This window comes from Perca fluviatilis, chromosome 24 (genome assembly GCF_010015445.1).
Source record: "Perca fluviatilis chromosome 24, GENO_Pfluv_1.0, whole genome shotgun sequence".
Classification (NCBI taxonomy): Eukaryota; Metazoa; Chordata; class Actinopteri; order Perciformes; family Percidae; genus Perca; species Perca fluviatilis.
Window position 1 is genome coordinate 2,565,441 of NC_053135.1, and position 111,493 is coordinate 2,676,933.

The 111,493-nt window shown below is 39.5% G+C and overlaps 3 protein-coding genes, 1 long non-coding RNA gene and 1 pseudogene across 27 annotated transcripts in view; 1 reads left to right on the plus strand and 4 right to left on the minus strand.

Moving 5' to 3' along the window:
- LOC120554299 (inositol polyphosphate-4-phosphatase type I A-like) overlaps positions 1 to 19,322 on the minus strand; it is a 48,116-nt gene extending 28,794 nt beyond the window's left edge. For 15 of the 20 annotated variants that reach the window (XM_039793114.1, XM_039793115.1, XM_039793113.1 and 12 more), the window contains exons 1-3: positions 19,174 to 19,322; positions 10,966 to 11,058; positions 1,918 to 2,156 (exon numbers count right to left, since the gene is read on the minus strand). In XM_039793114.1, coding sequence (XP_039649048.1) covers positions 1,918 to 2,023 — 106 coding nt within the window. In that variant the 5' untranslated portion in view covers positions 2,024 to 2,156; positions 10,966 to 11,058; positions 19,174 to 19,322. The other 5 variants (XM_039793096.1, XM_039793099.1, XM_039793098.1 and 2 more) reach the window with 5 other exon arrangements.
- Positions 19,323 to 23,569: 4,247 nt separating this feature from the next.
- LOC120554571 (inactive dipeptidyl peptidase 10-like) lies at positions 23,570 to 81,961 on the plus strand. 4 transcript variants are annotated; one of them, XM_039793528.1, is made up of 27 exons: positions 23,570 to 23,844; positions 47,690 to 47,804; positions 47,906 to 48,001; positions 56,559 to 56,653; positions 59,817 to 59,891; positions 62,029 to 62,081; positions 62,182 to 62,263; positions 65,250 to 65,370; positions 67,449 to 67,603; positions 67,857 to 67,954; positions 68,069 to 68,192; positions 68,885 to 68,923; positions 69,092 to 69,199; positions 69,344 to 69,435; positions 70,149 to 70,196; positions 70,314 to 70,429; positions 71,341 to 71,388; positions 72,035 to 72,133; positions 72,221 to 72,290; positions 73,813 to 73,941; positions 74,018 to 74,083; positions 75,164 to 75,218; positions 76,014 to 76,113; positions 76,660 to 76,718; positions 78,329 to 78,401; positions 78,611 to 78,684; positions 79,003 to 81,961. In XM_039793528.1, exons 1-27 carry the CDS (start codon positions 23,785 to 23,787, stop codon positions 79,135 to 79,137), a joined length of 2,385 nt encoding a protein of 794 aa, XP_039649462.1. In that variant the 5' UTR covers positions 23,570 to 23,784; the 3' UTR covers positions 79,138 to 81,961. The 4 variants fall into 4 exon arrangements, with proteins under 4 accessions (XP_039649462.1, XP_039649464.1, XP_039649463.1 ...); XM_039793530.1 differs by lacking the exon at positions 23,570 to 23,844 and adding an exon at positions 35,032 to 35,073; XM_039793529.1 differs by lacking the exon at positions 23,570 to 23,844 and adding an exon at positions 43,422 to 43,547.
- Positions 57,955 to 59,528, minus strand: LOC120554573. The gene is made up of 5 exons (XR_005638516.1): positions 59,432 to 59,528; positions 59,032 to 59,089; positions 58,720 to 58,922; positions 58,383 to 58,437; positions 57,955 to 58,072 (listed from the first exon to the last, which is right to left on the minus strand). It is a non-coding gene; the product is annotated as an uncharacterized LOC120554573 (long non-coding RNA).
- Positions 81,962 to 86,464: 4,503 nt separating the features above from the next.
- LOC120554390 lies at positions 86,465 to 89,119 on the minus strand (annotated as a pseudogene).
- A 12,869-nt stretch (positions 89,120 to 101,988) lies between these two features.
- Positions 101,989 to 107,416, minus strand: LOC120554400 (nuclear receptor subfamily 4 group A member 2-like). Of its 2 annotated transcripts, none has more exons than XM_039793293.1 (8): positions 107,165 to 107,416; positions 107,005 to 107,060; positions 105,900 to 106,756; positions 104,682 to 104,811; positions 104,423 to 104,580; positions 103,671 to 103,870; positions 103,200 to 103,378; positions 101,989 to 102,835 (listed from the first exon to the last, which is right to left on the minus strand). In XM_039793293.1, exons 3-8 carry the CDS (start codon positions 106,749 to 106,751, stop codon positions 102,585 to 102,587), a joined length of 1,770 nt encoding a protein of 589 aa, XP_039649227.1. In that variant the 5' UTR covers positions 106,752 to 106,756; positions 107,005 to 107,060; positions 107,165 to 107,416; the 3' UTR covers positions 101,989 to 102,584. The 2 variants fall into 2 exon arrangements, with proteins under 2 accessions (XP_039649227.1, XP_039649228.1); XM_039793294.1 differs by having other exon boundaries at positions 101,989 to 102,832; positions 107,165 to 107,415.
- Between the last annotated feature and the right edge of the window lie 4,077 nt (positions 107,417 to 111,493).

The window sequence follows — 111,493 nt, forward strand, 5'->3', positions numbered from 1 at the left end:
AGAATTGTTGGTGCTTAAAGTGACTTTGAAATTATATTTAATCAAATTTTCTGCATTAAAGAAAGTGATGATTTTTTTTTTTCTGTAAACTTTAATTTTTCAAAGTGAGTTTTCCACTGAGGTACTGTATTAGCATTACAGACTCTTAAATCAACTGTAATCTTAACTGCAATATGTTGAAAGATGATGAGTAGCCCTCAGGTCTCTTCATAATGTACTTCAGGAGAACTATGGTTAAAGAGGCTATTGGCTCCCACACAACTGTAATACTCTACCAGCAGAGTGTGTGTGTCAGTGTGTAATTTTAGTTTAAGTGGTGCTGCAAGTGGCTGACATTAATGACAGGCTGTGTTTATACTGGCCATCGCTATCATGTGCTAAATTATTGAATTTATTTTAAATTGTGCGTCTTTTATGCAATTATTACATTTTTTGTTTTTACACATTCAAAAACATAAGTTAGAAATGATCCCAAACTAGGGCTGGGCGATATGAAGAAAATCAGATATCACGATATTTCTGACCAAATACCTCGATATCGATATTGCGACGATATTCTAGGGTTGACAATTGGTGCTTTAACAAAATATGTTAACACTTAGATTTTAGATAAATAATCATCAGTAATGTGGACATAATGTCTAAGTAGGGAAAAGGTAAATAATAGAACAGCTAGAACAGTCTGGTAAGTTCAGAAAAGTACATCACTTTACTGTAATGCAGCCTTTAAAACAAGGAAAAGACACCTCTTATGTTATTATTATTAATCCTTTATTTGACAGGGACAATGCACATTAATGAACATCTGCATTGAAACAACAAAAACAGACGTAAACACGCCGGAATATAGCCACAGGGCTAATTTACATCCGTAGTCCCCAGACAAATTACATAAATACAGAAATGACAACATACAAATCCCAAAAAAAGAAAAAGAGAAACAATGCAAAAATGAACAATTACAAGGAAAATTGAAATAGTCACTTAATGGTTACAAGTAGGCTGGGCGATAGGGAGAAAATCAGACATCACGATATTCTTGACCAAATACCGCGATATCGATATAGCGGCGATATTCTAGGGTTGACAATTGGTACTTTAACAAAATATCTTCACACTTAGATTTTAGATACGTAATCATCAGTAATGTGGGCATAATGTCTAAGTGGAGAAAAGGCAAATAATAGAACAGCTAGAACAGTCTGGTAAGTTCAGAAAAGTACATCACTTTACTGTAATGCAGCCTTTAAAACCAGTAAAAGACAACACTTATATCATATCACGATATTACGATATCCAAAATCTAAGACGATATCTAGTCTCATATCACGATATCAATATAATATCGATATATTGCCCAGTCCTAGTTACAAGACTGGTTTGCTTTAAGCCACACTTTAAGTTTGGTTTTAAAAATTATTAATGTCGGACATTCCCTAACACTGATGGGGATACTATTCCAGAACTTACCAGCCTTCACAGACAAAGCATTTTGCCCAAAGGCTGTTCTTCTAAAAGGCCCCTCACAGTCACCTCTAGAGGAGGCCCTAGTCCTGGCACCACTTTGGGTCTTTGTTTTGAAGAAGTCCGACATCGGAGGAGGGGCTAATCCATTTAACACTTTGTACACAAAGCAAGCATATTGTGTCTTATCCCGATATTACGATATCCAAAATCTAAGACGATATCTAGTCTCATATCACGATATCGATATAATATCGATATATTGCCCAGCCCTATCCCAAACTAAAATAAAACATAAAGACATTAGGCACTATACAAACAAAAAAGAAAGAGTATCAATGAAGTGGCAACTTCCTTATTGAAGTGGTACTTTTAGATGAATAAAAGTTTCTGGAAAACTCGGTTCTGTTTCACTTTTTAGTAAACCTTTGTAAAGGATCAATTGTCGCTCACCTGCAAGAGCCAAGCCGATCATCTCGTTGGACAGCTCGAATGTGTTGGCGCGGTATACCGACCACGGCCTCTGTGTCCGGGAGCCGCGCTCTCGGACCCCCGCCATGCCTGTCCGGGAACAGCGGGCGACGGCTGGAGGCCTGAACACACACCTTCACACACACAGTCACACACTCCCATGTGAGGTGCCCCTCTTTCTGCGTAGCTCCACGGCTGCTCCAGAAAGCAGTTTATCGTCTCTAAATGGAAAGAGATGGGAGAGAAGGGAAGGGGGGTCAGATTAAGATGACATGTTCTGAAGAGTAAGGATGACGCATTTTTAATTAATCAAACTGGTTTCCTAAGAAATTGGGTTGAAATGAACAATAGTCCGATCAATACATCCGCAGGGAAACATTATTATCATATCAGATAATCCAGATATGTATTGGCATTTATGTTGATAGATGATGATTTTTAATCTTTCTTGATTTAAGTTTAATATATTTCTATGGTTAATGTACAAACTTTTCTTATAAGTTTACATTATAATTGTTTACTGTATCAATTGTAATGCTCAACTGTAAAAATATCTTTACTCAGACAAACATTTATTATTGATTTTATAGTTTTTAATAGTGGTGTCAAAATCCCTCCAGTGTCATACTGAAACTAGTTCACATGTTTCATCTTTGCCTAGTCTGATTTGATATTTGCACCTCAGAATCATAAAACAATGAAAAATAAAGAAATGAGAAAAAAATGATTTGCACAAGTACACAAAAAGCCTGAGAGGCATCTAAAACATCTTATCCAAAGGGAAAAAATACACAAGTTTAATATGAAATTTATGCTTTTTTTAATTAGGTATTCACATGCTAGTTATAGTTGTCAAAGAAGTGAAAAGCCTTGTTTATGGACAGTCACACAAAATGGACAATGTTCATCGAGTGCTATGAAAAAAAGAGGAACTCTCACTGCCTAAAAAGGCAAAAATAAATAAATAAATAAATAAATGCCAGTGTGGCATCAACCACATGCACAAATTCCACTGAATTCATGTGGTCGATGATGCTAATGTGCCATGTGAAGGGGAAAGCATGAGGAGAACAGAAATAAGGAACAAGGTACAGAAAGTAAGACTAGATACAAAGCTGTCAAGAAACAGAAACAAGTATCAACAGTCACATACAAAGTCAAGTAATCCAATCTTACATCTCATTTACCACCTAAACAGTAAGCAGCACATGTTCATATAACCCCTTCCAACTACTTTCACAGATTTTACATCTGATTTTATATTTAAACCTCTATTTCTTTTGTTGCTAGAACACACAGATGTCCCTAATAGGGATGAATAAAAAGAGAAAAGACAGAGAGAGAAAAAGGAGAGTAGAACTTGTGGTCAGTTTGAAGAGGAAGTCTTGTTCCACCTTCAGAACTGTAACAAATTTAATATCTCAATCATCAGGGTAACGTATGTTAATCCCTCACACAACCACAATATCTAACCGGATGTTTCTCCTGAATTAATGTCTAACTTTATGTTCATTCATGCCATGCCATGTGTGAAGGAATAAATAAATCAATTTTAAATATCCAAACGCTTCAAATACACATTTAACAAGAGGTCATTAAAGGATTTGCACTGGCAGACCTTAAAAACAGGCAGCATAGTCCATTCTCTAATAACTTCAATGCCGAAATAGGAATGAAGAATGTATTAACATTTATTAAATGTATTTACAGCATGTGTGTTTTGGTCACATTTCTTTAATATATACATATATAATCGGTATATATTTGCATTTATATAAATGTACAGTAAGTGCCTGTGGAAATGGAAAAGACATAAGTTTTTTAGTTTCAGCAGTGTTTTGATTTGCATTGAATGTGCCCATTTATGCTCACCATATGATGATGTTGCTAAGAGACTGTGGGTTTTTCTTTAGGTCTTTTGTATTCCTCATTCCCTGTGTCCTTCTTTGTCTTTATATCGACCTCTCTCTTCTACGTCCTCCTCCCTTCCTAGCTTTGCAAGTTTTCCACCTGAAAACAGTGTGGCACTTCCCAAACCTATAGTTTTTTTTTGCTCTATATACCCCCAATTTTCACTTCCCCCTACCCCCCATCTGTTTCCCTGGAGGCTTTAGCCTGTGGACGAACAACTGTCCCACTCATGCTTTCTCACCTGGTTTTGTTCCCTCTGTTCCATTTTGTTAAAGACCAATTAGCCTATTTGCAGCAAAGCAGCAAACGCAAGGGACAGTAGCTGGCTGTGGTCTAGTTAGACTTACACATGTACATCGCAGTCTATTTTGGAAGATGTTGGCTCTATTTATTGTAGAAAAATGTGTTTCAACGACTTAGTTTTTTCAATGTTTAGGTCAAAGTTGTGTACACAACCTCATGTCAGAGCTGTTGTGGAAAAATGTAGCGTAAATTCAGTTTTGTTCACAAATGAATAGAAGGGTGTACTTGTCTTTTGTGTTGAACAGCAACTTACTTTCAGATTCCTCTAAACCTGCCCACTGAAATTGTTTTTTTCTGCAATTGAACGCTGTTAAAAACTGGACTTTCAATGATGCATCTTTTACGAAAAGGCCCACAGAGGTTTCTCATTTTAATTGTGGTTCTGGGTTAATAATTGATAGCCTACTTCCTCTCCTGCCAGTGCCTGATATGGCCCACTTCGGTCAGCTCAGATACATGTGCCCTACATCTGTCGCTGCAAACATCTGAAGCCCTACCTGAATCCCTCTCTGGATGGAGGAGACTCAACCCAATTTACATTTTCTCTTTTTCTAGTTAAGGTCAAGTAGTTTTGGTAGACAGAGTAAGACAAGGATATCACAGACTAAATGTAAGTGGTTCTACCACTTTCCCAGAAGAAGTGAACATTTTAAAATGTGGCCATGAACAGACTTGAGTCCTTGATGAAGAATATGAACCTCTAAATATGTAAGTCAGCTTTAAATCTTGGCCAACCGAATAAGCTCACAATCCTTGTGATAGTTGCCGCTGTGATAACTTTCCAGAGTTGTAAGAGTTTGTATTACAAACCATTGTGCAGGATTTAGCTGTATGCTAAGCCCGTAAAAACACATGAATCTGTTGCTCCAACTGGACTTACTGGATCCTATTTCATGTCTTACACCAACGCAGTCCCTTCGCTGTTTTGAATACCCACTTTAACTTAAGCTTAAACCTCTGCAAAAACTCAACTTTCTGCTACACCCAAATGTCTCATTCCTATCACAACTGCATCAAACAATTTGGGGAAGATTCAGCCTTGAGTCTCTTTCGCTGCAAGTGTTGAAGTCACACAAAAGACACACCAACAGTAGAGGTATGGAAACAACTGAAATGCTGCTATGCAGTTAATAGAATCGGAAAGACTGCAAGACAAGATGAGCAAGACAGCTAAATAGCTCGAATTTCAAGAGCAGGTGACAAAGCTGCAATTATCTCGGGGAGGACTTGTTTGTGCAGTTCTTATATAATAATAATAATAATAATAAAATATTCATGAAACAACATGAGCTTTGACAACGAGGTTGGAGGCACCACAAACACACAGTCATCAGCCTTAAGGGCCTTTAAGCTGAGCTGTCTGAGTGCTGTGCTGATGGGGCAGAGACACTAGCAAGTAAATAGAAAAGAGTTGTGTATAAAAAAAATATCAAAAGGTCACTGAGGATTGCAGGGCATTTAAAGGGTTTAGAGTTTGAGAGAATGAGGAAAAGAAATGGGTAAGAGGGTCAGCTAAAGACAAAGGGATGGAAGGGACGTTTACAGTACTATATCAGTTTAACCTTACCTTGAACCTGCCTTGTGTGATTCTGATCCCTTCCAGCTCTCAAGCCCAACTATGTTACATTGAAAAGACAAGTTACAGTGAAATATCTATCGGTGAAGACACATTGTCTACATTTTACCAGATAAAAGAAACAGTGTGTTCTCGTATATAGCTGTATCCAGCTCTGTCGGAGGAAAAGCTGGAACCTGTACCAAGCATCTCTGTCAAGCCCGAGAATGTTCACCAGGAAGTGATTTAGAGTAAACATGGGACAGCGATATACGTTATTAATACTTGTGCATGAATACAAGCTACTGTTGTGTCTGTTCCTGTTCCTGGAGTGTTAGCAGACCAAAAGAGTCAGTGTGGCTCCAGCACTGTCCCACCACAGATTTAACACACACACACACACACACACACACACACACACACACACACACACACACACACACACACACACACACACACACACACACACACACACACACACACACACACACACACACACACACACACACACACACACACACACACACACACACACGTTCCTCTAATGTTAATACATCAGCAGCAGTAAGTGCCAGCTAAAATACGATTGCTTATGCCAAAACCTGCAGCAGGCAGAGACAGCTGCTAAGTCTTTTAACTAAATGTCACAGGTTTAAACCCACAGGTTGTTCTCCCTTTAAAGTGCCCTATAGTAGTATAAGAATGGAAAGCATGGAGTACACAGATTTAAAAAAAAAAACAATCCACATGGATTCAGATAATATGAATCTCTGACCTTCAGAGTATGGGGGGTCTGTGGTTGGAAAGAGGCCCAACAGTTGTTTATTATAGTTAGGCCTAGTTATGTAGTAGTTATTCATGTTGAGTATGGGAGATGTCAATCAAAATCTAAACCCACACAGACCTAAAAATAAGTTTAATGTGCAGCATGCAGCATAGCATTATATTTCCAAAACTTTAGCTGGTATGCCAATGAAATGCTGCATTACGTTATTATTTCCTCGCTTTTATTCTGAATGCCATTTCATTTTCTAGAAGTATTACAAATACTAAACTTTTCTTTGCAATGTGCAAACACACATTTTAGTTGTCAACCAACAGAACTCAACACACAGTGTAAATCGAATATGTGCCGCCATGTTTCTGCTAGTAATGTCTCTACCTGAAAGTGCTCAAGAAAATGACCACTCAATGCACCTCTGGTCTTTGTTCCCAAACCTAAAAGGAAATTTCCATTCTCTCAGCCAACTAGAGCCACATTTTCCACTCCCAAAGCCAAGAAAACTCAATGGTTTGAGAAGAGCTTAAGAGGAGCGCTTACTTCCAAGTTTTCTTATCAAAGTGAGTTTCTACATATCATTTTACAGACATCAACTTCCTGGCTTTATTTTAAGTTATTGGTCTGAGTTTTGTGTGTCAAACACAGTGTCCCCACTTTGTTTTGATACAATAAAGGAGGAATTACATCTTGTGCATTACGTATTCTACTCTATTAAGCTCAAATCTGTAAACCCATCTATGTTTCTTGCTAACCCTCAGTAATCACAATAAAACCATTGCTTTTCTTCACCATGCATCCTACCACATTCAGTGAAACCCCTTTGTTTATGTCCTGCAACAGATGACGGATTTAACACTTCAAATCTATTAAGTAATTAGGCAGTGCCGGGGAATTTACTATCTTGCCAAAAACAGCCCAGTGATGCCAACAAAATCCTAAGCAGCAAACAGGAAGTCAAACTCCTCTCCGAATCTATAGCAGAACAGAAACCTCACTGAGGGGGAAAAGCTGCCATATGAGGGAGCTCCAAATTTAGCCTGGCATGTCAGTGAATATGTGTATTCCGAGTCACATGAATTGGGACAAGCACGTACGCACGCAAAATCCATTAACAATAGCAATTATGGAGAGATTTTAAGTACATCTGACAAGTTGTACTGTAAAATGCCACAACAGAAACCACTCTCTAAAGTATAAAGGATTCAGTCTACAATCTGTTTTATCTTGCTGTAACCACAGGGCCTGAATGAATACCCTAATATGGATAGTAGCATCAAATATAGTAGTTGTGTTTTGCTCAATTCTTCATATTTTACATATATAAAATTTAGGGAACAACAATGCAAAAGTCATTTGCTCGTTGGAGAGATCAAACAGGTGGCTTTTTGTTTAATCTGGCAGCACACGTCAAGTCTTGACATGTCAAGTGTGACCGGTTAACTTCCTTTAACAGGTTTTTGATATCTACAGCTTTGTAGGTGACTTGATCCATGCCCATCCAACATGTAATGTAATGGAAGTAGGAGTGGCATTGTAAAATCACTCGGAGAGGAGTTTGGGATTGTACAAAGCTTCTGACCTTGATACTGGAGGTGTCTCCTACCAACTGTTACAAATCAAATCAATCTCAACATCCAAGCCAACGTGGACAAGAGGTGCATAAAGTACTCAGACAAATGAAAATTTGATCAGCTAGAATTCAATGACGTAGATCGTACGATGCTAGTGAAAGCTCCAGAACAGCTATTGAATGGAAAATTGTTTTTCAAAAGGTCAAGAATAAACTTTTAATCTCTGTTTTGGAGGGCCGTGACAAATTACTTGTTTATGTTTGAGGACGTGTTGGAAAGGCAGCGTGACTCAATTCATCATTCCAGAGATTTTTAAACAAGATTTGTTTTGGCAGATCTGCAGCATGTATGAAATCAGATATTTAAAAGGCAAGCTTTAAGAAGTGCAGCACTGACAAGATCCTGCAAGGCCATTAAATGTAACCTGTATGAATTTCATGTAGGTTGTGCTCAGCATTTGCAACGAAGGTCTTAACATGATGGGCAACCTGCTGTCACAACTCCCTCTGATTCGTGAAGGAGACAGTGGGAAGTCACAACCTGCATTACGTTTTAAACTCATTATATCTTCACCACTTGTGTATATCTTATGTGTATGTACGTGGTTGTGTTTGAAGCTTTGGTCTTAGTTTCAAGACAGACAGGGTTAAAGTGTGACAGAGTGTGTTAGAGTGAGAGTACAGTTGACCATAAATGGTGAAACCTCATTTTACAGCTTCCTCGTTGCCAAGATCCTTTCACACACACACACTGAAGACAAGGCATCACACCGCACGGTTTAGTGTGAGAATGTGAGGGTGTGTCGACTCAGGTCACATCTCCTCTCAGACAAGACTTCTTCTAAATTTGGTTCTCCCTTTTTCATGCAATATCCAAAGGCAGAAAGACAACTCCAAAGCAAAATAAACAGCCCATAACTTTATTTATCAACTGAGGATGCAGCATATTTGTTACTCCTCAATTATACTGTTTTTGCAACACATAGAAGGGAAATTCATCACTTAAAGTGCCCATATTATGCTAATTTTCAGGTTCATAATTGTATTTAGAGGTTATATCAGAATAGGTTTACATGGTTTAATTTAAAAAAAAACACACCATATTTTAGTCATACTGCAGCTACTCTTTTCACCCTGTGTGTTGAGCTCTCTGTTTTAGCTACAGAGTGAGACATCTCACTTCTGTTCCATCTTTGTTGGGAGTCGCACATGTGCAGTACCTAGGTAAGGACTACTAGCCAGTCAGAAGCAGAGTATGAGGGCGTGCCCTGACAGTACCTAGGTAAGGACTACTAGCCAGTCAGAAGCAGAGTATGAGGGCGTGCCCTGACAGTACCTAGGTAAGGACTACTAGCCAGTCAGAAGCAGAGTATGAGGGCGTGCCCTGACAGTACCTAGGTAAGGAATACTAGCCAGTCAGAAGTAGAGTATGAGGGCGTGCCCTGACAGTAGCTAGGTAAGGACTACTAGCCATTCAGAAGTAGAGTATGAGCGTGCCCTGACAGTACCTAGGTAAGGACTACTAGCCAGTCAGAAGCAGAGTATGAGGGCGTGCCCTGACAGTACCTAGGTAAGGACTACTAGCCAGTCAGAAGCAGAGTATGAGGGCGTGCCCTGACAGTACCTAGGTAAGGACTACTAGCCATTCAGAAGTAGAGTATGAGGGTGGGCTACGCTAGCAGCTAGGCTAGCATTATAACGTGTGTTACAAAGTGACCCACATTTGTCTCTGAAGTAAAGGCTGGACTACAGTAGAGCTGTTTGGAGCAGTTTGTGAACAGTGTTTTCTGTTGGAGATGGTAAGTCCCTTTGGGGGGGGACTTTGGGCTTTTTCACTTTGTAAACCTATAACATGCACAATAAAGATATATAACACAATAAAGGAAAGGGAAAAAGCCAAAAAGCATCATATGAGCACTTTAAATAAACTGATCATAGTGCTGATTGTTGTCTTAATTATTCAATTAACTGTAACTGGTCTTCTAAACATCATAAAACTGTGAAAGATATATATTCCAGTTCAAGGTGAAGTCTTCAAATGTCAGGAAGATAGATCAACCAATCAGCTTGTTTGACACACAACGTATTGTTGAGATTTGTATAAAACCTTTGTCTGTGTACTTTTATGTATCTTCCCAGAATATGATTCTAGTCTAATGGTTAAAGAAAAGTACTGTATCTCTCAAGATCAGAGTTGGGGGTGAACCATTTTTAACACTGAAATAGCGGAGATGAAGAGTTAGCACATCACTTGTGTTTATTTCCCATCCATCTCTCGTGTATTTTGGTTCAGTGTTCTGAATGAGAATAAATACAAATCTTCAACCTTTTCTATTATTAAAATGATACATTTTAAGGGGTTTATGAGGACTTCATGGAGGGCTCCACAAGGGCTTTGTTTCAACTTGTGGTTCTAATTCTGGACATTTGCAAATATCCACATGTATTTGATGAAATATTTTTATACTTTATTTATTATTTTATAATTTATAATTGTTAATTAAATTTTGAGAAGTTAACACAGATCTGCTCATTTCCAATCACAGATAATGTGCATTTATCTAAATTTAAGAGTGCTTCTTGTGTAATATTGAGATTTATTTAGCTGAACAGAAATTAGTAGTGAATTAATTGATTAGTCATACATCAAGCGAAAAAACACCAAATATTTAGCTTCCATCTTCTCGAATGTGAGTATTTGCTGCTTTTGTTTGTTTAACATCATTGTAAGGAGAAGATTTGTGGATTATGGACTGTTGGTCGGACAAAACAAGACATTTGAAGACATCAACATGAGCACTGGGAAACTGTGATGGGCATTTTTCACTATTTTTAAATATTTTACTAACCAATTCAATGAATGAAAATGTGTTAGTTGCAGCATTCTGAGAGCATTTTAAATCTACTCACAGGCTATTGATGGGATGACGTAGAAGAGGAAGGATGCTGATCCAGGTTCAGTGAGGAAGATCTTCCAGACAGGGCAGCAAATATGTTCACAATCTGAAAAGACATGCATGCTTTTCACTATTAGAGTACGACTCATGTATGCAAGCTGTATAGAAAATTGTCAAGATTAGTCAGGCTCAGATCCAGATTTTAGATTTCCAACAGTTTAATACTGTCTTCTATGATTTGTTACAGGCTTATTTTTGTTGGTTTGCCCACATCATTTTATCTTCTAATGACTAAATGGGACATACGGTAGCCTTTGTTAAGTGACCATTATCGCTCACTTTCTACCACAGCAACAACAATAAAAACGATAGCACAGTTCTTTCAAAAACAGATTTGCCCCAAAAGCCAATAACAGAGGTGTTCCCTGTGTCTGTGGACCCTGTGGGATCGGCATTAGAATAAAGCATGAATCATTTCTTTGGAAGGACGGAGCAGCTGTAGCCCTTTCACATTTAAATGAGCATCACACGCACGCACACGCACACCCGCACACGCACACACGCACACACACACACACACACACACACACACACACACACACACACACACACACACACACACACACACACACACACACACACACACACACACACACACACACACACACACACACACACACACACACACCTTCTCAACCGTGTTACTTCGCCTAGGGCTGTGCAAGTTCTTAAAAGCTGCTGCTACTCACAACCCGCAATAAAGTTCCTTTAAAAGGAACACCTCGACTTATTGGGACTTTGTCTTATTCACCGTATCCCCCAGACTTAGATAAGTCCATACATACCCTTCTCATCTCCGTGCTTGTCGTAACTCTGTCCGACGCCCCCACCGCTAGCCTGGCTTAGCACAGATCCTGGAGGTAACGGCTCCATCTAGCCTACTGCTCCCAATAAAGTGACAAAAATAAAAACATGTTCCTGTTTACATGTTGTGATTTGTATAGTCACAGCGTGTACAAATAACAAGGTCACATGAGACACAGCCATCTTCTTACCGTATACTGTACATACTGGGAACTACATTCTCAGAAGGCGAAGCACTGCTACTTGGGCGGAGTGATTATTACTCCAACTCTGAGCGAACTCTCTGCTCCTCGCCACGGGGCTTCTCAAGTGCTGCGTGCAAATCACTCCGCCCAAGTAGCAGAAGTTTAGAAGATGGATAGAAGACGGCTGTGTCTCATGTGACCTTGTTATTTGTACACGCTGTGACTATACAAATCACAACATGTAAACAGGAACATGTTGGCGTTATTTTGTCACTTATTGGGAGCAGTAGGCTAGATGGAGCCGGTTACCTCCAGGATCTGTGCTAAGACAGGCTAGCGGTGGGGGCGTCGGACAGAGTTACGACAAGCACGGAGATGAGAAGGGTATGTATGGACTTATCTAACTCTGGGGGATACGGTGAATAAGACAAAGTGCGTGCGTGCGTGCGGTGCGTGTGTGCGTGTGTGTGAGAGAGAAACTGCTTCTTGCTCAAGTAAGCATCACTTCCTTTTGTTGTTTCAGGAAGTGTCTTAAACAAGTCGGTCTGGCTGCCAAGGTAACCTTCAGTCTGCTTTTACTCTGTGTTGCACTGCCACAGTCACGGCAAAGAACACTTTTGAAGATCTATAACCTATGTCTAATGTGAGCTGCATGTATTTTATGTCTCCATACAGTAAAAAAAGAAGATCAAGATCTTGGTCTTGGTCTAGGAGTCAGAATCCCACAGCTGCCCTTACCCTGACTTTAACCTAAACATGAGTGGAACCTTAACCCTAAAACCAAGTCTTAACTTAACAGTCCAGTAAAGTGAGTACCACACACATTGTCTTTACTGTCAAAGTCTAAAACTAAAACTAGTGTTTAGAAGATTAATTGGAATTAGACATTACCTTGATAGGGCTGCACAATATGAAGAAAATATGCAATATGTGATATGTTTTGGAATATCATGATAACGATATACTTGCAATAAATAAACAGATATTAAAGTGCACTCAGTTCTGCATTCCTGCTGCTTTCAGTATTCTGCTAAATTAAAACAAACTGCTTGTTACATATTAAAGTGCAGTTTTCTACTGCTATTTTCTTTGAACTAACTAACTTTGAACGAATCTCAGAGGGTTTTTTGCGATATGTCGCAGCCTTTCTCTTGTGTTTATTGCACCAGCTGATATTGCGATGACGATAAAAAAACAATATATTGTGCAAACCTACTTGATAATAGCAGCATAATTATCCGTCTGATGTATGGATAATGTTGGGGAAAAAACTGAAACTGCCCAGAAAAATAGTCAAATGATTTCAACTAATGGTGGATTTGCAACAAAATGCCAGTAAAAGGCCACTAAACACAATCTAACACAGAGGTTTTACTCGCTACCGTTTAGCACATAGTTGGGGGCTTTCCTGCCACTGACTATAACTGGAAACAAAACTGAGTGTTGAATCAAACACGCAGGATACACAAAAAAACATTCTGAAGCAGTTTGAAGAGACGTGGTGAAAGCAGAAGTGAGCTGGCGGGGTCATGTCTCTCTTTGACTGGCTCGGAGGAAAAACTGCAACCACCAGTTCTCACAATGTGAAGAAAGTAATCAATGGAGGCTTGCTGACGTACGACAGGAGGGATTTCTGCAAAGATAATCGGGTAATGGCAAGATTCTCTACTATCTGCCCTACTGATGCAATAAATGGAAACTTGGAAATCAAACTGCAAACAGAGTTAAATCTATTGAGTATGTGTAGATAATGAGCAATCATGCAGGACCAGTATTGATAGATATAATCTAATTTTGTTAGCTAACCAATGCTAATCAAAGCTTTTATTTTTTTTATAGTTTTGTGAGTTGCCAAATTTAGTTTGTTCTTGTACAAAAACACTACCAAACAGATCCGTGTGACCATGACCTTATCTGGTCCGAGGATGTGTGCATCAGCTAATGAATCATCAGAACGAGGAGAGAAAAAAACTAAAGAACAAAACGTGACTCTTACCAGTCAGTCACCTTGATGGAGTCACATAGTTTCATTAGAAAAGACAGCAACAACAGCTTTCTCTCCGATTGCTTAGAATAAATATGTAATCCTGTAGGATTGTGGTCTTGCTTTACGGCAAAAGCAAACGTTCATGGCGGCAAATGAATGAGATGACGATTACAAACTCTCCGCCCTATTTAAAATGCAAAAGAATATAGGCTAGATGTAATGCTGAATACTCACTAGTTCATGAATCTAAATTATGAGGATTTGCTGATTTTAGAAAGACTTGTGGTTTTTCACCATTTGTTCTGAAACCATATGATTACTAATCCATTAGCCTAATGGAGAAAACAATATTCAGTACTTGTACTGCTAAAACAATTTTCCCGGGGGTCATCCTCAAGTAGAAATACATATGACCTATATCATGAAGATTGTCTGTCTAAACAGAAGTAATCCCATTACCAGAACTCTCTATCACTGACTATTTTACTACTGTATGTCTGCACAATAACCAACATTTATTTTTACTTCATTGTGTCGCCTCCTTCCGTCCCTGCCTGCCTGTCCAAATGCAAAATGACAGCATTTTAATCCAAAAAGTAAAAAAACACAGTACACCTGCCTGTGCACTGCACTGACACTTTGTAGTCAAACATGGTACAAGTCTCTTTACTTAGTACTAAAATTGTACTACAGCAGTATGTTAGTAAAACTAGTACAGCAGCAACATTTTTGCAATTATTCCCAGCAAGAAATTCTATGATTGGTTAAAAGATAACCTATTAGCATACAGCATGATTGTGCATTTTTATCCCAAATGCCCAAACACAGCTCAGATGTCATTCCCCGAGACATAAAACCAGCGTCACAGTCCAAATCCAGGTGATGGTGGTCAAAATGCCGACTAAACAGATGACAGCCTGAGTTTACACACACATACCCGAGGACGGATGTAAACAAACTCACGCTGCAGACGCCGTCACGAGGCAAAGAGACTGCAGCCAGCCCTCGCCCTCTCCTCTTCCTCCTGCTTTTAATCTCTCTCTTTCTCACCCTTTACTCTGTCTCTCTCTCTGTCCCTCCAACAGTTCGCTGCTTCGCAAACATTCTAGCCAATTAACTGTTTCTCTGCCTGGTCTGCAGCAGAAACAGCATCGTCGCTTCTCGGGATTCACTAAAAACATTATGACCTTCATGAAAATAGGCGATTGCAGGACTGTTATGCATTAGACTGCATCAGTTTTAGCTAGGTTTGTGTTACAGCTTCTCCAATGGGAGGATTAGCAATACGCAATTTTCACTAATTGCACACACACGCACCCTCTTGATGCTTCTCCATTTCTCCCCAATGCTCATCAATAACTAATGTGACTGTTACATCAGAGCACTCAACATCGGCAGAGCAGCGTGTCTATTTAGATGTACATTTGGTCAGACCAGATCATCTGAATACATGTACACTACTAGAGACGTCTAGAGAGGTTTCGTGTCTGTATCGGTTTGTTAATAGTTAAGCATAACGTTAGCAAACTGAATGCAGTGAGAAAAAGAAAACTCCAAGGATGAACTACAAAACAATGAATTTTGGCTGCAATCTTCCTAATTTCTCGCACATTCACATCTCAATCTATGTGAGAAAAACATTTATTTTCTTTTACACTTTTACAGTGATGGAAAATAATGAATCAAACGTGCAAAAGTAATAGTGAATCAAACTGGCAAAATTTCCATTTCAGCTTCTCAAATGTGTATATTTTTTGGTTAACTTACTTTTATATGATTCTAAACTGAATATCTTTGGGTCTTTGAAAAAAGTAAGACATATGAAGCCATGGACTCATGTTGAGAATAACACAAAGAAAGTAATCATTAGTTGCAGCCGTACATTTATTTATACTTCTGTATTATATGATATTGGCTATTGGTAGTTATATTGGCTATTGGTATAATGGCTATTGGTGGTTAGGGAACAATCTATTGTCTTTAGTATGTATGTAATGCAATTATTAACTTTATATATTTTATGTGTTTCTGACTACATATCTGCATTTTGGCAGATACTCTTGACAAAGGTCCAGAGGGACCGAAACGTTAGGTTTCTTTAATAAATGGTGATGTTTCAGCAAGAACAGTGTGCAGGATTTTGTTTTTGTCCTACATACCTGCACAGAAGAATTGTTTGGATGTGTGAGGTTTTTCTTTAAAAAGGCAGATGTTTTGCAACCTTTTGGGGGGGGGGGGGCATTTTCAGCCTTTATTTTGACAGGATAGCAGAATACATGAAAGGGGAGAGAGAGGGGGAATAACATGCGGCAAAGGGCCGCAGGTCGGAGTCGAACCCTGGCTGCTGCGTCAAGGAGTAAACCTCTATATATGTGCGCCTGCGCTACCAACTGAGCTATCCGGGCGCCCCGCAACCTGCATTCTGAGTAAATATGATGATGAGACTGACGACGAGTTATCGAGCGATTCATTTTCATTTTAGGTGAAGAGGATGACACAGCTCATTTCCTTCCCATACCTCATATGTCAGCTATATGCTTTCTCTTCCTATCTTTTAAAACCAGACGGGCAATAAGACAATACATGTCGTAGGACGAGAGCAAGAAAGGCAGAGGAAGAAACAGATGAGGATGAATCAACAGGTGTCTGCTGGGCTCTATTGAGCTGAGTGGGAGAGTTTGATGAGTCACCACACACAAAACTAAGATGGAGACACCATGTAATCTGAAATCAAATCACACTTCATCAATACAGATGTGACTGGTTAGGCCTCAAAAATATGCCTCACCTCCCAACTGAAACCTGCTCAATCAAGCCCATTAACAGATTGATAATCGATTCATTGCTTCAAGTAAAAATGCCAAACATTTTCTGGTTCCAACTTCTCAAATATGAAGATTCGCTGCTTTCTGTGTCATAAAAGTTATTAAACTGAATATTGCTTGGATTGCTGCGTGTGAGCCAATGACAGATGTTTGGGTTAGCGAGATGGAGAGAGAGCGACAAGAAACGATTTATGTGGAAACACAGGAGGAAATGGAAATGGGGGATACAGGGAGTACAAAGATAGCGCTGATGGATGGTGCAAAGTTAAGATGCAGAATAACTTTTGAATTGTTGGATTAAGGACAAAAACAAGGGGATTCAGTGGCATCAAAATAAATGACTACCCTGTCGAAGTGGGAGTAAGGATAGAGGGGGGCCTATACACATAGCTGCCATAAGTATGGTATAATCCTCTAACATATGACTTCACATCAAGCTTACAGTAGGTCACGTGGTGACACCTGAGGCAGCTCTACTCTCTGAACAAAGGCAGTGAAATGTGGTTGAAAGCGCCCAAAGCTATCTGCAGCTTTGGGCGCTAAGATTATTATTTTGTCATATGCTGATTTGGGGCTTTAAAAAAAACTATATAAACTTAACACAACATTACTGCCATTTGCAACTTGTAAACATTCAACTCTTAAATCATAGAAGGGTTTTGGTTCCCTGGCACAAAAAGTGAGAAAAGCCTTACAAAACTGAAGCCACCTATTGTTTCAAACTTTCACAGTAAGGGGCTCATTTCCAAGCAGGTCGCATTCCTCCTCTTAAAGAGCATCATCAGCTCTTGGAAATCGATGTCCAGCTGACCTTGGCTTCTGCACAGTGAAACTTAAAACCACTCTGATGGCCAGCAGAAACACTGCAGTAAACTGTGTGGACAACATGCAAACAGACTCAGCACAAGTGCACATCCACAGTCAGCCTCCTGACAGGACATGGTAATAACTTTACAGTCAGTCAATTTCTATTTGTCACATGAAATTGTAGGAGGTACAATTCCAGTAAAATGTTATCCCATCAGCTCCTTAGACTTGTGCATGATTCATCATAAAGCAGAAAAGAGTCACCCGGTTGAGCGGTATCGGATCCAGCCAAGTCTCTGCGTAAGTAGTCTATATCGACGACGTTACATTTACGATCATTGATTGTTCAGGTGCCTCCGGAGTTCCACCGGATGTCCCTCAATTCGGTCGGATGTCTGTCACCTTCTGCTTTCTTTGTGTTGGCCTTCTAAACTCCGGTCGATTTATTAGGACTATGATTAGCTGCTGCCCACTATCTGTCGAATGGGAGTTTTCTGTTGCAACAAGTTCCTCCCCGAGGCTATTTTGCTGAGGCATCGTTGCTCCGTCCGGCACTTAGCGCCACCCAAGATGAGTGATTGGTTTAAAGAAATGCCAATAACCCAGAGCATGTTTTTCTCCCCTCCAGGAATGCTGTGTGGAATAGCCAGAACCTCCTCTGCAGTGCTGTGGAGGAAGGTCTGGCAACCACAGCTCCAGACATCCCTCTGTAAACCAAGGCAGGCACCCAGCCAGTGGGAGATACAGGGGACAATTTTAGAAAAAAAAACATGACATAGATGACTTTGGCTTTTCGAAGGCATACATAGCCCACTGTCTCTATGGCCCTCCCACTCCCTGGGCCCCAGTGCAACCACACTGCCTGCACTGTCTGTATTTACGCCCTTGCACAGAGCTCACCGTCCGACACTTGCACACTGGCTAGTAGGATGCCCAGCAGAGAAGTCGCAGTCAGCGTTTCATTCCTCCTCGCTCGGCTCGGTGCCCTCTCCGATGCAGCTAGCTAGAGACGGACGCAAAGATGGTTTGGGCTTGTCCACATAGTCGGGACTGTAGCCAAAGGTCGTAGCTCTACACACACTTGGAGGAAAATGCACCTTTCCTTTACGTAATAATACCAGCGGTAGCAGTGTTTCTCAGACTGCGACTCGCCTGCCACATTTAAGGAACCACTTACACATTATGTACATAGCTACATTATATTAAATGACACTAAACCACAGTTATTATAACCCATACTCAGTCCTATTTATGTTTTTCGTCCTGTCCTGCTCTGGCGTTAGTCAGCTGTACTCAGCTCAGCTGACGTTTGTCCTGTGATGTTTATAAGTTATGTGCCAAAAATTACAAGTAAAATCTGTCTTGTTATTAAAATAAATAATAACAAAACTAGTTAAAGTTTCCGTTCCGAACTTACTGACAGTAACGTAACGTGTAAACACCAAAACAAAGCCGCAACCGTTAACAGTTAACGTTAGCTCTTTAGCCGATAAAAACCCGTCACTACTCTACGTATTTTGAATTAAAATGAACCGTAATCAGTCTTTACTTACCGGTCCGCGTGCGTGTTGTGGTAAAATATCCGTTTGTTGGATAAAAATACAACTGTTATGAGGAGTGTGTCCGCAAACTGCCGTAGTTACTATTTCTGCGTGTGTCTCTTCTGGCTGTAGCCGCAGCAGCTACAGCAGCCGTTGGTCACACCCCCTGCGTGCCACGTTCGTGGCGTCATTACGCAAGCTTGTACGTACGACGTAGAGATTTTTCTAAACAATGAAAGACATATACAGACATATACATTATATATATGTATATGTCTGTACTATTACTTACACAAAATTACTTAAATCCACGTGGATGACTGAAAAAGTAGTTTATCATTTGTCATCATTATATAGTATACAGTATGTAAACATAGATTTCAATGCAACCACAACATCTTCAAATTACCTCTTTATTATAAATATGTAATAAATGTAACTGGCCTACAGAGTATTGACTTATTTAGCCACTTTGTGGAGTTGCCTTCTATCGCCATCATGTGGAATTTATGTGGTGTTACATGTTTCAACACAAGTATTAAAGCTGTGAACACACACCTGCTGTGTCCATGTTTTTTATGGATAATTAAAAACTGATTCACTCTAAATTAAAAACAGTTGGATTAGTTTCATGGCAACAATATAGTTTAGCTTCCTTTTCATGTCCTTGAGGACATGTAGTCCTAATGGGCTCCACCCAGTAGGCAGGGCACATAGGTGATGTAACAAGGTTCTGCAACAGTTGAAACCAGAATTAAGTTGCACCTCAAACAGGATTTTTAGAAGGAGGTTTTTAAAAAAATTTGTATTTAATCTAAACAAAACCTTAGCGAGACACAACTTTGATATTTCATTGCTCTGGTCATGGAATGGATGTAAGGAGTTGTTAAGATTTCTGGGCCTGAATGACTAAATATTTGAATGGCTATACAGCCTACTGAAGCTGCACAATAGTCATATAACTTACAGTATAATACACATTGAAAATACTGCAGATCTGTAGGTATGTGTGTATAAATGTGGATGTTTGTGATGTTTATCATGTACTCATGTTGTGGTGTGTAATGTATTCATGTACTGGTATTTTTGTGAGGCTCTGTAGCGACTGTGGCAACAAGTTTCCTTGGAAAAGGACAATAAAGAATCTTTTTTGGCTCATGGTCATTCAAAACAAAGAAATACTTTTCAACTCATAATCATATGTCTATGGGCATATGAGTGTTTCCCACCCTTGTTCTATTTAATTAATAATAATTAAAAAAGTTAGGTTTGGAACTTTGGATATAGAAGTTTGAAATAAAAAACAGCATATATTTGATGTAAATGGGCATATATATATATATATATATATATATATATATATATAGAGAGAGAGAGAGAGAGAGAGAGAGAGACTCTTCAGCGATGCTGTCACTGTAGTGAGTACAGGAAATGTGTTCTATAAAAATAGATTGTTGTGCCATCTAGTCATAGAATACTAACAAGCTCCATGAATACTAACATGAACCTATAAATCCACTGGTGTTGTGGATATTTTAATATAATGACACAGAGATCTCTTTCTGGTCTTAAACTTTCTCTTAGATTTTCATATCAATATTAAACCTTCTTTATAACATGGATTTGATTTATTGGGCTACGATTTGTGTTGCACCAATACTCATTTAAAGTGTTATACATTTGCACCATTAAAAGTATGCCAAATTCGCTATTAGCACTTCCTGTCTATAATGTAAACATGCATGTACAGATAACTATCATGGGATTACTTTGGAGAAAACTTAAAAACATTTCTCTGCAATATGTTCAACAACATGTAATTTTGTTATTAAATAATACTTGATGTCTTACTGTAAAGTGAAAAACTACTTTACATCATTATGTTTATCCTCTATAAAGTCTGTATTTTCTAATACTAGAAGGTCATAAATAATTGTTTTTGACCCAGCCACTTAACAACAAAAGAGCCTGACAACCTGGCAACCCCAAAGTTATACTTAATATTGCATGTAACAGCTTATTAGGGATGTACTAGTCTCTCTCTGAAACTGTATCTGCTCCCTAACTGTCAGCGTAAGTGCATCAGCTAAATGCATAAAACTTAATCTAATTTTTCCCCAGCTGATGATGCTGTTTCTCTCATCAGATGGAAATCTTTACCCTCTCCTAATTTGCTGCCCATTTTAATGTCAATAGCAATAACAAAACATTTCAGCAACGTTCACTGTTCATTGCTGTTACCTCCTCCTCATAGCAACGAGAGGAAGTTCCTGGCTGCTGACGTGAGGACAGTGCATGCTATCCTGTCAAAGAACATGTACAAGATCAGACTGAAGGTAACAACACATTTCTTAAGAAGGGATGTTGTCGATTATATGTTACTTTTTCTCCCCCAACACCTTGATGACCTTCACATACAGTATATATATATATATATATATATATATATATATATATATATAGTACAGGCCAAAAGTTTGGACACAAACTGTGAAATATGAAATTATGTACTTAACAAAAAAGTGTGAAATAACTGAAAACATGTCTTATATTTTAGATTCTTCAAAGTAGCCACCCTTTGCTTTTTTTATTAATAAGGGGAAAAAATTCCACTAATTAACCCTGACAAAGCACACCTGTGAAGTGAAAACCATTTCAGAAATATAAGTGTTATACAGGTGAAAAAGTGCATTAAACTTACTTGGATCCAGAACCAGAATCACGGGCAGACTTATATAACCTTTGGAGGGGGAGTGGTCTTAGTCATGATTGACAGTCCATTCAATGATGCACGTGAGGTGGAGATTTGTTATTGAACACTCAAGTACTGTACTTAACTGTAAATACAACTTTGAGGTACTTGTAGTTTATTCGACTACTTTCATTTTATGTCACTTTAGACTCCATTACACTTTGGAAGCCAACACTGTACTTTTTAGCACAATACATTTATTTTGACAACATTATTAGTTACTTTGCAGAGTCAGATTAGATAGACAAAATATGTCATTTTTATTAATGATTAAGCTGCCTGGTAGTAATAAGTGGAATGTTATAATATATATTATTTTAAATGAGGCATTCCACCTAGTGAGCACTTTAGCTTTTAGTACTCTAAGTATATTTTGGTGCTTATACTTTTACTTAAGATTTTAAAGCAAGACTTTTACTTGTAGTGGAGTATTTCACTTTTTGTAATCTAATTTAATTATATTACTTCCCTCACAGTTTCCAACTGTGTTGCCACAGTATCATAAAATACTTAAATAATGTTATGATCTGTATGTTACTCCACAATGGATCTTGTGTCTTAACCTTTAGTGTTACATTAAACAACCTAAGACAGAGATTTCCTTCCGGATATAGATCCAGTAAGATTATGGATGTGGAGTTATATTACACTATTGTATTCTCTACAATTTAACCAGTACATTTGAAACCCATTTGAACTCACATGTTCTAATAAACTCAGGAGAGAGGACATAAACACTCTGTCCCCTCGTTTGCTTTATTGTCCATTTGTTATTAGTCCATCCGACTCTCTGACGGCTGTCCGAGCATCATCTTTCAAAGTTTATATATCTATATCTGCCAGGCCTTTATATCTGTACAGTGCTTTTGATAATCCTGTTTCTTTAATGTGCTGAAAAAGAAACTGGATTCCACCTTAAAAGTCTGCATATCAAGGCTTTCAAATTCTCACTGAAACAGCATGTTTGACAATAAATAACTTTCTAACTTCCTGCATGAAATTCAATTACAGTGCACGAGTGGGAATGCTCAAATATTAGTTGATGATTCAGTTTAAAACACAAAAATTTGATTTTTGCAGTGTACTCGTGGTTTTAAAATGAGTACTTAAGTAAAATGTTGAAGGCATTTTAACTGGAAACAGAGTATCCTTACACTGTTGTGTTGCTACTTTAAAACCACTGTGCATAAAGCATGAGAACTGTATAACTATTATTATCTATCTGCTTCTCCTCTTCCATAGCTACTCTTTTCCAATACAGTGGATTCTCCACTTGATGCATTTTTAATGGAACAGAAAGCAGCAGGTTCTTTAAGGGTCAAAGTTTGAGCTTAACATTCATTCATCAGTGTGAACTCCTGTCAAAACATCTTTGATCCAAGCACTAAACCTCCTGCTGTGAGGTGCTTTTGAATAGGAACGTCAGCTTCAGATGTAAAAAACGCTCAAACCAAACGCCTGCAAATATCTTTGCCTCGAGCACATTTGCATTCTGATGAAGAAGCGTCTTGGTATGTGGGAGGCACTGGCAAACCTCCTGGTTTATGAACTGTCTGTCAGCTGCATCTCATCTGAAGCTGCACATATGAGAGAGAAGAGGAAGAGAGGGAAGAGGAGAGAGCATTTTACTGCCAGAGAGAGAAACAAAGGAGGGAAAAGAGATTGTGTATTTGAATGTATCGCCTCTAGTGAAGCTTCAACAACGACGAGGAAGAGCAGCTCTGCAGCCTTCAGCGTTATTAGCATCACTTTCAGCTTTGGTCATCTTGGAGCCGAGAAGCAGCCGGAGGAAGTCGAAAAACTTTAAGCAGCTTAAGGGATTTTTTTGGGATCAGATAAGAGGAGCATATCAGTGAAACTGAGGAGCAAAGATGAACCAAACAGCGTCCGTGTCTCATCAGATTGAGTGTCAGCCAGTCAAGGATTCCAAGGTAAGGTGGATTTGTTCATGTTGTGGCTCCTTTATCACACTTTCTATAACCACTGCACCACAAACAAATCATATTCAGATGAAACTGTTACCAAAGTGTTGAAGCAATCAGTACTTTATTTGAGCTTTGACGCTCTCCCTATAATTCCTTCATAATATCAATGAGCTGGAGCAATAACTGTCTCACAAATCTTCTTCAAAAGGTGGATATTTTGTTTTTAAATGAAAGTTTATATGCCAGAGGCTTTATCATACAATCCAATGCCTGCACAACACAGTTAATATGAAAGACAAAATTAAAATACACCCACTCTCTGATCTCATTTTTCCTCCGTAAGTAATATTTTTTAATTGCTTTTTAATGACCTTTTCGCATTTGTTGCAGAGTTCACCTTTCTTTTCTGAATAATGCACCTTTCAATATGTCATTAGAGACTGTTTTCAAAGACTGCCCTTTGGTGTGTTTTTGGACAATAAGGAAAAATTTACCCTGATTAGCAACTTTAAGGAAAACTAAAATTCCAGTCCATATTTTGTAAATGTCTACTGACTAAAAATTGACCAGTAACCCAGCAATTACAAATGAACATGCATTGAATATTTAAAACAAAAAAGGAAACCTATGTCTTTATCTGTCAAACTGGATCCTCAAAGTGCCCTTGTGACCTTTCCACAGTGACAGCAGCAAGCAGAATAAAGGCTTTGACATTAAAGAGCTTCATTATTGCTCCCAGTTTATGCAACGCTGCGAGACAGGAAGACGAACAGCCAAAGTATAATCCCGTACAATCCTCTGCTGCAGCAGGATGGGAATAATCTGGCAGGAGTGAGGTTCCACAATTTATGCAAAGAGAATATTATGTATTCTGTATAAAACATCACCCAAAACAGCAGTACATACTGTAAAACAAACCTGGATGCTTTGTTGCTTTTCACGCACATTATTAATGGTTTTAATTGTGTAATAATCACAGCTCAGTACTCCACTGTCTGGTGCTTTAGCTGCTTCATAAATAAACTGGTGCCTCATTGCCTCTTGAGATACATGATAATTTACCCACTCCTAATGGAGAGATTTAAATTTTAGTGGATTTGTTAGTGTGAGTATGAGCCTTTAGCTGATATACAGTAATACTATTATAAGCTTTCAAAATTGATACAGACAATTTTGTCTTTAGTAGCAAATTAGCTTTTTGTGTTGGCGTTTAATCGCATTATTTCGGATCGTGTTTGTGCCAAAACATGTCCTCAGATAAGACAAAAACTTTCTAGTCAAGCTGAATCATTTTCTTTTTCAGCATTTTTAACTGCGGAGTTCAACATAATGTAACTGCTAAGACATGGCAGCAAATGTGTCCACGGTGTCTTAGAGTCAGGAAATAGGCAAATGTATTCAAAGGTATTTTCGGTATTATTTTCATGGTTCAATCTGCTAATATGACCATTTATATACAGTACCGCCACAGTTCTAAGTATTCATGATTCCCCTCGTTGGTTTAAGACCGTTGAATCACCACCTATATCTCCAATGTGTTCAGCAATTTAAATAGAAGGAATAAAGTAAAACAAGATGGAAATTTAGTCTGAGGAGGCAGAGATTTCCCCACATTTGGTATTCTTGCGGGGTGTAACACACATTTCTGGGACATTACATATCCCCTCCTTCCTCATATCTGTGAAACACCACTGCCTATTAAATGGAGAATAAGTAAGGGAAACTGAAGCATTTGAAAGCAATCTAAAGGTTTCCACACAGGATGTGTTGGGCTGTCTGCCCACACAGGACCTGCGGGGGTTAAAGAGTGACCCTGAACTAATTCACTTCCTGTGAAGGCTGCAAACTGAAGCCGAAAACAGAGCAGCTGTGGTGACCCTGGATTCATCAGCCAGAACGAAAACAGCTTTACAGCATGTCAATCATCTTACTCTCAACAGAAATCCAAGAGTTCTGGAGACGTTACATCTTAACATAGCAGACATAAGAAAATATAAACCGACTCAGATTCAAATAGAGACATTAAATATGGATTGCTAACACCTTTCTTCATTGTTAAGGTCTTTGTTTATCTGAAACAGTGGGATGTTAATGCTTATTTTGCATATTTTTCTCTTTGGTTTCGGTTCTTTGGCTGAGTCAGTTGGCCGCTTGCCATTCGTCAGGTGCACGCTCCGTAACAGGGCAGCTTTCACGTTTGAGGTAAACTCGCATTCACTGAATCTTTGGCCACTTGGCGGCAGCAGAAACAATGTGAACACACTGTTGCCATATCATCACATTCTAGGTTTACTTGGAGAAAACATTATCATTCATATGGAGTCGTAGTGTAAGCCGATATTCACAAATCTTTAGCTCTGTTTTAAACTTAAAATGCAAAAGATTGAAACCAAGACCACCTAAAAACCTGTAACTGAACAGATTGCCACTCTAACAGGGTTGTTCAGCATGTTCAGTTCCCAACCGCAGTCCAAATCACTGAACATTAACATTAGCCCTGTCGTCACTGCCATCTGTTACCGTGGAGATGGACATGGAGTGAAGAAGCTCATTAGCATGTTTGTTGGCCTTTAAGCGTTAATATGCGTCAGCTGCTAATCATTTAAGCCCTTTCCCAATCCCTCAGTAAAACAGACAGGCCTAGACAATATCATGATGCATATATTGAATGCTTCTACGAGTGAAAAACTACATTTGTTGTTTAGAAAAGTGAAATGCAGAGCTGAGCTGGTTGCATTTGCAGGACAGCCTACGCTGTTACCGTGTGAACGCCAGGCTGTGTGTGAGAGATGAGAGATCATGCTGCCAAGCTCTTGCCTGTGTATGGCCGTGTTGGAAGAAGTATTACATCATTTACTTGAATAGAAGTACTAATACAAATCTGTGAAAATACTCCACAAGTAAAAGTCCTGCATTCAAGTGTTATCAACAATATTTACTTAAAGCGTCAAAAGTAAAACCACTCATTCTGCAGTTAAATATCCCTTGTTAGTGTTTTACTATTATATTCATGTTTTTAGATTAATGTTCCTCGATTATTAATGTGTATGTCATAGAAATGAAGTGGTCCACTTTGTTTCTATGGTGTATGTGGCATTTGAATGCTGTAGATGTTTAAGGTTGCACTCATTTTAATTTCTTTATATCACCATATACATATTTACCACATTTATCACATTTCTGATTCATCTGCTTTTAATCTTTCCAATTCCGTCTTGCACTTCACACCCTCGAGATAGCCCTCTGTATCTACACGTAGTGTTCTATTCATACATTATATACACGTTTTAGATATTAAATGTGTAAAGTTAATTATGTCCAATATTCAAGGACAAGTCTGCACCTTACTGTAGCTTTCAGCAATATCATTACTGTCCTTGTACAGTGTATATGCTGTAGATCTTTTAGTCTCCATCTTCAGTCTTTTTATTCTACAGTAAGTCAAACTTTTTTAAACCTCCCCAAATGTTCAGTTTGAATACTTCATTCCAAAGACACACATTGAAATATCATTGCCAAACATCACATGACGAACCTCTAGAATCACATGTATTTATTTGTTTGGCTGTTTTTATATTCATTTAGTTTAAAGCTGTAATCTCGCAGATTTTAACTTTAAATAAATGTCTGTTAAGTCACTATCTAACGCTGAAGGAAGTAACACAACGGCCGACTGATGAAAGTATTGCAATATTTATATGTTGGCAGTATTATGAACTTTGTGTCTGTGGTAAAACTTCTGGGGAAAAAATGCTGTATTTAATTTTTTATCTGTTGTATTCACACAAAAAATCACAAAAACCATGAACACAACTGTGAAAACATGCTATGCTCCAGACTGCTAAACTCAGCAGAGTGCCATCGTTTCGAGGTCTAACGGCATTTTCACATATCTTCTTAAATTCACCTTTTTAAGGTATTTGCATATTACTGATCCGAATCTGTTTCACATCAAAATGTTCTGAACAAACTCAGCTTTCCATTTTGTGAGGCCCAAATTTGTTTCGGAGCAACATGTAAAGAGAAAATTTGCCGCTAAAGCTGAAACATTGATTTCGAAATTCCTCAAATCTCTTTTGAAAACAAACCTTAACTTATGACGTGTGTTTGTGTAACTTATGATGCATTGTACAAATTGTTTCGGTGCTTGGAATGAGTTTGACAAAGTTTTAGGTTATATATGATTAAAATAGTAAATAAATGTCTGAAAAGGAAATTTTGAAATATCGCTTTTTGATTAGGAGTTTGGTCAAAGATCGTCTTCCATCCTCAGAGGGTCCTACATTTTGGATGTATTCATTTTATTTTACTTTTTTTTTTATATTTGAATTTCACATTTTTCAAGCTGGGATGTCAGTTTGTAGAAAAAGCTTTGTTAATAAAGTTTACAATTGACAAAACAACAAGAGCAAATGCACGGAATGTGATGATGTCACAGGCATAAAAGGATCTGACCTCATAAAATCAAAGGGCAGCGGAATGTGATGATGTCACCAGCTGCCTGATCCCAGACATAGGCAGACTCATATCTCAACTCCACAAATTCCATTTACAGCCCCCGTTACAGTCAGACCTAACGCATGTCGTGAACACAGGTAGGATACTTAGAAATGGCTTCAGCAAAAGTGACCGTTTTGTCTGAAACCCAATGGGTCAGACTACCGTCTGTATTCAATCAGCCCAAAGAAGCCGAGGTGTACAACAGGCAGGCAGAGGTAGGGACGCGTACTCCGACATCTGACGTTAGTGAAACCAACAAAATCCTCTTGTCCTGGCAAAACATGCAGGAGGCAAACAAAGCTGACCAGCGTGCCAGAGGCGGAAGATTCAACAGCGTAGTCTTTAGGAGATGTCTGGATAATGAGAATAAGCTACTGATTGATTTGAAGAGAAGAAAAGAAAAAATGGCTAAAGATGAAGACAGGAAGTACGAGGAGACGATGCAGTCTAAACGGGAAGAAGCTCTGAGACTGGAGCAGGAGAAAAGCCTTCGGAAGAAGCTTCAAAATCACATCATGGCAGAAAATCTGAAACAGCAAATGAAAAAAAGGGAGCAGCTGAAAGAGGAAGAGAGACTGCAGAAAGAGAAATATGCAGAATTCCTCTGTAGCCTTGACGAACAGCATGCGCAGGAGCTAAGACAGGAGGCGGAAAAAAAAGATGAGTTGAAAAAAGATAATTTACAAAACCAGCTGGAGGATATAGCCATCAAAAACCTCAACATGAAGAGAGAGGCGCAAAGACTTTGGTCAGAGAAGAAGAAAGCCAAACAGGATCAGCTTGAAATGGAAAGAAAGCTATTGCAAAGAAAAACTAAAGGGGTACACAATTTCCCCAATTCCCAGACACCTAAACAGATTGTTAGTGAGAACCTGATGGCCTTGCAGGAGGAGAAGGCTGCCACCATGGCTCTGACGGAGGAGCAGATGCTTGCCAAACATTTGGCAGATAGAGAAGCTGATCTGGCAAAGCAGCAGAAGGAGGAAGAGGAGAAGAAGGCTGCAATGTTTCAGTCTATCGCTGCCCACAGAGAGAATACGATACGGGAGAAAGAACAAAAAGAAAAGGCAGAGCGTCAGAGCAACGTGGACTGGATTCAGGCTCAGATCGAGGTTGACAGGTTGTTCCTAGCCAAGGAAAAAGCGAAGGTCAAGAAGATCAGAGAAGACAAAATCAAATTACATAACTTCAACGTCGACTTGGCAGCTGAAAAACGTGCCGTCCTCGAGGAGCTCAAAAGGGAGAAACGTGTTGCGGCGAAGAATGCAGAACAGTTTGCTGTGAAGGACAAACAACGCCGGCGATATGTTGAGAATGAACTCCTCAACGCTGCAGAGAACCTCCCTTTGTTTGAGGAATGTCGGAAGCTGCAATTTAGCAATAACAAATCCAAAAAGGTCCCCCTGGGGACGGCCCTCCGTCTGCCTCCCATTACCAATGCAGCTCAGAACACCTTGGCTTCAAGCAGACGAGGGTTCGCTTCCCCTTTGAGTGTGGATGGATCCAAATGCCTCGTTGCAAACACCAACCAGCCATTGCCCAAACTTTCCAGTGCTAAACCTCAGCATATTAAACAGCTGCATGATTACAATAAACTGGAGCTCGCATATGAAGAGACCAGGTTGTTTGACCTGCAACAGATCTACCGCTCCCCTGCACCGGCCTTCTCCAAGCTCCCTCCCATCCCAAATGCAGTCAAGCAGTCCAAAAGAAATTACCTGGACCGGCATCCTTAATTTACCAGCCTGTCCCTCCTCCTTACGTCACTACTTTACCCTCCGACGTTCCCTTTCCCTCTTTTATTCTCCATTTAAACCTCTTTCTATTCTTCGCCTGTTTCCCATGGAGACTCAGCGGTGAGCACTGATGTCTCCCAGCCAGGTTCTGAACTTTGTCTAAGGGTTTACTCTGGGTGCTCCGGTTTCCTCCCACACTTTAGATTAGCAATTAGAATATAATAACAATGCATATTCTGATCTTTATGTATGGGTCTACTCTGGGTGCTCCGGTTTACTCCCACACTTTAGATTAGCAATAATAATAATGCATTAAAAATCATAATCAATCATCATAAAAAAAATCATAAACAAAATAATAATATTGTCTGGACTTGCATTTCATACACAATCGTTTTTTGAGCGTTTAAGTCATTTTACCACCTCAAAATAACATTTGTTAACTGAACTAGGGCTACAGTTAGATTTACTGAGGCTCACATGTATGTGGCTGTTGTTTCTATGGCGATCTGGGCACTCAAACACAAAGGGGGAGAACATGTTACACCCAGTCTGTACTCTATACACTGCTGGCAGTTTCTGTATTTATATGTCAGGGTGTGTGGGTGGGAGGGCTTGTCAGTCTGAGATGTACATTACAAGGCAACATCAGGGATTGTTTTACTAACAGTTTGGTCTAGAGGACAGATATTCCGTATTTTCACAGGAAAAAGGCAAATATCCTCTGTTGAAATGAAAACTATTGACCGGTTACTCTTTTAACATGAAAAAACGTAATCAATAAATATCTAATTACCTTTTTTATTATATTAAAAGATGAATTTATTCAAAAACATAATACAATTCAGATCATATTCTGCCAAATAGATAACTTGTATAATCTATCTACCTGGCTCTTATCATTTGAGTTGATATTGTGTGTGTGATAAGTGTCCCCTGATGGACAAAGTGACTGCATTTATGTAAAATCAGTAGCATACAGTAGTATATGAAGGATTGCAAGTCTACATTTTGTCACTAGAGAGCAGTGTTACACAAGGCTAGTCTCCAGAAATACTCTGGTACGAGTTAAAGTCATACACGTAAAAGTAAAAACTATTAGAGTCAAGTTTTAAAAGTAAAAATACTTATTATGCAGAATTGCCCACGTAGAATGATTATATAATAGGATTATAAATATCGATGTGAAAAACATCACTTTAATGTTGCAGCTGTTAAAGGTGGGGCGAATGTTTTATCTACTACCGGGTCGCTTAAACTATAATACCATATCATTATTCATTTGTCAACTACATTTTGCATTACTAATCTAAATATGAAAAGTAACTTCACCTACACAGCAGTCAAATACATGTAGTGGAGTAGAAAATACAAGATTCCACTGGAAGTATAAAGTGGCAGAAAATAGAAATACTCAGTTACAGTACGATTACCTTAAAATTGTACTTGAGTACAGTACTTGAGTTAACCACCTGAGGACAAAAGATGCACCGGCAAGTCCAAGCCATGTTTGACAACACTCTTACTCAAAAAGCCATATTACAAAATTTCATTTTAGACATTTATTTACTATTATATTCATACATTTCGCTACTTTTGTGAACCCAAGACTTTTTTAAACTGATTTCAAGCACCAAAACGATTGACAAGAGATTTGTAAAGAAATATTTTCAGTTTAGGGCCAAATGATCTCTTTATACATTGCTCTGGAACGTCACTATACAGGAAGCTGAGTTTGTTCTGAACATTTTTATGAACATTTATGAAACACATGGGGATCAGGTTATAGGCATATACCCTTAAAATGAGAATTCAAGAAGATATCTAAAAATGCCCTTAGACCTCAGAGGGTTAATGTACTTAGTTAACTTCCACCACTGAAATGAGGCAACCATGCACTTACAACCAAAAGATAAAGCTTTTAATTTTAGACCGACAGCATGCTATCCACCTTTATCCATCACAGTAACCTACGTGGAGAAACACATGCAGCAGCTGCTTTGATGTGTTTTTATTTTTGGGTCAGTGAGTCACAGTGTGGCTCATGATGAGGAATCATCTCAGGTTAGACTGCGCTGAAATACAATTTCCCAAACCAAGGTCAGTGCCATGAAGGCAGCAGCCCAGAGGCTCTCATCCCTGCACACGGAGTGACTACTGTATCTCTCTTCATTCAGCTACAGCTGCTACACTCCAGCAGATAGCTAAATACCAGGCCTGGAGACAGGATACATCATATCCAAGGTCAAGGTTGCTTTTATTGTCTCTCAAAAGAAAAAAAAACTGAACTGAAAAACTTGTCTTGGATTGAAGGAATATGATCCTAAAAATATGACATTCTCCAGACAATAAATCATCACAACTTGGGTGTGAATGACCCCTCATCTTACAAAACGGCCTTGTGGCAAAACACAAAATAAAATGTAATAAAAAAATGTACCACAAAACATTAGTTGCATTGTTTTTACATAATACTACAGCATACTGTACATTTTGTGAACTTCATAAAATCGCATTTCCCCCTACAAATACACCGAATATGACTTTTTTCCCCCTTGCAGCAATTAACACCTAAAAAGCATCATTGGCAGTTAGCGTTCATCACTGAAAAGTGCAGGTGGCTTTATTTTGTCTGTGTAACCTAAAATAAACATTATATGATGCCTTCAGCCAGCTGTGACATAACATAAACATAAAACAATCAGATATACAAAGACGAATTACATTGTTTCTGGGTGCTTTTAAAAAAAAAAAGTCTTGTGACTAATGTTTTTGTCAGTTTAAGTGCAAAGGCACATACAGAGAAAGCTATAAAGAAAAAGAAGATGTTCAGTTAATTGCTACTGGTGGACAGTCACAGTTGGTCACAGATGGTCCAGTAGAGAGCTGAATAAAAAGAACAGAGATAAGGAAGGGCTGAGCAGCTTCCTAACGCCTCGCACTAATAAAAGCGTTACTCTTAATCAGTAATGAACTCTGTGATCCATGGCTCCCCTCCAGGTGATAATATTCGAGGTTAGAGAAGAGTGAATGTGGAGACTGTCACACAGTGAAAAAGTAATTTTAAATTTTTTTTAAATCCTACACACCCTTAAGCCTAAATGACACTTTGTGTGACATTTTAGGAAAAACAACTTTTCGCTTTCTGACAGATTAAAATGGACTTTTTTACAGATTTCACTGAGAAGTTACACAGGACTTAAAACTGCAGCTAGCATCAAGTTGCTCACAGCTTCACCATAAAGTGAGTCAATAAATGGGTCTTTATTCCGATGGGCTTTAGTTCACTGTGTCTCCTCTGGCGCAGCAGCACCTCTCACTTTAATGTGAATCTGTCGGAGTTGTCTTTGAACTCCTGCTGTGTGGGTTTGAATCCTCGGGGCTTTTCCTACTGTCGGTCATCCTTCCTACTGCTCGCTGATGATTTATACAGTAGATGTCAGAAAATGTGCAGCTTTTCATCTTATTACCCTGGAATAATAATTAAATTTGCCCTGGAATCCTCCATGTTTGGTGTAGTTTGATTCTTCTCGGCCAAACATACACGACTTGACATCATGAGTTATTTCCAGCCACTGCAGTTGAGTATATATATATATATATATATATATATATATATATATATATATATATATATATATATATATATACACACACATATATATACACATATATACACACACACACACACACACACACACACACACACACACACCACACACACACACACACAGTACAGGCCAAAAGTTTGGACACACCTTCTCATTCAATGTGTTTCTTTATTTCCATGACTATTTACATTGTAGATTCTCACTGAAGGCATCAAAACTATGAATGAACACATATGGAATTATGTACTTAACAAAAGTGTGAAATAACTGAAAACATGTCTTATATTTTAGATTCCTCAAAGTAGCCACCCTTTGCTTTTTTGATAACTCTGCAAACCCTTGGTGTTCTCTCAATGAGCTTCATGAGGTAGTCACCTGAAATGGTTTTACCTTCACAGGTGTGCTTTGTCAGGGTTAATTAGTGACATTTTGTCCCTTATTAATAAAAAAGCAAAGGGTGGCTACTTTGAAGAATCTAAAATATAAGACATGTTTTCAGTTATTTCACACTTTTTTGTTAAGTACATAATTCCATATGTGTTCATTCATAGTTTTGATGCCTTCAGTGAGAATCTACAATGTAAATAGTCATGAAAATATAAACGCATTGAATGAGGTGTGTCCGAACTTTTGGCCTGTACTGTGTATTATATATATATATATATATATATATATATATATATATATATATATATATATATATATATATATATCAGAAAATATTCCAGTAATTTACAATATCAACAGGAAGACTGAACATTTACAGTGAATCAATTGCAGTCAACCCTAACCCTAACTTTATTTAAAAAGTGTTTTGGAGTGAATGTGGAGACCTAATCCAAACAACAAAGAAGTGATTATAGTATTATTTTTCTTAGAAAACAAAGGCATTAAAATACCTATAATAGAAAGAAAACATAATTTCATGCTGCTTCTTTTAAACCCACTTCAGTCTGATTTGCTTTTAACACAGAAACCGGGTGAATGAGCATCACTCTCACCACTTTAGACAATTAGATTATCAGACTAACGACAGCAAGTGAAACTAGGTTGACTGATTTTTACGTATGAATGACACCATTTCTTAAGTAGCAAAATCAGAACAGAGGGGTTCTTGTGCGTGTGTGCATGTGTATGTGTGTCACACGTCTGTTTACTCTGAAGAGAAAAAGCCAGACAGAAAGACACGCTGGCATCAAGAGCATGAGAGGAGGCTATCTTTTACTTGTAGTTTTGCAGAAGGAATGCATTTATTTTATTGTTTTTGGACAACATTGCCCACTTTTGAGGTTGAGCGTCTGGCTGCTGCCTGAGTTTGATGCTTCGCTGTTCAGTGTTTGGCCTGGAGAGATGTCAAAGTGATGGACCCAGAGCTCAGGTACCCGGAGGTGAGGTGTCAACATGCTCTTATTTATAGAAACCACAATGATGTTACAGCGTTATGGAAGGTGTTGAGTGAGTGTTTGACATGTGGGCCTTCAGTAGGGGGTGGAATATTTTAAACAAAAACATCCTAAAGTTTCCTTCATAGCTGGAGAATCAATGGAGGAGAGTGACGTTTGTGTTGTATTGTCAAGCCCCAGGAGTGTCTGCTGCCTCCTGGGAGAGTGGGGGCTCTGAGAAACAGAAACACATCCTCTGGGATTTAAAGTGTGTCACACTGCTGTTGTTGTGTTGAGTGTAGAGTGGGCTGTAGAGTGTGCTTCTGTGACATTTGAACACAGGATGCAGAGGTTGCACTGTGCCCAGTTTAGCCAATGGAAAGCCAGGACATGCTCGCCTCAACCAGCTTTTGAGTTTCCGCGAAAAAGATACTTTATTAGGGATATGATTAGGGTTGGGTACCGAAACTCGGTGCCAATAGGGAACCGGTGCCGACGTAAACGGTAGTAACGAGACCGAATAAGAACGAAAGTTTCGGTGCCTCATTTCGGTGCTTGACTTTACACTACACCTGACAGCATGTAACGTTAGCCTACCTTTAGCTAGCAGCTGGATTAAACACCGGTAAAATGCTGACAGCTAACGTTAAACAGTGTAAAGTGTGACTGTATTTCACTGTGGAGGACTTCAACAGCGGGATGTAACAGTCTGCTCTGCAGCGCAGCAGCAGATATACAGTATGTTTATATGGTCGGAATTAAACAACACAGACGGTGCATTCACTTAAAACAGGTTGCCTCGTGGTGCATTCACAGTAATTGTAAAATACCCTTTTCCCATCTGGGGTTCAACAGCAATTTACTGGTGAAATAAATTATTGTTATAGTTATTACATTATTATTAAATCTTTAATTTTGACCATGGCCTTAGCAATAAACAATTCACTGACTGTTGTTTACTACCCTTATTTTTTTTCTTCAAATTTCTTTTTTAACTTTATTGAAAAGTACCGGTTCAGGCACCGTTTAGGCACCGGCACCGTTTTAAAAGTATCGATTTAGCACCGGAATCGAAAAAAACAAAAACGATACCCAACCCTAGATATGATGGAGTTCCTAAGCTCATAATGAAGCAAAGAAAACCTAACCTGAACGAAATAAGAGATGGTTGTGTCATTCTGGTTAGGATGCAATTGATTTGTATTATCTTTTAGCTTCTAGTTATTTTCTTGCTTAATAGATTAACTGTTTTGGCTATAAAATGTCAGAAAATAGCGAGAAGTCACCACCACAATTGTCTAAAACTCAAAGTGACATCTTCAAATTGTTTGTTTTGTCCGACCAATGCTTTAAAACCTTAAGAACTCGGTTTACTATCACAAAAGACAAAGAAAATAGCAAATCGTCACAATTAGAAAGCTGTGCAATGTTTGGTATTTTTTCCTTTTTGTTATTGGTTAATTGACCAATCATTTCAGCTCTACAGTTTGTAGGTTTCGGGCCCATCTGTCTTTCTGACACTTATGCAAGGTTTGTGGTTTGACCCTGGAGGTCTTTGGCTCTAATGAAGACATCTGTAACAGTCCCACTCTTATGAAACTAATATGACTCAGGAGTCTCTCCAGGCCGAGACGTCACACGGAAATAAAATCCCACTGGCACAATTTACAACCCTGCAGTTTGTCTCTCTGATGCTGCTCGGCTACCTGAAGCCCCTGCACAGCCTCAGGCTGGTTAATGGGTCAGTCAGTAAACCCTGCCTTACTTTTTTTCTGGGTCAAGGTAGAGGATCTTCCACTCTTCACTCCACTGACTGTTTTGGTTGTTGTGTCCTGGCTTAACATATCAGCTTTCAGTTTATCTTTTAGCTGTGGAAGCGTTTTCAAATTTATATATTTATTGTTATTTATTCATGGTCTAGAAAGCATTTGATTCAATGAGGATATCTGTGTATTATCATGGAGATGACTAGCATGTGTTGCAGGTACATGCTTTCATCTGCCAGCTGCACTACACCACACAGCTTATTGTGTCTGTGCTGTTTGCAATTTAGCATTTCTATAAATGGACATTTAGGCCTTGAGGTTATTTAAAGCATTTCTACAGTTCAGTGTTTTAATCGCCTTCTGCTGCACAACACATTGGAATATGAATTAGTAATCAAGAGGAGAGTAAAGCATTTTGTTTCTTTTATTATGATTATTTCCAGGTTGGTCCTGGAGTAAATTTCTTTTCTTTTTGACCGGTTTTAAGACATTGAAATCGTGCATTTTTCTTGGCTCTAAGTGACAAGCTTTTCTACTCTTTTTGTCTCTAAGTGCCAACATGAAGGACCTGTTAATTTAGAATAATCTGAAATACAGGAATGCAATCAGAAGGCTAATCATTCTTCACTTTGTCTTGATTGTTTGAAAAAAAAATGTATTCATTTTTTAATGCACACAGATATTTTCCCACTAGTATTGCAGTCAAATGTCAGTGTAATTAAAGCTGCTAGGATGGTTGCATTTTGCTAAAAAGGACTTTAATATACTGTACTTGTTATTCATGTTCATGCTACATTTCCTTGCCGCACAGAAGCAATGATATAATGACAGGGACACCGAATAACACTTTGACCTCAACATAGATGCCCAGCAACATCACATATCCAGAAAGAAATAGTGTCCAGAGTTTGTGAAATGATGGAGAACAGCATCTTGTTAACAAACCGCTCCAAACATGTAAAACCGCAAAAACGGCTTAAGGCTAAGAGCACGGATAACCACTTTGGAATAATGCCTAAACACTCCTAAGCCGGACTAATAGGTGGTTTTCCTGTTCTTCCCATTCTGCCAACACTGCATAAATGACGCATTGGCTTGAAATCTGGAGTCATGGTAAGACATGAAGGAGTAAATCTAAAGAAGTTACTGTAGGACAAGACTATCACATCCAACTAAAGGTACGTTACGTACGCCTATGTAATTAAGTGACGATGCAGTGTAGCACTTCTCCTTCTAGACTGAAGCATTGGTTTGAAATCAGGGCCACGTTCAGCCCCCACAAAACGAAGCAATACGTTTTTTTTAACTGAAACCAAGGTGCGTTGGACACCCTGTTGTGTGCGCAAATGTTCTGCCTTTTTTTTATTTATTACCACACGTCTCTGCTGATTGGGTATCACCTGTGACACAGCCAATAAACGAGAGACACACCCAGATAATGAGAGAAAACATACCTCAAAGCCATTGCAAGCAGTTGCACCAGGTAAACGTAGCAAAACGTAGCACACCGTTTTGAGACTGAACGTGCCCCTGGAGTCATAGTAAGAAAGGAGGGCGTAATCTAAAGAAGTTACTGTAGGAAAAGACAATCACATCCAACTAAAGTTACATAAGCCTATGTAATTAAGTGAGGATGCAGTGAAGCCCTTTTCCTCAGTATTTCTGGACTTTAACCTGCTCTTACCAGGACTTGGCCTCAGATCCTTTTGGGTCAATTACCCACTTAGGTGTCTTCCTTATCTAAAAACACTCTTCTCATCCAGACCTCAGTGGTTCCAAGCTCAGAGCCCTGCAGGCTTCCATCCAGGAAGCAGGTTAATTACATTCACCTGGCGTCCCAGGTGGGAATCAGCCCCTGATTAGGCAGCACAAGTTAAACCCAAGGGGTTTGGAGATCTGAGGAGGAGGAGGAGGAGGAATCTCAAACGTTTTGACACATGCCTGCTTGCTGCCTCTTTGCACATCGTTTGCAAAAAAAAAACAGCTGGAAGATGATGCATCTGGGTGTTGATCCCAATGGTAAAAAAGTTTGGTTAAATTTGTGTTAGAGTGCCTTAACACAGCCGAGGACAGAAAACATCCTCCGGTTGTTGTGTTCGATTTTTAGAGGCCAAGAGGCACAAAAGGACTTAATATTTTACAAGTAGGCTAAAACACAATCATAAAAGAAAACTGTAATAGCACCAAACACATAAACATGACGATAAAACGGTTTAATATGGTAATACTCTATCCCAATAAATCAAATCACAACGGCAATAAAACACATAATTTGGTTCTGCAGTGTCCATGTGATTGTTACAAGTCACAGATGAATGCATGAAGGCTGGTGCACAAATAGATGCAATGCAAACATGCACAAATGCTAGAACAAGTCATGCATGTACAAATGCACAGGCTAGGTTGTGGTCTAAAGATTACTGCCTCAGGGACGTTAGTGAACTTTCCAAACACCAGCTGAGGTCAGAGAGAGAGCAAGAGAGAGAGAGAGAGAGAGAGAGAGAGAGAGAGAGAGAGAGAGAGAGAGAGAGAGAGAGAGAGATCCATTTCCATGTGGTCTCTGATTCCACTTGTTAAATATTTAATGAAGAAGGAAAAAGAGTCCAACACAAGCTTTGGGGAACTTTTCCGTCCTTTCTTGTCCACTACTACCACCCTTCTTCTATTCCACTCCTCCACAGCTTTCAGAATTTTCAGCCTCTCTCCATCCATCCTTGCATATACTCTTTATTTCTTCCCCTCTGCTTTCCTTGAGATTTTCAATCGGCTGCCATTTTCTTCCATCGCTCCCTGCTCGTTGACCTCGAGCCTTTCCTCCAGTCTTCAGTTGAGCTAAACACTGATCATTCTGTTTCCATCAAGCACACACACTTGTGTTACTGCACGTCTCGTGATTTTTTACTCACATCTATCCCTCCTTAACCCTTCAAACTGAAGATCTCAATTTTCAAATTGAAGATGCATTAGGTGTGCTCGATCACAGAAACTGAGACAGAAACTACGCACTATAGCTTTAAAGGTCCCTTGACATGGTGCTCTTTCGTTGCTTTTATATAAGCCTTAGTGGTCCCCTAATACTGTATCTGAAGTCTCTTTTATATAGACCTTAGTGGTCCCCTAATACTGTATCTGAAGTCTCTTTTATATAGACCTCAGTGGTTTCCTAATACTGTATCTGAAGTCTCTTTTATATAGACCTTAGTGGTCCCCTAATCCTGTATCTGATGTCTCTTTTATATAGGCCTAGTGGTCCCCTAATACTGTATCTGAAGTCTCTTTTATATAGACCTTAGTGGTCCCCTAATCCTGTATCTGATGTCTCTTTTATATAGGCCTAGTGGTCCCCTAATACTGTATCTGAAGTCTCTTTTATATAGACCTTAGTGGTCCACTAATACTGTATCTGAAGTCTCTTTTATATAGGCCTAGTGGTCCCCTAATACTGTATCTGAAGTCTCTTTTATATAGACCTTAGTGGTCCCCTAATCCTGTATCTGAAGTCTCTTTTATATAGACCTTAGTGGTCCCCTAATACTGTATCTGAAGTCTCTTTTATATAGACCTTAGTGGTCCCCCAATACTATATCTGTAAGGTGGAGGGTGTGGCCTTGACCAACTGCCACTTTGCTCGTTTGAAAGCCATGATGTCTCTCTCTCTCTCTCATGGGTGGGCCAAATTCTCTGGGCGGGCAAAGCAGAGAAAGGGGAGGTAACCTTGCTCCTTATGACCTCATAAGGAGAAGATTCCAGATCGGCCAATCTGAGCTTTCATTTTCTCAAAGGCAGAGCAGGATACCCAGGGCTCGGTTTACACCTATCACCATTTCTAGCCACTGGGGGCCATAGGCAGGCTGGGGGAACTCATATTAATGTTAAAAAAGCTCATAAAGGGACATTTTCATGCCACGGGACCTTTAAGTGATATATTGAATATAGGACTTTTACTTATAGCAGACACTGTGGTACTTTTAGTTAGCAATTGTGTCCTCGGCCAACTCAGAGTTGAACAAGTTAGCGTAATTAGCTGGCTAGCTACAGCTGATAAAATCTGCTAAAAGCGATAGTTGCGGGCTAGAAATGAAAAGCCTGCTTTTGTCTACCACTGTTTAAAAGCCAAGAAGTTTAAAAAATGACTATGCATTTTGAGTGATAGTGTAAGCTACAGTAGCTACACTGTAAGGATTAATGTAGAGTCCTACAGTGGAACGATTGACAGACTTGACAACAGTAACTAAGGGGGGCGGGGCTTATGACTAATGTGTCCTTGTGGGAGCGTTTGGTCCTTAGGAGGACAGACATACAAGAAGGCACACACACGAGGAGAGTAATATACGCAGGCTGGTTTGTCTTTTGTCGTCCACTCGTCTTCCAATCTTCATCTGTGTTTTTTCTCCACCTCCTGTTATTGTCATTATTTTTGGATGGTGGGCTCAGTATGTGTGTGGTGGCTGTGGGGTTTGTGTCTTCGGGGCTTTCTACGTGACACCTATCAGTTTGCATCCAGTCACTTGGCAGCAGGAAGGGCCAGCTGGTTACTGATCTGCTCGATTGTCTCGCTTCATTTCCCTCTGAAGGGATTTCAAATGAAGCCTTGGCCCGGTTCATTCTCAGATGACACGCACAGCTATATAATCCCATCATTTATTTCAGAGGGGATATTCTAATACTAGATATCACAGAAGAGCTCTCAGTCCCTGAAGTGATACTGTAGGAGTAGTAAAGTGACATCATCAGGGGTAAAAATACCATAAAGTGCAAGACACAGGCACATTGTAAGTCCCTATGGGGATATTACACTGCTATACAAATACTAATCCACAGAAAATAAAATATATATATATATATATATATATATATATATATATATATATATATATATAGTATATTATAGTTTGTGTGGGATGATTTAATACTTTTTAATTTAATGAAGTCACGTGCAGCACAATTTGTCAGTAAGACAGATACATGAAACCGGAGACATGATTTTTTGTTGAATAAATGACTAAAATAATGAGTGATTTCAAGTAATAAATTGAATGAATTTCCTGTTGCAGCTTTAATTAGTTAGGCACTCACAATGTGAAAGTATAGCAAACTCATACCTGAAAATATGTGTAGGACTGGTATTCTTTTATAGTTTCTCTTTCTTACCAGTGGTAGAAAAATACATTTACTCAAATACTGTAGTACTATTTTGAGGTACTTGTACTTTCCATTTTCTGCTACAGTTTAAAGGGGAATATTGCAATTTACATTACAAAAGCTTTACTTACTACTTACTTTGTATATTGTGATTAATAATACAAAATATAATAAACTAATCAATTATGAAGTATACTTATCGGTTATGACAAGACTTTATTGATCCTCAAAGCTTCAAATTGAAATTAGTCCCACCATAACACATTATTGCATCAATAGTTATAAACGGTTATATGGTATATGTGATTCAGAAATTAGCTATTCTGCACAAGTACTTTTACTTTGGGTATATTTTGATGCTAACCCTTTTGTACTTTAACTGAAGTAAAATGTTAAATACTTGTATTTGTTTTATAGTATTTCTGTGTTATTGCTTCTTTTAATTAAGTACAATATCTGAGTACTTCAACCACCACAGTTTCTTCCTCTGTTAAATGTTAAATGACGGATTTGATTTCCAGAACCGCGGACAGCGCTAGAGTCAGCACAGAACCAGACGCTACTACGTCTCAGCACCATGGACAGCGAACAAGCCAGCTAGAAACATAGTAAAGAAAGAAAGTCCTATTTGTTCAGCAAAAACTAAAAAAGTAGACGTTGGATTTCTCGAAGTTAGCCAGAACTATATGTATGTATATATGATGGCACCGGATGTACGATTAGCAAACAAATAAAAGCCTTTAAAAACACCATATAAACCATTTCATCTTACTTACTATGGAGTGAATCTAAAATAGATCTGGTACTGTTCTCCTAAGAAACAACAATATACAGTAGACTTATGAAATAGTCTTTTTTTCATTTCTTTATTAGGAATATAGACATACAAACAAACAATTCACTTTGAAAATAGAGCTTTGGCCTCGGGTCGAGTATATAAACAAAACCTAGGAGCTTATACCTGACAATTCAAAGTAAATAAAAAAGACAAGAAAAAAATAAATAAAGGGGGCTATCTCAAATTAACTTAAGTGTCTCAAGTTACGAAATCATTTTAAGGGCTTTTTTGTCTTTGTCTTAACCTGTTTCTATGACTTACACAAGATGCTAAGCTCATTCTTCCAATGGTTCAGGGAGGGTTTTGTCTTAAAATATATACATGTATGTATAAAATGTTTTCCTAGTAACACCAACCTGTTGAGAATAGAATCTACATTCTTCAACAAAGACACCAAACTTAAGTTACGTAAGAGGTGATATCCCTATTCTCCCCCCACCCCACCCGACCCCAACCCCCTCCCCTCCTCTCGCAGCTATTGGTTTCAAAACCGAGAAAACAGTCGTGTGGTTGTTTTACAAGGAAGACAAACACTTAGAGAAACACTGATTATTTTGAAAGTCACACCGGAAGTCGTCCTTGTCGTGATTCCGTCCAGCCTGCCGCTCCTGCTGCTAAATTGCCGCGCCGACAGGTTCGGATGTTATTACCGGGAGAGCCGCAGATTCAGGTTGACAATGACAGCGTCCAAAGATCCGACCAAGAAGAAACCGAAAGAGGCGCAGCAGGATGAGGTACTCAATAACAAACGGAGAGAAACAGTTATTTCTATTCATTCAGCTGTGATGGGATAAATCTGCTCTGTGTGGACAGTCTTCCTCTGAAACATTTTGCAAGGACATCACGGGGAAACTATGGTTACTGGACACGCTGATGGTCGCTTAGAACAGGATTCAAATATATGTAGGGGAGATTATTGAAACACAAAATGCACTAAAGTAGGCTACAGCAAGGCCATTGATGATGTTCTCTGACTTGTGAGTCCTTATGTTGCATGCCAACATTGATTTAAGGGTTGTAAGTGTAGATTTGTTCCTGCTCGATGAATGCAATTAATGCACGGACTGTATATGAGAGTTACAGAAATCAGAATTGTTAAATTGCAGTTGCTCACAGTCAGATTAAACGTAAAAGTAAGAGTAAGAAAATAGCTAGTCAATAAGTGTATAAAAGTAGCATAGCCACAGTGCAAGAAATAAAAAAGTTAGGTAGAAGTAAAGTAAGATTAGGTTAAAAAAAATGATGTTGCTAAACAATGGATTGTAAAAATGTTATTGTAGTGCTGTATAAACATAAGTATAGTACAGTGTGAATATAAGTAGCAGCAGTGAATAAATAACAGATATTGCACATGTACATGTACATAATGGTTCAACAATATTTAGACTGAGACAGTCTGTGGAAGTGAAGGCTATATAACTCCATTTCCCCCCCACAATGGATAGTAAATCTTTGTTGTAAACTGAGTGAGTTTTATTATCTAAACTGTGCTGTTATCAGGCAGTAGTTCAGTCTCAGTAGTTCCCAATTGTCTGCGCAAAAGTTGTGATTTCTGTCTTCAGGAAGTCAGCTGCTGTTGGTGATTTTGGTGTTTGAGCAGGTGTGAGCTCTGAAGCTCTAGAATCTCATGTTGTGTGATGTGAGACTCAGATAGAGTCAGATAGAGGAAGAACTACTTGTAGTTGTACAATGTTATAGTGTAACTATAAAAATCCAGATATAGTTTACACATATGCACTATAAACAGTATAAATAGTACATAAAACATATAACTAGTTGAATATAGCTAACTGTATACTGTAATGAAAATAAAAAATAAAAATCAGCTGCAGGGAATCATTTAAAACTTAGATATAGTCTGACAATTAAATCGTTGATGGTGAGAATCCTAGTCATGTATTTTTTTGTTAATATTTTTGAATTTATGTGAATTTGTCTTCAGGATCTCTGCCTATATGATCATAACAAGGCACAATTTACACAATCGCAAATATTATTGAAATATTTGCAAGAAAATATATTGAGTCTCCTACAAGTGGTGTTGGAAGTTTTTTCATAAGGCAACAAGGCAATTGTGTTACATAAGATACAAAATGGCATTAAGACATAATAGTAGAGAAACAAGGCAATGTAAAGGAAATAGAGTAAAATAAAATAGTAGATACAAAGATGCTCAAATTGAATAAAACAGGATAACAAAAGTTATAGTGCAGTGCAAGATATGAATAAATGGTCCCAAATACTAAAAAACAAGTCTTCCCCAGTTCAGAGAGTAGTCAAACTCTTAGTATTTGAGTTTTATTTTGATACAAATAAACTTGCATTCTCTGTCTTTATACCTGGAAGTGTTCACCAGTTTCAATGTTTGCATTTAGTTTAAGATTTATAGTCCGTTTCTTTCTCTTTATTGGTTCGTCCAAATCGTGCTTATAAGGTGTTAATTCAATGTTATTGCTCTTTTTGGGATCCATTGCTTGTTGTGTTCCATTGGACTTTCTTTTATCCCATTTCTTAAAGCCAGAGATGTTATTCAGTAAAACTGGTTAAAATGTGATTTTGAGTTTTTCTTAAACCAGGGTTAGGTTTGTATTCGCAGGTCTAAAAAATGTTTTATGCCATATAATAGAAAGCCCTCCATCCTTTGTGTCTAAGATCTTTGACAGCCAAGTTGAAATAGCTTGTCAATGTCATTTTTAGTCCTACATATACATTTATTTATGTGTTTGTTCAAGTAAAAACCTGTCTGGATTTCTTTGAAACCTTCTCTTCTCTAGGTCATTCCATTTCTGTGTCTTTATCCTTTAACTCAACACACACACACACACACACACACACACACACACACACACACACACACACACACACACACACACACACACACACACACACACGCACGTAAACACAAACACTGACACACACACTCAATAGCCTCGCTTGTTTTACTTTCCACTGAAGTGAGTCTGATCAACAGACGGCGGTTGCAGTGAACTGTGTCAGCTAAAGCTTGCTTACACACACACACACACACACACACGCACACACACACACACACACAGTGTTAGTAGTGGGTAGAGCATTCTTTGCACACCACTGAGCCCTCGACTGCTCTCTGAGTATTAGTTCAACATCTCGCAGCTAATTCTCTGCATTCTCTGTGTGAGAGAGAGAGAGAGAGAGAGAGAGAGAGAGAGAGAGAGAGAGAGAGAGAGAGAGAGAGAGAGAGAGAGAGAGAGAATCTTAGTTTTATCCTCACCCAACAGTACATGTGATACAGATTGTTCTGGACACATTTGTGTCTCTTATCTTGATGATTATAATCTTTCAGTTGTCAGCACTGAAGTCAGAAGTCAGCACTATATAGGAGTAGTAGTACTGCATAGTGAATCTACATACATATGATGTCAAAGTTCTCCAACATTCATTACTGGCATACATTGTATTGTATCATATATTAAGTCTTTTGCACAGATTAAACAAAGGAGATACACCTTGTATCAGGGTCAGGCTAGTGGATTCGCCCTGTTTCCAGTCTTTGTATTTACAGCTGCTGGCTGTAGCTTCATATAGTGTGCAGACATGAGAGTGGTATCGAGCTTTTCATCTAACTCTCAGCAAGAAGAATATAAGTTCCATTAAATTGCAACTATTTTCTGATCGTCAAGAAAACGCAGGACGTTTGCAAGAGTCAAGATGTTTCTGTCTCTTCTCGAAACTTTTCCCGCCATAACAAATCATGTACCTTGAGAGCAACATGTGTTTCTTGTACGTCTCTACTTGTCTCTACAGTTTTACAAAGGAAACAAGTATTGCTGCTGCAAAAGTCAACATTAAGTCTGACACCTGAGTGGAAGAGGCTTCGCACTGTCTTCTTTGATGTATCACTCAGTCTTTTTCTCAAGCTCTGAAGAATGGTGAATTTAACACCATGTGACAGCTACCTATTACAGTTCCCTGCAGTGTCCCTGCTGGAAATCTCATCCAGTCCCCATGTCTTGCCAAATCCGGGGTTGAACTGAAAGCCCTTGTTGCGTCATTTTCTCTTTTTAAAGTCTGCAGGTAACTTTCATCATCCTAGCCGAGTGAAACGATGAGTCCAGAAAAATGATGTAACCCGGTAGCTACTCAACAGCCGGGTCAGAGAAGTCATCACGTAAAAAGATACAGTTTTGGACGTTCCAGAGTCTTTAAGAGCTTCATCTGAAAGGCTGAAAGTGTAAAATCAAAAGCTAGGATTATATTTTTCATGTCAAACCCAAGTGTTCTCTTTTTTTGTGCACAAAAAGCTCTATACTCCGATGGCTCTTTTTGGTAGATAATCACCGCTCTGTCTAGGCAGAGTGAGTGTAAGCTGCATAAGAGTCTGTCCAGTTATAAGACATCATTTCATCTGTAGGTTGATACTAGACTAACGAGTCTGCTTGAAACATCATGTTTTGTATCTTATATTCCATAAGAAACATGAAATCTCACCTTGTATTGTTCTGTTTATTATGACAATAGAAACAAAAATAGAAGCAGTAACCCTTACTTTGTATACTCCCTTTTACACATTCAGGAAAATACTAGTTTTTTTTTTATTTAAAAAAGAATTAGAAACAACACAGAGTCACCATGCACTCTGTCTGATTGGGGCTTTAGCGTGTTAGCGTGCTAACATTAGCTAATTAGCACATCTGGTGAAAAGCCTAAAACCAGAAGACTGGAAGTTGTCATAGCAGACGATTAATGCCCATGGTTTTAAATTGACAGCTGTCACATGTGAGTATAATGTATGTGTACGTCCACATACTTGTATAAGTTTGTAGTCGTATCCACTTATCTAAAGGTGTGGGATGCAGCAGTGCTAACGTGTTTGTGTTTGGGAATGTGCTTGCAGGAGTTTGTGGACGTCAGCCCCCCGCAGAGGAACTGGAAAGGCATCGCCATCTCCCTGCTGGTGATCGTGGCGGTCTGCTCGCTCATCACCATGTCTGTGGTCGTCCTCACGCCTGGTATGTCAGGCGTATGCTAATTTAGTGCTATCCACTCTTCAGTTTGTTATTTGGTGACAAAGCTGTAAGAATAGACTGGATTTGGCTGTGTTTCCTCCCAGCGGAGCTCCCCGGCAGCAGCAAGTCCAGGCTGACTGTGGCCGATCTGTACAAACCGGAGTTCACCGTCCACGACCCAGAGGCCACGTGGGTCAGCGGTGAGTACTGCAAAGATAGCTTTCCAGCGTCTTGTTTGTTGATCTGTACCGACTTTTTGACCCTGTTAATGCTTTTCGGACTTCGCCTCAGCCTTAACCTTTTAGTACTTTAGCCTGCCTGGATTTTTGCTTCAAGTAAAAGACATTTTGCTTCTATCTTTTTGCCCAATGAGTTGTGCTTTTGGGTTCCTTTGTCTCACATCCCTGACATTGCCACACATTCCTCTGCAAAATAGCCTCGGGAAGGAACTTGTTTTGATTGAACATGTGTACATTCAAAAGTAGTTTTAGTCGCGCGACAGAAAACTCAGATTGGACAGATAGTCTAGCTAGCTGTCTGGATTTACCCTGCAGAGATCTGAGGAGCAGTTAACCACAGTCCTCACAAATCCACCGGAGGTTAGAACGCCAACACAAAGAAAGGGGAAGGGTACGGACATCAGGCCGAACCTCCGGTGACATCTGAACAATCCCGGAAATGAAACGTTGTCAAAATACTGTAGACTACTGCAAAGATAACAAACATGCAAACTGAGGACAAACATGCAAACTGATAGCACTTTTAAGTAGCCCAACCTTTCCTGAAAACAATAATACAATATATGGGGACTCTGCTAAAAGCTTTTATGAGATTTAAATCAAGGAACCCTGGATATACTACACTTCCCAGAATCCATTTGAACAGCAGTCTCCAGAAAACGGCTGTGAACATTTTGCATTCAGCTGTAAGCAAACTTGGAGAGTGAAGACAATAGCAAAGAAAGGAGGGGGGAGAGATGGAGGTCACGTAGCTCAGGAGGAGAATCTGGAGGTGAGGACACAACAGTGGTGGTGATGGAACAGAGGAGAACAAAACAGTGTGACTTTGAGAAGGAAGTAACGGGGGTGACATCTGTGAGACATGGTTTGGTATTTTTATCTTCTACAAAATATGTGCTCTTTTCTCAGGTGTTCAGATCGGATGGAACAGTTTCAGGTTGGACATCTGGCTTGAAATCAGTGGGGTTTTACCATCTTTACACTCATTTCTTAATGAGACCTGCTGCTTGTAAAGGTTCATTATTTTCTCTGGACTTTATTGAAAAAACAATTCAAAGAATGTCATCTAAATGTTGTATTAGAATCAGTTTAGGTTAATTGTTCCCCTCTCTAACTATAAAGATCATTTAAAACTGTTTCCATCCTTTTAGTGCTAGACGGCACTGCGCATATGAGTTTAATAAAAATTCATCAAACCCCAGGTAGATATGATGTTCCTACCAGGGGAGGAAAAACAAGTTCTTTGGGTAAAAAGTGCACAGCACTGTGGGAAGTGCATTAATAGAATATGAGAATCTCTCCACCTGAGGTTTCACTGCATGCGGGCATTATTAACTCAGTGTATATTACAAACATTTATTCCCAAAGATCATCTTCTGCAAAAGGAGCTGGTAACGCTGCAACGTCGAAGGATTCCTGATAATCTCATATAGAAGGTAATAAAACCTGCTTTGTCATGTTCCGCAAATGAATTCCCTCACTCAAATGATACATTAAAAACTAAAAATGCAAACAATTTAGATTAAAACCTCAACTTAAATGAGAATAAAGTGAACACGACACCCTATTTCTTAAACATCTCTCTGTTATTCATCACTTCACATGCACACAGTGCGTAAACACATACACTCCCGCTGACCTTCATATTCAAACACAGATGGCCTCACAGTGTCATGTTGAATCAACAGTACAACAGCCTGCAGTGACTCAGGGTCAAACATCCTCCCACCCTGTGATAAACCATATTCGAGCAAGAATTCTAACACATAATTATAATAATACTAATACAGTGCTTATTGGTAACAGTGTGTAATGGCCACAGGTTAAAGACTTTAAACTAGAGCCTGTATGTCTTGCATCAGCGCTACATACACATTTAGTCCTTAATTAGATTAAATGAAATATTAAATCCCAGCCATTAGAATATTAAAAGCCAGCCGGTACAGATAAATCTATAACAGGGAGTTGAATGAGAATGAGCTGGATAATCTCATCTTTTCTGGTAAATTATTCCTGAGTCACTTCAGCTCCTGCAGATACAAACGCACAGCGTGCATAAAAAGTTCTCAATAAAATCTTTTAATCAGCCCTACATTTCACTGGAAGCCAGAAGAGTTAGAATACTGCATTACAATAGCAGAACTGAGATAAACCTGTGTATTATTGTACTTGCACCTGGAGATAATGCACCATAAACTGTATCCCTTTTTCTCGTTTGTGATCCTGCTAACTTCCCTCCCCGAAGATGTCCATATTTCTTGTACATTTAGAATATAAGTCCTTTTGCAAACATATTTTGGTATTTAATAAGCATTTGTATTTAATTACTATACTACTAAACACCATCTTGTATCTGTACTTCCTTAGAAGTAGAGCAGCTAGAAAACCGAGCTTGCTAAGTATATGAATTTAAGTTTAGCGACCATGTCTCCTAGAAATTATCATCTTATACATAACTAATTTGCAACAGCAAATTTCTTTTGGAAATACCTTTTTAAGATTTTCTGAGACTCTCCTCTCCCGGAAAACGCTCCCATAAGTCGTTTGTTTTAAGTAGCAAATAGGACTTATATTAACGTTTATAGTGGCGGCGAACAAGTAAGGTGACGAACAATAAGAGCGTCAAATTGGTCGGGGTGGAGGATGGGTCAAAACACAGGACTTTCCCCCAGGAGACCAGGGTTAGGGTCCCGTTTGAAAATAAAAGTTTACAGGGAGTTTTTTTTTAACGTTACAGAACTAACGGAACAATGTCACGTTCTGTTTGTCATATGCATAGCCGGAATTTGAAAAATGTAACAGATGATTTGAATCCAAACCGCAATCTTTATCTTAACTTAACTCAGTAGTTTTTGTGCCTAAATGTAACCAAACTGCGAACCTTTCCACAAAACAGCGACCGTTCTCTGGTTTAAATATGAGGATGGAAACCGCTCCTGTAGGTTGTATTTCCTGCCACTGCCTGGGGCGCTAATTTATGAAACGCATCATTAGAGGGGAGGAATAAACGACCTATATCATCGTATGGTTTGGAGGATTGTCTGCACGTTAAATAGATGTCATCTAACGTTAACGGCAGCAGTAAATTCACAGCTCTCCAATCATTTTTTTCCTCACAGCAGGAGAAATGTTGCTTCCACTTGAGTTCACTGACCTTTCTCCTCCCCAGTCTTCCTCCAGGCCACATCGCCAACACCTCCTCATTACGTTTCCTTCACGTGTTTCATAAGATGGAGGTGTTACAGCACAGGCCTTGATCTGTGACTGAGAGCATCATTCCTCCACGTTTCCCTATTCAAATCCAAATGTGGAGAATCTGAAATGTGTGTCTTGTTTAACTGGCATCTTGACAGCGTGACAGATTGTGTTTGCATTCGAGCTGGGAGAAGAATAAAAATAGCTCGAGGAAGAAAGAGAGGAAAAATAGCGGCTATACAGCTGAAGGAGCTGAACAGAAAGACGGTTTGTTGACATGACAGCGCAATTACAACTTTATGGTATATGGTAAATTCAGGGACGTGGGTGACTAAATATATCCACAACACCTTTCTGGAGACTTGCAGGGACTGACAGAAGGACAGAGGTGGAGGGGGAAAGTGAGAGAGGCTTTCCAGCTCCGGGTAGGGAACAGAGATCCACCGCCTGCTGCGTCCCGCGCTTCCACAGGGAGATAATACTAATGACTAGTCCTGTGGCCTGTGGCTACTCATTATGGGCTTCTATTGGGACGGCCTCTATCTCTCACACACACACACACACACACACACACACACACACACACACACACACACACACACACACACACACACACAAATGTGCTAGTGAGGACCTTATTTTACTCCCTAAAGGCAGGGACATACATTTGAACTTTAAAGGGATTTCCGATCAGAGGTTATCATCTGATTCTGTAGTTTCCCACAGTTTTAGGGATCTTTATTAGCATCTTTAAGATCACTGTTTTGGTATACCGCTCTCATAGCTAATTTTCGGTAGGGCTGCATCTAACGATTACTTTCATATTTGATTAATCTGTCAATTATTTTCTTGATTAATCAATAGTTGTTTGGTCTATAAAATGGCAGAAAATGGTGAAAAATTACGTCCTCAAATGTCTCGTTTTGTTCACAACCTAAATATATATTTGGTTTACTGTCACAGAGGAGATAGAAAATATCTACATTTGAGAGAATTTTTTACTTTTTTCAATTCACAACTAATCCATTACTTGATCAATCTTTGCAGCTCTAATTTTCAGTCCACAGCAGGCAGCTATTTTCAGCAAAGAAAATCTTTTCACTACCTGCTCAGCACCAAATTCCAGACGGACATAGCAGAGCATTTAGCAGCTAAAGAGCAGCTGGCTTCATATTTAATAAACAGACATGAGAGTGGAATCGATCAAGCAAAGAAATGTTCGTCTAAACATCCTAGCACAACTTTTACTTAATATATTGTTAGTGTGCAAATCAGGTTTTTGGACAGAAGTTCAATCATTAGTTATGTGATGGATTGACTGTATATTGTTCGGTAGCTGTTAGCTGAGGTCTGTATTACATCACCTGGGAGAGTGAGGAGTGACTTGTTTTGTACCACAATAATGGGTTTTTCAACCCAACAGGGTCAGCTGTCCCATTATTAGCTGTTTTATTGAGATTGATGATGAAGTTGGGAAATTACCGGCTGACATGTTGTGCGGTGTAAATCTAATGTAGAGCGGGTGTGATGAGAGCCGAGAGCCCGAGTAGACGAGCATGTCTGGGATGAATTTACTGTGCTGGGCCTCCTGAAGGTGTTGCGGGTGTAATTCAAACATGTCTGTAATGGAAATTGCTTTCTTGACAACCTCCAACTCATTTCCTCTTCTCTCCTCTAACATCCGAGTCCGGCGTCAATAGCTGCTCACCCCTAATTTAACAGCACAAGAGACACTTAGAGAAGAGAGGCAGGGAACCTCAGAACACTTCAGAAAGACAAAATAATATGAGACAAAATTAGGACACGAGATTGCAGCTCCTTGAGTTTAAACAAGGGCTGAATATAATGAGGATTATATTCCCAAAACCAGTCAGGAAAACCAGAGCTAAACAATCAAACGTCAACGCTCAAATCTTTTTCCTGACCGCTCACAGCACGTTCCTCCAGTTCCTCCTTTGAGTGAAATTCAGCACAGATGAGTGATGAATGCAAATAAAAAAGATTGATCAGATCCGGGGGAATTGGTCGCATAAAGTATGTTATTATAAAGTATTTTCATTGTTTCCTGCATGCAGGATGTGTGTTTGAACACCTGATTTTGTTTTTAGTTTGACAGTTAATTGACTTTCGTGCCATGAGTTATACAGGATGTGTATTTGGTAAATATGAAGCTACATCCGGTAGCCGGTTAGCTTAGCTTAGCACAAAGACTAGAAACAGGAGGCAACAAAGGTCCAAAGGTAAAAAGCTTCACTAATGCACCGAGAGCTGAAAGGGAAACTTAGCATGATTATGTTGTTGAATTTATAAAATTAAAAGTGATGGAAATATACAATATGCTTGACTACAAGCTTTTATTTGTCTACTATGAAGACAGAAATCAACAAAACAGAACCATATGTCTCGCTGTGGAGACGCTGCAGGCCTTTGTGGAGTGCAGTGCAGAAACATTGTCAGTATTTGATTCTGCTCTCTGTGCGTAGTTTTGATGATGCAAGATTTTCTTGCATCATCATTATCTTTATAGACGCTAGACTGACTTTTGAACCATATAATCATCTCTCTCATTGCTTATATCTATTTTGACATTCCTATATGTTGCAGTGAATTATTCATGTGTATTCCTAATGTTAAGTAGAGCTTGTTGATATCTGATTAAGCCGTGGATGAAGATATCAACCAGGTACTTACACAAGAGAGAAAGAGAGTGTGTGTGTGTGTGTCCAATCAGAGGTTGGTTGAGTGCTTCACGCTGCTTGGCTTGTCATGTATATGATTGCTAATGAGGTTTGCACAAGCAATAGGCTACATATTTAGCAGTGACCCATATGAGTAAAACATGAATAATGCATTCTGTATGATTAGGTTATGTAAAATATGTGGAAATAAGAAGCAAAATAGCAAGTCCAGAGTCCTTTCTACAATCCCATAACTCTATTACAGATACACAGGGGATTCCAGAAAGACACTGTGTGGCCAAAAGTATGCAGACAACCAAACATTACAAGCAACAACTCATTCCAAAACCATGTGCGTTAGTTTTCCAGTGTTGGGAGTGATGCCACTGGATGTTTAAAAGAAAGAAAATTGAGGTTTAAGACTAAAGGTTTTGACATTTTTTAAAGATCAATATCATTTAAAAGAAATCCTCTAAACTGGCATCCTTCACATGAACCTCACCATCATTTCTTCATATTTACTTTTAGTAACACTTCTTTTATCAATGCACATTCAGCCTGAAAAGCTGCCTGTTCTCATGCAGCAGTGAGTGGTTTCCTCCCCTGTAATCAGCCACAAATTCACTCCAAATGAGTTTCAGGAGTTCATGAGAGAGGAGGCACAGCTGCTTCTGGTTCAGTTTGATGAGGACGTTCACAATTTGAAACGGTGTGGACTCCAGAATTTAAAGTCAGACATTCCATACTTCTAGAACAAGCTTGGAAGTAAAGGAGATGCACTTTAATCTTTTTGTGTGCGCGTGCGTTTGTCTTTGTTGTTGTGTAGGAGGTGAATTAATGTGACTTTTGGTCTGGATGGTGTCACTATGACCTATAAGACAAACCCAGGCCTGTGTGTGTCTCTCCTTTGTCTCCTCACGGGGTGTCTGACAGTGTCCCCCGTACATATGGAAAATGTAACTCTGTGGAGAGATAGCCTCGATACGATAGAGAGCTTTCGGTTACAAGGTAACCTTGGTGAAGAGCCTATCTCTACAGCGCAAGGCCACTCGATCAATGTTAATCAGTGAGCCCATGCACACCTGGGCCTTTTCTGCCCTGGCATGGGCCATGCAGTGGTGTCTCTTAAAGTGATATCCACATCAACTGCCCCAGTGGGTCAATCCCCTGTACATTTGGAATATGTAACTGTGGAGAGATAGTCTGTTCACTCAGAAAACCGCTGTTACCTTGGAACCGAACGGTAGCATAGCTGTGTGTGTGGCTGTGAAATACAAATGTTCCCAGTGGACAGGCTGCCGAGTTCAGAGCGATGGCTAATGAGATGACAGAATCCCCAGTGTAACAGAAATCAGAGAGCGGGGGGGGGGGGGCGGAGAGAGAAAAGAGAAGTCTTTTTCTCCTTTAGTCCAAGCTGCAGCTGCTTCCTGTTTAGAAAGAGAATAATTCCCCACGGGAATAACATTATAATCATATGTCTGACCCATCCTGCTGATTGATGTCCTTTTCAATTTACACATTGAGGCAATCAAGTCCTTAGAGGCTACTGGGAGATATTGTGGAAACCAGGATCTAACTCCACATTACTTCTTCTCGTTAGACACGGGAATCGGCGCGTTAGTGGCAGTTTCAATCATTTAAACACAAGGAATAACTGTTACATGGATTTATTTCCATTAATATGGTGCACAATTAGCCAATTGTCTATAGTTTGTTGCAGTAAAACATCCTATCTTGTAATTTATCCTGGTTTAACTTTAAGTTATGAATTATCCCCACACAGGTGTTTCTTATTCTGTCTAATTAGACCCGTTTGGCTGGCAGATAACCAAGTAGACAATAACCTGACACATTTGTTTCCAAGAGACTATTGTTGTACAGACATTCAGAGCAGGATAATACATTTTGTATATATATGTACATCGTTCTCTACCTTCCTTCAGCACTGCCAAGAGGAGAGTCAGAAGACAAGTTTAAGTGTCAAAGTTCAAAAAAAATTAACTCGACATGAAAGCCACGTGCAAATGTACTTCATCTCTGCAAGAGAATCCAATTCCTTCTGACATTTTGAGGTCATAAATGCTCTGACCAGATCCTAATGTATAATTCCCAAAATAACTCCACTCATCTTCAACCAGAGCAGAAGTCTAATCAGCCAAAATCAGTGAAAACACCTGTGTGAAAGTCCTCCATCAATTAAAAGAAAAAACATGTATTCACGATTTAGGTTCCCGGGAGTTCGCTTCTCACCTTGGAAGCTATTTTATGAAGTTCAAGTCATGGATCTATCTGGGCTTTTTGGTCACCTTTCTATATATGAAAAATTAAAAAAAAATAAAACTTACTTGGGAACAGTTAATTTAGACATTTTTTACATGTGAGGAAAATATTAGTCATAACCTCAGTTTTCATTCCTATGTACGTTCCCTAAAAGGCTTTCAAACTTCAAGTCAACCATAAGCAACTCTAACAAGCTGAATTAATTCCACCTGTTCCAGCTTAGCTCTCTGCAGCTCTACAGAGATCTCAGCCTCTTATGTTGGTACAGAACGCTTTATTTGCACATATAGGGAGTTGACATTTGCTTTTATATTTGACAGGTCAGTTTGGTTGTTCTGATCTGCCGCCTGTGTTTGCTCTCTCAGATTCAGAGGTGGTGTACAGGAACCGGGACGGTCACGTCATCAAGTTCAACTTCGCCTCCAACGAGACAGAAGTCATTCTGACCAACAGCACGTTTGTATGTTTTTGACCCCAATTTTTAAATCTTTAACAACTACTACATAATTTGTTGTGGCAGAGCAGTTACTGTAATGTAAGCAATTTTGCATCAGTTTTAGCTGATGCATTAACATGTTTGTCTTGCAATCAGGCGTAAAATGGAATGCACACAGGCTTGAACATACACTATAACACAATATAAGTTAAACGTTTACCAAAATCTACCACAAGCCCCGTATGTACCCATTTGAGGCTATAAAAACTTTTCAATACTGAGATATTCTGCAACTTTTGATGCAGGATTGTTGGCATTCTAGGTACATGCAAAACCCTGAAGTTTCCTCAGGTTGTTACAAAATGAAAAAGTACTCCAATTACTGTAAAAACACATTCAACGCCTCAAGAGCCCAAAATATATTTTCTAGCCTGCATTTTTTTATGAGGGGCTTCGTAGAGAAGACATGTTCTGTGCATAAGGGACTAGGCCTCCTAAGATTGCTGCTGGCCTCAACACTTTAAAAACATATCTTCCAGTCTGTCCGGTGTGATTGGATCCCCAGAGGCTGCAGGAAACATGTCAGAGCTAGCAGCGCCTCACTTTCCTGCAGACTCACAATATAATATCCTGCTGAGGAATGGACCAAGAGCTCTGGCTTTAAGGTCCCTAAATCTGCTCAACTCAACATCAGCGCTGTCAACAGGAAGACAGCTATTCACTTTCAAATATGATTCAAGATTAGGGTTTAGCTGCTTGTGCACTCAAATCACTGAATAGTCAGTCAGATGATCACATCTACGTTTCAATTGCCTGGTTGTGAACCAATGTCAGTATGTAATTAGATTATCCTTTGAATGCTTTACATTTTGCTGTAATCCAATCAGGAATGTTTATTTGAAACTGGCCCAATGCAAAATTTTGCCAATTGCATCATTTTGTATTACTTTTATTCTCTCCCCTTCTGTGAATCCTATTGTTTGATAAACAAAGGGTTTGGGCGCTGTTCCTTTTGCAGAATTGTTATGGTTGCATAAGGGGATTTGATGAGGATTCTGGCCCTGCGGTAAGCTTGTCAAACTACGCAAACAAAATTAAAAAGCAGAGGTAGCCTCAGTTAGGAAGTCACTTGCTATCAGCAGTAAAATCCACAACCAGAAAATAGCTAAATTAATGAACCGCATTGTACAAAAACCATCAAAAGAATCTTAAGACTGTAGGACTTAAACAGAATTTTTTAATGAGGCATTGTTTTTGGTCTGAGTAATAGTTGTCTCACTGCAAAACATTTCTCAAACGTCATCCATAGAAACCTAGTCCACCTCATCCTCTCCAAAAATGTCAAAAGCTGCCGTGGCTCCCTCGTGGTTTTATGGCCTTTAGTTGTGAGATTAGTTTCTGCCTGCTGTGTGTTCTGCATTGTCATGGTGATGAAAGCTGGAACTATGAACAATGTAAGCAGACACAAAAGAGCAATCATAACCTGTCAAGTATCAATCAGTTCACATGGAGAATCACTCTTTGTTTTAGTCTTCTCAGAAATTATTCAAATCTGTTTACTTTTATGCAATTTGCAACAGTTTCAATAGGTCTTCAGCATCATGTTGACTTTTCCTCTGGCGCCAGATTAGCAGTTTTTTAGGGAATGGTTGTCAACTATTGATGGATTGCGATGAAATTCAGGAAAACAAAACCACACAAGTCCTCACAGCAAAACTGCAGTGTATAATCACATCCCCATGCAATTACTCACATGCAACAGTGAAGGAACCTCACCACGGCTGCCTGGCTCCCAACAAGATGGCACCCTGCTCTGAAAGACATTAACTAAACGTTAACCCAGTTAGTTACACAAATAAGCAAAGACAACTCCCAAAAAGCAAGAAAGGGGCAGTACAATTAATGTAAGTCAAACCTAAACTAAATGGACACAAGCTAAAGACAAAAATAAGGTAACTAAGGGGCAAGCCAGAACTAAACCAAACATTAAAGGGGGAAACTACTTGGAAAGGAACAAAATTAATTCAATCAGGAGAGACTGTTGCAGATATGCAAAGATTTATTGTACATGTGCAGAATAAGAAATGTACAGAGTCTTTGGGATTAGACGCAATCATTAACATATTTTAAAGGGGTAGAGAAGCCAGACATATTCCCCCCCGATGGAGCCTAGACACTGGTGATGGTGGACAGGGAACCCAGAGACCAAACGAAGGAGCGGTCCGCTGCAAAGGGACCCAGGAAGCCGTGGTTGACGATGCCCGCAGGTGGAAGGGGAGGGTTGCACGTTTGACTGAAAACACAGCGGATAGCAAGGAGAGAGACATTTAAACCTGACAGTCATGCTGTGATTAACATTAATTTCGTGGCCGATTTTGATTGGTTTACTGAAAAGTGAACACCTCTTAACAGCTGAATAGTTTCAGGGAGACTGATGATTGAAGTCATTTAGAAGGCTTCCTGAAAAAAATTTGCACAGAGCTTCATTAGGGCAAAACTAAACGGAGCAAAACTAAGTAAAAATTAGGGCAAGAAAACACCAAAAGGCAAAACAGCAATAAGTAGTCAGGAGGAATCTGAAAATGAGAATACAATTAACCAGGCTCACCTTCACTATATATATTAAAATTCCATTTACAATCTTGAACTTACTCATCACCACTGAGATGGGACATCAAGGAAACAAATCACCTTCCCAGGGCAGGAGGGGCAACAGAGTTTTCTAGCAGCACTTTAAACAAAGAGGTGAATAACCCCAAACTCTTTGACTTGGAAATACACATAAAAAGGGTCTTCACATACCTTGGTGCAACAAACACTAGCCACAACCACAGCAGGGACAGATCAGGAAGCAAAGACATGACAAAGGGGCACAGGTGCCTTATGTAGCCTAGCCTTGATTAGGGGGTTGGCCATGGGAGGGGTCAGGCCAAGGCTGCATTCAATTCCACTACACATGTACCTGCACTAAGGGAAGCCTTCCCCACTACGCATAATTGTTCATGTATCTACTCATCATTTACTTTATTGCATTATAATGTATTTGCTGACAAGAGGTTAATGTATGCTACTCACTTACTTACTTTAGCAGTTCCTTTTGTCAATATACATCCTCAACGGGTTAGAAAAGTCTAAAAAGAAAAGTGTTAAATCTAAAAATGGTTCTGCTCATTATTTTCTTTGTCAGGTGGCCTTCAAGGTGGTAAAGTACTCGCTCTCTGCAGATCTGAAGTACGCGCTCTTCGCCTACGATGTCAAACAGGTGAGTTTCAAATTGAAATGTATCCCTAAAATCAAAAAAATCACTGGAACATTTAAATATTAAAGATCACAGCAGCGTTGGTGTTTCTTTTTATTTTATTTGTGACCACACAATTAGAGTTGTGGGTCATCCTTAACATCACCAGTTCTTTCTGCTTTTTATTTATTTCCTGGCAGCTTGTTATTTGAATCATACTGCTGTGCAATACCCAAGGGAGCTGTCACTCACTTATTTTCATGCTCACACACAAGCTCTGTCTGTGTATCTTCACGTTTGCTTGATTTTATTCACATGTATGCTCCTTTGTTCTCTGAAGAGCACTTTGGTGCTCTCTGTTTCTTAAAATTGGAATTGACTAGAATGAAAAAGATTAGCTTTTTGCCTTTGCGTGATTCGGATAATTCAGAGTCTGAGGCTAGACCGTGCACACATCAGCAGTTGGGGAAGCATGAATTCTTCACACGCACAAACCAAATTGCACCACCTGCACCGAACAGGTGTGAATTTATTTGTGTTTCTGTTTTGTTAGCCTTTGTGTGTGCGTGTGTGTGTGCGTGCATGCGGTTTTGTGCATTTTCACTTGTTTCTGGGTATTTAGTGTTTTTTTCTGTGTTTTAACATCATCCCCGGTGTGCTTTTTCTTCTCTCCAGTCAAGGCTCTAGAATTGATTTTTTTTTTAGATTTGTTTGCAAACAGATGCATCCAGACTCCGGTTCAGAGACCAGACGAGGACATCTGCGTGTCCTGCAGTATATTCTGGAATATCAAATTGGTTTCGGGGTCACTTAATGAGACTAATGCGTTTTTGACATAAAAAAAAAAAGGTGCACCTCGATAGAAACATTGCTTTCTTCTGCATTATTTTCTGCACACTTCACTCCTCTTCTGCATATTAATGCTTAACTGATTGCACTAGTTTTATTTGTTGCCAGGGCAACGTGAAATCCCCTTGAGGTACGAATAACATAATTTACTGAGATTTTTAGTTGCTCTTGATTGAATTTGTTTCATTTAATGCACCATTGTTGATCATATTGTTGTATAAATGATACATGACACATCTTTCCATTTGATGTAATGGAGTCTTAATATTTATTCAGTGTAAACCTCATTTGGCTTTCATGCAGAGCTGGACCAAGCTGATACAGAATATATATGATACCGTCCGACAAAGTGGAATAAGAGGATTCTTTTCAATCTCAAAGCTTCTTTTGGGAATAAAAAGGAGCACTGGATGTTAAGGGGTTTTAGAGTATTTATCCTTTTGAGAAATCAACCTTCTTTCACACATCTGAATGGAGAGCACGCTCCGAACCAGTCAGAGCTCCGTCTGGTCTAAATGTCTAAAAGCACTCATGTGCAGTAGCTCTGTATACCAATAGACTGATAGTTAAGCATCCATTTACCCAGCAGGAGAAACATCTCAAATCAATTAACGATTCAAGAGGTATACAATAAAACTACTCCTAAAGAGAAGGAAACAATAACACATCAATTGTATCCAAAGAGAAACCTTGAAGTACTATGACAAAAATGTATCATAGAAATCCTGCGTTACAAAGAAGAAGGCATCATTTACAAATAGTGGCAGGAAAAGACACGACTTATCAAGTGGTATTATGGGAAGGATGCCGTTTTTTTTTTTTTTTTGGGAGTTGGGGTCATGCCTTGGAACTAATGGTCACGGTATCTCGACTTCTGCTGCACTAATTTAATTTAATCTAATCTGTCTCTTGCAAGTACCCCCACTTTATGGAAGTTTAATACAGATGTGTTGTAATAAGTCACTTAAAATCTGCAGACATGACTTTACTTGAGAAGCTTGAGACTTTACGTGACGCTCCAGACACAAACAGCAATTAGACCTAGTATATATTTTACTTTTTTTTTAAATCAAAATATCTGTAAATGTATAACTATAAAGTTAAAAAGAATTTTGTTTTTTTGATAAATGACGCAAAGAGAAATGAGTTTCTGTTGTAGCTGTCTTGTTATTTCCCTGCTTTTGTTAGTTATGAGCTGCTCTAGTGTCCTCATGTGGATGCCTTGAGTTTCATATTTCTCGTTGTTTTCTTGACTTAAGATATGACTGACATCTTTGTTTGCGTTACGTGATGAGGTGAACTGTCGTTGCAGATGTACAGATATTCATACACGGCGTCTTACATCGTTTACAACATCTACACCAGGTGAGCATGCTCTTGGCTTCACCTGATGCATGCACATGGTGACATTCAGAAACAGATGGTGGTTGTTAATGGTGTGTGCGTGTGCGTGTGTGTGTGTCAGGGAGGTATGGGAGCTAAACCCTCCGGAGGTTCACAACGCGGTGCTCCAACACGCAGCTTGGGGAAGACAAGGCCAACAGCTGGTAAGGCTGTTTGTTTATGTGATTCTTTCTTTTGCTTCTCCAACTTTTTCTCTCCTCGCTGTCTTTATATAAATTCATCCCGCCTCGTCTCCCCGGAGGGATTTCTTCTTCTTTCAGTTTTTACCGTATAGGCTCTGTTAACATCCTCGCCGTGCTGTGTTGGTCTGTTTTTCAGTGTGCCTAATTCCAGCTGTGCCACTTTCTACATTACATTAGCCTCAGCATGCCTCTTACACTCATGAGTGAGGACTTTTCTGTTGAGCCAATATAGTGTAGGTGACATAGTCCTTTTTATAATAATTTCCTAGAAAGGCTCACTTGGAAGAAGTCTTCTGGAAAATGAAGACCAAGTCCAATAAAACACCCATGCTAATTATTTTTTATAATATTCTTTGATTTGTAGTCTATTGGCAATACTTCTAATCCATTAATACTGGGAAACTTTTTAATCTTCGAAAATTGCATCCTCAGGGAAGAATGAGAATTCGTGCATTTATAGTTGTTTAAAGGTCCTATGACATGGTGCTTTTTGAAATGCTTTTATATAGACCTTAGTGGTCCCCTAATACTGTATCTGAAGTCTCTTTTATATAGACCTTAGTGGTCCCCTAATACTGTATCTGAAGTCTCTTTTATATAGACCTTAGTGGTCCCCTAATACTGTATCTGAAGTCTCTTTTATATAGACCTTAGTGGTCCCCTAATACTGTATCTGAAGTCTCTTTTATATAGACCTTAGTGGTCCCCTAATACTGTATCTGAAGTCTCCTTTATATAGACCTTAGTGGTCCCCTAATACTGTATCTGAAGTCTCTTTTATATAGACCTTAGTGGTCCCCTAATACTGTATCTGAAGTCTCTTTTATATAGACCTTAGTGGTCCCCTAATACTGTATCTGAAGTCTCTTTTATATAGACCTTAGTGGTCCCCTAATACTGTATCTGAAGTCTCTTTTATATAGACCTTAGTGGTCCCCTAATACTGTATCTGAAGTCTCTTTTATATAGGCCTTAGTGGTCCCCTAATACTGTATCTGACGTCTCTTTTATATAGACCTTAGTGGTCCCCTAATACTGTATCTGAAGTCTCTTTTATATAGGCCTTAGTGGTCCCCTAATACTGTATCTGACGTCTCTTTTATATAGACCTTAGTGGTCCCCTGATACTGTATCTGAAGTCTCTTTTATATAGACCTTAGTGGTCCCCTAATACTGTATCTGACGTCTCTTTTTATATAGACCTTAGTGGTCCCCTAATACTGTATCTGAAGTCTCTTTTATATAGGCCTTAGTGGTCCCCTGATACTGTATCTGAAGTCTCTTTTATATAGACCTTAGTGGTCCCCTGATACTGTATCTGAAGTCTCTTTTATATAGGCCTTAGTGGTCCCCTAATACTGTATCTGACGTCTCTTTTTATATAGACCTTAGTGGTCCCCTAATACTGTATCTGAAGTCTCTTTTATATAGACCTTAGTGGTCCCCTGATACTGTATCTGAAGTCTCTTTTATATAGGCCTTAGTGGTCCCCTGATACTGTATCTGAAGTCTCTTTTATATAGGCCTTAGTGGTCCCCTAATACTGTATCTGAAGTCTCTTTTATATAGACCTTAGTGGTCCCCTGATACTGTATCTGAAGTCTCTTTTATATAGGCCTTAGTGGTCCCCTAATACTGTATCTGACGTCTCTTTTTATATAGACCTTAGTGGTCCCCTAATACTGTATCTGAAGTCTCTTTTATATAGACCTTAGTGGTCCCCTGATACTGTATCTGAAGTCTCTTTTATATAGGCCTTAGTGGTCCCCTGATACTGTATCTGAAGTCTCTTTTATATAGACCTTAGTGGTCCCCCAATACTGTATCTGAAGTCTCTTTCCCGAAATTCAGCCTTGGTCCAGAATTACAGCCACTAGAGCCAGTCCCACAATGAGCTTTCCTTAGGATGTGCCATTTCTGTGTCTGTAGCTATAGAGGAGGAGAGAGGGGGGGGCAAGGTGGAGGAGGTAACCTTGCTCCTTATGACCTCATAAGGAGCAAGATTCCAGATCGGCCGAACTGAGCTTTCATTTTCTCAAAGGCAGAGCAGGATACCCAGGGCTCGGTTTACACCTATCACCATTTCTAGCCACTGGGGGCCATAGGCAGGCTGGGGGAACGCATATTAATGTTACAAAAACCTCATAAAGTGACATTTTCATGCCATGGGACCTTTAATAAAATAGAGCGTCAGAGATTTTGTGCTTTATTAGCAGTTTTTACATCTTTAAGACAGTCTTTACTTTTGTGTGGTAGCTTTAGTTGTTTATTCAACATGTTGTTGGGTCTGTTTGTCCTAATATTTCTATTTTTGGGTTGCAGCATCTATGATGTTGCCCTTTTATAGTGAGATTCAAACATTCAGACTCTTCCTGTAGGCCTGTGTTGTTCATTCTGTTACAGGATGTCTTCATGAAAAATGTTTTATTTGATGCCACCAGCATTTGCACAGTGTATCTTTAGGTCTGCAGCAGCAGTAGAACGTCAGAGCATAGTTGATCCAGGAAAAGTTTCCCAACTCAAAATGGCTGCTGTGTGGCTAGTTGATATTCAGAACAGAGCTGGTGAAAATAAATAACTCCGGGAAAAAAATCCGGAAAAAAAGAGTTGAGGAGGACTCAGGATATTGGTGAACCTGCAGGATGTGTCGGGCTGATCCTGTTTGTATTTGCAAATGCAAATATTAAAACACTGATGGAAGAGAAAGAACAAACACAGACGTTCTGCACCGCGGTGAGATAAAACCAGGAGCTTTAATATTAAAAAAAAACAAAATCTCATCAGAGGGGAAATCAGAAAAACACATCGAAAGCCGAGCTCGACAAAGTAAAAGTCGAGGAGAAAAACAGCAGCAAGGAACACAACTGAAATAAAAGTTAGAAATGGGATCATGCATGTGTGTGCCAGGGTAAAATCTGTACCTTCATTATCTCCTCGTCCTCTTCAGATCTACATCTTTGAGAATAACATCTACTACCAGTCTGATGTGAACAGCAACTCTCTGAGAATCACCTCCTCTGGGATGGAGGGAGTCATCTTCAACGGACTGGCCGACTGGTTGTACGAAGGTTTTTGTGTGTGTGTGTGTGTGTGTGTGTGTGTGTGTGTGTGTGTGTGTGTGTGTGTGTGTGTGTGTGTGTGTGTGTGTGTGTGTGTGTGTGTGTGTGTGTGTGTGTGTGTGTGTGTGTGTGTGTGTGTTCGATGTATTGTGTAGTGTTTCAAAAATGAGATTTTGTGTTTTTTAAGGCAGATTTTTAGACTGAAAATCTGACTGATTTTAGGCCTAGAGTGAAGGAACTGAGTACTTCTGCCACCACTGGTCGTTGTAATACTTTTTGATCAATCTCTTGATGATAATAACTTCTGGTGGAACACTTCAAGCTCCAGTTTTGGAAGCGTTTGTGTGACTTAATTCAATTTGATTTTCAATAAAATGTTATTTATATCGTCAAATCACAACAGAAGTTATCTCAGGACACTTTACAGATAGAGTAGGTCTGGACTAGGGCTTTGACTCCGAACTTCGTTATTCGAATATAATTCGAATATTACAAAAAAAAAAGATATTCGAACGAATATGAGCCAGCCCTTAATATTCGAACCTGTTATGGGCATTATTTTTTGTAAATGCGTTAGCTTATAAACGTTGTTTTCAGTTCAGATCTTCGGGCTTTTCCCGCATTTCAAAAAATGTAACATATCGTCGGCGCGACGACGTCTCGGCCGTGGGTTCGGTAGCGTGCATTCCCCTAATTCTCAAAGAAAGTGGCTGGCCCAGGGCCAGGCCAGGCCAGGCCAGGCCAGCTCAGCGGCGTCTTTCTCCCGTCGCGTTCCGCTGTCTCTCCTACCTACACCGGCGCCACACCCTGTCCCTTCTCCCCTTCCTACCTGCTGCTCAGTGCTGCTGCACATGAGGAGAGAGCACAGAGGGGGGGGCGGGGCTGCTCCTCAGTCACACACCAGAAGAGAGAGGGGACTGTTTCGTCGGCCACAGGAGAGAAATACTGGCGACTCTTTTTTATTTTACAGAAAGTCGCCAGATTAGTCGCTTTTGTGGAAAAAAAGTCGCTAATTGGCAACACCGCCCACACACACACACACTGGCTCGATGCACACACCAGCACACGAGTATAAACATCAGACCACTTACGTAGGCTACGGTGAAAGCTCCGAAGTTCCTGTCGAAAGCACACTGTGTGTGTTTAATCCAGGGTCTGACTTACATTTTTTTTTTTAAATGAAGGCATTTAATGGTCAAAATATTAATAAATATTCGAATATATTCGAATATTAATATTAACATACAAACGAACTTCGAATATGATTTTTGGGCAAAAGTCAAAGCCCTAGTCTGGACCACACTCTAATTTACAGAGACTCAACAATTTCCCCCCCCCCCATGAGCAAGCATTTGGTGCGGCGGCGGCGAGGAAAAACTTCCTTTAAACAGAAACCTCAGACAGACCCTGGCTCTCAGTGGGCGGCCATCTGTCTCAAAAGGTTGGGTGGTTGAGGATGTAGTTTTGAGTGTACACTGGGCGTCCGCAGTTCAGATTTGTCTTTTGCGTTAAAAGAATTGAGCGGACTAGACAAATATCAAAAATCTGAATGGTAATGCAAAATCAACAAGCCTCTAGAATCCATTAAGTCGCTGTGCAAACAAATTCCTCAATGTGGTGATGGTCTTTGCACAAACAGACGTGGGCGGATGGGGACATTATACAATCATTTCTGTTTGTAGATTTACGGTGAGCTGTGTGTTTTTGAGTGCATTTACTTTAGACTGTAACCATTTGGCTGATGGAAAGAGCAGAATAAGTGTGGTGTACTATTTTAACAATAAAATTAGCAACCAGTCATTTCCCCCTTCAAATTATGTTTTTTTTATGGTGTTTTTAACCAGTTTTAATTGGATTTAACCTAACTTGTAGCGTCTTACAAAGAAGCGTTTGACTACAGAAGCCCATGTCTAAACAGCTTACAAGAAAAGCAAGATACAACTACTATAAAACAGAACTACAGGGGCAGAAAGCCAGCACATCTGCAATGATAAGAGAGAAAGGGGAAAAAAATAAGCATTTGCCATTAGCACATTATGAACTGTGACACAAATGTGGATTATTTGTGTCTTTTTCTTATTAATCAGAGGAGATTCTGCGTTCCCACTTGGCTCACTGGTGGTCGCCTGACGGAGAGCGACTGGCTTTCCTCACCATCAATGACACCCTGGTACCCAACATGGTTCTGCCCCAGTTCACCGGCAACACCTATCCCAAAGGACTACAGTACCCATATCCTATGGTACGTCTGCTGCAGCTGGATTGATGGAAATAAAGTCCTTACATCATGTGTGAAGTTAAAGAGAAATATAAAATTTAAATGTCTTTTTGGGTTGTTTTCTTTGCAAAAGCTTTTAACTGTGCACATTTGAGATGTCATTTAAAAGACATCCACAGCCAGCGGACAAACATGCTTCACAGAAATTGTATAGAGATGTATTGATCTCCACATGATATGTAACAATAACTTTCCCTTCTCTGTCGGACACCTTCAGGCCGGTCAGAGAAACCCTGCCGTCAAGTTGTCGGTGGTCAACCTGTTCGGAGCGACACACACTCAAGAACTGCAGCCTCCAGATCAGCTCAGGCTCAGGTACACACACACACACACACACACACACACACACACACACACACACACACACACACACACACAGTGGTAGACACAAGGCACAACATCTGACTCTCCTCTGTGTCTCCTCTGCAGCGATTTCTACGTCACCATGGTGAAGTGGCTCGGTAATACTCACCTGGCAGTGCGGTGGGTCAACCGGCCCCAGAATGCATCAGTGCTGACGGTGTGTGACGCCACCATAGCAGTCTGTCTTCAGGTGGGTGTTGCTGATTGGACGATGGGGTCAAAGATGGTGTTAGGAGATATTACACTCCCACTGAAAAGTACCTTTAATAGAGGGTAATTCTGACGTACTTGTAGTTTACTTGAGCATTTAGATACTTTCTACTTCTCTACATTTCAGAGGTAAATATTGAACAGTTACAGTTATACACCTATATTGAGCATTTAAAATATGATGTTGTTCAGGTTATGAAACCTACCAGTAGAACATAAAATCAGCTCTTCAACACTAAAATGCTTTGTATATATATCAATGCATCAGTAATAATTATCCCATTGAATAATAATATATAACCCTGGCAGAGAAATTTAGCCTGCAGAGTGGGTACTTTTACTTTAATACTTTAAGTAAATATGGCTGGTAATACTTTTGTACTTTCACTTAAGTAGAGTTTTGAATGCAGGGCTTTTGCTTGTAACGTTTTTTTTTTTTTTTAAATAGTCAATAGTTGAATAGTCCATTTTCCTTTACTGGTTACTGTGGTGGCACAGTTGTCTAAATGAATCAGATTAATTATCAGTTAAATGCAAATAACTTCTGCTTGATAAGAAACTCTTTGGAAAACAAGACAAACCGATTCTCCATATAACATACAACATACCATGGCCATATGTCTATATGTCATATTGTCATGTTTTCATTTCATTTTCTTCATTTTAATTCAGAGACATGAGGACTCTTCAGAGACGTGGCTCTCCATGCAGGTAAACCTCAACACAGACATTCCTCATAACAGTATTTAACAACAATAAGGTCCTGACTGTATATACCTACTGTGTTATCCTCGCAGCAATATACAGCCCATTATTAAGGGAAGAGTACAGCAGGAGCTATTCGTGCATAAAGCGTGTCACCTCTGTCTCTCTGTGCAGGGACAGGAGCCGCTGTTCTCCAAGGACAGGAGCAGGTTTTTCCTCACTCTGCCCGTGAAACAAGGCGGTCACGGAGATTTCCACCACATCACAATGTTCTCCAAGAAGGTGACTCCAAAAGGACTCTCTTTGTTACTGTCCCTGTGCAGAAAATGTCCATCTAATAACCCACTATAAGTCCTATTTATCTACCAAAGTTCGGGTGTTGTACTTTCTGGTGTTTCCAATCCTTCGACCTGATTCTGGTTTCAGTTACGAAGTGACCACGACGAAGTTCGACACTTAACGTCAGGAGACTGGGAGGTGACAAAAATTGCCGCTTACGATGAAAACAACCAGATCATGTAAGTTTTGCTTCTCACATTTAATCCAAAGAAAACATTTGTACCTCTCTCTGCCGACACTAAACTTCAAAATAAAAATTTTCAGTTTGATTTACTCCCAAAATCTCTCTAAACTAGTGTCCTCTTACTGTCCAGCTGTCCAAATATTGGTACATTAGTCCAGATCCCCTTTCATTAACAATCTGCAGTTACTGCAATTATTTGCTTTTGTTTGGCCCTGAGTTTCACCTTTTGGCTGCCCAAATAAACCGATGGGTGTTCTGTAGACTTGTAGCTGAAAAACACGTATTATTCAGGATAAATTCTGTCTTGTTGTTGCCAATTTGTAATTAAAATCTTGCCCCCACTTCAAACTGATGAAAGAAAGAAAACACTTTTGCGAGACGCCTGATTTTTCTCCTGATAAAAGCAATTTTCCAATTTTCCAAGAAACAATGTTTAGCTTGTGATTAGCCAAGTGGGTTATTTGTGCCACATCCATATCTGTCTCTTCCCCCAGTAAAAGAACTACCACTAATACGTATTCAGCTGTATTCTGTAGAAATGGTTTGAAAACATCTATTGTCTAACATGCCACGTGAGCCGCAGGGTTCATCATTGTATAAATCGGTCTCTGGTTGGTCAGCCACAACAGTGAAGTGCCTAGTGAAGGCCCATGTATAATGGCTCTCTGACCTTGTCCTACTTTAGCTGCTCTGCTTTCCTCCATGCAGATACTTTCTGAGCACAGAGGACTCTGCACAACAAAGACATTTATACAGGTAAAATACACTCAATCTAGGACTTACGTTGTATTTTTTAAAGCTTTTGGTTCATTCTTTCTCCGACATTTCCCTCTAATGTGTGTGATGCACATTGTTGTCTCTGTCCTCCGATAGTGTGTCCACCCTCGGCCTGTTTCCACAACGATGTCTCACCTGCGGACTCAAGGAAGAGTGTTCGTTCTTTGACGCCAACGTCAACCCCGATGCACAGCACGCCCTGCACTGCAAAGGTCAGAGAGAGAGAGTCAAAGACTTACATATAGTATCATTCACTAGCAGGGACCACACCATCAACCATATACACGTGAACAGTTTAATGATGAAAGATGGTTGGTATGCGAGGTGTGAAGTCACTTGTAGTCATCAGTTGACTTGGCGTTGACTGCGTTGGGGGGAAGCTTCAAATAGGGAATCTGCAGTAGCACCCGGGGCCTGCTCCCGAAATTATACTAGATAGCTCCAATAAACTTCCTGAATGGTACAATGATGGGTCTGAAATTTAGAATAATGCCTTTTAACCGTCCAAATAAGTCAGGTGTGTGTGTGTGTGTGTGTGTGTGTGTGTGTGTGTGTGTGTGTGTGTGTGTGTGTGTGTGTGTGTGTGTGTGTGTGTGTGTGTGTGTGTGTGTGTGTGTGTGTGTGTGTGTGTGTGTGTGTGTGTGTGTGTGTGTGTGTGTCAGAGTTGATTTGAACGCACCATAAGTAGGCAAGTGTGCATGTTGCTCAAGTTCTGTCAGTTAATTGATAGACTCAGTTAACTGATAGACTTTCTACATAATAGAAATAAATACAAAAAATAGGGAGGAAGCTCATTAAAATATGCAATAATTAAGATCAGTGTATGTGATGGAATAGTGGCATTAGAATGTGCCAGATGCAGGCAGTAAAACAGTATGGAACAGTTTATGGAAATGTCTGTTTCCATCAATCATAAATGAAATAAAGGCTGCTTGAAATCGGAGATTTGGAGAGACAAATGGGAGAGGATCTTTCAATAAAAATCATTGTCTTGAACAATCTGTCCCCCTCACTTCTGATATTACAGTTATTCGTAACGTGTCCTGAGATAACTTTTCTAATGATTTGACACTATAAATAAAATTGAACTGAAAACGAAATATTCTTTTCCCTCCCTTTGCAGGTCCTGGAGTTCCAGCTGTGCTGCTTCTCAGTTTCGATGATGTGGACTGTAAGTCGTCTGTATTCTCCCTAATATGAAAGCGCTCGGTGTTTATGTGATGTTAGTGTGGGCAGGCAGATGTGCCTTTTTTTTCCCTGAAATGGAAACTAGTTTGCAGCAATTAAGCATCATCATCTCCATTTGTATGAAAACACCGGCAGCTGTTGGATTTGACACCGTGCCAAACTGCACCGGAAATTTGTCCTTTTATATAAGATGTGTTTTGTATCACTCTTTAAATATTCATCACAGTTTATCGCCGCAATTGTTTACGCAAAATAGTACTCATGTGCATGATCATAAAAGACAAGTCAGAGAGAAAAAGTGCTGAATCATATCCAAATAATACTCCTCCACAAGGTGATGCAGCAAGACCCTCAGGTACTGAAAAGTATGTTATTTCTTCGTTGTACGTGTACGGTATAGAAAGCCTGCCTATTAAGTGGATTAATGGTTATACAATGAGAACAGAGTCATGACCTTCCGTTGCTGCAGCCTCTAGATAAAGTGCTGAATATTTTAGGGGAATGTTGTCTTTATTGTCTTTATTTCTTGTGGAAACTTGAACAAATGAGCAGAAATTCTTAGATGGGTTTCATTTATTTCAGCGGATAAATAACTCAATTAATTTTACTCTGATTTTTATATTTCACAGCATATTTCATCTTAGAGAACAACCTTCCTCTGCGGTCGGCTCTGGAGACCAAAAAGATGATTCAGACTGAAATCCGGATGATCACAAACGACAACTTTGGTACAAATGATCTGCACTAATGAAAGAATGATAGGAGTGTGTTTGCATCTGTCGTCTGCTTCTGCTCATGTTTCTGCCTCCTCACAGAGCTGCCTCTGAAGCTCATCTATCCTCCTGACTTCTCTGAGTCCTACCTGTACGGCCTTCTTCTTATTGTGTAAGCCCATTATTACATTTACATCTTTTTACCATTTACATTTACTGCAGCGCTGCGAGCTTCAAAGGACAGCTGGAAGTGACACACTTCACTCCTCTGTACCTGCAGGCTGTGCAACCTACCCTTCAAATACATTTTTACAAATCAACAGCAGCTATAAGTACAAATAAATGGCATGTTGGACAAGAAAATGAAATGTAGCTACATTTGCAATGTCTTATAATCCTATTTGAATGCAGAGTTTCAATAAATATCACAATCTCAAAGCCAGTGGTGGAAGAAGTAGATCCTTTACTTATTTAAAAGTAAAAAAAAGACAAAAGTACTCTATTACAACCAAAGGTTGTGCATTCAAAATCCTCCTTTAGTACAGAAATATTATCAGCACTTGAAGTATCAAAGTACTCTCTTTGCAGAAAACTGCCCCCCCCCCACAACAACATTAGATTGTTAACATTGGTGCATTAATGTGTAAGTATCATGTTAGTGTTGTAGCTGTTCGAGGTGGAGCAACATATACACTTAGCTAGTCCAGGGGTTCCCAACCTAGGGGGTCGGCAGATAAACAAAGATTATTATTATTATTATAATTATTAACCTGATGGGTTGTGAGATTATTAATGGGAGGGTGGAGAAGGAAAAACAAAGTTCTGTTGCCGACATTTGTTGGAGTTTTCTGTAATCTTTGTGAAATATTGATATTTAAATGAAAGTTTTCTAACAACTTCTAAACATCACGACAAGACATGACTGCTTTTTTCTAAGAGGCCATGAGCCAAAACTGTTGGAAACCCCTGGTTTAATCTTAATATTTCTAAAAGGGCATTTAGTTTAAAGTAAAATCTTCCAACTGTCACACCTGTAGTGTAATAACAAGTAGGCTTACAATATTCTCCTCTGACATGTAGTGAAGTAGAAGTAAAAAGTAGCAAAAAAATGTACATACTCAAGTACAAGCAGCTCAAAATTGTACTTCCTTTAGCCCAGGGGTCTTCAATGTTTTTTTTAAGCCAAGGACCCCTTAACTGAGAGACAGAGCAGGGACCCCCTACTACATATATTGTATAAAATAAAGTTGCATTTCAAACTAGGCCTACAATAACGTGTAGGGCAGCCTTATGCTTTTATACATACCTTTTTATGGGCATAGAATACTAAGCTATTAAAATTATAAATGTTGGCAAGATTTTATGAATCATGTTTTAATGTTACACATACACGTAGCACAGTGAATCCTCAGGATGAACTGTATCTGTGAATGGCTACCTTAATGACTACCTTACCTATAGGCCAGTAAGCCCTATCATCAGTGGGGATTTATATTTGCTAATAATATGTTGGAGTCATGTTAGGACATTTTAATTTTTGAAAAAACTCTGAGGACCTGCAGTAACTCTGAGGACCTCCTAAGGGTCCTGGACCCCGTGTTGAAGATATCTGCTTTATACAGCACTTCACCATTACAACAAAAGAAGATTATTTGAATAAAATAATCAGTGTATTTGTGTGTTTGGCCTCCCAGTGGCAGCTCCCTGGGCGCACAGGCGGCGACGGAGGAGTTTGGGCTGGACTGGGCCTCTGTGCTGGCGGGGTCCGAGCAGGTCATCGTAGCTCGGCTCGACGGCAGAGGCTCTGGGTTCAGAGGACAGAGGTACTGAACATTCACATGCATATTCAACATGTGTTGGTAGTTTTTCTTATTAACGGTCATCTTTGTGACCTGCCAGGGTTTTACAGCAGGTCCATCAGAGGCTCGGCACGGTGGACGCAGAGGACCAGACAGCAGCTGTGGAGTACGTAACCCATTTAGTCCTGTCTGGATGCATAGTTTCAGTTTGGTGAGAGTTACTTTGTGTCTGTTTTCCACTATTTTTGAAATCACACTTTTAACCGTTAACATCTGGTTTGTCCCAAAGCAAAACAAAAGACACTTCTGCCTTTTGTCTAATGCACGTTTACACACAATCCCACTTTTATTTGCGCCAGAGAATAAATCTGCATCACTTGGGATTATTGTCTAATTGTTACAGGAAGTTCCGGCTTCTTGGATGTACATTTTCTCATTTTCTTCGTCTGCAATGTCAGTAAACTGAGTATCTATTCAGAGTTTTTCACTGTTTGTTTGAGGAAAAAAAAGGACATTCCATTGTTCATTGTATCTTACATTTAATGGACCACATGATTAATTGATTGAAATAAATATTGGCAGGAAGTGTTACCGAAATGAATTACCCCAATGCTGATATCCACTACACTTGGAGTTGTGTTTATGTTTGAGATTAAAATGACAAATACTTTTAAATTCAAAGTTTCATCCGGATATTAATAAGTTTGCAAATGACACAACTAAACTACTTTATTACACTGCTTTGTAGCTGTTCTTTTTCTTCTAGTAGAATTACTGTCACACATTAAGATTTGAAATATAAACCCTTCAGTTTGGCCAGTTGAAGCCAGTATTTGAAATTAATTCAGTCTGCAGAACAAGCACAAAACAGTAAATGGTAAATGTGTGCAGATGGGGCTGGGGGGGGGGGAGCTCCTGATTGTCAAGTGAAATCAAGGAAACGAGATTTTATCTGAGAATTACAATCAGTGTCACATTGAACATAAGAAGTTGTTGTACCGTCTCTACTGGGTTTGACATCACAACAGTATTAATTCAGCTGCAAAACACACAATATACAATATGCTTCTTAGTTATAAAAACACAAGCGATATTTCTGTTTTTTTTTCATTTCTTTTCCCAGTAACTCTCTCTCTCTCTGTGGCTGTGACCTCCTTACTGTTGGACACTTGATAGTCTGTGAATTGAAACAAACTTCTGAGTCCACTCGTTCTTTGTGTGAAACCGTTTCCTCTGTGTGCCTCAGATACCTGGCGGATCTGCCGTTCGTCGATCGCACCCGTGTCGGAGTCTTCGGAGAGGTTTGTCTGTGAATGAATCCAACCTTTCACCCTGAAGGATGAATGTGTACGGGCGGTGTGGTGTGAAATGCTAAATGAGGCTTTCTCTCATAATGTATGAGGCCGTAAATGATGACAGATGATACGATTACTAATGATCAAGCATTCATACATGTATGTAGAGTTTTCATGCTCCCTATGGATCCTCAGGTTATAGTGCACATGAAACATACATATTTCATCTCGCTGTATACCCAGATCTCATATTATCCAGGTTCCTGATTGAAACTAGTTTGGTTTCCAGTCTAATCTTCAATAAAGGGAGAGAAACACAGCGATACAATCCTCAGTATTCCCCATTCTTAGCCCAGTATAGCCAGGTTTCTCAAAACCAGGATATGACGCACCGCACAACACAGCATACCCCAAAACATTGTCACCTTTTCCTAATAAAATCAGCTAAGTCAAGAGGGGCTAAAACCATTTTCTAGAAAGGATTGATATGCGAATAAAGGTCCATATTCAATATATTCAATATTTACACTTACTGTGAGACAAATATGCAGGAAAGTTCTTCTTCAATCTCATAAATCGATGGTTGTAAACTTTTTGCAGTCAGAACAAAGGAACATTTACTTGCAAGAGTGGTATTTATTCTCTTTGTTTAACTTGAATGATTTGCGGACGCCTGAAAAAGTCTTAAAAATGACATGAACGCGTAGCAGAGATATGCCGCTGCTTTGCTACCCTCTAAATCCGGGCGTATTTGTGTATACTCAACCATCAGTAAGAGCTGGTTTTACGTTCCTCCAACAGGACTACGGCGGCTTCCTCGCACTGACGCTGCTGAAGTCGACTGAGAAGCTGATCAGATGTGCTGCGGTGCAGGCTCCTGTCACCGACTGGTCCATGTACGGTGAGCAGAGACATAGCTCTACTTCTTTAATCCACACTGCAGGGACATGGAAATATTTATTACTTCTGCTGCTGCAGCGCCGCCGCCGTCTTTATCCTACATGCTGTATTGTCTGGGTAATGTGACTTTAATTATCCCTGGGTTCTACTTTAGGGACTTCAGGCTTATTGAAGCTTTTGGGTTGAAAAGCTTTCATCATTTCCGGGAGAGTCCAGCGAGTATATACGTACTACTGTACAGCTTAAGTACTGCTGTATGTGATTAAAGTTAATATAACATATATTCTAATAGACTGAAGTGTGTCTGTCAATCCTCTGATTCCAGTGTTTCTTACAGAGCAGAATAAGGATTTCGCTCAGTTTCTGGATGCTCAAAACACACGTTTGGAACATATTTTCTTATAGCATGTTAAATCTCGAACAGAAAGAAGAATCTAAGAAATGATTTAGATTGTAAAGCAGCATGAGATCAACTACAGCCCCAGCATTAGTTTTTCTTTGACATCTTTCGTAAAACAACAATCCTGTAAGCTCCTTTCTCTTCCAGCCTCTGCCTTCTCCGAGAGATACCTCGGCTCACCTTCAACTGAGAAGAACAGATACCAAGTGAGCTGCTTTTACCCATCATCCATCTGTGGCTGGGCTTGTTTATTTTATGTCATGTCCCAAATCACATCTTTTCCAGGAGCCAGACGCATTACAATTTTTATTTTTTTTTAAAAGAGGTTGCTGAGGCGGCAATAAACCCGCTAATCTGACACCAAAAAACACAACAGTGTGACTACATATAAAGAGAAATCATATGAGCTCTGCCATCCATGGCTCTCAGTCCTCTACGCCATGTTTGCTGTCATCCTAATCACGTTTACTGGCAAATTTAACTAACTAATAGTTTAATCATGTCCGTTAATTTAACAATTTAACTCGTGAATTTGTACTTGCACTGCCACCACTGCCCAATGTAAAAAGAGTCATTATTTTGGGTAGCAGAAGTATGACTTCCCTCCTCTCCTATTCTGTAAGTCATCTCTGGACCCCTCAGGTTCATCTTGTGAGTTTTTGGAGGGTACCTGACCCACAGGTTGGGAACCACTGCATTCAAGCGAAGAAATAAGTCCGAGCACAGTGGGAAATAGCGAGGAAAACATGTTTGGTTACTTAATGCTAAATGTTGCCAACAGAATTATTCAATTTCTAAAATCAATTTTACTTGCAGGCTTTAATGGAGCCACAACTAAAAGGCTGCTGGGTTTGCAGCCTACAAATTGAAGTATTACAACAGTGTAAATTAACTGCATACTGCATTACTTTAAAACCTATTTTTTTCTTCCTCCGTAGCGAGGTAGAGGTCACACATCTTTCTAAATGAAAACGCACTCTGCTTTGGTTCACTTCACAAACAAAACGGTTAAAAATAAAGACACAAATGTGGCCACAAGCATTTCAGGCAATTTTCCACATCCTGTCCTTTTGCAACAGAAAGGGAAAAACACACAAACATGAAAAGTAGGAAAATGCCAGAGGTTAAAAAGAAATTACAGAATCGTCCTCTATGTGAAGGTTGCAGTCAAAGTGTGTTTTTCCTCCTAAGTGGGTTGCCTAAAAGTGGGCCGACTATTTTTGTGACTCTCGCAGCAGGAGGGGCTGTCTGCTTTTAAATGACATCCAATGAAAAAGAAATGTGGCGCGATCTGATCAGGTAACAATCAGCGGGACATCATCACTGACTTGCTGGAATATCTTCTTCGTTTGCGTCCCAGCTGGGAATAAAAAGTGAATGATGGGATTGAGAGGTTGAGCTATCCTCTAATATAACAGCTACCATTCAAACTCCCCTGAGCAATACATCTAAATGCAATCTGGCTTCCTGTTGCAGAGGAAAAAAATACAAAATACTCACCAGTTTCTCTGCCAATGTGGACATGAGATGTGTATATGTCAATTTCTAGTCAGGCTGCTCCACATATGGCCACGTCGGCTTCAAAATATCCCTCCATGACCTTTCCAGGACCTATTATACTTCTTTTTATTTTCTAGATTAAAATAACAGTTTGACATTTTAGAAAAATTCTAATGTCTGCACGATAAATATAAGAATACAGCCAGTTGCCGCTTAGCTTAGCTTAGTATAAAGACTGGAAACCTGGGGATTTTCCATACAAAAGTTATGTAAAGGTGATAAAATCTGATGTATTGATGAATATTTTTTCTCCCAGGCATCCAGAGTTGTCACCAACATGAAAGGTCTGCAGGGAGGAACTCTGTTTCTGGCTCACGGCACCGCAGACGGTACGCCCACTATTCTCCTCGTGTGACAGTTTTCATCGCAAAATATAAGTGGAAGTCGTCACAATAACCTTTTATGTGTTAATGGTTGTGTTCTGTTGATGATGCAGAGCTTTAAAACTCGACCCTGTGTGAGAACCGGAGCTTTTATATGCAGCAGTGTAAAATAACCCTGTCGACACTTATTTGCATGTCTTGTTTTTCCTCCACAGCAAACGTTCACTTTCAGCACTCAGCGGAGCTCATCAGACACTTGATAAAGATCGGAGCCAACTATACTATGCAGGTAAATACTTTGCTCTTAAAAAGATTTAAAAAAAAAAAAACTACTTCAACTGGGGCTGGAGACAAAATAAAATAAACCGATTTCTAAGACTGTTTGACATAATCAAAGTCTGTAACACGGTTTCAATGGATGTATGTTGCCAAAGGAAAGTTTGCAATCCTGAATCACAATGAAAAGAATCCTCTGTTCCAAACTGCATAGGAAAAAGTGTCTTTTTAAGACAATACCAGACAATAACCCGTTAATATGCACTTTCTAAATTTCGTTTTTTTTATATCTTCTTCACTCTTTTATCTCTTGTGTTTGTTCTTGGGACAGATCTACCCAGACGAGGGACACTTCCTGTCAAGACGCAGCCGGATCCAGCTGACTCACTCCCTGAATGGTTATTTTAGAGGATGTCTGCTTGACGCATCATCATTACTCGACCAACAACAACGGGACGACGAGTGAGAGGAAACGTGGTCATTATTACTGGACCGTGTGTCTTTATGAGTCGATGTGCCCCTGCTTGACTGTGTGTGTGTGTGTGTGTGTGTGTGTGTGTGTGTGTGTGTGTGTGTGTGTGTGTGTGTGTGTGTGTGTGTGTGTGTGTGTGTGTGTGTGTGTGTGTGTGTGTGTGTTTTATACCTGTAGAACAACATTTGATGGACAAAACAAGCTTCTTCCCAACATATCAGATATAGTTTCTATCGCTCATCACCTCAGTAGAATATAGCTCCTACAGTCGGCTACCATGATGCAAACAGGTCATTCAGAGAGATATCCCCTCTCTCTCACTGACAGAACAGACAAAATGTTTAATTTTTTTTTTGGTGTCATGGCAAGATTTGCAAACTATACAAAATGTGTGGGAAGTTTGGAGGAGGTGATAAAATGACTTTCTTTATGAAGCCAACCTACACTCTAAAAACCATGACAGGCTTCTGTCTGCACAGTCTCCGCAAAACATTTTGTGAAATTAGCACACATTTTTACGTGTTATTTGTAGGCCTTCTTTCTATGTAAAGGTGTGATAACTGCAGCTTCAAATCTTAAAGTATTTCTGTACAACATTAAATATTCATTAGCAAAAATCTAAATTAAAGTTTGACAACCTTTATTATCGTATATAGTATAGCACCTTTCAAAGGCTGGAGCAATTTAAAGTACTTTAAAGATGACTCACAAGCTGATTATAAGACCGAAGTAAGCAATTTGAGACTTGAAATATGATGAAAATGTAATAAACAATAAAATAGATATGTATTTAAATAACAAAACAAATACTAGAGAGTAAAACATTATTACAATCAAATAAATTATTAAATAAAATAATGACTCAAAAAATAAATGAGTCAAATGTTGCTCAATCCTGATTGGTGCACAGAAATGTGTTACATCCCAACTGAGCCCCGCCCATTTCAAACTAGTGAGAAAAGCACAAAAATGTGAAGTAACACAAACTTTTCTGACTTTTAACAGGCAATTTGTGGTGTTTTTCATAAATTACCCATTTTCTTACGATTTCAAATCGTAAGAAAAAGATAGCGCTGCAGCGCTATCCTATTGCGTGCAGAGGGAATTTGAAAGACAACCGTTTATCCCGCCCCTCGGATTGAGCCCTGCCAATGGTGAGTTCCCAGACCTCAACATCTGGATGTGGGTCTGGCTTGTCAGGCTACCAATCTGGTCCATCCGTGGGACATGAAACCAATTTAAAAAGGCACATTTATGACATCATTGATCCTCCAAAGCTTCCTGTATAGGAAAAGACTATACATTAATTTTAAAGAACAACGGAACATGACAAAGCCTGACAGCGTCATGGCAACATCTCTTATTGCTAAAACTTCATCTGAAAGGGATTAACTTGCAGGGAAACCTAATACGTCGTGTGTAAGCAATCAAAAAGCAGACACCGTTCACTCAGCATCAGTCATGTTAGGTCCTGGATATTTATGTTGGCATGGTTACCTGTTTTACAAATAAGGTTACAGATTTTGAAGTCATTAAGCCTTTAATCAGACAGCAAGAGTGCTAAACAGATGGACAGTACTTATTTATTACACTGTCTCCTTGTCAGTATATTACCTGAGATTTAGTTATTTTATTATTTACCGTGTCACAACAATTTTCTTTTGATATATAATTAAAAAAAAAATTCTAAATATTGAGCTTAAAGGGGCAATAAGTGCAGTTGTTCTCTTCCCATAGCACATATGGCTCACTACATAGATATTTATAGAACATTATATCTCTGGCTCACCATCTATCTGCAGCAGCTTCATACTCTTTATCTGGCCTCTTTCTGTTTGGACCTTTTATCTTCACACAAATCTGCAGCTGGTTTATTGCAGTTTTTTTAACATGACGATAAACTGTGTAACCTTGTTACAAGGAGTTTGCATTGAATTCCTGCTGTAATGTCATTAAATAGCTGCAGGGTATATTTTCTATGGTTTTATATTTTCTACTGGTTGCCATAACAGTCTTACGTAAACCGCCTGATGTTCCTTCAAATCCTTGGCTGATAGAACATACTAATATTATTTTTGTTTTGTAAACTTGATTTGGAGGAACTCATGTCCTAATTTATTCGTTAGAATTCATCTGGATGAATTATTTCAAGTGCAGTTGCCCTTCACTTGTGCATTTCCAGCTGCTAAAAATGTGGCTTTTGTTTAGAAACACTCCCATTTGATAGTGTTATACATAAAGCATTGTAATTAAAAGGCATCTTAAGTGTTACGGGCAACACAGTGCCATAGCAAGAGAGCCTTCCTCACTGTGATTATGCAGACAATTACTGTCGGCCATGAATCACAGTGAGGAAGGTCCTCAGTGCTGTCATAGCTTTTAGAGGAGCCAACATGTGCTCAGTGTCTAGAGTTTCATTTCCAAACTGCTATTAACACGTGAGGAGAAAAACATCCGTTAATCTCAAATTGTGATAATCCCCTACATTGCATGGCTATTGGTTGTTATGCCAACCTGTCGGTAGCCTTGGATACAGCTACTCTCGGGCTGGTGATGCAACATCTTCAACGTCGTGTGCCAGCTTAACAGCAAAAGAGCCACCTGCTGAACAGTCCCGCTGCCTGTGCTCTGTAACAGTCGAGTCCAGTTTAAAGAAACCGTGTGTGAAGTCATGGTTATTGTTTTGAATGGGGTTTTTACTGTGAGTTTAACTTGATTTATTGATTTTCTGGGTGGGAAACATTGTGGGTGAGGGGTGAATAGAGAAAAAGTTATTGTATTTTTTGGCTGTTTTAATATTAAAGAAACATGAATGAGCCATGTTTGAGTCTTATTTTTTAGGAGATGGAGAGCAAAACCTGCAGAATCCTGGAGAATGATGTATATTTATGTAATTATATTTTCATTTGTCTCTTGCAGAGATGAAAGAAGTACTCACATCCTGTAGTAGACTTAGGCTACTTAAGTAAAAGTAGAACTACTTAAAAGAATCGGTTATAAGTCAAAGCCCTGAATTTTTAAATGTTTGGTAAGTGAAAGTACAGAAGTAGTACTATCAGAAAAATTTACTGAAAGTATCAAAAGTTACAAGTAGTCCTTATGCAGAATGGCTCCTTTCAAAGTGTTATATAATAAATACACATACGAGCATTTTAATGGGGAGCCACTTTAAGATACTTTGTATAATACTGGGTACAGAGTACTATATAGTATACTATAGTATACTAGTATAGTATCATATAGGCATATTGTGTTTTGGGTGTAAAATGTAACTTTAGGTGTCAAATAAATGTAATGGTGTAAAAAACACATTAGTTCCCTCTGAAATGAGGTGGAGTAGAAGAGTAAAATAGCATTCAATTACACTAGACGTGTATTACTTGCATTCTTTTTCACATTATCAGTCATTTTGGAACCTGCCATTCCCTTTCTGACTCCCACACCTGTTCCCAATCTCCTAATCCCCTTCCCCACCACCATATATGCCACCCACCTCCTGCACGTCCCCACCAGATTACATGAAGCCCTTTTAATTACAGATGCAGTAAACCTTCGCCGTGTGCTAATTGCATGACGCTGAAAGGTGACGTAAAGTTTATTCAAAACAGTCAGTATGCAATTCAAATAACGCAACGCACAAAGAAAATGGAGAAGCTAAAACTAATTGTGGATGGTGGTGGAACGGCTCCATGAAATGAACAAATAAATAGCAATTAAAGTCGCTACATTTCAGTGAACATCATTTAAGATGTACTACATGTTAGTAAAGTAAAGCAGTAATGTTGATTTCTTCGATAACAACTGCAAAAATACTGTGTAAATGCTGCACCGATACAGGTGTACGGGCGTTCCTGCTTTTATTCTGCTGTTACGGCATGCCAAAGCTGTTAGTTGCTGCACCACCCAAACCTCCAACTTATGCACTAAGCTTTTAGTATTGTTGGTTTTATGTATGTTTTGGTGAAAGTGGTTTTGTTCTCCCAGAACAATCCTCTCAGAGAAAAGAGCCTTCCACCAACTCTAACTGTAAAACCATCTGTCCTGACCCTGCTGTGGTTAAACACTGATATCAGCACCTTTTAATTTCCCTTTGTCTGAGTAGCTGTGTTTGTGTGGCAGCATGCAATCCTGTCAGCGGTCTGGAAAAAAACCATCACGTTCTTTTTAACCCCATACTGAGAAGAAATATGAAATATAGGAGACAAAAAACATGACCTTTATAATTCCTCTGCCCACCCTGCTGAGACTTAATTACATCAAAGCAATTACAGAGCCAATATGAAGGCCTCCTCCGCTGAGGAGGGGAAGAAAAAAAAAAAGTCCAGCAGCAACTTCAGAAACTATGAGTTAGGACCTGAACTGGGAAAAGAAGTCTGTCTCCCGTGGTCCTGCACAGGAAAATCTGTTAGGAAGGAAGTCTTTTGTACATTTTCTTATTCGTATTCTTTATTTTATAAAGGACAACACACATTAATTAACATTTCTGTAAATGGGCCAGTGTTAGCCAGCCGGTTAATTTTCAACTGTAGTCCTTTGGCCAGATGATTTCAGACCAGAGCAACAGGAAACAGCAAGGCATTCGTACAGGTTAAACAATAGGCCTACAGACAGAAGTCAAGAAGACACCGTACAGACAGCTAGAGCAACAAATAAGCTTTCTCAGTAAGCTGTGCAGAGCTACAGGACGCAGCAAGATATTAGCACGGTTACACATCAACAGTATCCCCCATTCAGTATAAGAAGCCATGCGAGCATCAAAACCCAGCCAAGCAACACAGACCCGAGCCATCTTCTCGCACCGTTCAACCATGCAGACCATACTGTAGCAAACAAGAAGTCTAAATTAGATTTAAATGAGCTTTACCTTAGAGCATTCACAGTAATTAGTCAGAACAACACAGATAGATTTCCACTGCATATCTAACTGGAACACAGCACAAGAACAGCCCCAGACTCACAAATTAGATCATTTATTTACCCAGGGTTGTCCACATACTTTTGGCCATATAGCATGTGTGTTTGTGTGTGTGTGTGTGTGTGTGTGTGTGAGCGCGCGCACCAAGCTGGTGGCCTTGTCCCTGATATTTCTCAATTCATGTATTCTTTCTTCCCTGTTCTCTACAGTGTGGTTGTTGTAATGAGCTTCCTCTCACAGTAGCACCCCACTGCCATCTTGTGGTAAAAGCTCACCCACAAGGTGTACATAAAAACACAACCCATTACTTTGAATGGTTTCTGTCTGACACAATTGTTAAGAATGGAACATATTTCTCAAACAGCTCTGAGTTACCCCTTTGAAAAGGTATTCAAGTGTGCATCCAGTGAAATTCAAATAAGTACATTAACTCAAGTATTGTAAGTCGGCCTATACATTTGAGGTACTTGTACTTTACTTGTGTATTTTCAGCTACTTTATAGTTTTACTCCACTACATCTCAGGGGTAAATATTGTACTTTTTACTGCACTACATGTATCTGACAGCTTTTGTTACTTTTGTTACTTCCGATGTTTCATCCCCTTCCTGTCCAGTGAAAACCATGTATCTCCAGATCTGCTGATTTTAAATTTTATGACTTTATGGGTTAAGCTAATTATCCTACTTTCTATGCTAAACAAAGTATTTAACAACCCTCTTGGATCCAAAAGTATCTGCCTGCATACCTGGGCCCATATTTATCAAGCTTCTCAAAGTTCCATTTTAGTCTTAAGTGCTGAGAATTCATGAAATGTACTCCTACTTTCAAACTTTAGTATAAAAGCAAGTTATCAAATTTGTTACAGCTAAGAATCACTCTACTCAGGTCAGTTAACAGCACAGCGGTTAAAAATTTGTAATTAAGACATGGTGGAAAACGTGTTTATCTTTCATTTCGAATGTATATATCATAATGTATTCTCCAGAAAATTATTTATTGTCAAATATATGTTGACCATTCAATGTGAAGGTATGTGAGAATATTCTTAAATGAGGAAATCTCTTCAGTGATTGGTCCATTCCTATGTCTTCATCATAGTGAACTGGTCGTCATCCAAAATGCCGTTTTTGGCACAGCAAAGTGTCGTGAATAATCTCTAAGACTGACACGTAGATACAGTCCTACCCTACACTTAAGCTACAACTGAGATGCTTCATAACTAACTTTTAAGCGCAGCTTTGAGCCAATAATTTTGTTTTACTCTAATAAGTCAATTCTTAGCAGTGTTCTTGTCTGGGTGTCTGTAGTAGATGGGCAATGTTATATATGTCATATTGGAGTTGTCCCTAGGACGCAGTAGTGGTCCATCTGGGAGCATGGGGTGGTGGGCATTGACATATATAAAAGGTGGGATAGTGGCACCGCGCTGTTCTCTGGTAGTTGTATTTAGCAGACCGCCATGCTCATGTAATGCTCATGCAAGTGTTCAGTAAACCCAGATAAAGCTACCTCGCTGTCTGCCTTTCCTTTACCAATACAAGGATATTGCAGTGTACTCCCCCAGGGTTATTTTGAGCGTCAAAGACTTCATTTCCTGCTTTCGGATACACTTTTATGCGCCAATTTACGGTGGAAGTACCTTTATGACAACTCAAAAATCCCAATATATCAAAAATATTATGGAAAGTATGTTGTTGCGTGCCATTGCACATTTTTAAGTGTGTATATGGAAATCCTAGAGCTTTCTTAGTGGTTATACAGTGTATACCTGCGTATCACGTAGACTACACTGTCCCTTCCTCCTTTTGTTTATTCGCTTTCACCTCAACCATAATGTGTGAGTTACTTTATTTACCTTTATGCACACAATTTATGTTGGATGTTTGATTTCTCTGTTCTCTCTTTGCAGAGTATATGAACTTCCCCAAATACAGCCATAAATGAGGGGAAAAGAAGCCTGGCATACAAGAGAACTTTATGCATGTGTGAAAAGGTGAAGATCGATGTTTAAACTTTTTGGAAAGGCAGTAATGTTCTTTGTTTCCTTTATAACCGCTGTAATTGTGTAGGTTTCCAACTAGTACTTAAATAATTAGTCAATTAATTGACACAAAGTTAATTTTAATTTGTCTTAAGTTAGATCATTTATCAAGCCTCAATTATGAGGAGTTGCAGGTTTTCTATTTTTATATCATTGTCAAATATCTTTAGGTTTTATGCTGTTTATTGAACAAAATTATTAGTACATGTTAAAATAACGATAATTAAAATAGGAATAGTGAAAATAATCATAGTTACAACTGTTTCCGAACACATTTCCAAGAGGAAATGCAAAGGTAGTAACTCTACTTTTAGATTTTGAAGTATTATGCACTCTAAAATCAAACATTCTTGGAAGTCAAGAGAAGTTGGTGTAAACAGTTTTATTTAGAAAAAGGAAGCAAAGGCACATTCTCTTTCATTGGAGTAATTTTTTTATGATACCAAACACCATGGGCTTGAGCTCGGACAGATGTCTGCTCGGCAGTAACGTTAGTGTTCATTAGAGGTCTACACAGCAGTCAATAAACTGCCCATCAACACTCAAGGTTGCTTCTGGAAGAGATTAAAACTCATAAACTGTTACCCTTTCCTTAAAAACGTCTGTCTGTTTTCAATACTCCTCCCCCTCTTCATCTTCTTCGAATGAGTCGATACCCACTTCTTCGTAATCCTTCTCCAGGGCAGCCATGTCCTCTCTGGCCTCCGAGAACTCTCCCTCCTCCATCCCCTCTCCGACGTACCAGTGGACGAAGGCCCTCTTGGCGTACATCAGGTCGAACTTGTGGTCGAGGCGAGCCCAGGCCTCGGCGATGGCGGTGGTGTTGCTCAGCATGCACACGGCCCTCTGCACCTTGGCCAGGTCTCCTCCAGGAACCACCGTGGGAGGCTGGTAGTTGATGCCCACCTTGAAGCCTGTGGGACACCAGTCCACAAATTGGATGGAGCGCTTGGTTTTGATGTTGCTGATGGCGACGTTGACGTCTTTGGGCACTACATCACCGCGGTACAGGAGACAGCAGGCCATGTACTTGCCGTGGCGAGGGTCGCATTTCACCATCTGATTGGCTGGCTCGAAGCAGGAGTTGGTGATCTCAGCCACAGTGAGCTGCTCGTGATAGGCTTTCTCTGCGGAGATAACCGGGGCGTAGGTGGCCAGAGGGAAATGGATACGAGGGTAGGGCACCAAGTTGGTCTGGAACTCCGTCAGGTCCACGTTTAAGGCGCCGTCGAAGCGCAGGGAGGCGGTGATGGAGGAGACGATCTGGCTGATGAGGCGATTCAGGTTGGTGTACGACGGACGCTCGATGTCCAGGTTCCTGCGGCAGATGTCGTAGATGGCCTCATTGTCCACCATGAAGGCGCAGTCGAGTGCTCCAGGGTGGTGTGGGTGGTCAGGATGGAGTTGTACGGCTCCACCACAGCGGTGGACACCTGGGGGGCTGGATAGATGGCAAACTCCAGCTTGGACTTCTTGCCAAAGTCTACTGAGAGGCGCTCCATCAGCAGGGAGGTGAAGCCTGAGCCGGTTCCTCCTCCGAAGGAGTGAAAGACCAGGAAACCTTGCAGCCCGGTGCACTGGTCGGACTGCACGAGAAAGGTAGAATTTAAGAAGTTTTGAAACAGACTAAATGGCATAATTTGTATATGAGGTATATCAAGAAATTCAAAGACTAGTGTTTCCTTCATTCTATTTGATTTAAGATTGTGGTTTCATCTCATAAGAGCTTTTCTTACCAGTTTCCTGATCCTGTCGAGTACAGAGTCAATGTGCTCCTTTCCGACGGTGTAGTGACCACGGGCGTAGTTGTTGGCGGCATCCTCCTTTCCTGAGATCAGCTGCTCAGGGTGGAAAAGCTGGCGGTAGGTGCCTGTACGAACCTCATCTGGAGGAGAGAGCATGGTAATACTGTTTAGATTTGGGGCTGTAGATATAATTTGCTTGACTTTTATGTGAATAATTAACTGAAAAGACTTTAAAAGAAAAACACGTGGTTGGTTTCAAATATCAGATTTGTCTAGAGCAATCCGACACATTAAGTTTCAAAATAAATTTGAGGCAACAGACAGGCTGGGTTATGCATAATTTAACATCTACAATGTCTATTTTTCATCAACTTGGATAGATTAAGTTGTATTGAATTGAAGAGGTCTTGCTTTGTGAATGTAATGTTTGTCCAAGACACTGAGTAATTGTATTGACTAGTGGCTTAGAGTGTTGTTGGACTCTGGATTTAAAAATAAGACCATACTTTGATCAGTTGTTTGTTTCCAGACTTGCAGTGGAAAGTTAGCTTTTGAGATCTGATTGGCTGATTCAAACTGAAATGGGCGTGGCCAAAATAAAACTGACGGCTGACCCGTTCACTTAAATAGCTTGAAATAAACTTTGGTCGAGATATAAATTAAAATAGATGACAATGACATCCACTGTCTTGGACTTAGTTAATGAGTAATGATCAGCTAGTTTAATCTTTAGAAAGCTGTATTGTCTTAATATAAAATATAAAATCTCAGGCAAGACCTTCTCCTAAACAATAGCTCCCACATCAAATAATGTCAAACAACAGATTGTTGCTCTCACCAATCACAGTGGGCTCCAGGTCGACAAAGATGGCTCTGGGGACGTACTTCCCGGTGCCGGTCTCACTGAAGAAGGTGGTGAAGGAGTCGTCGTAGCCCCCGCTGGGCTTTTCGCTGGGCATGTGGCCGTCGGGCTGGATGCCGTGCTCCAGGCAGTACAGCTCCCAGCAGGTGTTGCCCATCTGGACACCAGCCTGGCCAACATGGATAGAGATACACTCGCGCTGCCGTGGAAAAAGGAGAGATTTGTATGTATGTTATTTTATATTGATTCCAATATGATTTAGGGATACTTGTGTATGTATAAACGTCAGAATATGATCAATATCAACTGTATTTCTCAGATTTTCAGCTACAAAATTATCCCTGCATTCATCATGCAAACCAAACCCCATTGGAATTCACACTTAAGTCGTACCATTTTGCTGGATAGCTGGATGCAAACATTTCTGCTTACAACCTGTCATGACCTGCTGAAAATGACAGTTATGTGCCAAAAAAAAAAAAAAACTGGAGTTAAGACTTTAACCTCTTTTGCATTTTCACATTATTAGCCCCACAACCTGATTTCTGTGTATTCAAATTTGCAGGTCTGCATCTGCAAACTTTGCAGAAACCTGTTAAATTTTCACATATCCTTGCGAGTAGGATGTGACACCAATCCAAATCAGGAGTCAGGATCTAAATAAGCAAGCATGGATGATTAACATGTTCTTGTCAGAGTATCTGTAAGGGCCAAAGTGCTTCCACACCCTCCTGAAGTATTTCTAGCTTCTTGTAAAGGGTGTGGGTGGGGTGGAGGGTGGAAGCAATGGGTGCATGCTTGCTGAGGCCTAAAACAAGTTTGGTCTCATCATTTAGAAGAGAAATGAGGCCTGAGAGAGTTTAAAATGCAATGTCAACTGTCCTGTTTGGTTAACTGGCGCTTCTCGAGGACATTAAAAGTGATAGAAATGCAAATATGTGATCCAGGGAAAAAACCTTTTTCTTTTAAAGATTATTTTTGGGCATGTGTAGGCCTTTATTTGGATAGGACAGCTTAGACTTGAAACTGAAGAGAGAAGGGGAATGACCTGCAGCAAAGGACCGTAGGTCAGAGTTGAACCTGCGGCTGCTGCATCGAGGAGTAAACCTCTATACATGGGCACCCGCTCTACCAGGTGAGCTAAGCAGGGGCCCAAAGCGTAGCACCTTTGAGGGTGAAATCAACAGATCAATTTAATTTCTGCTGACCCATAACTGCTTTGTCCCACTGTGAGTTTACCAGAGCTGTATAGTAACGAAGTAGAACTACTTCACTACTCTACTTAAGTACTAAAAGGCTGTATCTGTACTCTACTGGAGTATTATTTCTTTCTCCTACTTCCACTTTTACTTTATTTTCGATGAATGAAATACTTTTACTCCGATACATTTTTTATGTGCTGCATCGTTACTAGTTACTGTTTAGGCTACAGTGTGTGTAGTTACGGCTACGTTGGTTAGGTAATTTACGTAAGAAATCCCAGAGATCGCGTCGTGTTTCTTTTCATTACGGTCGCCCGTTCAGAAGTCCGAGACGATGTAAGTTAGTATTGTTTCTATTTAGCCATTGTTGCAGCAGATGAAGCTATTCCGGAGTTGTTTGAGTCTGCAGTGAGTCCTGAATGTTAACTGTTTGACCCTGTGATGTGAAGCTGCTAGTTTATCTGGATGTTGCTAGCTTGCTAACTTTCCTGTACATCACACATGTTACTAGCTGGTGTGTGATACGTTTTTGGGGGCTTTAATCGTTACTGTGCTTTTACTTCAGTATTTGTTAATATGTGTTATTTTTAATATAATATATTTAATATTTGTTAATTCCTTTGGCTACAGCCAAAGTGTCCTTTAGGCTAAACATTTGAAATAATATAAACAATATGATATTCAAACTTTTGACTGCTTTCTTTAATAACACTTAAATAACACAATACTTGTACTTTTACTTTCAGTACTTGAGTAGTACATTTTAAAATAAACTACTTGCAATACTTAAGTTCAAAAAATGTTGAATACTTGAGTACTTCTACTTAAGTGTGGTGCTTAAAGAGCACTTCAACTTCTAATCAAGTACATTTTTTGATAGAGCACTTGTACTTTTACTCAAGTATGGGTCTGTAGTACTTTATACACGTCTGGTGTTTACATTATTGCAGCTGTAGTCTGTCAACAAAAGGCCAGCTGTCACCGATGACAGGAGAACACAAACACGCCAGATATGTCTCCAAAGAGTTTAGGTAAGCCCAACTCTTTTATACTTCTGTATAATGAATAATTCCATGTTTACGTAGTGGTAAAAGAGGCTGCAGCTGGCCTCTGACCTCATTTATGGAGGGAACATGTGGGCCAGTATTATATTCATGTTGTTGTGAAATTCCTTTGAAGTCAGTCTGTCTTTGAGCCTAGAGCCGGAGCCTAAAAACATCCTGGCATGTTTTTCCAGTGGGACCTCTTCAGCAACACAAACAGCTTTTAACAATGCTCGGCAGAACATGTCCGTCCTCCCGAACGAGATCAGTCAGCCTGATAAGCAGTCTTGAAGGGTTTTACTTCACTGTGCATGTTTTTTTTCAATCAGGAATTATCTTGAAGTGAGTTGTGTTATTATTTTAATGAGTGGAGTGACCAGCTTTCTTTCAAGTTAGCCACATTCCTAATATCAGTAATACTGTTTCAATTCAAACCACATAAACTAGTTAGATAAGTGTAAGATAAATGGTTATAATATGCCTTCATGTATATGGAAAATAGTTACCTAAAATTAGTACTCTAATGGATAAATGCTGGAATAGCTGAAGTTGAAAATAGTTAGCTAAAAGTAATGGATAAACCATCGTAGTAAAGTTATTAATAACACTTAATTAATACAAAAGAGTGTTGCGATAGCCAAATGTATCAGCTGTATTTAATAGTCAAAATAGTTACCTAAAATTAATCAATAAATGGTCCCGATGTCAGGCTCCTGCCACAGTGGTAGTGCTACTAATACCTGAACTAAACATTGACAGCTGAGTTATAGTAGTATAGTTTATAGTATAAATAGCACAACCACCAGAAACAGCATATTTTAGCCTAGAATAGTGAATACACTTAACATATTGTTTTTTTTCATTGTGGGCTTTTGTTTTGAATTTTGATCCCTTGACCTCCCCCCTCCCCCCTTTTAAACAGATTGGGAGAAAGATGGAGGAGGGGGTCAGGGCGACACGGGAGCTGCCAAGTATGGCGATGGCAGCCTGCTCAGCAGCCAGCTATTTTGAGTGAAGCCTCACACAGACCGCTACACCACAAACCTGATTAGATGGCAGCTTACATCATGGAAATAACATGCTTTAAATGCAGAGACTTTATTGGAGCATTTACAGCGTCTTAGCAAAATGCATTATGCGGACATAACTGCGATGAAGCTTATATTCTGCCTTATTGTGAGCCGGGGAGCTTCGACAGGATATGAGAAAAGTGGGAGTGGTAGTGTGCAACATGCCACATTGGTTCATGCTTACAAGACACACACACACACACACACAGAATGTGAAAGTTACACTTCCTGGCAATGGCAGTACAGTGAGCGACTATGTGCTTCCTGTATCTTGTTCTAAAACGGTCACAGCTGACGTTGGGGCCTAGACATAGGCGAGCAAACACAGTGGAGCATTGTATCGGAAGTCTGTTGCGTACCAAGATACAGAACTTTAATTATTCCGTAGCTTCCCAATTCAAATGAAGTGGAGGGATGTGTTTTTCCAAACTTGACAAATCACAGTGGACCCAGAAACAAAATGACTGTCCACACCTCCCCTTTCAAGTTGTATCACAAATGGCCCAACAGGAAGTGTCAGCGGAACCAAAAAAACATTTGGGGAAACAGACTTTTCTTGTAGTCAGCGCCTAAACAAACTCTAATCACTCCTGTCTTTCCAAATGGCCTGCAAGCGTTACGACACACTCACTGTTTGCTCTTACGAGGGAACAAAGTAAAAGTCATCATGCTGCACTCATGCTGAAGAATTAACGTAAGACTCTTTAGCTCTCGTAAAAATGTTGATCCATGGCTTAAAGGGTTTATTGTCATGTGCCAGACCTCATGTCTAACATAGCATGCTTTTTTTTTATTATCTGAAGGGTGTTTAATGCATTCACAAGACGCGGCTTTAGGTCAAACACCGCAGGAATGCAGCAGCTTATCAGTACGATGGCGCTGAACGGCAGAAATAGAAATGTAAAATACACAAGCGGCCTCTGGAAGCCACATCAGCATTCCCCAAACAAGCACGCCCTCCTGACAGACAGACATATGGAAACAGTTAACCTTTACTGGGGCTGGAGCCACATGCCTGGTAGCAATGGTTCCACCGATTCACTTTATGTTTTTCACAAATTCAAGCATAGAAATGAGTTTTTAATGTGCTGTAGCAATGTCAAAAAGTTATTTTAGTAGCAGCCCCGGGGCCACTAAAGTGGAAACAAGAGCAGAGGCTTGTAATAGATTTTGGAGGGAAAGTCTGCAGACGCAACAGGAAAACTATGATTATTACAAGTTTTCTAAGTCACTGTCCAAATACGCCTCATAATTCTCTCATAAAATCCTGCAAATGTTGCTTTTCTTTTGGATAAGTTAATAATAGTAAAAGAATACTCACCATTGTGCTGTTTTGATTGTCCTTTAAGGAGGAGAATATGAAACTTGTGGGCTCTCACAGGGCACCTATAATGAGATCTATGTGAGTGAAGTCCTAACAGTCTGTGCCACACACACACTTTTATAGCTGCTACATGAGGATGAGGAGGAGCTTCTTCTTCTTCCTCTGTGTGTTTTAACAGCAGTTTGCATCCAATGTGTTGCACTAGTGCCAGCTACTGGTGATACAGTCCACCTATAGTGTCCAACCCATTATTCAAACTCTGCCCATCAGGTCAGTTTCTGTTTAAAAACTGATCTCCTGATCTCCTGCCTTGTCCACCTCCTCGACATTCCACTATGTTATTCAATCCAGTTCCCTTCAATCATGCTCTTTTCATTCCCTCCATCATGATCCTTCTCTCTAGTATGTATTTCCTGCATTCAATTAAAACATGTTACCACAGTTTCTGACATCTATTACACAATCCTGTTGCATGAATGGTGTACTATTTAAATAAGCATGCCCAATTCTCAATCCGGTGATGACTGTCTCCTCTTTTCTACTTCCTCCTCCTCTCCTTACATTATCAACTCTATTTTGGATGCTGTATAAATGTAATTTTTAGTTTCTCTCCATTTATTCAATATTTGCATAATACCATGTGATTTGTAATACCACCTCACCTCTCATGTATCATGTGGACGCACCGACAGTGTTGTCATCACTTAGAATTCCTCATGGGGGCGACAGAAACTATGCACTATAGCTTTAAAGTCAGTTTTCTCAGAATTGTTGGTGTCTTTCTAGTTAACATATTTCAGTGTTTCCCCTTCCGTGATGGTCCAAAATGATGTTAACATGCACAGTTAGCACAGTAGAATAAGGTTTTAAAAAATTATGTTAAAGGGTGCCAGGGAAGGCTCTGACACTAGAATCACCACTGATTATGTCCTTACTCAAGTGCTTCTTTAATAAATATAATAATGTATCAGGATAAATAATATTCAGGGAAATACTCTTACATAAACCAGCTGGAAAAAGGACTTTGATATTTAGGTGTCAAATCTTGAAACATAAAAAGTTTCAATAGTTAACAGTATAAGGCCTTGGAAAAAATCATTCTCATTGCACTCACATCTGAAAATAGGGCATCCATTGTATGATCTGATAGAGTGGTTCTCTTGTTGTAGTGCAACTACAATGGCATTTGTATTTATTTATTTATTCCGAGCATGTAAACTGCAACATAAAAAAGACAACAGCTGAACAGTTGAAAACACTCCACAAAATTATAAAAAAAAAAGTTAATAAAGAGAAAGAGATAGCATAATCTATTTCGTTAGCAAATGTAATTTACATGCGTGAAAGGGAGTAGGAAGAATGGTCCGTTCATGCCACATGGGAATAACAGGGCCTGCCCCCGTGATTACGTTATTTTTCCCACTGCTTCACTGTCTATGCGTGTTCTTCTTCTGTTATATTAGCGTTTGGCATAACAACTTGTTGCATGACTGCCACCAACTGTTGGGCGTAGCCTAGAGCATCAGGTGTGTGAAAACATGGAGGCCACAATAACAAAGGACACACAAAAGCTCTTTAATTACGCATTACTTTGCTCGCTACAGTTTGCACAAGAGCTCAAAACATAGGCCTACTTGACTTGAATGGTTTACTTGTTACTGGCAATAGCATACAACTTGTATAACTCATTTAAGTTACTCTGTTGAAACCAATGGACGACTACAGCCTAAATCGATAGCACATTGCAGACGTTGGCAAAATATAATACATGCATGCGTGAAATTTCTATATTTAGGAAAGGTTTCTCACCCTTCAACACATTTGAACGATCGTCGGCCATGTTTCTGTAGGTCAGTTGTCAACAACGCGTCACCAACTGGGAAACTCTGTTAGCAAAATCTAGCCCCAGTAACTGTGTTGACTGAATATTTGTAAACTATATTCTGAAGAAAAAAAATTAAAATAAAATCTAGCCCCAGTTTCCCACCTCTGGATCCAAATCAGCTTTATTTGCCAGGTATGAGGACACATACAAGGAATTTTGCTTTGGATTATACAATGCTCACAATGTGCTCATAAAAAATATATACACACTATAAACAGAAACAATATAGACAGGTTGAGGCAGTAGTGCAATGGAGAGTGCAAAGTGTACAGGAGTAAATCATTTTTATGATAAATTATTATTTTAATTATGGAGCATAGTGCAAAGGATGCTGGAATAAATAAGTATTATGTTATTATATAAGTATTATATTAAAATATGAACAGTATGAACAGCTCTGAAGTGACGTGAATGATGACATTTTCACTGGGAAAAATGTTTTTCCGATTCCCAGGATAAACTTATTTAATCCTACCCCTTAATAATTAAATCATTATTTACAAAAATGCAATACAACTATAGCTTGAAATACCTGTCCATTATCTCACCCAGTTCCATAGTAATGCAGGTTACAGCCACTAGATGGAGGCATTATCATTTGTTATTTGTGTCCAGGTAAACTCTGCCATTCGCACGCTGTATACAGTTTACACTACGACGATGAGCAAATATCCTCAGTGTCTTTACCATGCAGGGGACACTCTGAGCACCACAGGGTGCTTTGAAGGTCTTTTGACATGTTGCAGGCCTCATGCTCACACGGTAGCAACTTCTTCTAAATTTTGATCTGAGTGGAAGACCACTTTACTACGATCCCGAAGGAAATTTGGTTTGCAACACGACGATGATATAGCAGCATCAATCAGCAGTCAAGGACATTAAAAACATAAATAAAAACAACTTAAAAAATTTATATAACTGTAAATTAAAAAAAAAAAAGGAGCAGATCAAGCCAGAAATAGAAACCCAATTAAACAAGTGGAAGATTAAGACCCAACACACAGGCTACAGTATATAGAGCCAAATGTGTATTATAGCACATTCATGTACTCAATTATGTTTTATACATTCCCAGTTTTAAAGTTTGGTGTAAGATTGTTTTACACCGACTCTTATCCAGCTGTTATGGAGGTTTTGTTGTCACTGTGAGTGAAAACATCCATTTTGTGGCTCACATCAAAATGTCAGTGTGACCTGGAAAAAGCTATATAGTGAAGTTCTGGTCCTGTCTGTGTGAATATGTGTTAAAATGTGAGTATATAATATATGTGTGCAACTTGTTATTATAACAGAATGATGAGCTCATACACCTGCTCTGTGATGCTTTATGACATTGGGGATAGGGGAAGAAAATATGTAGCATTTTTTGGGAAAACATGTCTCTCAAATTCAGTTTTCACCCCAGAAATGTTTTCCATTTAGCGTCCCCACTGCTTGTGAACTTCAGCTGTCCATCACTCTTTACAGGAATGCAGAGCTGATCCAGGAGCCTTCAGAGACTCCTAATCCTCAAACAAACCCCTGAGTCCTCCGGAGCCTATACAGCTTCATCCCCTCAACCACTCATTCCTCTTCAAACACTCCCCTAAGCATCTTCTTTCTTTTTTTTTTTTGGAAAAGAGAGATATTTTGTGATAGACGGATAATGGAAATCTTTTTCAAGTGTTGTGTTTTGGCCCCTCCTCCCTAGGAGGTCCATAGATTACTTTTCTTTTACATCTTCCTCAGTGGTTAAAATCTTTCTCTCCCTCTCTTCTACTTGGAAGCTTTTCTTTTTTTTTTGCGATGGCTTGAATGCGATGAGAAGTCTTATTGCTGCAAAAATAAGTCTCCATTTAAGTCATTTATTTGTAAGAACAAGAAATACAAAAACACACTGGGTCATACAGAATGAATTTACATTAACATTAAACTTCCCAAAAGCAACTGTAAAACACTGCTAGGATTTAATATTTTAGAAAAGAACATTCTGAAGTAAACCTGTTGTAGCACAAAACAAAGGAAGAGGGCTCTGTTCATTCCGGCTAAACTGAAGCTGATTTTTTAATAGGCTACTTCAGAATACAAATCTTAAAAATATCAAGCATTTCACTAGCCTGACAAGCCAGACCCACATCCAGATGTTGGGTCTGGGAACTCACCATTGGCAGGGCTCAATCCGAGGGGCGGGATAAAAGGTTGTCTTTCAAATTCCCTCTGCACGCAATAGGACAGCACTACAACCAACCAGAGCAACGCTAGTTGATCGATTCAACTTTTGCCGTAACCGGTCGGCAAAACTCTGAACACATCTTCCTTTTTTAAGAATGACTTCAGTGCCGTTCTTTGTTCTTTTCTCAAAGAAAAGCTTAACTCCAAGTCTTCCAGAGTCATGGCCAAAGCCGAAAAGACCGCTGTTCGCCAGCAGCAGCAGCCATAAGCCCACCCACCGACTCTATACACGATGCGATTGGCCCGGCCAGAGTTTGGTTTTTCCAGCTCTCAACCCAATGGAGAGTTGCTAGACCCCCCCTGGCTGCAAATTGCATTTGCTGCCGCTAGGGTGGGTCAAGATTTCTAGGCTAGCATTTCACCATTTGATACACTTTAAAAAGCTGAGCAGAATAGTCAGTATTGCAGTGCAATATATACAAAAGTGCAGAAGAGACAATGAAAGCCATAACAAAAAAATAATAAGAATTCAGTACAATAAAATAGTAATTATTTCATTTCTATCGGCGGTCAATTTAAATTAAAGGTCTCAAACACTCAAAGATGAAGAGCATTTTTTTTTTTTTTTTACATTTAATCAATTTGAAAGAATCTAGATAATTCTTTCAGGAAAGTTGTGAAACGTGCAAAGGAATTAGCATTTGTGTGTAAAATATTTAGCGAGTATATATATCAAATTATTAAACAATCTTTCTTTTCTTTTTTTTGTCCTCCAAAAGAAGTGAACAGTTTGTGGACACGTGTTTTGCCCTCTGGGACCAGTCTGCTGGGACAGGAAGCAGCTCTTGATCTGGATAAACACTAGAAACGGTCACATGGAGGCAGGTGTGCCCAGCATGGTTCCCATTCATAGTAATTATGACAAGATACTTATGAGATCATGTGTAACATCTTAAACATACATGTTGCTAATTTAAAGTTAGACATTTATTTATTCCACTTATTCCTCAAGTGGAGTTTTCAAAGGAATGCACCAAATAACCGTCGGGACTAAAGAAGCGTGCTGTGGATTCTTCAAATAATGTGATAAATCCCTTCCACACAGTATTAATAAATGAATAAATGAATTCTGGATCGGGGTTCACTGAAGTGGGATATTTCATGTCCTCTGTGTGTATTCTGTCCTTTATCGTCTCAGGGTTTATAATCCAGTCCACTGATTCAAGTGTTTAGACGATGTAACGGAGAGACTCCCTGAAGGATTTACCCTCAGAAAAAGGGAACAATAACCCCTTCCACTTATTGTCTGTTGTTTCGATGACAGGAAGTGAGATTTAGAGAGAGTTGGTAAGTGGACCCTTCATCGTGACTAAATCTGTTTTTCATACAAAATCCTCATTGCTTTCCTAAACAAAGGCTCTAAGACAAAGAGTCAGTTCATTCATAAACCAAGATGATTTAAAATGGAAGAGTTTATCGCCCAAAAAGCTAATCGCCCTGTTTCTGTTTTATATTACAATCGATAATTACTATGGTGAACGGGTTTGGCTCTTGTTCTTACAGCGGCTGTTGAAATTGAAACGGTTTATTAGCTTTTATTCACAAGAATGTGCCAATCAAATGTCAGACGTCAGACTGCCAACAAACTAATTCAAATTTACAACTACAACAACTATTGAATCATCTGATCAGTAATCTGTAATAATCTGTAATGGATTACATGTTGATGTAACCAGGGGTCCCTGCCGGTAAATCCATCTTGATGCTGGCGGTCTCTGGGCTGGTGGTGATAAGGGTTAAGCTGTATTGAAGCTGGATGGATGCAGAGATCAAAGTTGGCAGTCAGAGCCTTTAAAAAAGCCGTGCTCTCCTGAACACCGCCACAACCAGCCGGAGGGGCCCCGAGTCTTCACGATCCCCCCAAAAACGACCTGTTTCTGGGAAAAGTTGTTGATTCTTGAGGGACTTCTTATTGGTGCCTGTGATCAATAATAGTGTCCTTTTTGTATGCAAGTTAATACGAGCCAACATTTTTGCATGTAGCACAATATGATTTAACATACAAGGCCAAAAACTATGTGGACACGAGCTTTACACCCACCCGTGATTATTGAACACCTATTTCCCGCTGATCTAACAGCCTCCCCTCTCTTCCCGTTTCAGGCTTTCCGCATAATGTTTGGAACCTGGCTGCAGAGATTTGCTCCCATTCAGCCTCAAGAGCACCAGTGAGGTCCAGCACTGACGCTGGGTGATCAGGTCTGGCTCACAGTTCATCCCAAAGGAGTCGGATGGGGTTGAGGTCCGAGCTCTGTGCAGCTCAGTTAAGTTCTTCCACACCAAACTGGGAAAAGCATTTCTGTTTGGAGCTGGCTTTGTGGCTTTGAAACAGGAAATGTGGTGCAAGAAGTGTATACATACTTTGTTACGTTAAGTAAAATCCCTGCATTCAAAATAAAGTAAAAAGTACAAAAACATTAGCATCAAAATATACTTAATAAAGTACAAAAAGTGAAAGTATTCACTATGCAGATTGGCCTATTTCAAAATAATGTGTATATATTATAGGATTATAATTATGATACATTAATGTGTTCATCACTTTAATGTTGCAGCTGGTAAATTGAAGTACTCAAGTAAAGTACAGGTACCTCAAAATTGTACTTAAGCACAGCACTTGATTAAACGTACAGTTTCTTTCCACCCCTGGTTATTTCTCTCTACTCCGTACCACACAGTAGTACTCAGTAGTGACCTTACCACACTTATTGGAGTCTTCCAATATCCATACCTATAATATTGTATTTCTGCTGTGAAATATCTGATGTTGTATTATACTCTCTCCACCTGTCAATCTCCGCCATCATCAGAATAAATTGGACGTTTCTCCGATACTGCCATCGATTCATTTCTATCTCGGCCCGCCACGCTGCAGCATTGAACAGCCTCCACTATTGATCTGCAGGCCTGTTAAAACCTATTTATATATATATATATATATATTATATATAGAGAGAGATCGAGAGAGAGAGAGAGAGAGAGAGAGAGCTATATATATAGAGAGAGCTTTTTTTTAAACCATAAAATCAATTCTTTCTGCCAGATAAAAGATGTCACATTGTTGCAGACAAGGATGAGGCTGAGTACAAATCAGTTGGGATGATTCAAAGTGATTTAAATTCTCCCAGGTGATCTGATTATGATTTAACACATATTTGACTGATATGTTTTGGCTTCTGTTTTAAGTATTTGGTTGTGTCTTTTTTAATTTAAACCATACTCGCATAAAGATGAGCAACGGGCGGTTTTAGACTTTATTTGCCACTGTGGTCAGCAGCTGTAGGTTCACATATTCCCCCTGTTGTTGACTGTTCTTGGTGCAAGCTCTGAATTCAGGGGCCTTTATCTTTAGTTACGGCAGCAGAAACTGACTTCTTTAATGCCAGATGTAACCAAAGGGCTGCAGAAATGTCAGGCAGCCAGCAGCCATAAAACACACACACACACACACACACACACACACACACACACACACACACACACACACACACACACACACACACACACACACACACACTCACTCACTTTTAACTCCTTTCCTCATGTCTTGCAAAGTGATGAATGAAATCTGTAAAAACCTCTCTGTAAGACATTAAGGGTTGCCTTGACCTTTGAACACACACACACACACACACACACACACACACATATGCATGCACACATGCAACTATGTAGATTAGGGTTTTTCTTATAGCAGAGTTTGTTAATTACCCTCCCCACTTTGCCTTTTTCATGTCTTTTAATGGTTAAAAAATGCTCTATATTAGCTGAATACCTCACAGTACTAAATCCATATTGAATACATTTTAACTGTATGAAATTAAGAAAACCGCAACATGTAAAAACTTTAAATGACATTTGCAGCATTTCATTTGCAAAATGTGTCTCTTTACAACATGATTTGTATAAATACTGTATATATTTCAGTTTTTTACCATCTTGTATTATCTTCTCTATTCAGGTCTCTCTTGAAAATCAGATCTTAAACTCAGTGGGACTTACCTGATTAAATAAAGGTTATGTAATTTATATAACATGTTGTGTATATAACTACTCCTGTTGTGTAGTTAATCCGTGCATTGGGTTAGGTATCTTAGATACTACAATATGACTTTACATGACCTGAACAATTCTTGATACCAGTTTACAGACCGCCTATGAACTTTGCAGAGTAGAATCACATGGATTATTATTATCCTGAATATACTATATACCTCAATATACTATATACCTCAATATAATATATCATAGAAAGGTGATTTAATATAAGGATGTATACCTGTAAAGACCATTTAACCATTTGTAAAACACATGGCTGCAGCAGATGCATCATTTTTAAAAAGGTCATGCTTATAAACCACAACCTGCATGCAAAGTTACCTGAAATATTTCATTTGACTGTAAAAGATTATTATATAAAAATAATTTATTTATTATTTATAATTAATATTATTAACATTATGTCAGGAAATAAATGTTAAAAAAGTAAAGACCTTATTGATATTTGTGAGGAATAACATTATGAAAAAAACAGCCTTGCAGCAGTAATGGTAATTAATTTATTAAAACATGAACACTGACAGTTTACTCTGAGAACACTACAGACCATGATAGAGTCTACGAATGATATTATTATATTAATCACTATAAGACTAATATATGTTATGAAAAACCTAAACATGATGGGAAACACTTGTCTTGTATCAAAAACTGCCTCTTTATAAGAATGTAAAATGGGTTGAACATATAATTCACTTACAGTCAATCATTTTGGCCTGACAGGCAGATAAAATCATGCTGCAAAAATAAGATAAATTCAAATTACGGACTATAAATTAATTTTTCCTTTCCTGCAGACCATTATGAAATTGGTCCTTTAGATCCTCGCATAATTTAAATTTAACAAAGCAGATCACTTGATATTATTACTCCCCATCAATGCAAAAAGTGGTCACAATTCTTTAAATAAATTAGTTTTCATTCTCATGGTCACTTGTTTCTAGGAGAATGTGATTTAACAACTCAATATCAGATTTTAAAATGTCTTTTTCTACGGTGCACAGATGTCAAACTGCCAGCAATAACTGTTTGGATTAAATCGAAAGAGAAAAAAACGTCCCCATGTGTATTCTCTAATGTCTCTAAAATGGCAACGTGTCGAGGAATAACTTATCTATTATTGCAGGCGGCGGCACCAAATCCTCCAGCTTCAAATAGAAAATCCTCTGCAGGCCTTGGATGCACAGAGTGCGAAGTTCACGCAGTTTTTCCAAAAGTCTGGACAAATGGTTGGACCAACAGTCCGAGAGGCCATCGGCGTCCTTCAAGCACTTGACAATGTTGTTCTGCAGCTCCTCCACTTTCTTCGGCTCCTTCAGTCCATGCCGCTCTGCTGGTCCGTAAATCACATTTCAAGCAAACATATTAGATCATAATGAAACATAATTAACCAAAAGTGGTAGGAAAATAGCAGTATGTAATTTCACATTCATCCAGTAAAGTTTTATCAATCAATTTAAACCATTTATCCATTCAATTTAGCTTTTTCAATGATGTATTCATTACTTTTAGCAACCAATACAGCAGTCAGTTCTGTGTGTCCTACTTGATGTCTGGCCCCTGAACATTACATGTGGTTTACAGCCAAGAAAGATTTATTACTAATTTTGTTACCGGGTCCATTTAGTTAATAATTCATTTCAAAGGACTATTAATGTGCATAGGTGGGCAAACCAAAGTGTTTTTAAGCCTCTCACCGGTGACCAAGGCGAGAGTGCATATGCAGGAGAAGGTGGACACATCCAGGTTCATCCTCTGCAGATTAGCGGAGAATTCAACGATGCTGTCAATCCACTCCCCAAAGCCACGCAGGCACTGGAGCCGGTGCCACACCGACCCGTCGCAGAAGATCAGCTTCCCGTCCTCCGGGTTGGATCTGAAACAGTACGACAGCTTGTGCTCAAATTTAAGGCCCCATAATGACAGTGACAAATCCTCCTTCCACAAATTCCCATGTCCTTCTGGGGCCTCTCCAGCTGTTAACTCATCTTTCATTAGTGCCAAAAGTGCTGGAAAACAAATCCATTCCCGAGTTTTGTTGGGTTTATTGGCAGATCCATAAGCAAACATATTTACATGCTGTGGACGGACTGCTAACTTGGGGTCCAAATTTGCTGAGAAAAAGGAAATACCATGTCAAAAGATGAGTCCCTTTGTGCGTTCTTTACCTGTACGACAACCGTAAAACAAAGAGCTCCAGGAAAGCAGAGTAGAAGAGGAGGTCTTGGTCGTGTTTGGGCAGGGAGGTAAAGCCCGGGATCTTCTGCGCCCAGCCTCGAATCACCTCCATCGATCTGGTCAGGAGGTCATAGAACTGCCGCACATGCTGAGCGTCATCTCCCGGGGGGCTTCCTGGACTCTCCTTAAACTAGTGAAAGGTCACCGGTGGGATGAAGTAGAAAAGATGGAAGATGCCTTTGATTACAGCTCTATAATGCCCTTCTTTTGTGTATAAGGGCACTGCACCCTCACTCATTGGTAAAGCAATGAAATGACGCCCACACTGCTTACTAGGAGTGTAAATCACACGTTTTATCACGATATGATTTTATATAAATTCTTTGGACAACAATACAACATTTGCTGATATCACAAAGTCTACCACGATACGATTTTGATTCTATTCCATTCAAGGGTCTGCGACCGATACGTTACGATACATAAGCCCAATCAAAAAAACAATCAGTTACATTTATATTTATTTACAAAAAGCAACTATATTATGATGTAAGATCTTCCAGACATTTACATTAAAAACAAACTACTCTTATTAATAAAAAGAATAACTATAAAGTGGGAATTTCAATAAAGGCGCATCTTAAAGATGACGATATGTATCGATAATATTAGATCATTGAGGATTGGATCGATATATCGATGCAGATCGATGTACGTGTATTGTCACACCCTTACTGCTTACTTTAAGAAAGTCAAGGCGAGAAGGTGAAGGGTTCGATTCCACGTGCGCCCTGATGAGGGTGCTCAGGAGGGTGCTGACGGGTGAAGATGAGTCCGGGAGAGATTTAGGTTTGGACGGCAGGCGCCCCCGTCGACCTTTCAGACCGTCTGTCCTCACCACTGCAGAGCGTGAAGAGAAACGGGACACACTTTTCTTTGACTGTTCTGCATCTGACCCGAATGTCAGACATGAAACGTGGTTTCAAGGTTTATTGGTTTACCTTCTTTGACCATTCCCACTGCAAGGCACTTCTGGAAGCGACAATATTGGCATCGGTTCCTCCTGCGTTTGTCCACAGGGCAGCTTTTGGCTGCCAAACACACGTACTTGGCATTTTTTTGTACTGTGCGCTGCATGGACAAAGAAGAAGATTTAGTTATTTTGCAAAAAACAAAGTTTAAAAATGTGATACCTGCACAAAGGCTGGGGTTATGCATTAATCTTACTTTGAGTAACATCAGTTTGAATTAAGTTTTAAACCTCATTACCATACACTCATTTTGTCTGTTTAATATAATAAAAAATCTGCTTTTTAAGGTTCTTTGGCTAAGCCTCATATGAAGGGTTACTGACTCAAACAGACCTAAGATGTTGTAGTGTTATATCTTAAATGTTCTGTTCTGAAAACCTCTCCAAATGTAAGACAAGCTAAATTGCACATGCTGCACTTTGGCACGTCAGGAAAAAGCATTAAAGCACGATCTTGGTCTCTGCAGAACCAATATCTTACTGTTCTCAAAAGGTTCACTACATGGCACCAAAGGGGGCTGTCTACGCCTAGAGAGATAATCTAAACTGGTGGCATGTGGAACCTTTTTTTGAAAGAAACTTTTTTTAACATAAAGCACCTTTTTTTGTAGCTCCTCAACTCATTTTTGTTAAGACTAAAGTAAAAAGCCCTAAATGGTCCTTTGAACATTAACAGCAGCACTCTTGCTCCTGTGGGCCATCTGAGGCATTATAAGGCATTCAGAAGGCGGACAGGGCAGTCTGGGTAAATACAGGGTCGTGGCCATTCATAATTTGGAGAATTGCCCCGGGGAATCTCCTTCAGCGAGAAGAAGGGAAAGGTTTTTTATTCATGGCACGTTGGTGGCCATTTTCATACAGGACATTTGCCCCTAAAACGCGTGTGTCAAGAGATCAGAACGTGCATCTGAAGCGTAATGTGCAATTAAAGAGGCCAGTCAGGGGTCCCAGTGTTTTTTTTTTTTTTTTACATTATGTCCAATTACCTGAAGTTATAGGGTTGAATATATCCATTTTGACAAATCTGGTATTTAAAATTTTTCATGACAGCATTTGCATGTGGCATGTTTCATGATTTTAGAATACTAAAAATTCCCTAATCGTGTTTGCCCATCTGCTGCCTGCGAATATCCAGGTTGAAATCGTAGTTTTCATGCAGCTTTAAAATAAAGTTGCATTGAGAACAAACCTTGAAGAAACCCTTGCAGCCCTCGCAGGTGCGCACTCCGTAGTGCTGGCAGGCTGCGTTATCCCCGCAGACGGCGCACAGTCCCTCCGCGCTCAGCGGTCCTCGGCTGGAGGCACAAGAAGTCTGGTAGTCCATAAAGTGGTGGCCGTGGGCGAACTGGGGCAGGTGAGGAAATCCCACTACGGGCTGCTTTCCGTGGGCAGTGGAGCCCAAAACCCCGGGGCTATCCAGCGGCTGGTGCGCCCCGGCTGCGTCCAGGTTCATGGACACATGGAGAGATCCGTCAAATTTCATTTGGCAGGTGGACAAGCTCTGACCGCCGTGTTGCGCGTGTTTTAGGGAAAACAGCGAGAATCTGGATAGTGTGTTTTTCCTGTGCGCTGCCGCCAAATAGTCCTGTCGAAAACTGTACAGAGAGCCAGAGTCCTCCCATATGTGTCCCGGTGGAGTTTGAAAGTTGGATGTGATGGGGGTGTGCGGCGACGGAGGCCGGTAATAATAAATGGAGCCCGGGGAGGAGAGCAGCTCGTCGGACTGGTGCGGGTGATGCTGATTAGGCTGATACCGCGGACACCCGTGCGCATCCTCCACCTTGACGCACGGAAGCTCTCCCTGCACCGGCATTTGGAAGAGACACGGGGGCTTCACGTCGTACCCGGCGCCATAAGTGTCACCCATGGAGCCGAAACTTGGAGCCGATGTTGCAGTTGAGATTTCACTGTTAGTGAGGTCCATGCTATACTTGACAAACTCCGGGGTGAGGAAGTCGCAGCTGCGCTCTCCACCGGCGCTCTGAGAGGCCGGGCTGGCTCCTTGTGGAGAGGAGCCGCACTGGGTCTGCACACACGGCATGGCTCCTGCAAACATGGATATAATGCAGTCAGGTCGAAGCAAGGTTTTGCGCTTGGAGCTGATATTAAACAATATTTAAGAATGTTTTCTTTGTAAAAAAAGAAAAAACGGTCCAATTGTAACACATTGCGCGCACGTTAGGCAGAAATATCCACTTGTTGAAAGGCCGAATACTTATGACCTTAAGACTATTCTAAAAGACCTGAATATATGTTGCAGTATGCAGAACAGCACAAACAACAGTCTTTATTACCGTAAGGCTTTATTTCTCTTATTTTCCAAAGGATATTATGGCCCGCTTTACTTTGCCTGAAAAAAACAGAAAAAATCAGAGCATCACTTTCAAGTTTTACACTGACATGCATCATTGATTTCCTAATAAATGAATGGAGAAAAAGTAGAATATGCAATACCTCAGACCTCCATGCAGTGCAGGAGGACAGTGACACGTAATCCCATCTCTGCTGTAGTGTTGCGTGCGGATCTATTAAAGCTTTAGCTGCGACTAGAAAGGTCCACTCGCTGTCGAGAGCGCAAAGGAAATGACCACTTCTCCCACTCTTGGCTTGCAGACTGCCTGGCAGTCACACCGACAATGTGCTTTTGTTTACGTGGTGCGCACCATTCTGCCAAACCCTTACGCACGAGCCACAGACGGGTGGGTGCTGTGTGTGTCTCTGGAGTGGGCACAGAAAGTGGTTCATGTAATTTGGAAAGAATGCTTGCACTCTTTTGCAATTTGCATCTTTTTTAAGGATATTTATTGTGATTGTATTGCGACTAGACTACTATCAAACCTGGCGTTGCTACATACATAAATTGTCTCTTTACATTGCTGGGGAGTAAGATTCAAAACATTTAAACATAAGAAGTATCCTTAACAGCTGTTTTTTAATCTGTGGTTGATTGAGGAGCATCATTTTCATTTTAAAACACATGTTTGGTTTAAGAAATACTAGCCTACAGAACATGTCAGTCTGATATATCTTATAGGCTTTCTTTTTTTCTTCCATGTCTCCTGTGCTGAAAGACAGAGAAAGCGACAGCTGGTGGCACTTCTGACCCTCTTTATTATTATCCTTAAGGAGGAGGATGGAGGGGAGACCAGCGTTGTGCAATCTCCTTACGTCAACAACGTGGCACCGCCTCCTCTCGAACGCTATTGGACGACCGTAGCTGAGCGCTGCGTTCTGATTGGCTCTGCGCGACGTCGCTCGAGGCTGCTCTCTGCTTCCTGGTTGTAGTTGTCAAACACAAGCTACGGTTTGGATAACGACCGATGTCCGCAGTCTACGCCCTGCATCGCCCCGAGCGAGTTTTAATCAGCCACAAAGCAAGAAATCCTGTAAGTGGGAATGTCTGTTGTATAACCGAGTGTTTTTCGGACATTGTAAAATATGTCTGACGACTATTTAAACCGTTGTTGTTTTTGGCGAAGAGACAAAAATGCAGAACATCGGCGAGTTTTTCATAGCTAGTGCTTGTATGATCATGAAGGAGTGACATCTCCTCATCAATTATTCTAGCTAACGATACGCCAGGCTAATGCGTGTATTTGGTTATATAAAACCTTAAAAACTGCTACATTTTCCTCTCTTCCTGTGGAGGTGTATACCAGGTCTCCATTTTTATAACATGAAGAGCTTAGTTGTGACTGTTAAGACGACGCTTTTTCTAGGTTTTCCCTCAAAGACCAAACTGAGCAGACATTTTAATCCACAGCAAGACTTCGAAGAACAGGGACTTCCTCTTGCGTGGTGATAGACATGACATTATAAATCTGCTACCCCCTGCTGTGTGGGTTTGTCAATATTACATACGGGATTCACAATTATACTCATTCATAATATACGTTAGGCCGTTAAAAATAGGAAAATGTCAATAGACCTCGCCACGTGAGTCTTTAACACCCCTAACCCCCTGTTCTGCTGACTCACTGTGAGTCTGAAGGCTGGTGTCAGTGAGTGAGGTGGTGATCATCCTTGGGAGGTTTTTTTACATTGTTTGGCATTCTGTGGACAGCAAAGGAAGGATTTCATTGTACAGTGAAACATGTTTCCTTACTGTGCATATGACAATACACTTTGAACTTGAACTTGAAATGGTTAAAGGGATACTTTTCCGATATTCAACCAACTTCCTGTCATAATAATATTGGAAGTATGTGTAAATGAACTATGCTAAACTTCCCTCCATCTACCAGTGCCCAGATCTCCCTACTAACTGCTGTTTGAACTATACAGACTGTCCTTCCACATATGGACACAAAAAGTAGATGGGATATAGAGAAAAAAAAGAGAGAGAGAGAGAGAGAGAGATGCCACTCTCTCTCTTTCTCAAACTCAGACTGAATTTAGACTAAACTGTAAAACTAAACAGTGCTGATCAAATATGAACCAAGGTCCAGTACCTCTATTGCCTACTTGGCTCCTAAAATGTTTTCAGAATCATATTTTGGTTTGGTTGAATACAAGTAACAAGCATTAATTGGTCCAGTGCAGCGCAGCACATTCTAGTACCTTTTGAGCGAAAGGGAGTAAATATTCTCTGTTTTCTCTGGTCATGCAGCACTAGGTCTGGGCAAAATATTGATATTACAGTATATCGCGATATGAGACAAGACATCTTAGATTTTGGATATCGTAATATCGTGATATGGTAAGTGTAGTCTTTTCCTGGTTTTCAGGCTCAAGTGATGTCATTTTATTGAACTTACCAGACTGTTCTAGCTGCTCTATTATTTGCCTTTAAACACATAGTTATTATATTTATGTTATTGAAGATTATTTATCTAAAATCTAATTCTGAAAATATTTTGTGAAAGCAGCAAAAGTCAACCCTACAATATCATCGCAATATCGACATCGAGGTATTTGGTCAATAATATCGTGATATCTGATTTTCTCCATAACGCCCAGCCCTATGCAGCACCAATTTCAAAAACAATATTTGCACCATTCTACTGCATAGACGGCCCAGTTTTATGACAATGAATGGTTTTGTCACTCACTTATTAGGGCTTCAGCTTCAACAGTTGTGTGGTTCAGCTGGCTAAACTACACACGTCAGCAAGTTCCAGTCAAGAAGGTTCTTTAGGGCTCATTTTTGTCCATGTTTGGCCTTTGTAGTCTCCAGAAATGAGCAGCATGTGAAAGGGTGTGAAAGCCTGTGGTATGCCACAGAGAGTAGGTTTTTATTATACTGTAGGGGTTTTTAAAGGCCAATACACTGGATGGACATTGGTAATACCTGGCTTTGAGAAAGATAAACAAAAAACTATTTTATTTAACAAAGATAGTGTCTTTGCTAAAATAAAATGGTCTAACTAGGACTTTGTATTGGAGTACTGCACATTTTAGGTAGCAGAGTGTCTTGTCACACTTTTAATCTTGCTTACTTATTTGATCTAACATCAATATTTGAATGGAAAAAAAGTACCAATTTTGGACTATTGTTTGGGCAATACTCGGTGAGTGTTATAATTCAGTCATATACTGTAGCTCACAGCTTTAGTGTCTAACATATGCAGTTGTGGTATTGCACAGTGCAGCTTCAGTTCTGAAGAGACGCTTTCATATCGTCTTTATAACAGGTTATGAAAGAGGCTAATTTGCCTAAACCGAGGTGCCTTTTGGTACTCAGGGAGCTCACACAAATTACACTTTTATGTTGTTGTTTTATATCCTTTCAGAATCAGCTTTATTGGCCATGTTTGCGTAAACAAACAAGGAATTTGACTCCGGTTAATCTTTGCTCTCAAAGTACAACACTCACTTAACATATAAAGAATAAAAACAGAAAAGACAGTAAGAAATATAAAAAATACTGTTAAGTATACAGTATAACAATACAATATCATTTACAATTTTACAAAAAATATACAATAACAGTTGAAGAGAGGGAAGGAATAGTGCAATATCAGTATAGTCTGAGATTTAAGATTTAAATATAAATATAGTGCAAGTTTCAGTTTGTATTAAGTGACAAAGGCAGTGGCAGTACAAATATGACACCAATGTTTGGTGCTAATATTGGCTGACACGATAGGTCACTTGTTACACCAAACTCATTACTGACATTTGTGCCATCGGTAGCTGTGTTTTATTATAATGCATTTGAATCTGCTTCAGCGAATGGCACTCCCTGGAAACCTTTATTCAAAGTGCATTATACTGGGAATGCAAATACTTTTTTTGGGGCTGCCCTGGTGAGAATTGAGGCCCTCATCCTGCCAGAGCTGGTGTCACGTTCTGCTCGTTATAGTACACAGGGTCATTATAAAAACATGGAAACAGTATCCTAGCAGTTGCTTAATACGTAACTGCAAATAGTATTGTATTGCATTGCACATAACAGTTGGGCTACCTATGTATAGTGTATAGTGAAGGAAATGTATTAATGCTGCATAGTTGGACAAACGAAAATGATTTTGCGAAAGGTGCCACTAACAATAATTTCCATTATTAAGTCATCTGTCAGTTACTTATTTTTTTTAAAGCTAATCAATTTGTCTGATCATGTAGGGTTTGAAATGTCAAAAATAATCACAAAAATCTATCATAGAGCGAATGTGGTGTCCTGAAAGTGCTTGTTTAGCACAATTAATTAAAGGGAACTAGGAAGGATAGGAAACATTGTATCATTATTGATTATGTAATGAGCAATTTCCTTTCAAATGACAAAAATAATGGCCCTTTTCCAGCTTCTCAAATGTGAGAATGCTTTTTCTGTATTTTATATCA

Excerpts from the sequence above, each read along its gene's own strand:
- LOC120554400 (XM_039793293.1), bottom strand. The coding sequence starts at position 106,751 with ATGCCGTGTGTGCAGACCCAGTGCGGCTCCTCTCCACAAGGAGCCAGC. Across the intron at positions 104,581-104,681 it reads AGTGGGAATGGTCAAAGAAG|TGGTGAGGACAGACGGTCTG; the intron begins GTAAACCAATAA and ends CACGCTCTGCAG. Across the intron at positions 103,379-103,670 it reads GTTTTACGGTTGTCGTACAG|ATCCAACCCGGAGGACGGGA; the intron begins GTAAAGAACGCA and ends GTACTGTTTCAG.
- LOC120554571 (XM_039793528.1), top strand. The coding sequence starts at position 23,785 with ATGAACCAAACAGCGTCCGTGTCTCATCAGATTGAGTGTCAGCCAGTC. Across the intron at positions 70,197-70,313 it reads CAACAAAGACATTTATACAG|TGTGTCCACCCTCGGCCTGT; the intron begins GTAAAATACACT and ends GTCCTCCGATAG. Across the intron at positions 72,291-73,812 it reads TACGGCCTTCTTCTTATTGT|TGGCAGCTCCCTGGGCGCAC; the intron begins GTAAGCCCATTA and ends TTGGCCTCCCAG.